Source organism: Thamnophis sirtalis, unplaced genomic scaffold (assembly GCF_051295495.1).
Source record: "Thamnophis sirtalis isolate CommonGarterSnake01/CBP01778 unplaced genomic scaffold, rThaSir2_p1.2 scaffold_4, whole genome shotgun sequence".
In the NCBI taxonomy this organism is placed as follows: domain Eukaryota; kingdom Metazoa; phylum Chordata; class Lepidosauria; order Squamata; family Natricidae; genus Thamnophis; species Thamnophis sirtalis.
In genome coordinates, this window is record NW_028261384.1 from 126517806 (window position 1) to 126661984 (window position 144179).

A 144179-nucleotide genomic window follows, 5' to 3' on the forward strand; every position below is an offset into this window, starting at 1 on the left:
CTAGAGCCATTCTTCCACAATTGTTTTTGGCTTCTTCTGGGGATTCTTGATTGCGTTTTTGCAGAGATGTTTGTAGCTATGCTTGCATATCTGTTTTAGATGCAGTAGAACCAGGCTGTCTGGAACTTGCTAAATATGTTTGAAGCCATCCAACCATACTTCAGTTTCTTTCCGAGCAAGCAAGTTCTACACAAATCACTCTCTCCTTCATCTTTCCCCTGCTTGTTTTTGATTTCTTAGATTATTTGAGATCCTGGATGCCCTTAATAGATGCTTCAAGCCATTCCTGAGGACCACATGGGATGCTTCACGGTCCTTCCTCTTTGAAGCTGTTTACAGATACTTCAAGCTATTTTTGGCATCTTGTTTGTATGTTGCGGGACCTTTTCCAAGTTTTTCAGGGATTGCTGAAGCCATTTTTCAAGAAGTATTTTGTGGTGGCTATCTAAAAGATTCTCACCTGCACAGTATTTCTTCGTACGCTCTGAAGATCTCCTCTTTCTCATCGGTAAGTTCAATATTTTTGAACGTCAGAATCTCAGTTTTGTTTCGGAGCTCTTCACTTTCTACGGTCAGTTTTGACATCACTGCTATCTTTCTGTAAATTATGAGGACCAGATAGATATTAGCCCTCTTAATTTGTTACTTGAATTACTAATTATTATTGCATTCCATTATAACTATTGCTCTTCTCTTACTCAGTTATACATGCATACATACATATATACATACATACATGAATGGAATATTTCTTTTATCCAGTATATCTGGCCTAAGGGATCTAATAAATAAATCTGAATTTGAAAGAAAAAGTCAAATCACTATCTAAATATTTCTCACCTATAAAGTTCTTCCTTGAGATCATTATTCTCATGTAGGAGCTCTGCTTTCTCCGCAGCTTCTTTCTGAGCCTTGCAGCAGAGTCTCTCGTTCTCTTGCTTCAGTTTCTCCAGCTGCCCAAGTTCCTCTGAATTAATTTTTCTGTAAAATATCAAGAGCAAAGTGTAATTAGCTCCCTTAGGTTTTTTTAATTTGAATTATAAAACTTGTTTAAAATTAAAACTAATTGAAATAGCTGAGAAAGGAAGAGAAAGTCAGGGTGGCTATCTAAATTTTTTAACCTGCTCATCTTTTCTTTATACTCTTTATACTTTTCGCAGAGCTCCTCTTTTTCTTTGGCCAGTTGGTGGTTTTCCTTTATAAGCTCCTGAATTTGGACTTTGAGCTCCTCTTTTTCTGCCAGAAGTTTTGAGATTTCCATTGTCTTTCTGCAAATTATGAAGACCAGAGAGAAATTAGGCCCTTGGGTTGTTTTTTTTTGTACTTGAATTATAAACCTTTTGATACAATTACAACACATTCCACCCTTTTTTCCCAAGCTTCTTTTACTAGAATATAATTTTCCATCACTTGTTTCATAAAATGGCCAGTCCCATTGCCAATGGACAAATGATGAATGTTGTATTGAAAGTGTGAACTGAATAGGGTTATAAAAAGATGTGATGAACTATGCAAAGACTTACATATAACTCTGGTCCCTTGTTCTCTTCAGATCTCCTTTCAGTTTTTCTGTTTTTGTCTGAACAATCTAGAGAAGCCAAAATACATCACAAGTCAGGAATATATTTCCATATCAGCCCATCACTACCCCCTACCCCCACCCCATCACCCCCACTGGGCTTCTTCACCTCTTCTTATGACATGAATTGTCTCTCGGTACTGGACTCTCAACAGATTCCTCACATGCTAGGTTGCTTACCTGATGGGAACGCATCTTTAAACTGATGTTCTGGTCCATGTGCTTTTCTGGACTCCGGGAAACCTGGCAGTTCCATGAAGAATGAAAAACAAAATGAATTTTAAATGCTTGCTTGATAATTTCCTTCATTTCATGGTCATGAGAAGAATTACATGAATTTGTTTTCCATAAATTCTCTCATGTCAGTGTAAAGAAGATATTCGTTGAAATATCCTCTTTAGGAAAAAAAAAGTCTGGGGTGTAGACAAGCATATTTGTGCATATTAAAATCATGCATGTCAAGATGAGCACCAATGTGCAACTCCCAATTTATTTCTGTAGATGTTCAATACAGGCAATAAAGGTTATTCACACCGTGATAGAAAAAGAACGATTTAGTGTTAGTTCATTTCTTTAGGAAACACAAAACACGGTGGTTCAAACAAAATCTGAATCATCTACATTTTATTTCACTGCCATTGGTGTTGTATGTGGCCAAAGAAACTAGCTAATGTGGCAAAGAAGGAGCCAACCAAGAATGAGCATGAACTCTGACAATTGCCATTCTTGAATAGAAGTTTCAAATAAACTAGTTTGTATTGAATAGATGTGTGTGTGTGTGTATGGATTTCATCCATATAGTAGAAATATAAAGCGAACATATATACTCTATAAAATATGCTGCACATGCATTATTCACAATTACCAATTGTGAAGAAATCATTTGTTTTTATTTTTCTCATAAATATATTCTAAGGTGAGCTACAAGTATACATTATATACCTCAGCACGTCTCCGTTCTTCAGTGGTAGATGACAGAAGAGGAAGTCTCGATCGTTCCTCCTGCAATGACCAAAGACCCAAAGTTTTTAATGATTCTGAGGGAATGGCTGGATGAGTCCCTGCGGTTTTCTTAGCAAGGTTTTTCAGAAGTGATTCGGTGTTGCTTTCTTCCTAGGGCTAAGAGAAGCTGACTGGCTCAGGGTGACCCACTTGGCTTTGCTTCTAAAGTGGGGCAAGAAATGTCAGTCTCTGAGTTTGCAGGTTGATGCCTTAACCGCAGTGTAACAGAAACCACAATTAATATTCTTTCTGTCTGTCTCTAACTACCTAATCTGCCTGTCTGTCTTTCTTAAATTTTTATACATTCCATCCAGTGGTGGGATTCAAACAATTGAACAACCGGTTCTCTGTCCTAATGACTAGCTGAGTAGGCAGGGCTTAGGGGTCATGTGTCTAGATGGGTGTGGCCAACTCAATGTCACTCATGTCGCTGGGGGCTTCACCTTAGCTGTTACAATGTAATAAGGGTTAACCGGAGAGTCAGTTTCTGTAAGCAGGGCAATAAAGATTAGGCTAGAAACAACACCAGAATGTTTCCTTCCTGCCTTCCTTACAGGATTAGCCCTATAAAGTGGAAAAAACCAAAATAAGATTTCTTCAAACAACCAATTCTCTGAACTGCTTAGAAAGTTAACAACCAGTTCTCCCGAATAGATGCGGACAGGCTGAATCCCACCACTGATTCCATCATATGTTTATTGTGACAGCCTATGAACAAATATTTTCTCTTACCTCTTTTTGGAGACACTTCATGTTTTCTCTTAATTTTCTCAACAGATCTTTTTCCATCGTAAAATCAGTGATGGAAACTAGAAGATAAAGAAATAGGAGACAATGCAGAATAGCTTTGACATTTTTATTTCAAAAATTGGAATGTAAACTTGAGAGACAATGTCTAGAATAGGACATGATTGGTTAATTACATTTGCCCTCAAATTCCTCTACTCTGATCCTTTAGGACAAGCGTTGCCCTTCCCTCTCCAGCAGTTTCCCCTTTCCTTTTTTTCTTTCAACTAAATATTGGGCATTTCTATTCCAATTGATAAGGTCCCATAACCTTAAGCTACTTTTCAATCTCCTATGACTCACAAGGGAAGTTTATGACCTTTTTCATGAAAGCAGATGGATAGACAATGCAACATGTAAGAGACATTCCTGTTCCCCATGCGATTTCCACCCCTTCAATTGTTCCTAGAAGCTACAACCTACCTATCTAAACCCCACAGAATTCAATTTTCCTATTTATATGTGGCCCATCTGACCTAAAGGCAACACTAGGCAGCTAAATGAAATAAAACATTAACAGATTATAACAGGTAAGATCAAAACTAACATTGCTTTAAAAATGTAAATCCTACAATGTAGGGGATGCAGCAGTGGTGGGATTCAAATAATTTAACAACCGGTTCTCTGCCCTAATGACCAGCTGGATAGGCGGGGCTTGGTGGTCATGTGACTCTTTGGGTGTGGCCAACTCAATATAACTCAGGTCGATGGGCACCTTAGCTGTTACAATGTAATTAGGGTTAACCAGAGAAGCAGTTTCTGTAAGGAGGGCAATAAAGATTAGGCTAGAAACAGCACCAGAATGTTTCCTTCCTGCTTTCCTTACAGGATTAGCCCTGTAAAGTAGAAAAAAACAAAAGGAGATTTCTTCCAACAACCGGTTCTCCGAACTGCTCATAAAGTTAACAACCGGTTCTCCTGGATAGGTGTGAACTGGCTGAATCCCACCACTGGGATGCAGCCATGGATCTGTGAACTATCTCAAATGATCTATATAACTGGCCGTCAATATTCCCCATAAAGAGCCTTTCAATTCAAAGAACGTTTTTCTCTTTCATGCCACAACAGACACAAACAATTCAAAACAATTTCTAGAGGTACATGTTTTGATTTAGTGTGTGGAAAAAGTTCTCACTTTGTTCCCAAATGCCAATCTGCAAAGTTATCCCAACAAGTTACTTCCCCACAGTACCTTTTTTGTGAGGTCGCATGACATCACAATTGCATCAACAAAATTTGCAATAGTGATGAGAGCTTCATATGCAAAACAAGCTCAACTATTGAGGTTTGCAGCTTTTTTCTTCAAAGTTTGATAAGAACGGAGGTCGACAAACAGCAGAAGTCTTCTTGATACTCTACATTGATTCTATGATTTATCTGCCTTTAAAATGTGGATTAGCAACAGGATTTTACAGACATCCACCAAGGTGGCTGCCCCCCCCCCATTTCACTAAATACTGAAAGCAAACATGTCATCAAGGCTTGGTGCAATGTGGGCAATGGCATCTCAGCTCTAGAAGTGTGACCTGTGACCCACTGTACCATAATTCCAGAAGTGTGTCCTTACCAGGATTCGCTGGTCCTCCACACGTTAGCACCTAAGCACCTTAGCACTTCAGCACCTCCGCACCTCAGCTCCTCAGCACTTCAGCACTTCCGCACTTCAGAACGTCAGCACCTCAGAAGTCAGCACTTCAGCACCTCTGCACTTCAGCACCTCAGCACTTCAGATCTGTAGCACTTCAGCACCTCAGCACTTCCGAACCTCCGCACCTCAGCTCCTCAGCACTTCAGTGCGTGAGCACTTCAGCACCTCAGAACCTCAGCACTTCAGCACTTCAGCACCTCAGAACCTCCGCACTTCAGAACCTCCGCACTTCAGCACCTTAATTCCTCAACACCTCTGCACTTCAGCACTTCAGCACCTCCGCACTTCAGCTCCTCAGCACTTCAGCACCTCAGCACTTCAGTACCTCCGCACCTCAGTTCCTCAGCACTTCAGTGCCTGAGCACTTCAGCACCTCAGAACCTCAGCACTTCAGCACTTCTGCACTTCAGCACTTCAGCACCTCAGAACCTCCGCACTTCAGAACCTCTGCACTTCAGCACCTTAGCTTCTCAACACTTCCGCAATTCAGCACCTCAGCTCCTCCGCTACTCAGCACCTCAACTCCTCAATGCCTCAGCACAAGGATTGGGATCCTGGATATATATATGTGTAGCAGTCAAAGTCATCACAATCAGTGTTTCATGACACGGCCTTAATATTTTATCTAGCTGTGGATAGGTGCTAGGGGTGAGCCTTATATGGCTCACAAGAAATGGGCACCTTTGAATATGAAGGGGGACAAAGGGTGCCTTCATGCCACCAAAATAAGGATATCATTGTTCTAATACCAAAGGCAAATGGCAAACCTTTACTCTAAAATCCCCATGGTTCCTCATATATATGGTGGTCTCATCTGCTTTTTTTGCATTTTTATAAACTTGAAACAACAGAAACAAGAAAAAAATCCTACATGAAGGTTTTCCTGGGAAAATTGTATCCACCGTGGTATCCCCTTTAGCCGAAGAATTCAATTTAATTCAATATTTTATCATCCCAGTTGTTGAAAAAAAAATGAAAGGACATCACCAACTTGCCACATAGGAAACACTGTAGAAAATATATTTTCCCCCATGTTTAAATTTGCAAGATGAGATCTAATGGAAGAGAATCTTTGTAGCTCAGGGTTGAAATGTAGAGTCCTTGGTGCTCTCTGAGCTTGGTTTATTGCTTGCAGACATTTCATTACCCAACATCATCATCACAGGGACATGCAGTCAGGGGAGGTGTGGCCTCACCAGCGTCATGAGGAAAAGAAAAGAATAATTAAAAGGAAAAAGGCTGAGGTAGTTGCTGCCAGAGTCACAGTAGATGACTCTGCTTAGTGCTTAACTGCAGTGGGAGGCGAGAGAACTATGGACCTCCTTTAGCTTTATGATCACTTGAGCAGACTTAAGCAAGGGTTAAAAGATGAAAAATTTCTTATGCAAAGGAGGCACATGTTCTCTCGCCTCCTGTAGAGGGCATTTTTAGAGGCTTTTTTTTCTTTTCATGAGGGCAGGCAAAAGCAGAGTTGAAATCCTCTCTGAAACAGCTGGAAAAGGTTCGTGTGTGGGGAGGGGGGAGGAATTCAAAAAGTTTGATTGCATACAAAACCACGTTGCCTTTTCAAACACACACACACACACACACACACACACACACACACACACACACCTGGATAAAAATATATAAGCCCAGCTTCACTGATTACAAGTTTGAAAAGGCAACGTGATTCACCTGCAATCAAAGGCTCTGATTGGAAGGCAGCAGGGGGTATGGCAGAGGAGCTGCTTTCAAGCCTTTGGAAAATATATCCAATCCAGGGGTGGGTTTCTCGCCCCGTTCCAACCGGTTCGGTTGGAACGAGGCCGGTGTCGTCGTCGCGCGCATGCGTACTAGCGTCTGTGCGATGCTCCAGCTGCTCCTGGAGGATCGCGCAGGCGCTGTATGCGTCCTGCGCATGCGTGGAAGCGCAGAATTCGGCAAAACCGGGAAAGGAGCGGGGGCGGGCGCATGTGGGCGCGCGGGCGCGGGGGGGGCCCCTTCGCCGTTCCCAGAAGTTACTTACTTCCGGGTTCAGCGACCAACCGGATCGCAGGGACCGCCGCGAACCGGTTGAAACCCACCCCTGATCCAATCCAACTTCTGTGTTTGTGTTTGTTTGAGAGTGAGTGAGTGAGAGAGGGATCCAAGTTCTCTGTGTGCGTGTGTCTGTTTGAGAGAGGGGGGAGGGAGGAAGAGAGGGAGGAAGGAGGGGGAGGGAGAAGAAAAAGAATGGGAAAACTTATTTTGCAAGGGGGAAAAATGCTGTCACTTTAAATCAGAACTGAGCATGCCTGGCTGTGGAATTCTGGGAGTTGAAGTCCACAAGTCTAAAAAGTGCCTCACCAGGCTTAAAGCTGACTGCACGTCACTGATGTTCAGTCACGCTAAGATGATTTTTCAATTTTCATGAGAGATCCTTCAAGAGAAAATTCTCCATGATGGTCAGAGGAAAGCAACCAGAATTACTTGTTAAGTGTCTCACACAGCAATTTTTTTATTGCTACAATCATGATAGAAGAATCTCACTACAATGACTGCATTCCATTGGGAACGACAAACTAAATCTAAATGCCTTAGATAAGGGAATAAAAGGGGAACTAATCAAATTTGCAGATGACACTAAACTGGCAGGAATAGCCAACACCCCGAAGACAAGCTCAAGATCCCAAAAGATCTTGACAAACTTGAACAATGGGCCCTATCCAACAATATGAATTTCAATGTGAATAAAAACAAAGGTTTACATTTAGGCAGGAAAAAATCAAAGATATAAGTACAGATTAGGTGAGACCTGGCTCAAAAATAGTAACTTTGAGTGGGACCTTGGAGTCTCAGTGGATTATCACTTGAATATGGGGCAGCAGTGTGCAGCAGCAACCAAAAAAATAAAAGCTAATAAAATTCTGGGCTGTATAAACAGAGGCATAGAATCAAGATCATGTGAAGTATTAGTACTGCTTTATAAAACCCTAGTAAGACTACACGTGGAAAACTGCAACCAATTTTATTCATCATTCTGCAAAGAAAGATTTTGAGACTTTGGAAAATGTTCAGGGAAGGGCAACGAAGATGATCAAAGGCCTGGAGACTAAAACATATGAAGAACGGCGCAGGTGTCAGCCTCTTTGATGCTTGCTTGCTATTGGCTGCCATAGTAATGTGGAGGGTGGGGGAAGATCGGCATTTGGGTTGGGAAGTGAGCTAGAGGAAGATGGTCTTTGTGCGAACCAAAAGGGAGGGATGTTCTCATGATCCACAGCGTACCTGAATGAACTTTTTATACCCAGTCAAGGTTAACCATCTCGGCATACCAGATGGGTGAAAACACCTGAAGTTGTGCCCTATACGACACCATATGGAATATGGATTGGACATTCAGCCTAGGTCTCTGGGGGGAGAGGGATTTTGGAAAACTTTCAATATGTAACTTTCATGCCTTTTGGAACAGATCTTGCTTTTCTTTCATTGCTATCATTTCAAACTCAGTAAAAATACCTCTCGGCTAGAAACATGGAGTCAGGGCAGGGGTGAAAATCAGCAGGTTCTGACAGGTTCTGGAGAACTGGTAGCGGAAATTTTGAGTCATTCAAAGAACTGGCAAATGCCACCTCTGGCTGGCCCCAAAGTGGGGTGGGAATGGAGATTTTGCAGTATCCTTCCCCTGAAATGGGGTAGGAATGGTGATTCTGCAGTATTCCTCCCCTGGAGTGGGATGGGAATGGTGATTCTGCAATATCCTTCCTCTGGAGTGGGGTGGGAATGGTGATTCTGCAGAATTCTTCCCCTGAAGTCGGATGGGAATGGCGACTCTGCAATATCCTTCCCTTGGAGTGGGGAAGGAATGGAGGTTTTGCAGTATCCTTCCCCTGAAATGGGGTAGGAATGGAGATTCTGCAGTATTCTTCCCCTGGAGTCGGGTGGGAATGGCGACTCTGCAATATCCTTCCCTTGGAGTGGGGAAGGAATGGAGGTTTTGCAGTATCCTTCCCAAGCCATACCCACCAAGCTACACCCACAGAACCGGTAGTAAAAAAAATTTGAATTTCACACTGTGTCGGGGGTTTTTCTTTCTTGGGTTTTGAACAGAGACACACCTTACATTGGGTATGAGTTTGGTAGTCTAATTTAAAAAAAGAATTAGGGGTGACGTGATAGCAGTATTCCAGTACTTGAGGGGCTGCCACAAAGAATAGGGGTTCAAAATATTCTCCAAAGCACTGGAGAGCAGGAGAAGGAATAATGGTTGGAAACTAATCAAAGAGAGAAGCAATCTGGAATTAAGGAGGAGCTTCCTAACAGTGAGGGCAATTAACCAGTGGAACAGCTTGCCTTCAGAAATCATGTGCCCTCCACCACTGACTTGGATTAGAAGACCTCCAAGGTCCCTTTCATCTCATTCATTCTATTCTAAACTAAGGCTTTAAGGATTTAAGGCTTGTGCTACTCACTACAGTGCAACAACTCTAAAGTTGGGCTGCTCTTGATCTCTCCCTCCTGCCTACCTAGAAATTCCACAAGGATTAGAACTTCATGAAGTCACACTTATGGAAGGCAAACCATCTAGAGTACCTTTGATGAATAATTGCTATATGTTTCAGAACAAATAATAAGCCATGGAGAGAAAGAGATATCCCTAAAGAATAGGATGTACAAATGTAGCTGGAGTTGTTACATCCTTTTAATAAGTTTGCACATATAAAATAAATATCATTTTAATATATTGTGGTCTTTGTCCAGCATTTAGACAAAATCATGTATTTTTTAAAAAAATTAAAAAAATAATTTTATTTTTAAGTACAAAAACACACTCATAAAGAAAAACGTGTTTATTTTATTTATTTACTAGCTGATAACCTGGCATTTCCCAGGTATTGATTTCTCCCAATCCTGTATTAGACAGGAAAAGGAATGAATTATATGCATGGTGTCAAATCAAAGTAATTTTGTTTACCGGCATTTAGAATAATCAAAGTCTTGTTGAAAATGTCCATACCAAACATTGGATTGGATCAGTAGTGGGTTTCAAAAATTGTTCGAACCTACTATGTGGGTGTGGCCTCCTTTGTGGGAGTGGCTTGCCGCCCATGTGACTGGATGGGAGTGGCTTGCTGCGCATGTGACCGGATATGAAGATGCCGACGACACTTGTCAGAACCACCTTAAATTACCTCACACACAGCACTGGCGTGCATAAGAATATGATGTAAACTTGTTTTTTAAAAGGCATCTTTGGTTTGCATTAAAACAACTTTATCACACACAATGTTCTGATTGCACCACAAAAGCAGTAGTCATCCTTACCTTTCACAGAGGCACTGAGTTTTATAAATATGAGTATGTTAGTGTAGAATAATCATATCCAAGGACCAGTGGTGGGTTTCAAAATTTTTTGGAACCTCTTCTATAGGTGTGGCCTGCTTTCCAGGTCCACTGGTGGAACCTCTTCTAACCAGTTCGGTAGATTTGACGAACTGGTTCTACCGAATAGGTGCGAACTGGTAGGAACCCACCTCTGGATTGGATGTTGGATAATGTTGGATTTCCCCCCTTACCAGACGGAGCCCCCTTGTGGAGTGCTGTGAAGCCATTACCTTGGCAACTCCACAGCAATAGAAGCCATTTTAAGATACAACAGGCCATATCTTAACAGAACACACAACCTGAGCGGTGTTAAGGGCAAGTCATCTATGTACCAAGTTTGGTTGAAATTGCTTGAGGCATTCCAGAGTTATGCTGGAACACACACACACACAAACATACACAGACACACACATACACACACACACACACACACACAGACACACACACATTTATATATATGCAGATAGATTTTATTAAATTTCTTGACCACTCATCTAAGCATAAGGCAGTTTACAATACAAATATTTACAATATACAACATAACATTATTTTGATTTCTTGCATACACATTATGTCAGTCAAAGGACTCCTTCCCATCTACTGATAAAGTTAGGATGAAGGAAGTCTACATAATGCATATAAAAATGCCACCTAAATATATACTTCTACAGGCTATGTATTAAAAGGTTAAGCTCTCTGGAAATTATGATTAACAAAAACTTTATTGCTACTGTGAAATATATTTTGGATTCCTTGCTATTAACAAGGACAAGAGAAGTTCAAAGTCTCCTTCCACTTCAATGTTCTGATTAGAGCAGACTCGGTGAAGTACAAAGATGCTGATAGAAGGAGTTAGCCCTCCACTTTCACACCCCTTTCCCTTAACATGCCTGCCAGCCTGCTCCAGCCATATTGCCTTGCAATGTTCTCCTTCCAATACTGGTTATCAAAAACTTTCCATAAATTCGGGAAGATCCCCGAGTAAGAACGTCAGTAAGCAGAAGATTTAGAAGATGAATTCTAAAATATCCTTCAGTGAAGAAGATGAGATGACATAACACCCAGGCCTTTACAAACGAATTGCTTGAGTTTTAGATAGCCCCAATTTAAATTTTACATTTTGAGCATACAATGGTTTTAACTACTGCCCTTCAACGCTACCTAGACTTTGTGTCTGAATGGTCAAAAAAGTGGCAGCTCCAAATCTCAACCAACAAATGCTCTGTCCTACACATTGGTTAAAAAAAACCCCAGAACACCAAATACAAACTAGGCAGATACGACCTGGTAGACAAACCTCACTCTGTCAAGGACATTAGAGTACTCCTATCAAACATTTTAAGCTTTAGAGCTCATTGTAACAGCATCGCCAAAAAGGCATTATAAGTTGTTAACCTAATCTTATGAAGTTTCTCCTCTGGTAACATTGTATTGCTAATCAGGGCCTATAAAACCTTTGCTAGACCAATTCTTGAATACAACTCATCTGTCTGGAATCCGCACTGTTTATCGGACATTAATATAATTGAGTGAGTCCAGAGGTATTTCATGAGAAAAGTCCTCTGCTCCTCTGATCGCAACAGAATATCCGAACCATCAGGTGTGAAATTTTGGGCTTGGATAACCTAAAACTAAGCCGTCTGTGGTCGGACTTAAGCATAGTACACAAAATTATCTGCTACAATGTCCTTACCAGTCAAAGACTACTTCAGCTTCAATATCAATAATACAAGTGCACACAACAGATACAAATGCAATGTTATTCACGCCAAACTTGATTGCAGAAAATATGACTTCAGCAACAGAGTGGTCAATGCTTGGAATGCACTGACTCTGTTGTTACATCTTCAAATCCCCATAACTTTAACCCTAAACTGTCTACTATTGACTTCACCCAATCCCTAAGACATCTGTAAGGGGTGTACAGAAGTGCACCATTGTGCTTATCATCCCTGTCCTACTGTCCCTGGTTATTCGTACCCATTTCAATGGCTCTCTGGCAAATTTTAGACACAGGCTTCAACAGCTTCTACTGTAATTCCTATTCAGCATTTCCCAGGGTTATCTTTCAAAAACAATATTTTCATTGTATGTTAGGTAGGATAAATTAGCAGTACAACATTACTATAGTTGATACAGTGTAGAGCTACAATTTTAAAACCATTATATTAGTTTTAGATTGCACTGAGTGATGAAAAAGGTACAATCTTTGCAGTGCTGTATCATTTTACTGTGAGTTTCAACCAAATTAAGAGCATTTGCTTAAAAAATTCTCTTAATATAGTCTCACTTTTCTTCCCTTTCAATGTATGAAGCATTCTGCAGTAGCTTTTCAGTAATTAAAAAAAGATTGAGCTTTTGTAGCTTTTTGTTCCAAGACTCTAACCAAGTTAGAGGAATCGGAGTTAAATTGATAATTATGTCTGATCTTTCAGAAACTGCTCAGAAATAAACAGCTGACTTATTTAGTCTCATATTGACAGAGACTTTAAGGAAGAGGCTGGGAGTCAAAAGAGATTAATTTGAGAATAATCTTCATGTTTTTTCTTCAAAGTTCCTTCCTCTCCACACCTTGATCACAGCCCTGTGGATATCCTTATTCCGCAAAGTGTAAATGATGGGGTTGAGCAGGGGAGTGACTGCAAGATACATAACCGCAACCTTTTTGTTCCTATCAGGTGATGCATTTGATTGGGGGATTATGTATATAGACATGATGGTACCATAAAACAAGCTAACCACAGCAAGGTGGGAGCCACAGGTGGAGAAAACCTTATAACGCCCTGCAACTGACTGCATCTGAAAAATTGAATGTACGATACAACAATAAGAACACAAGATAATTGAAAAGGGAATCAGAACAGCGAATACGGATAGACCATTAAGTATCTCTTTGGTGCGGCTTACATCATCACATGCAAGATCTAGCAAAAAACGCAGCTCGCAGAAAAAGTGGTTAATGTGATTGGAACCGCAGAAGGAATGACGAAAGACGCAAACAACAGTGACTGTTGAGAGGACGCAGCCTATGATCCAGCAGGACATGGCAAGCAGATGCTGGTGCTTCCTGTCCATGGCAGAGGCGTATCTCAAGGGGTTGCAGATGGCCAAGTAGCGATCATAAGCCATGACACCTAGTAACAAACATTCAGTACAGGCCAAGCTCAGGGCAGTTCCTCCCTGTAAGATGCAACCTATGGAAGAAACCACTCCTTTTCCAGCCAAGAGGTGCACTAAAGTCTGAGGCAAAGAGCAAGTGACATACACTATGTCCAGGCTTGCCAGATGGCTGAGAAAGAAGTACATAGGTGTGTGCAGTTGAGCATCCCTGTGTACCAGTATGATGATCAGCAGGTTACCCAAGACTGTGAGCAAGTACATTGTTAGGAAGACCACAAATAGCACAATGCGTTGACTTTGATGAGAGGTGAGTCCCAAGAGGATGAATCCTGTTTCTGAAGTGAAGTTCTCAGCACCCATCTTGGTAGTCTGCCTACAGATAATAATGGACAATGACTTTAATTGGAAACCACGGATAAGGAAGAGGAAAAGAAATCTGTACATCCTCTATAACACAATGTCAGCTGAGAAATCCTGATTTATAATGCATCTGTTTGGATTCTACCTTTTGATTAGTACAGAATAGTACCAAAGACATTGTCAACAGAATATCACAGTGTGCTGGATTTCTCAGAAAATGAATCAACTCGTATCTCAGGACTGCCCTTATGAAATCTGAATGTTGGAATGATTCACATACAATTTATCCTCCAGGGAGAAATTAATGCATCAATAGTATTAGCAATCATTTCAAAGTTCTCAAAATATTTTCAACAGTTCCTTTACATTATTATCTAAGTAGATTGTTATTTATGCATTTCTCAGATTGTCTTATGACCTTACAGGGATCATAGACTCTAAGACCTATTCTATTGACCCTACTGTTATGCATGAATTATGTTGACAATATCTCAGGGGGTTCTGAAATGATAAAAGATTCCTATGTTTAGGCAAAATTCACTGGGAATTGTGCAGCTACCATAGGTCTTGCTTTTTGGAACCTTTTTGCTGCTATACATGCTGTACATAATTATTCAAAAGGTCTGCATCATTTGTTTAGAGAAGCAATTTATATTCAGACAGACAGATTGGCAACAAAACAGTGTAAGTGAAAATCACAGAAGCTGAAGTCAACTTGAACATACTTTACCTTAACGAAGCAATTAGTCAGGACCTGAAGAGAAGTGGGAACATGTTACCTCCCTTCTTTAATATAAGGGGAGTTTTTATCAACTAGAGGCCCACTTAATGGAAATTACTCAATTCCCATTGATCCTATACTGTAAATCATTATCAATGTTTTGCTCCCTCTTTAAACCACTTAATTAATGTTGTGGGGTTTAAAGAAAATAAATTTTCACATAACCAATTTGTGTTAAATCTTTGGGATTGCTATGAGCTGGTTTCCAAGTAAATATCAATCATGAAAAGTTTTTTGAAATTCAAAATGAATAACATTAATTAAGAGTGGAATAAAGATATGGACAGATGTTGGACTTCTGATACTACATTTACCTAAATCAGATGTGACAATTTAGGATGATTTTCCTGCTAATGTGGACTAAATAGGAGGGAAAATATATTTTTATTACTTAAATGTTCAGTCACACTAAGACAATTTTTCAATTTGCATGAAGAGTCCTTCAGAAGAAAATTCTCCATGATGGTCAGGTGAAAGCAACCAGAACTACTTGTTAAGAAGTCTCAAAAATAAATTTTATTGCTATGCAATCATGTTACAAGACTCTCACCACAATGGCTGCTTTCCCTTGAGAATGACACACTAAAGATTCAAGGATTCTGGGAGGGAACAGGCTTGTGCTCCTCATTGCAGTGCAACAATTCTAAACTTGGGCCTCTCTTGACCTTCCCCTCCTGTCTAGCTTGAGATTCCACCACAATGATTAGAGCTTGATAAACTCACTTATAGAAGGCAAGACCTTTGATGAATAATTATTAGATGTTCCAGAATAAATAGTAAGACATGGAGAAACAGATATCCTTACGAAATAGAAAGTTCATGCATATGAGTTCTACTATTCCTTATTCTCACACATTCTACTCTTCAGTGGGTTGATTAGAAGAGGAATATTCTACATGGTGATTTTTAATTACTCCCTGTAACCTGAACTGTGAGAGGAGTTGTTGCTTTTCAATTGGCACTACAAAGGATCATGGAATTCCAGTTTTATTTAATATACTGGGCAGAAAATTTTAGCCAGACAATATTTCCTCAACATTATTTGAGATCTTTTAATTGTAGATTTTGAAGCTGAAAAAAACATCAAACTTCACAGATACTAATATTGTTAATTAAATTATTAACTTGGCAGACACCAATAACATTCTGATCTCTTGTCTAAGTATGCACACAAAATTTCCAAAGACGTATATACAAGAGTTACTCCTTAGCCAAAATTCTTGTAATCTGAAAAAAAGAAAGATAAATGATTTTATGGGATGTAATAGAAAAGTTACCTTTGATTCAATTTGGGAATAAATGAATCTTTTTGCAAAAATATAATAGGCCAATATTTTTATGTTTGCCATAGGATGTGGAAATGTTGCTGGTGTCTGACTTGTTAGATCCTCTTAGTAAGTTTGCTTTTATATAAAATAAATATCATTTTAAAATATCATGGTCTTTGTCCAGTATTTAGTCAAAATCATGTGTTTTTTTTAAAAAAAGAAAGATAAAAAATTAAATGATTTTATTTTTAACTATAAAAACACAATCATAAAGAAAAATGTTTATTTTATTTATTTATTTTATTAAATTTCTTGACCACCTATCTTAGCATAAAGTAATTCTGGGCAGCTTACAATACAAATATTTACAATATACAACAACATTATTTTGTTTTCTTGCGTACACATTATGTCAGTCAAAGTACTCCTTCCCAAGTACTGATCATGTTCAGATGAAGGAAGTCTTCATAATGCATATTAAAAAAATGCTGCCTAAATATAGACTTCTACAGGCTACGTGTTAAAAGGCACAAAGGTTAAGCTCTCTGGAAATTAAGAATAGAATAAAATAAGCTGTGGAAACACAGCAGCATCTTTCCAACCTCCAAAGACTTCTCCTCCCTGTTTGAATTGGAAAACAATCAATTTCTGCTCCAGAAGGTGATGGACTTTCCTTTGTTACAGATCAGTAATGACTAACCTTTTTCTGAAAGTGTGCCAAAATTGTGTGTGTGCTATTGTGCACTTATGCATGCCCACCCACCTGCGCATGCATGCATGACCACCCCTATGCATGCCCACACGAAACCCCGTGTATGCATGTACGCGCCCTTGCGTGTGTGTGTGAGGGGAGTTTTCACCCTCCCCAGGCTTCAGGAAACCCTCCAGAGCCTGGGGAGGCAAAAAACAGGCCCAACAGAACTTCCGGTTGACCTAGTGACCCTGTTTTCCTGAAGCCTGGGGAGGGCAAGAAATGGCCAACTCCCTAACTGGAAGTTTGGGAATGAACTTCCAGTTGGCCCGTTTTTCACCCTCCCCAGGCTCTGAAGGCTTTCGTGAAGCCTGGGGAGGGTGAAGACGGCCTCCCCTGGCCCTCCCGAAGGCTGAAAATCTGCTGGCTGGCACATGCATGCATGCCAGAGCTGAGGGCTGCCATGTGGCAAAAATGGCTCTGTGTGCCATAGGTTCGCCATCACGGTTATAGATTGATTAACACAAACTGGATTGCCACTGTGAAATATATTTTGGATTCCTTACTATTAACAAGGACAAGATAATTTCAAAGTCTCCTTCCATCTCAATGTTCTGATTAGAGCAGACTCAATGAAGTACCCAGATGCTAATAGAAGAAGGTAGTCCTCCAATTTCACATCCTTTTCCCATAACATACCAGCCTGCCTGCTCTAGCCATATTGTCTTGCAATTATTCTGCATCTGATACTGGACAGCAAAAACTTTCCATAAATTTGCGAAGATCCCTGATTAGGGATATCAGTAACCAGATGATTTAGAAGATGAATTCTAAAATAACCTTCAGTGAAAGAAGGTGGATCAAGCTAACACCTGGGCCTTTATGAACTAACTGCTTGAGTTTTCAATGGTCCCAATTTAAATCTTACATTTTGGGGATACAATGGTTTTAACTGCAGAGGTATATGTCTATGAGCATACACAGCAAAATTGTGTGAGTGTGCCTTTTATATTATAGTTCAGGACAGTATTGTTAATTTTTTTATGTGGTTAAATATTGGAGTAGGATTCATATTTAGTACAGAATATTCTTAAATTGAAGAAAAAGGTGAATTTAATGAAAAAAACAGGAAAAAATGGTACTTTTGATCTTATAGATACTGATGGCAGCAACACTACTGTATGCACAAAAATGGAAGGACATTTTGATTTCCTCTATGGGCGAACTTTGGCCACCTAATGAGAAGGAAGGACTCACTGAAGAAAAGCCCAATGCTGGGAAAGGTTCAGGCCAAAAGAAGAAGGGGACGACAGAAAATGTGGTGGCTGGATGAAGTCACTGAAGCAGTAGGCTTCAGTGACTTAAATGAGCTTAAATAGACTCCAGAGAATGGTAGAGGAAGGAAGGCCTGGAGGAACATTGTCCATGGGGCTGTGATGTGTTGAACACTAACAACATCAAATGGACGAATGCTACAGAAGCTGATGGAGTTGTCAGAAATGACATTTTGTACACTTTTGTACATTTTGATCAAAGAAAAGAATATAAATACCCTCTTTCTCTGAAAATAAGACCTCCCCAGATAATAAGCCCAATTGGGATTTTGAATCCATGCGCTAAAATAAGCCCGCCCCCGAAAATATTGCAACACAGCAATAGCCATGAGGTGACCACGCTCGCCGCCTTCTGCACCTCAAAAATAATAAGACCTCCCCAAAAATAACGCCAAGTGCTTATTTTGGGGGTTAAAAGAAAATAAGATTCTATATTATTTTCGGGAAAACATGGTACCTGGAGACCACTTATGGACTTTCTGCTTGAGGTGGAAAAAAATGAAACTTTGATTTTGGGTTTTATTGATTTGATTCATTGTTATAGAAAAGGCTAGTTTACATAATTATGAAAAAGTAAAAAGTCGAGCTTCGATGATAATGCTTTATTCAAACTGCAACAGAGAGAGTCAGATGTCCATGCTTTTTTTTCCTTTTCCTCGTCCCCTCTTCAATTTTGTTCCTCCTTCCCTGTCATACAATGTTCTATTTGCTTTTATGCTTTATTCTATAATTTAATAAAATTTGGAGAGGGGGGAAGTATTTGGTTATAAATCTTCCTCACCTTCTTTGTCACCTTTTTCTTTCATTTCCAGATTTAAACTAATATGGGCTATCTGGCAAATTTTGTCCATAGGTTTCAAAAGCTTCTATTGTGAAGTCATTTTATTATGAGTTTCAACCAAATTAAGAACGTGTGCCTGAAGATTTCTCTTAATCTCATCCTACTTTTCTTACCCTTTCAGAGTATGAAAGGTTATACCGTTTCAATGGCAGCTGAAAGCAAGTAGCAAAGCAGAGGCTGACAATATCTTTGCTGGAGCAGCTTTTCAATAATTAAAAGAGATTGATGTTTTTTAGCTTATTGTTCCAAGCCTTTCTTTGAACAAAGTGTACATATTCTGTGCAGTAGCACTGGGGATTCATTGCAGACCCGTGTCTTCTCCATCATAGTTGTGTTACATCACTAAGTTCTAATCTTGATTAGAGGAAAAACAGTTTCAGCAATAGAGTAGTAAATATGTGGAACACCTTACCTAATCCTGTTGTTAGTTCCACTAACTCCCCATACCTTTGACCTTAAGCTGACCTTAAGCTGTCTCCCGTTACACATTTCTTGAGAAGTCCCAAAGGGGATGTGTATAAGCACACCAGTGTGCCTTCCGTCCAGTGGTGGGATTCAAATAATTTAATAACCAGTTCTCTGCCCTAATGACCATCTGGGTAGGTCGGGCTCGGTGGTTATGTGACTGGGTGGGCATGGCCAACTCAAGGTCACTCAGGTCGATGGACGCTTCGCCTTAGCTGTTACAATGTAATAAGGGTTAACCGGAGAGGCAGTTTCTGTAAGCAGGGCAATAAAGATTAGGCTAGAAACAACACTAGAATGTTTCCTTCCTGCCTTCCTTACAGGATTAGCCCTGTAAAGTGGAAAAAACAAAAACAAAAGGAAATTTCTTCCAACAATTGGTTCTCTGAACTACTTAGAAAGTTACCAACCAGTTCTCCCGAATAGGTGCAAACTGGCTGAATCCCACCACTGCTTCCATCCCTGTCCTACTGTCCCATTTATATGTACTCTTTTTCTGTTTATGGCTATCTTTTGCTTATTTATATCCATTTATTTGTGCCATCTTTATGTGTTTTCATACTTGTTTCCTTGTACTTGTTGACAAATAAACAAATAAACAAACAGATGTGGCAAAACATTTGCACTACTTATTCCTTTCCTTTTTAGCCTTGAACCTACAACGGGCTACACAGTTTATGGATTGTAATTTTAGTATAGTTAGACCATGTATAATTGACAGACTGGATTTTATTATAGATGTCAGGGTTCCAAGTAACACCCCCAACGAAAGAAGACTCCAAGGCTTGATTTTCCTCAAAGTTCCATTTTATTAGAGATGTCATATTGGCACATCTGGGAAAACCTGAATCTGAAAGCTTCCAGGTTTTCCCCACTCAAATGAAAGTCCAAGCCCCTGCCCAGCACCCACATGTCCATCACATGGTCTAAATCCAACAAGACAAGATAAGGTAATTAATCTGGCAGGGAAAGCAAGATAAGGAGTTCCAGAAGTGAAGTAGAACAGCAGTAAATCAAACCAGTTGGGAGGATGCTAGGAATTCAGATAAGCAGTTAAACTCAGTGTTTGTTCTGGACAACTACCCCTCCCATTTGCCTCTCCTTTAAGCTCCATCCCCAGGTGTGTCTTTTGAAGGGAATCGGGACCCTTTCCTCCCTCGCAAGCCACACAACCCATGTTGCTCTCTTCTCCGTTCTTTCCTGTATGCCCTAGGATGAGGAGTGGGTGGGCCTTTGGTATTTATCTGAACCCCCTCTCCCCTGCTCTGCCCAGTCTGACTTTATCCTTCCCCAGTTTCTTCCACAGCCAAAGGAGACATTCTCCTGCTCTCTGTCGGTTGTTCATCTTTCCCCTTGGATTCATACTCCAACGGGGGTATGACAGTATGTTATTACTTTTTTTATACAATTGAACAGAATAACCAGAGTCAGGGATTACTAGCACAGATGTGCAAGGGGAACCTTTACCTTTATGTTATTACTATTGCAATGTTATACCACATTGCGCTATAATGTTCTACATCATATTATTTGTGTTAAGTTGCACTGGCTGCTAAGAAAGCTACATTCCTTGCACCACTATGTTCTTTTTATTTTGAGTATCAAACCAAATTAAGAAAATTTGCTTGAATTTTTTTTGCTAATAATGTCCCTTTTTTTTTTTGGCCCCTTCAGAAAACAGCCAGTATGCCGGCTTCTGTGGTACTTTTTCTGCAACAGGTTTTCAATAATTAAGAGAAATTGAGCTTTCGTAGCTTTTTTGTTCCAAGACTTTCTTTGAACAAAGTTAGAGAAATCAGGGTTAAATTGAAGTCCAGTCAATCATGTCTGACATTTCAGAAAATCTTTCAGAAATAAATCGCTGGATCATTTTAGTGAAATATTGATAACAACTTTAAGGAATAGGCTTAGAGCCAAAGGAGATGAATTCAGCAGGATAAGAAGCTTCATGGTTTTTCTTCAAAGTTCATTCTTCTCAACACCTTGACCACAGCCCTGTGGACATCCTTATTCCGCAAAGTATAAATGATGGGGTTAAGCAGAGGAGTGACCACAAGGTACATAACCGCAACATTCTTGTTCCTATCAGGAGATGAGCTTGATTGGGGGATTATATATATAGACATGATGGTACCATAGAACAAGGTGACCACAACAAGGTGGGAGCCACAGGTGGAGAAAGCTTTATGCCACCTTGCAGCTGACCGCATTTGACAAATGGAATACAGGATGCAACCGTAGGAACACAAGATAACCCAAAAGGGAACCATGACAATAATTGCTGAAAGACTATTGAAAATGACTTTGGTGACTTTAATATCATTACAGGCGAGATCTAGCAAAAAATGCAGCTCACAGAAGAAGTGGTTGATGTGGTTGGGACCACAGAAGGAATGTTGAAGGATGAAAAAGACATTGACCATGGAGAAAAGACCACCTATGATCCAGCAGGAGGTGGCAAGCAAATGGCGATGCTTCATGTCCATGGCAGAGGTGTATCTCAAAGGGTTGCAGATGGCCAAGTAGCGATCATAAGCCATGACACCCAACAGCAAACATTCAGTACTACCTAAGCTCAGAGCACTGGCTCCCTGTAAAATGCAACGGGTCAAGGAAAGTGCTCCTTTTCCAAACAGGAGATGGGCTAAAGTCTGAGGCATCGTGGTAGTGACATAGACAATATCCAACCCTGCAAGATGGCTGAGGAAGTAGTACATAGGTGTGTGCAGTTGAGCATCAGTGTGTACCAAGAGGATGATCAGCAGGTTACCCAAAACTGTGAGCAAGTAGATTGTTAGGAAGACCGCAAAGACCAGAATTTGTTCTGTTCGATGAGAGGTGAGTCCCAAGAGAATGAACCCTGCTTCTGAAGTGAAGTTCTCAGCGTCCATCTTGGCATCTTGCCTACAGGGCAGAGATATTGATGGACACTGAGTTAAATTGCAAAGCATGGATAGGAAAGAGGAAGAGAAATCTGTATGCCCAATCCACTATAATACAAAGTCAGCTCATATGTCTTTGGTTTCCAATGCATCTGTCTGGATTGTTCAGCAACACTACTGCACCTTTTCATTAACATAGAACAGTACCAAAGATATTTTCAACAGATTATGAAAATACACTGCATTTCATAAGTTATTTCAACTTCTACCTAGATAAATACATAATAAATAAATACATACATACATTGTTTCAACTTCTACCCTCAAAATGATGGTATAGGGCACTGCACACCAGAACAACTAGGCATAAGGATAGTTTCCCCCCCCCCGAATGCCATCACTCTGCTAGACAACTAATCCCCACAACTCTGTCAAATTATCTACTAAGACTGTATTACTATTCTTCTTCTCTTCCTTCCTATCTCTTTCCACTTATGACTATAACCATGTTACTTGTATCTTTTAAATTTATATTGTTTTATTTGCTTCCTAGTACAATTTGATTGCTTATTAGCAACCTGTGACTGTCACTCTGTTTTATCTTATGTTTCTTGATGAATGTATTCTATTTTATTTTTCTTTATGTACACTGAGAGCAGATGCACCAAAAACAAATTCCTTGTGTGTCCAATTACACTTGGCCAATAAAGAATTCTATTCTATTCTATTTATCAGATAATAAATCAACTCTTATCTTGTGATTGCCATAAGAAAGTCTAAATGTTGGAATGAATCATACTTGATTTATCCCCAAATAGAAAACTGAATACAATGCATTAATGGAATCATAAATCATTGGAACAATGGTTCTCAACCTTTCCAATGTTGTGACCCTTTAATACAGTTCCTCATATTGCAGTGACCCCCAACCATAAAATGGTGTCCCGGTTCCTAAGACCATCGAAAATATGTGTTTTCCAATGGTCTTGGGTGATCCCTGTGAAAGGGTCGTTTGACCCACAGGTTGAGAACCCCTGCATTAGAAGATTATATTTGTAGCTCAGGGTTGAACTGTGGGGTTTTGGTGCTCTCTGTGCTTGGTGGTTTTCTTGCAGACTAGACTAGAACTGATGATGCTACCTAGTTTGGTAATGAAATGTCTGCAAGAAAACCAGCAATCTCCATACCAAGGATCCCACAGAATCAGGAATTTCTGCCTAGTATATGTAGTAGGGCTATAGACCCTTTTCAGCAAGAATGACAAAGATCAGAGGAAAGAACAGTAAAGCGTGACATGACACACTTATTTCTATTATGTATAGCCTCCACAGAAGAAATATATCTCATTAAATATCTTTGTAAGAAGTCTTTTCGCCTTTGGGAAAGAATACAACCAGGTTCTAATTTATTCAATGTTACCAATAACGTATATGCCTATGAACTGACAATCCCATACAAATCATTTCACAATTCTTAAAATCTATTGAAGAATTGCTTGATGTTATTAATTAAGATTGTTATTTGTATCTCTTTATTAGATTGCCCTTTGTTCTCCTACATAAGTCCATTGAAACACGGAAACCCTTGATGAATTTTTGCTGGAAAAACAGTGACATGTGGATTTAATGATTAGAAAGGGTAGTTTGTGTAAAGAAGGAAATTATGATGTAATTTTGGTGAAGGTAAAATAAAAAGTATTTATAACAGAGTTAAGAAAATTGGAAGTTACTTCTTTATTGCTTTTTTTTTTAATTCCTCCCTCCCCTTATTTTTTGTTGACTTTTGTTTTACTTTTCTGACTTAAGCTGATCAAAATAATACAATACAAACCTACCTCTGTGTTTCTCCCAGAACTTCATCAGCTGTCGGGGAGATCTGCTTCTTCTGATCAATTTTAGATAGAGGGATAAGAGCTGTGGCAACTGCTGGTATAATTCCCAGGAACTGATGCTGAAATATAGAGAAAACCTTCGGCATGGTCATCAGAAACTCTCATGTTCATAGCCAAAAATATTTCTGATACCCTAAAAGAATTGGACCTGTAGCTAATTGGAAAGTCAAAGAAATGGCTTGGGAAAAGAAACAGAAAGAAACAAAAATACTTTTCTATCTTATTGCTGAGAAACAGTATCAATTAAATCCACTGGAGATGAATTCAACTTGAAATATACTTCAGTTTTATGAAGCAGCTATTCAGGGCCTGAAGAGAATTGGGAAGCATGTTAGCTCCCTTCTCTATTATAAGATGAAAATTGTGTCAGATAGGGACCCACTAAATGGAAATTGCTCCGCTCCCCTTGGTCCTCTTCAGTAGGTCATTATAAATGTTTTTTTTTTCCCTCCTTCCTCAAACCTCATAAGTGTGTGAGTCACTACCTAGAAATTTGAAATTTGATGAAATTTGCTCTACTCTAGATTTGGGCTGATTTACCTCAGAATTTGACAACTTTCCAAAGATTAGCTCTAAGGAAATTTAATGGACGACTCACAATGATCACCTTTTCCACGTGTGTTCTTTCTGCAGTGTGACACTCATTCCCAGTCCCACCTAATATTCTTATGGGTTTTGAATAATTTCCATTTTGATAAGAGCTTTGAATAAGTACCTGAACCTAAAAGGGAAGTTGAAGAAAGCAGTACTGGATAATTAATTGGGCCAATGAACTAAATCAGTTTTTAAGATAATCCTGTTGTTGAAGAAATTCATTTGGTAACGAGTGTAAAGTGGTGGGATCCTGCCGGTTCAACAATCGGTTTGGTGATTGTGCATGCACAGTTTTAACAAAACTTAGCTTCCATGTTACATTCCAATGGAACGTAGAACATTTTTCAAAAGAACTACAGTACATGCTCCAGTATCATATGCTGTTGTCTTATTCTTCCTACTCCAAACTATATTGACTTGTAGTGGTTTGCCACAGTGATGTTCAGGAAAAAATATATGTTTCTTAAGTTTGGAAAGATCCAATTTAGAGAGGTATGGATATTTTTCACACTTACGACCATTTCAGAATCCCCATTGTCAAATGATCAAAATTCAGATGCAGTGTCTCAGGGTCATGCGATCCTCACATACATGCGCGCGCGCGCGCGCACACACACACACACACACACACACACACACACACACACATTGAAAATCTTGAATTCTACTTTGTCCCCTTTTTTCTTTTCCAGAATAAAATTGATGGTAATTTGTGAAGAAATATAAAAGCTTCAAGAGCTTTTGTCGTAATTCACATAAGGGGTTTTGCAATGTTACATTTATAGACAATATATTTTTATTGACAATTTTGATCAAATATTTACAGATGGAATTTTATTGCTTAGAACAATTGTAGAAGTGTTCTATAGTTGGTTGCCCAGTCAGCCAGATGTTTGGGCCCAATTTGACATTTTGTCCACCTATGAGACTTCTTCTTCCCAAGGACCTAGGATACGTAGATACAGTATAAAGGTCTTTGGTGAAGAAGACTTAATAGGTGAATTAAAAATGCAAAATCCAGCCTAAATAGGGAATTGACTATGCAAATAATAAAAATAATAGAACAGAAGTACAGCTATAGCGGTGATGTTTTGTTGTTGCTTGCCAAAAGCATGTCTGTGTGCAACAGCATGTGTGTGTATCCACACCCATAATGCAATGTGCGTGAGATACCCCCTCACATGCTCTGACCCCCTGTCCATGCATGCGCAACCCCCCGCACTCCCCTGCACTCCCCCCCTATGAATGTGCATGTGACCTGCCCCATGGCTCCTTTTGGGCCTAGCAGGCCACCTTGAAGCCTCCTGGGACCAAAAACGGACCATGGGGGAGATGAATGCTGTATCCCTCCCATGGCTCCTTTTGGGCCTAGCAGGCCTCCTTGAAGCCTCCTGAGATCAAAAATGGACCATGAGGGAGAGGAATGCTGTATCCTTCCCATGGCCCCCTTTGGGCCTAGCAGGCCTCCTTGAAGCCTCCTGGGACCAAAAGCGGGGCGCTGCATGCACCCCGCACACTCCCACACACCCCACACATGCACAGGCACCTCCCACATGTGCCCCGCCTCTCACACATGTGTGGCAGAGACAAAAAACAGCTGGTGGGAGGCATGCGTGCATGCACAGGGGAGCTGAGCTGGGGTGACGGCTCATGTGCGCACAGAGAAGGCTCCATGTGCCACCTGTGGCACTCATGCCGTAGGTTCGCTATCACGGCGCTATTGTATTTCAGATCATTATGCTAGTAATATCTCACCATGGGTTAGCATAGGGATGATACTCAACTTTATACTTCCACCCTTGGTGATCCAAGGGATGCCTTTTGTGGCGCCTGGAGACTTGCGTGGGCCTTGATGGGAGACAACAGATTTCGTCTGAATCCAAGACCAAGTGGCTTTGGATAGATGCAGCTTTAAGATCTAGGACTTTAGTACCCTTAGTTCTGGATGGGGTGGCACTATCCCAAACAGACCCAGTCCTGGCTCCTGGACTCGCAGCTTTTGTTCGAAGAGCAAGTAACAGTCACTGCTAGGAGAGCTTTTGTACAACTTCATCTCGTATGCCAACTGCAGCCTTTTCTGGATCAGGAGTCCCTGTGCTCAGTCACCCAAGCACTGATCATCTCATGTTTGGTCTACTCCAATACGATCTACATCAGGGCTACCTTTGAAGCGGTAGCTATGGCTGGTGTAGAGTGGAGTATTTTGGGCACTTCTAGAGTGGCCCATCTTACACCACTGCTTCACAAGCTGCACTGGTTGCCAATTTGCTTCTGGGTGAAATTCAAAGTGATGGTTGCCACCTTTCAAGCATGGGGTTCAGGTAGTTTGAGTAACTGTCTCAGCCTAATGGGTTTGGCCTGGCCAACCTGCAGCAGCAATGGTGGAATAGTGCAGATCCCGTCAGTCAAGAAATTTCAGCTGGCAATGTCCAAAAGAAGGACCTTCCCTGCCATGGCTACTGCCCTCTGCAACATCTTATCCCCTAAAGTGAGATTGCCTTCTGAACTTTTGCAGGAGCCTTAAGATCTCATTCTGCCAGATGACTTAGGACCCCAAAAGGGAAGCTTCACACTGGAGGTGGTCAATTAACTAGGATCTAATCTAGCTCCCTCCTTCTCCATTTTGTGACAATGATGTTACTTTGCTTGAAGTTTGATTTTGATTGAATTGTCACTTTATGGAATTAGGAATATTTGAGGTTTTCAATATTTAATTGAAAGAATGAGAGGCTGCCACAAAGAAGAGGGGGTCAAATTTATTTTTCAATTTATTTTCACTAGCAGGCATGACAAGAAACAATGGATGGAAACGAATCAAGGAGAGAAGCAACCTGAAATTAAGGAGAAACTTCATAACAGTGAGGACAATTAACCAGTGAAACAGCTGGCCTACAGATGTTGTGGATGCTTCATCACTGGAGGTTTTTAAGAAGAGACTGGACAGCCACTCATCCAAAATGGTATAGGATCTCCTTATTGAGCACGGCATTGTATTAGAAGACCTCCAAGGTTCCTTCCAGCTCTATTCTGATTTATTGTTGATGATTTTAAAGTTTTTCATATAAACCACCCAGGGTTGTTTCATAGTTAGAAATAAATATTAATATATACATAATTACCTACATTACAATTCATGCTGAAATTGATGCAATCCTTCTACCTCTATAGCTTTGTCATTTTATTCTAGACATTGACCAACTAAGAATCTGTCTGTTTTAATGTCTTTCTTAATATAGTCCTACCTCTCTTTCTTCTTCCGATATCCATTACCACAACTATGCAGTGTTGCATAGTAAAAAAAAATAATGCCAACACTTTTTCCATAATGAATAGGCCACAGATAGTCCTCAACCTGTGACTATAATTGAGTTCCAAATTTCTATTGTTGAAGGCAATTGTTAAGTGAGATTTGCCCCTTTTTAGGGTTATTCTTCCCACATTTGTGAAGTGTATCACTGCTATTAAGCTATTAACAGAGTTGTTAACTGAATATGACTTCCCCATTGACTTTGCTTCTCAGGTCACAAAAGGTCATCACATGATCCCAGAACACTGCAACCACCATAAATACCACCAAACGCCCAACACAAGGATGCTACAATAGTCATGTGTGGAAAATGGTCATAAGTTGTCTTTTTTCAGTGCACTTGTAACTTTGAATGCTCATGACATAAATAGCAATAGGACTTAGATTTATACAGCATTTCACACTGCTTCACAGCCCTTTCTAAGCAGCTTACAGAGTCATTATATTGGCTCCAACAATCTGGGTCCTCATTTTACTGACCTCAGAAGGATGGAAGACTGAATCAGCCTTGAGCCGGTGAGAATCAAACTGCAGGCAGCTGGCAGTCAACAGAAGTATTCTTCAGTACTACAATCTAACCACTGTGTCCCCATGGCTCATGACAACTATTACAAATGGTTGTAAGTTGAGGACTACCTGTAGTTCAACTACATTTAGACTTTCCTGAGTTATGTTCATGTCAGCAACATTTGAAGATCCAGATTTAAATATCATTCCAGACAATCAAGAACTTCCCCAAAGGTCATCAGTCAGAAATATTTTGGTGCAATATTATGTCAGAGTTTGTTGCAGAAAAATCAAATCCAGAAAGCACACACAGAGATAACTGATTCAGCTGGATTCATTAAATTTGTTATATACATAAGAATAGATGAATAAATGTACAATACCAACAGATGGTTCTTCAAGTAAACACAATGTCAGTGTTGCAAGTATCATGCAGAATTAAATCAGAGTCCAAACGATTCTTAAAGTTCCAATTTAATAAGTCAGACATCTTAGCACATCTGTGGAATTCCAATTCTGGAACCTAGGATTCCCACCCAGTTGAAAGTTCATGATCTTGTCCCCACACCCACAAATCTATCACATAGTCCAATCTTCTTCTTCCACGCTGGCATCTCCACCCGGCTGGTTCCGGTCAGGTGTTGAGGTGTGGAGACAAAGAATAACCTTGAGCTTCTAAAAAGGAATTTTTTGTTTTGAAAACAACACATTCCACACCTTGATATCCCCCCCATCTTAATGAAAAGGCATACTAAAGGCCTACTAAACTAGAAGAGAGAGTGTGGCAGGCCAAAGATTCTTAAAGAAACTGCTGGAGGCCTGACACACAAGGCAGGAGAGTTACAAGCAAACACAGTTAGTTTCATATCAGCAGACATGCCCAAACAGACTGCTAGTTTACCTCTCATAGCAGCAGACTGCTTAAGTTTCTGTTTTAATTCTCTGCACAGAGTCAGATATGTTTAAGCTCCCATTGGCTGACTTAGTTGCTATGCCTATTCATTGGTTGACTGTCTCTCCCAGTCTCTCATGTGAATATTTTAACATATTAAGAGTAAAAGTAAGTAGACTTTTGTTAAAACAAACACATTGAGCAAAAAAAGTATATTCATGGCTTTTTCTCAAAGCAGCCCCTTTTCCACACCCTACTCATAGCCTTATGGATGTCCTTGTTCCGCAGGGTATAGATGATAGGGTTAAGCAGTGGAGTCACCACAATGTACAAGACTGCAATTTTTTTCTCCCGGTCAGGATATGAGCTTGATTGAGGGATTATGTATATAGAGATAATAGTACCATAGAACAAGGTGACCACAGCAAGGTGGGAGCCACAGGTGGAGAGAACTTTCTGCCAACCTGCAGCCGACCGCATTTGACAAATGGAATACAGGATGCAACTGTAGGAACACAAAATAATGGAAAAGGGAACCAGAACAATAAATGCTGACAAACCATTGAGAATGGCTTTGGTGTGTTTGACATCGCCACATGCCAGCTTCAGGACAAATTGCAACTCACATGTGAAGTGGTTAATTGAATTATGACCACAGAAAGAATGATGAAAGATGCAAACAGCATTCACCATCGAGAAGAGGCACCCTATGATCCAGCAGGAACTGGCAAGCAGATGTTGGAGCTTCTTGTCCATGGCAGAAGCATATTTCAAAGGGTTGCAGATGGCCAAGTAGCGATCGTAAGCCATGACTCCCAAGAGCAAGCATTCTGTACTGCCCATGCTCAGCGCACTGCCTCCCTGTAGCATACAACGTATTGAGGAGAGCACTCCATTTCCAGCGAAGAGGTGAGCTAGCGTCTGAGGCAAAGTGGTAGTGACATACACAATATCTGTGCCTGCAAGATGGCTGAGGAAGTAGTACATAGGTGTGTGCAGTTGAGCATCAGTGTGTACTAACAGGATGATCAGCAGGTTACCCAAAACTGTGAGCAAGTAGATTGTTAGGAAGACCACAAAGACCAGAATTTGTTCTGTTCGATGAGAGGTGAGTCCCAAGAGAATGAACCCTGCTTCTGAAGTGAAGTTCTCAGGGTCCATCTTGGCATCTTGCCTACAGGGCAGAGATATTGATGGACACTGAGTTAATTTGCAAAACACGGATAGGGAAGAGGAAGAGAAATCTGTATGCCCAATCCACTATAATACAAAGTCTCCACAATCTCCTTTTGGCTGAGGAAGTAGTACATGGGCATGTGTAGTTGAGCATTAAAACATACCAGTATGATGTTCAGTAGGTTACCCAATACTGTAAGCAAGTAGATTACGAGGAAAATTACAAAGAGCAAAATCTGTTCATTTCACTGATGGGTAAGTGAAAGGATAAATCCTCTTTCCAAGGTGAAGTTATCTGGTCTCATTTTGGCATCCTAAGGAGAGAGGAGATGTCGATATGTGCCGAGATAAAAGAAGAAAAAAACAGAAACAATAGAAGAAGAGGGAGAGAAAAGATGTTTCATCAACTTCCCAGTTCAGTCTATAATTGTAGGATTGCCTACTGGTTTTTCATTTGATTTCTATCTGATCTGACCTTTTTTCATTTTTGGAGACCAGGTAAGGTTATTTGCCATTTATCTGGTCCTTCATCCATAAACTGATAAAAAGAGCAAAATAAATTTTACCTCTGTGCTTCTCCTAGGAATTTGTCAGCTGCTGAAGAGTTGTGCCAAAATTTGGTTGATGGGAGTTTAATTCCAACTTAATAATCCTGAGTTTTAATGAAGTATTTGGGCATGACTCATCACAAACATCATCTTTTGCCTTCCAAAATATTGCTGGAACTAGGTTCTAGCTGAATGTGGACTGGGGCAGATGACCCAGACCACAGTTTCTATATTATTTCTGAGATAGCTGCTTAGATGGTTTCATAAAGTCCTCAGGAACTAAATTCAACTTAAAAGACTCTTTACCTTGATTCAGTGCGTAAGGGGAAAGGAGCAGCACACTGGCTCTCTTCTTTGTTATAATAAGATTTATAAAATTCTTTGTGGGTTGATTTGATGATGTCGAATTGCTTAACTCCCTTGAGTATCTTCTCTAGATCATTATAAGTATTTGCTCCTTCTTTAAACCTAGTGGGGACATGGGAGACTAATTTAAAATAAATGATGTAAACTTAATGAGTCTGCTTCCTGTAGCAACTCCAGATTTAGGCCTAAATCTAGAGTTGCTAAAGGAACTTCAGCCTCCCCCATTTCCCTGCAATTAACTAAATCTTCAGTGATGGAGCTCCAAGATTGTTTCTTGGGGACATTAGCCCATCTCCTTCTTCAACAATGTTGATGCTGATGGGGAAATTGTGCCTTCATCACTTTGTCATATGGATTTGGGGGGGTCTTCAAAATCAATTGTCCTACATTCTACAGTCCTACAGTCCCACAACAATGTTGTGTCAGAGTGTTTGCAGCGTCACTACCATTTAACAGTGGTTTATATACAACATATACAGAAATATACGTGGTAGTAAATATCTGACAAGTAATCAATCTTCTTCTGAACTCACATGGAGAACTTAACAATGGATACGGGACACAAGGAGAGAGAAATATGCCCTTTTCTCCTAGCTGCCTTATATAAACACCTCCTAAAGTGGTAAAGTGATCTTCAACTGATTATACCAATGCTGATTCACCTTCATTGCATTAGCTTTACATTTCATCAGCTTTACACTTGCATCAGTTTTACAGCTGGTCAGCTCTTAAATCTCAATACCTTAACATGTTGGAACCCAGAAAACTTCAAGGACAGTTTTGTTGAGAAGGAGCTGATGTCGCGACGATACGGATGTGCGATCTCGGAGCTTTGGGAATGGAGCTTCGAGATCACAGCTGATACTTTTACCACTGGGTGGTCCATCTGGACCTAAACCATCCCGAAGAGATGGTGAGAGGGAAGAGTACGTCTTGCTGATCTCAGGGACATCGCAAAGTCCCTGATTGATACAAGAAAATCTCTTCTAGCTGGCGATAGAAGCGCATCCCAAGCTGCTGAAGTCGGGACAGCTCCGCAACCGGAGGAAAGCGGAAAGAGAAAGTGTGTCCATCTGATGAGGAAATTTTATTTTTATAAAAGAGACTGCTAAAAAGATTAAAACCAAATTAAACTAGTAAAGAAAAGAAAAGAAGCAGTGGATTTAAGCTATTTTGGACAGTGTGTTATCTTTTTTTTAATTGTCTTCTATGGATGGGAGTTTTGCAACACTTCCTACTTTTTAAAGTGAAAGTATTGGCTTTTCTTCTTCTATCTTTTTTTTAACCTATGGATTAAATCTTTTTTTTTTCACAATACTGGCTTGAATGGGATTTTTTCTTTTTCTTTTGTTCCATTTAAGAGCCTTGTTTCTTTTAAGCTTGGAATATAAAGAGGATATGAGCAGGCCAGTTGGGAGAGGGGCTTTGGCCCTGCTCCGGGCTGTAATTGTGCAGGTCATGCGTGCGCCTATGTTTTCTATGGTATGGGGCCACGGTGAGAAGATGAAGAACGCAAGGGTGACCAGCCCTCATCCTTCAGAAGAGGACTGTCCCCGAAGTGGGGAGATGTGATAGCATCTGTCTTGGGATGTTCTGTGGAGCCCCCCAGGGAAAAATGCTGCTGCCGGGTACTTTTAACCACATATTTTGGTCCTATGACTTCAGAATGCTGCAAAAAATCATAAATGCAGGCCAGTTGTTGAGTGTTTCAAATGTGATTGGAACACTCAACAAGGTGACCATAGTATGTGTGTGTGTGTGGGTGTGTGTGAGTGAGTGAGAGAGTGTGAGAGAGAGAGAGACAGAGAAGGAGGGAATCAGAGAGAGATGGACACACACACACACACAGAGACAGAGAGAGAGACAGAGAGGGGGAGGGAGGGAGAGATAGACAGAGAGATACACACAGACACATAGACACACAGATGGAATGAATGATTAAGTGAGTGAATGAGAAACAGACATACGCACAAAGAGTGACAGAGAGAGACACACACACACACAGAGGAAGAGAGGGAGAGAGACAGAGACAGACACACACACACAGAGAATGACAGATAGAGACAGAGAGAGGGGGGAGGGAGGGAGAGAGAGAGATAAAGAGAGAGAGAGAGAGAGAGACAGAAAGAGAGAGAGAAAGAGAAAGAAAGGAAGAAAGAAAAAAGAAAAAGAAAGTGGGAGAGAGAGATGAAAGAAAAAAAGAAAGAAAGAAAGAAAGAAAAAGAAAGAGTACTTATGACCACAATTGAGCCCAAAATGTTGGTGGCTAAGCAAGAGTGTCGTTAAGTGAGTTTCACCACATTTTGTGCAACTGTGCAACGAGTTGGATGTGGCGAACAATGCTCTGCTATTTCACATTGTGCATACTGTCCCAAAATGTAGCAATGTAGTTTACTGTTGTTATATTAAGACTGTTACCCATGCTACATCATGCTTCAAGACAAAATTTCATTTATTTGTAATTAGAAATAAATATTTCACAATATATAATTATATATTGTTTTTGTGATTAATCACTATGCTTTAATTATGTTCAATTTGTAGTAGTGAAAATACATCCTGCATATCAGATATTTACATTACGATTCATAACAGTAGCAAAATTACAGTTATGAAGTAGCAACAAAAATAATTTTATAGTTGGAGGTCACCACAACATGAGGAACTGTATTAAAGGGTCGCAGCATTGGGAAGATTGAGAACCACTGGTTTATAGGATAAGAATAAGAATCAAATTTTTGTTGGACATCCTACTGGAAAAATATGACAAAAACACTATTTACCATATTTTTCGGAGTATAAGACACATGTCTTTCCCTCAAAAAGAGGCTGAAAATCTGGGTGTGTCTTATACACTGAATACAGCATTTTTGCCTCCCAAAACCCCGCCCCCTTCACCAAAATGGCTGTGCATAGCTTTTAGAAGGCTTTCAGAAAGCTCCTGGGGGCTGGGGAGGGCAGAAATGAGGGCTCAATCCCCCCCAGTCCTCAAGGAGCACTCTAAAAGCTTCCTAAAGGCTATCCATACCCCTTTTTGGGGCAAAAAATGGACCTGTTTTTGAAAAAAATGCACAATTCTTTTTGCTCATTTTTGGCCCCCCAACCCCTCAGTAGCATTTTACAAGCCTCCTAAGGGCTATTCATGCCCCCTTTTTTTAAAAAAAAATGGGCCTGTTTTGGGGAGGTTTGCAGAGTGCAAAAACTTTTTTTAAAAAAATTTGCCTCTTCAAAACCTTGCTGCATCTTATACTCCAGTGTATCTTATACCCCGAAAAATATGGTATCTGGTTCTACATATACTAATCACAGCCAGAATTGTATTTGCACAACAATGAAAAATGATGAGATCCCATCAGATGGCAATGTAATTAAGAAAATGCACAGAAATAGAATGCACAGAAATAGACAGACTAATGCTTATTATTGATTAAGGATAAAGAAGAAAATGAATATTTTTTTAACGTGGGATGTATTTTATCAAAGGGGGAGATATAAAAAGAGAAAATGTTCATGTGGAGAGAATTTGATGATGAAGATGTTATGTATTATTATAATTATATTAATAGATAGTTGTTGTGGCCCAGCAGGATCAGGTTGAGCTACTGATGGACTCGGATAGCGAGGAACCATATGAGTCTGCTCTGGATGATGTGGAGGACCCTGGGCAGGGTTCAGACTCAGAGCAGGGACCTGAGAGGCTGGTTGGCCACCAGGAGGTGCCTGAGGTATGGAGCAGTGGGGAGGATCAAAGGCAGTTTGTCCCTACTGCTAGATTGAGAAGGACTGAGAAATGGAAGCAGCAACTCCCTAGGCATATTCACAGAAGATGATTAAGCATAGGTGGTTGTTGATTGGCCCCTCTCAAGAGAGATTATAGGTGAGGCGTTGGGAGGGAACATTTGCAGGAAACAACCGTGTCTGTTCGTTTGGACTATCTGCATTGCTGCGTTTGAACTATCTGGGTTGCTGCAGAGCTACTCTGTTGAAAGTGAGCTGCCTGGACCCTCAGCAAAAAGATTCACTATCTCAGTAATTGAACAGTGGCAAACAGCCAAGCCGGTGTTCTGGTTTATTCACAGGCCGGGAGAGGGGGGGGGTCAGAACAAATAGTTATATTATTAACATTATTGTGATGAATATAATAACTAATATGTGGATTATGACTGTTCAAATAACTGTACCCAAATCGTACACTATTTGATTGAAATGGAAAGTAGTATAAATAAAACAAATAAAACATTAAAAAAAACAAGAATAAGTGTCAAATTTTGTATACCACATTTTAAGAAAAAATATGAGGCATCTAACCAGGTTGGAGAGAATTTGCTTGGAAGTCAAGTCCTCTGAAGAACAATTTTGAACATTGATTCAGTGAGTTTCTTAAATGGTGCTTCTGACATGAATGGGGAGTGGTTTTCTATTACTGTAGACATGTCATTTGATTTAAATAAAAATATCCCCTATATTACTGAATGACATATTCTGAAAGGAGAATTACAATTGGTTTCAACTGAAGGTGAAGAGAGAACCTGATTCAAATGTTGACTGAACATCAACAGGAAATGAGAAAAAATAATTGAAATAACAAGTCAAAATTAAAGAGAACAATGATTCATCCAATATTTTCTCAAGGAGAGCACTGTTGTGGCCTGCCAGAGGCTAGAGGAGCTGGCAGCAAATTTGGGGAGGAACATGGACCTGTCCTGGAGTCTGGGGAAGGCTCTGAAGAGGGCTCTGTGTTGGAGGCAGAGATAGGACCAAGGCAGGTGTGAAATCCAGCAGGTTCTTGAGAACCGGTAGTGGAAATTTTGGGTAGTTTGAAGAACTGGCAAATGCTACCTCTGGCTGATCCCAGAGTGGGGTGGGAATGGAGACTTTGCAGTATCCTTCCCCTGCCATGCCCACCAAGCCACATCATGTCTACCAAGCCACTCTCACAGAACTGGTAGTAAAAAAAATGAATTTCACCACTGGGCCAAGGCCATCTGGAAGTTCTCAGCTGCCTTCAGACATAGATAGCCAGTGAGGCAGAGGAACAGCTGGAGCCTGTTTGCAGTGTGCGCATGCACAGAGTTGCCAGATGAAGGGAACAAGGATCGACTGGGGAGTAAAGCCACAGGTGGACTGTGAATGGTTCCTCCCGTAGGAAATAAAAGAGGAGCGAAAGAAGAGTGGGCTTTTGCAGAAAACAATTCATTCGTTAGTTCATTAGTTTGTTTATTTCAGGAGTATGAAGATCTGTCCAGGAATCTCAGAGACTCTGTGCCAAGTCTTTCCTTGCACAGCACTGCATTTGGGAAATATTTACATATATGGCAGCTTTCCAAAATAGATAAGGTCTGTGGTCATAAATTCACCTTTGAAAGACTGTTTACCAGGCCGTTGCTGAATGTGAATGAGAGGAATTCACATTAGTTTAATAAAGGGGTTTTTGTTGGGACCAGGAATCTGCTTCGTGTTTTTTGGGGAAGCCTAGGTCAGAAGACATTTCCCCTTATAAATAACTTACACAAATGTCTCAAATGTCCTGCTTTTTCAGGAGGAACTGGACATTCTTGTTTTTTTCTTTGAAGATGTTTTGCTTCTCATGCTTCTCATCCAAGAAGCTTCTTCAGCTAAGACAGGATAGTGGGGAATGGAAGAGCTGAGGAAGCTTCTTGGAAGGAAAGCAAAATGTCTTCAAAAGAAAAAAAAAACAGAAAGTCCAGGTGCCTCTTGAAAAAGCACCTGTGGGACAACCTTAACCTGGATGAGTGAGAATATCTACAGGCTTTTAACTTACACAAATCTTGAGTAGTTCCCTCATGGTTTCCATTTCAGATTTTAATTTGGAGGACATTTATACAGACTTCTTAGCCACCTTAAAAGTAAATACAAGCAAGGATGCTGTATTCTAATGACAAAATTTTTCTATAATGTTTGACTCATTTAAAACAATTTTGAAACAAGTGTTCTCTTATAACAGTGAATAAGAACTGTGAGGAGATGTGATAGAAATAGTATATAATTTTTAGCTAACTACAACAATAACAAGGAAATGTTAATGGATAATGTTTAATGATATATACATATGTTGTATTGGTAAAAGAAAATTGGATACAAGCTTTAAATAGTGAGTTTGGGGGAAAGGGGGGGATGCTTTGATATCTTATTAATTGATTTTTTTTTCAGAATATGTTATAAAGGTGTAATGTTATTGGAGGTTTATTGAATGAATGCCAGTAGGTGATTGTGTCTTTAAATACAAATGATTTCAGACAAAAGCACGCTTAAATAATTGTAATTAAATGAGAATTGTGGTACATTGATAGTAAAATACATAAAGATTTTTGATTTAAAATGTGCAATTCAATATGAATGAAGTATAAGTAATGATTGTGGAAGAAACGCACGAAATGTATTTGTAACCAATCGACACACTTTCTACAAGATGTAATGAAGGATGATTCTTTTTTTGTGTTTTTGTTCAATTAAAACAATAAAAAAACTTTTCAAAAAAAGAACTGTGAGGAGGAATGGAACAGTATCACTTTACCAACTCTAATACATACTGTGTTCCCCCAAAAATAAGACATGGCCTTATCTTCTTTTGACCCCCCGAAATAAGCACTTGGCCTTATTTTCGGGAAGGTCTTATTATTTTTGAGGTGCAGGAGGTGTGCCTTAACCTCGGCCCATGGGTCAGCTGAATTCTGAAGTTCTGACTCTGTTTCCGGTATACTCTTGCCAGCGCTAGCATTGCTGGATCTGCTGCTCTTTTTTGCAGCTGCCACTAAGAGAAGGAGCCTGATAACTAGGGTTTGCGGGAGTGACTTCCCCAAGGCTGTTCTGCGTGGATGTCAAGGGCATGTGGGGCATGTTCTCCCATCTCCAGCAAATGGTGGGGCTGCACACACATTTAAATTTTTTAGGAGAGGGCTTATTTTCAGGGGGAGGGCTTATTTTTGGGAAATATAGCAACCTCTTTGTTCATTTTTTCAAAAAAACCCGATGAAGTTGGATCTGTCAGATGGTTTCTACATAATGAACATAAAGCTAAGAAATGGCGCATGACCTCCAGATTTTCTGAAGGGATGTCTATATTGTGCAAACCTTTATTCTCTCTTGTCTCCCCCAAAACATGATCGTCAATTCAGTATGTAACGAGGTAATCTCTAAACCAAGGAGAGTCTAAGAAGATACTAGTGCTTGTATTTTTAGTGTTTTGTATTTAGCATCTTGGCCAGTGCCCCATGAACATCCTTGTTTCTCAGGGTATAGATAACAGGGTTGAGCAGAGGTGTGACTACAATGTAGAAGACAGCAATTTTCTTGTCGCTGTCTGGAGTTGTGCTCGACCGAGGTCTCATATACATAGATATGACAGTGCCATAGAACAGGGTGACCACTGCCAAATGGGAAGCACAGGTGGAAAAGGCTTTGCTTCGTCCAGCTGCTGACTGCATCTGTAATACAGTGGATAGAATGAGCCCATAGGAAGTCAGGATAACTGAAAGAGGAACCAACAGGATCAGAACCGCTGCCCCCCAAATTATGTTCTCGGTAGCATAGGTGTCAGCACAGGCAAGTTTTAACACCACTGGCAGCTCGCAGAAGAAATGGTTGATTTGGTTGGGGCCACAGAAGGGGAGGCGTAGTGTACAGCCCACATTCATCACAGAGAGGAGGAAGCCCCCAACCCACGAAGCTATGGTGAGTTGCAATTGACGCCACTTGTCCATGGCAACCATATAAATGAAAGGATGACAGATGGCCAAATAGCGATCGTAGGCCATGACTCCCAGGAGAAGTCCTTCCGTGCTACCTAAGGATAAAGCAATGTACATCTGAGTTGTGCAACGCATGAAGGAAATGGTTCCATTTCCAGAGAAGAGGTGAGCCAACATCTGGGGCACAGTGCTGGAGACATAACAGATCTCCAGGCCTGAGAGGTGAGTCAAGAAGAAATACATCGGTGTGTGAAGCCTGGAATCAGCTTGCACCAGTATGATGATCACAAAGTTTCCCGCAAGCGTAAATAGATAGAAAGTGAGGATGACCACGAAAAGCCAAATCTGGGTCTTACGGTCATTAGTGAGTCCTACTAAGACAAATTTTGAGACCACTGTGACGTTTTCAGCCTCCATTATCAGCTTTTGCCTGGACAAAAAAAAATCCATTAGTTAGTGAGATTTTCTCATATTATATCACTCTTCATCTTCCCTTCTCAGTACTCTTGATATTTCTTGGATGACAGCTCTCACATCCCACAAGACTATTTGAATAGAATAGAATAGCATAACAGAGTTGGAAGGGACTTTGGAGGTCTTCTAGTCCAACCCTCTGTTTAGGCAGGAAACCCTACACCAGTTCAGATAAATAGTTATCTAGCATCTTCTTAAAAACTTTCAGTGTTGAAGCATTCACAACCTCTGGAGGCAAGTTTAATTGTTTAATTGTTCTAACTATCAGGAAACTTCTCCTCAGTTCTAAGTTACTTCTCTCCTTGATTATTTTCCACCAATTCTTGTCCTACCCAGGTAGGACAAGATGCTTTGGAGAATAGTTTGACTCCCTCTTCTTTATGGCAGCTCCTGAGATATCAGAACACTGCTGTCATGTCTCCCTTAGTCCTTCTTTTAATTAAACTAGACATACCCAATTCCTATAACCGTTCTTCATATGTTTTAGCCTCCCATCCCCTAATCATCTTTGTTGCACTTCTCTCTACTCTTTCTAGAGTCTCCACATCTTTTTTACACCATGGCAACCAAAATTGAATGCAGTATTCCAAGTGTGGCCTTACCAAGGCATTATAAAGTGGTATTAACACTTCACGTGATTTTGATTCCCTCTGTTTATGCAGCCTAGAAATGTCTTGGCTTTTTTGGCAGCTGCTGCACACTGCTGGCTTATAGAAAGAAATTGGTTAGATTAAATGCAGATGTATTCTATTAAAACTTTTACAATCTCCAGAGAAGGAGCAACATAGAAGCAACATAGAAGTAGAACTCCATACATTTGGTGAATGTAACTTGCAGAAAACTGGTGTTTTGCTTGTAATTGAGAACAGAAAAGTCAAAAGGTATTTAAACTTAGGTTTATCTCAAGGTAGAGTATGTAAATTAGAACGCTTTGAAAGAGGGAAGAAGAAGAAGAAGAAGAAGAAGAAGAAGAAGAAGAAGAAGAAGAAGAAGAAGAAGAAGAAGAAGAAGAAGAAGAAGAAGAAGAAGAAGAAGAAGAAAGGAAATCTCTTGCCAAATGTGACCTTAATTGAAATTTGAATACCTTTGATATAGTAACAATTTTGATCTTAATGAAGAGCAGGGCAAATCTACTGTAATATTTCCAGCCAAAATAAGTACCTGCAAATAAATGGTGACCCTTCCTTTTACTGTCAGCTTGGCAGTTAGAAGAATAAAACAAACTTTCATTTAGTGCTGTCTTTATAGCCTAGGATAGGCAAATATTTCCTTATGTCAATAATAGCTCTCCAGAAAATCTTCCTTGTATCCCATTCCTGAACTGGAGTCTCTACCAATCTTAACCATCCAAAAGATGTGCAATATTAATACATTTATTTTGCTAAATTACTTGATTATAATTTCTTCCAGAGTGTTCAAAAATTACATTATATGGGAGATAGGTCATCAAACCTGCATCATTTGCTTGTTCATTCTCAGTCAATGCTTGAAGGTGCAAAATGTGCTATCTTTTCTTCTTTCTTTAAGTCATTAACTGGGTGAAGCTGCAATTATAACAAAGACTCTGAATCTAATCAACAGGGACTGCTTTAATTTTCTTTTTCAATTCTTCAGAATATTAACTCAACCCATTGGGATTTTCTTTAACTAAGAAGACAAAAGTAGATGACTTTTAAGTAGGAGACTTGAAATGTAGAAAGCCAACTAGCTTTATTTTGTTGTTGTTGCAGGATTATTAGGGTTGTGTCAACTTTAAACAATAGATGAAGATGACAAATAGATGACATTAAGATGACATTAAAAATAGTCACATTAGAATTGATAGAAATATTGAAAGAATGATACCACTCTAATGGAAAAAAGTGAAGAGGAACTAAAGAGCCTCTTGATGTGGGTGAAAAAGGAGAGTGCAAAAGTTGGCTTGAAACTCAACATTAAGAAAACTAAGATCATGGCATCCAGCCTTCTCAATTCCTGGCAAATAGATGGGGAAGAAATGGAGGCAGTAACAGATTTTATTTTCCTGGGCTCCAAAATCACTGCAGATGGGAACTGCAGCCAAGAAATTAAAAAATACTTCTCCTGGGGAGGAAAGCTATGGCAAATCTAGACTGCATCCTAAAACACAGAGACATCACCCTGCCAACAAAAGTGTGTATAGTCAAAGCTATGGTTTTCCCAGTTGCAATGTATGACTGTGAAAGTTGGACCATAAGAAAGGCTGAGCACCAAAGAACTGAGGCCTTTTAACTCTGGTGCTGGAGAAGACTCCTGCGAGTCCCTTGGATTGCAAGGCGATCAAACCGGTCAGTCCTAGAGGAGATAAACTCTGACTGCTCTTTAGAAGGCCAGATTCTGAAGATGAAACTCAAATACTTTGGCCACCTAATGAGAAGGAAGGACTCGCTGGAGAAGAGTCTAATACTGGGAAATATTGAGGGCAAAAGAAAATGTGATGACAGAGAATGAGGTGACTGGATGGAGTCACTTGAGCTTAAATGAACTCCAGAGGATGGTAGAAGACAGGAAGGCCTGGAGGAACATTGTCCATGGGGTCACAATGGGTCAGACATGACTTCACAATTAACAACAACAAATTGAAATAATTTCCATGTTTTTATTCCCTCATGGATAGAAGAAGACCATTTATTATTTCTTAGCCAGGAAAATCAATGGACAAAGTTGGGTAGATCAGGGAGATTAATGGATAATTGAATAAACTTTTTTCCCATGTGTATGACCACATAGATGGATCGTCTTCATGATGATTTGTTCCTAACCGGTCCTGGTTCTTCTAACAGCAATTCCATTGTCACTGTAACTAATTATCAAATTTGCTGCTAGTTGCCCTCTTCTCTTTCCTTTAATTTCTTCCTTAGTTCTTGTATAAACCTTCTGATTAAACACCTATATCCTTGAATCACTGCCTTCAAATTCTATTAGAGATCAAAAGAAATCTCTCAGTATTCATATTATGTACACAATATTGCACAGGTATAGTATATGTGGTGTCTTCCTCAATAGTAGTAACTGTGAGAGAGATCTTGGAATCCTAGCGGAAAACCATTTAAATAGAAGCCAGCAGTGTGCAACAGCTGACAAAAAAGCCAACACAGTTATAGGCTACATAATCAGAGGGATAGAATCAAGAGCATGAGGAAGTGTTAATACCACTTTATAATGCCTCAGTAAGGCTACACTTGGAATACTGCATCCAGTTTTGTTTGGCACAATGTAAAAAAGATGTAGAGACTCTAGAAAGAGTGCAGAGAAGAGCAACAAGGATGATTAGGGGACTGGAGGCTAAAATATATGAAGAACGGTCATAGGAATTGGGTATGTCTAGTTTAATGAAAAGAAGGACTAGGGGAGATATGATAGCAGTGTTCCAATATCTCAGGAGATGCCACAAAGAAGAGGGAGTCAAGCTATTCTCCAAAGCACCTGAGGGTAGGAGAAGAAGCAATGAGTGGAAACTAATTAGGGAGAGAAGTAATCTAGAACTAAAGAGAAGTTTTCTGACAGTTAGAACAATTAACCAGTGGAACAACTTGCCTCCAGAAGTTATGAATGCTCCAACACTGGGAGTTTTAAAGAAGAGATTGGATAACCATTCGTCTGAAGTGATGTAGGGTTTCCTGCATAGGGGGTTGGACTAGAAGACCTCCAAGGTTCCTTCCAACTATTCTATTCTATTCTATTCTATTCTATTCTATTCTATTCTATTCTATTCTATTCTATTCTATTCTATTCTATTCTATTCTATTCTACTCTATTCTATTCTATTCTATTCTACTCTGTTTTGTTCTGTTCTGTTCTGTTCTATTTATATTCCAATGGGACTGAGATTGATGATGATAACAATATATTGGGTGGGGTGATATTTATCTAAATCTACAAACTTATATACTAAAATTTGAACATCCAATGTGTTGTGTACAGGTTGCAAACCGGTAGTAAAACTGGCAGCAACCCACCTCTGCCTCATAAGTCTTCAAGGCCACCTCCCCTCCCCGCTCAAGCAGTAGACCATATATTATTTCTGACAAGTGGTAGTCCAATCTCTTCTTGAAAGCCTCCAGTGATGAAGCTAACCACAACTTCCGAAGACAAGCTGTTCCATTGGTTGATTGCTCTCACTGTCAGAAAGTTCTCTTTATTTATAGGTTGAATCCCTCCTTTGTCATTCCATTTTTCACAGTTACAACCCATGATCATGTGATCAAAATTCAGGTGTGTGGCAACTGACTCACGTTTATGACCATTGCTGTGTCCTAAGCAGTGGTGGGATTCAAATATTTTTTACTACCAGTTCTGTGGGCATGGCTTGGTGGGTGTGGTGTGACTTGGTGGGTGTGGCAGGGGAAGGATACTGCAAAATCCTCATCCCTTCCCCACTCCTGACACGCATGTGAACGGAAAGTATACCCAGAAGATCTGAGTTTTTACTTTAGCTTAATTATTGCCAACTATTGTCATTATTGCCAACTATTGTAACAAATGGAAGTCAAGTACAATTATGTAATTATATTATGAAACATCTTGATGATACCCATGAGACTACAATTTGTGTATTTAAGTTTCACCTCTTGCCCTGTTAACTATTCTTCTTTCTGAGAATCCTTTCATGTGCGTGAGAGTTATCAGTAAGTCTTCTTATTAATCAATAAATGCTTTTTGTTGCCTATAATCTCCTTATTGTTTTTTTATAGTATATATAAAATATATCCAATATATTTTTCTCTCAGGGAAGGATATTGTAAAATCCCCATTCCCTCCCGATCCCACTAATCTGCTTTCCAGCTCTGTTTTCCTGTTCAGCGCAACAAAAGATCAGCTGGGAGGCTTTGAGGCAGTAGGGGCGGGGCCAGCCTATTTACCAGTTCTCCGAACTACTCAAAATTTCTGCTAATGATTCTCCGGAACCTGTCTAAACTTCTGGAATACCATCTCTGGTTCTAAGATCTCGTGATCCCTTTTTGCGACCTTCTGACAAGCAAAGCCAATGGGGAAGTCGTATTCATTTAACAACTGGGTTACTAACTTATCACCTGCAAGGATTCACTTAACAACTGTGGCAAGAAAGGTCGTAAAACTCACTTAACAACAGAAATGCTGGACTCAATTGTGGACGTAATTGAAGGACTACATGCATTATAGAACCTAACATTCCACAGAATATTTTACCCTGATTCTTCTTATAGGGAATTATGATACTGTGAAATGGTGGTTTCTTCAGATTTCGGAATAGTTAATCACTGCTAATGTAGTGACTCCAATCCTGAGTATATTAACACTGAGATGATGCAATGCCTATCCAGTTTGTGTTTCACTACATACCACAAAGAAGAGCCTAGTACTTCAGGGCTACTGTGTTCAGTGTGCTTTACATTTAGTCCAAATCCAATTACCTACCTTTTTCTTCCGCTGATTCTGCTCTTTGCTGTATGAACTATTTTCTTCCTATTTTAATCATAACAATCCTTTGGAGATTGGAAAGCTGATATTGATGTGTGGAGGTTCATTCTCCGAGCTTGTGGGTTGGTTTCTGAATGTTTGTTACCAGATTAGGTAACATCTTCAGCAGAGTTTAGGGAATGTCAGTATCGGTGGTGTTCTGCTTACAAGGGCTCCGTATGGTCATTAGGGCTTGTGATGGGAGGGTCAAGTTAGGGGACAGTCTTATTTTTTTATTTTATTTAGTTTGTCAAACATGTACAACATAACAGGTATAAGTATAAACATGGACATGAACAAGGGAAATGAGTATAAATATATAGGGACAGTAGAACAGGCTGATGGACTCATGCACGCCCTCTTTATGGACCGCTTAGGAATGGGGTGAGGTCCATGGTAGACAGTTTAAAGTTGAAGCTATGAGGGTTGGGGGATGCAACAATGGAATCAGGTAGAGCATTCCAGGTGCTGACCACTAAGTTGCTGAAATCGTATTTTCTGCAATTGAGTTTGGAGCCTTGAGTTTGTATCTTTTGTTTGCATGAGTATTATTGAGGTTGAAGCTGAAGTAGTTGTTGACAGGCAGGATGTTGTAGCAGACAATTTTGTGTACTACGCTTAGGTCAGACTGTAGGCAATGTAATTTCAGGTTGTCCAAGTCCAAAATTCCAAGCCTGGTGGCATAAGGAATTCTATTGTGAGCAGAGGAGCGGAGGACTCTTCTCATGAAATACTTCTGGGCCCACTCAATTGTATTAATTTCTGATATACAGTGTGGATTCCAGGCAGACGAGCTGTATTCAAGGATTGGTCTGGCAAAGGTTTTATATGCCCTAGTTAGTAGTACAGTGTTTCCCGAGAAGAAGCTTCACAAAATTAGGTTAACAACTCATTTGAAATGAGTACTTCTAGGTCCTTGACAGAGTGAGGGTATGGGTCTTGTGATGGGTTGGGTGTGGGTCACATCAGGCAAGGGTCTTGTGACAACTCTTGTGAAGGGTCAGGTGTGAGATATATCAAGTGAGGGTCTTGTGGTGGGGTTTGTGATGGGGAGGTCACATCTGGTGAAGCTCATTGGGAGGTGAAGTGCTGGCTGCAGGGAGGGGGATGTTACATGGGCTGATTGAGGGCCGGTACTGTCTCAGTTTGGCTGTGTGGTTGATTTGAATTCTGAGGTGTTCATAGACTGGTTGTAGATCAATGTGTCTGTAGATGGAATTGCTTGCTGAGTGCCAGGCTTTGATAAACGTGCGAGCATAGTGGGTGGTAGCATGGCCATTGATTCTTGTATTGCTCCAATCAAAGTGGTGCATTTGATCTCAGTGTGGTTAGTGATTAGGGATTTGGGATCAAGACATATGATGGCCAGCTGGTATTCATGGATTCTGGCTTTCAATTGACATGATGTTTGTCCCATGTAGAGTTGGTTGCAATGGTTACAGTTGATTTTTTTGAAAATTGCATTGTTTCTTCCATCCTTCTGTATCCTGTCTTTGGTTCTGGATAATTCCTGGTGGAGTGTGGCTGTAGGTTTGTGGGCTATTGCTATTCCTAGAGGTTGGAGAATTCTGACTGTGTTTTCCGATATCCCTTTTCTGTATGGTAGGATTCGTTTTTTTCTGGTGTATCAACAGAATAGTTTCCCCTAGTATACTTCTCATGTTTCTCATAGTGAAGTTCCGCCATTTAAAAGTTTGTGTGTACAAAACCCTTCCATTTTTATTTATTTATTGATAGCCATTGATTGTTGAGCCCCATCAGTTAAGTAAGATATCAGGAAAAACTACAAGGTGTTTTAAACTCTAGCCTGGGTAAATACGGAATACTGGAATTTCCCAGCCATATTCATGCAGAACCAATTAAGACAGAGTCTCTGTAAGGGACACAGTGGCTCAGTGGCTAAGACACTAAACTTGTCAATCAGAAAGGTCGGCAGTTTCGCGGTTTGAATCTCTAGCACCACATAACAGTGAAAAACGGCACAACGGGCCTATCAGAAGTTCAGAAAGTTTTTTGCCCTTCCCAGGCTCTGGAGGCTTTCCTGAAGCTTGGGGAGGGCGAAAATGGCCTCCCCCAGCCCTCTGGAAGGTCAAAAATCAGCTGATTGGCACTCACATGTGCACTGGAGCTGGTGGCTCACATGCCAGAATATATGGCTCTATGTGCCACCTGTGGCACACCTGCCACAGGTTCGCCATCACAGTCATAAATGGTCTTGTGGGTTTGAATAGACATGGTCCCTGGAAAAAATTGTCTTAAATGCCTGAAAGGCAAAGATCCACCTTGAAGGGGAAAAAAAAGATACTACTTTAACAGTATATAAGTGTGTCTGTGAAAGTGTGGGCATATTTGAGGTTCAGAAATATCAGAAGAGTAGCAAAATTATGGTAGACTAGATTTCTACCAATTGAGAAAAATTGGCAAAATGAATTGATCTTGTTGTAAGCTGTAAAGAGGAAGTGACCAACTTCTTCTTTACAGCTTACAATGAGATCAGTTCATTTTTCCAATTTTACTTCCTAAACTACACTACAACACAGATTATTTTGTGATGGCCTCTCATTTAAGTATTAAACATGCTCTTCTACATGTGCTTTTGAGCCAAGGGTGGTTATTACCAGTTTATGTATCCCAGATGTTTTCTCCACATGTGAGATGTGAAGGAGAAGAAGAATTTATAGTTTCTCAGCAACTGCCAAGCCTGTGCCACAGCTTCTCAGTGTAAATCCAGAAGCAACTACCAGCATTTAGGAAATCCTTAGAAATCAATCTATTAAAAACAGCTATGCAAATTAATTACCGTATTTTTCAGGCTATAAGATGTATTGGAGTATAAGACACAACAAGATTTTAAAGAGGAAAACAAGAAAAAAAAAGGTTTTGATCTCTGAGCATCTGGTTTTTGCTCTCCCTAGCCCTAGGAGCACTCTACAGGCCTCCCAAACCCTTTGCATGCCCCATTTTTGCAAAAAAAAATATGGGCCTGTATTCTGGAAAAACTGACCCATATTTGGCCTCTCAAATCCCCATGCATGCCGTTTTTGCCCTTACCAGCCCACAGGAGCACTCTGCATGCCTAGTTTTTTTGCAGAAACAGTTCAATTTTTCACAAAAATGGGACATGCAGGGCAGGGTTTTGGGAGGGCAAAACTGGCCATATACAGGGTATATGATGCACCAACATTTCCACCCTCTTTTTTTGGGGGGGGGAGGGTTGCGTCTTATATTCTGAAAAGTATGGTAAGTAAAAAAAATGTAGGCTTGCACCGAATCTCAAAATGACAATGTTTTTGTGACCATTCAAAACCATACAATGGGATTAACAGATAAAGTTTAATTTAACTGATCTGAGATTATACAGGTTTCAGTCTATTATTTCCTTCTCATCAGGTACTGCCTGTGATTCAGCTCAGGCCTGAACAGAATGATGTAGCATTTGGGAAGGAAAATGCAGCCTAGTAAACCAGCACTAGAAGCCAAAATGGAGAAGACCTCCACAGCTACCACATATTTCCCTTTGGTGCTGAGATAAGTTGGAATGAAAGAGAGCCACACACTGCAGAAGACCATCATGCTGAAGGTGATGAACTTGGCTTCATTGAAATTGTCTGGTAACTTTCTTCCTAGGAAAGCCATAGTGAAGCTGATCATGGCCAGGAAGCCCATAAAACCCAGGACACAGTAGAACATGGTAGCTGAACCCTCATTGCATTCAAGGACAATTTCTTCAGCCAGAGAGTGCATGTCAACATCAGGGAATGGAGGAAAGGTTGCCAGCCAAACCGCACAAATGGTGACTTGAGTAAGGGAACAGGAGAAGACAACAGACTGGGCCAGTGGTTTCCCCACCCATTTCCTGATCCTAGAGCCTGGTCTAGTGGCCATAAAGGCCAGAATTACAATTAGTGTTTTGGCCAAAATGCAAGAAACCGCCACTGAAAAGATAATGCCAAAAGTTATTTGGCGAAACAGGCACTTCACCTGCTCTGGCTGACCAATGAAAAGCAAAGGGCAAAAAAAAGAGAGCAGGAGGGAAATGATCAGGGCATAGGTGAGATTCCTATTGTTGGCTTTGACGATGGGAGTTTCCTTGTACTTAAGGAACATCCAAAGCACTAGAGCCGTTGTGCAAGAAAAGAAGACAGCAAGAGTTGTCAGGCTGATCCCCAAAGGTTCTCCGTAGCTCAGAAAACTGACATCTTTGGGGATGCAGCGATCCTGGTAATTGTTTGGATAATGATCTTCTGGACATGGAGTGCAGGAATCCATGTCTGGAAAAAAGAGGAAAATTTATCTGTAAAAAAGTTTTTCATGTATTTCATCCTGTATTCCAGGGATACTTTACCCACGTTTCTCTGAAAATAAGACCCGGTCTTATATATATATTTTGCCACCAAAAAAGGCACCAGGTCTTATCCCCTTTTTAGGGGATGTCTAATTACCGATTCACCTTGCACCCAGCAGGAGCCCACTGCCAGCCCACTTCTCCTGCGGCTGCTTACTGCCATTTGCGTGCATCGCCGCCGGCCTCCATTTCACTGTCAGAGGCCTTCAGGAAAGATCTCTGCAGCTGGGAAATGGGCTCCAGATTGATGCATGCAGCACCCCCTAGCTTCTGTTTTGCCATCAGAGGCCTCCTGGAAAGGCCTCTGCAGCCGATAACAGTTGTAGTGATACAGCATGGGTTGCACAGGTAAACCCACCAGTGGCTGGCCAGGTTAGGTGGTCTTAATAGAATGGACCTTATAGATTCATTTTAGTTTGGCCTTTTACTCCAATGCCCTGCAGTCCCAAAGTTGACTTTTAACTTCCTCATATTATAAATAGGGCTGAACAGTGTGGCAAGACTCTGTAAAGGAGGGGCACAGGAAGCCAGATGTGGGGGTAGAGATAGAACAGAGAAGTTGCAGAAAACTGTTGGTATGAATATCTGCTTTTGTAGTTTTCCAAGATGTACTTCCCTGTTCTGAACAGGGGTTTTTACGTTTTGTATGAATACGCCTCTTTAAACGCCCTCTGATTGACGAAGTTTGATTAAAGGTATAAAATCACTGCCCTGGGCGTAGCCAGGCCAGTTCAGATTTTGGTGTGTGAACACACTGAACTCGATGCATCCAATAAACCTGTTTCTCTTCCTTCGTGGTCTCAAGTCCTGATCTTTCGTAAGTAGATTACAAACCACAATCTGCTGCAACAGTAGAGCTATAAAGGCTGCAGAGACTTTTCCAGAAGGATCTCTGACAGCAAAACAGAAGCCAGGGGGTGCCCATGCATCACTCTGAACCTCATTTCTTGGCTGCAGAGGCCTTTCAGGAAGGCCTCTGATGGTGAAATGAAGGTCAGGAGTGAAGGGGAGAACGTGCGCATGTGGCAGCAGCCGGTGGCAGAAGAAGTGGGCCTGCAAGGTAAGGCAGGTGTCAGGGTATGCGTAGCCTGGTAAGTAGGGCAACTCCACCACCCCGATCCCCACTTTTGCTTAACTTTTACCTGTGCGCCTTGCCCCACCCTGTGCATCCCAGAGTTGGTGGGGTCTTAACTAGGGCTTATTTTGGGGCTTATATTGGATACACATATAAAAATCAAAGTTAGGACTTACTTTGGGGGTAAGTCATATTTTTGGGGAAATACGGTATCTCACACCAGACCTCCAAACCAATTTGCAATGATTCAGAAGGAAAAATATTCATCAATGAAAACAGTCTTAATAGGTAAGAACAATCTAGAGGTGTATGACTCATTAATTAGAGAGTACTGATACATGATGCAATCTATGCTATGATTAGTTGTTGTAAGTATAAAAGGGAAATTTCCCTTGTTTGTTTTTTCTTCCACATGTTCTATATACTGCTTATCTTGCCTCCTGATATTCTTATGCTCCTAACAACCATGTGTTTTTTTGTTCTTCTGGATGATGACAAAGACTGCAGTAAGTTTGAATGCTAAATACATTTATCTGTAAGACTTCCTACAACAAAATAAAGCTAAACTAGCTCCATACAAATAACCCAGTCTCGGAAACTACTATTCACATGGGCATTGTTTTTGAAATATAAGGAAAATGTACATCCAATGAGTTATTCCTTTTTCCACCAAGTTTAGTAGTAACAGCTTGGACCAGTAGAGTAGGAAGGTGACACCCATGTTGGCAGTGAGATCAAGCAATCAATGGTACAGATGTTACAGTCAGATTGCCCCATGCAATAAATTCTAAACCAAATGCAATGTGATGCAATGAAACTCAACAATATTATCCCTTACCCATCTGGCTTGAGATCTCCCCAGCTGGACAGGGAAGGCAATCATAACAACAGAATGGATTGCCTTCCTTTTTCATCCGCTGGTGACCCAAATGGCAAAGGTCATTGCACAAGGAAGAGGGTGATTCCTGTAGGCAAATGAAAGTAGACGTTTTGATACTGACAAAAACTTCTTTGTTGGTTTAATAAAGAGAAGGGAAAGGGAAGGAAATAATAAGACTTAGGAGCACTCATCTCAAATGATCTTAGCCCCAGAGCTCACTGTAACAGCATTGCAAAAAAAAACAAAAAAAACATTAAGAGTTGTTAACCTAATTTTGTGAAGCTTCTTCTCTAGCAACATTGTACTGCAAACTAGGGCATACAAAACCTTTGCCAGACCAATTCTTGAATATAGCTCACCTGCCTGGAATTCACATTGTATATAGAACATTAGTACAACTGAGCGACTCCAGAGGTATTTCACAAGAAGAATACTACACTCCCTTGCTCACAATAGAATACCTTATGCCACCAAGCTTGAAATTTTGGGCTTGGACAAGCTAGAACTATGCTGACTAAGGTCTGACCTAAGCGTAGTACAAAAAATTATCCGCTACAATGTCCTACCTGTCAATTACTACTTCAGCATTAAGCACAACAACAATAGATACAAACTAAAGGTAAACTGCTCCAAACTCAATTGCAGAAAATATGACTTCAGCAACAGAGTGGTCAATGCTTGGAATGCACTATCTGATTCTGTTGTTACATCCTCAAACCTTTAACCTTAAACTGTCTAGTGTGAACCTCATCCCTTTCCTAAGAGGTCTGTAGGGGGCGTGCATAAATGCCCCAGCGGGCCTATTATGCCTCTCCTATTGTCCCCATTTTTCGTACCCATTTTCTGTGTTCATGTCCATGGTTATAGTTACACCTGTTATCTAGTACATGTTCGACAAACTAAACTAAATAAAATGAATAAAATAAAGATGTGGGCATCTTTTAGAGAAGGGGTGTCAAATTGGCAGCCTACAATTCAGATACATCACAGGCAGGCCACGGCCACCCCAGCTCCATGAATGGGAAAAATGTCACATGACGGCAACATGACACTATGAATTTGACACCCGTGTTTTAGAGGGTCAGGCTTTCTGAACTCACTTCCCCCATAGAACTATCAGAAATAATCACTATAGGAAGAGAAGAAATTAAACAATGGCCTTCAAAGCAACCAGAGTTATTTTCATGAGCATATATTGACCTGAAGATCTGCCCAGGGTCAGTTTTGTAAACTGCCCTGAACAGAGATGGGATTCAGCCAGTGGATGAAGAGAGCTGGTAGCAGAAATTTTGAGTAGTTCAGAGAACCAGCCCCTGGTCCTCGCTGCCTCCCAGCCTCCCAGCTGATCTTCTTTTGTTGCCCTGATCAGAAGAACAGAGCTAGAAAGCAGGTTACTGGGGTGGGGAGAGAATGGGGATTTTGCAATTTCTTTCCCCTGTCATGTCCACAAAGCCACACCCACAGAAATGGTAGCAAAAATTTTGAATCCCACCACTGCCCCTGAATCAGTAAATTAGAAATTAGAAAAATGTTTAAAATCAGATGGTCCTCATTCACTATATCCATTGCACCTTAGGATATGGCTTGGGCCACACAATGGAATCCTGAGAAATGGAGAAGACATGGTCCTTTGGAGCAAGGGGATCAATTCTTCCCACCTTGACCCGAAGAAAGGTCTGATTTGGGAACGTCACCCAATTGATAATATCAAACCCAGCTTTCAGTTCTCTGTTTTCATCAAAAGAAACGGTTTCCTCAACACTATTGTTAAATGAGAGTCTCCTTAAATAATGGTGCAGCTAAATGGAAGTAGAAAGGGGGAAGGAAAAAACACACAAGAAAATTAAGGGGTATAAATGACGTATTTCTAATATTCAGATTGTTTTGTAATATTAAAGCCTCTTAATTTCATGCATATGGATTTGCTTATAGCTGATCTAATTCATTTATAGTGCACATGTTTTTTTCTAAATCTGGCCACTTCCGCCCCTCTCCCCAAAAAGATGAGGGAAAAACACTAAGAAAAATGATAGAATGTATATGTATATGTATATGTATATGTATATGTATATGTATATGTATATGTATATGTATATGTATATGTATATGTATATGTATATGTATATGTATATGTATATGTATATGTATATGTATATGTATATGTATATGTATATGTATATGTATATGTATAAATGTATGTATATATCTAAAGGGTTAGGGGTGCAAGGGTCTTGTAACTTGACAGCTTTAAGACTTGCGTGCTTCAAATGCCAGAGTTTCTGAGCCAATATTTTGGTTGCTAAGCAAGAGCGTTGTTAAGTGAGTTTCACCACATTTTACAAATTGGCCATGCCCACCCACTCACATGACTGCCAGTCCACTCCCGCTCGGTCACATTGCCCAGCCATGTGACCGTGTGGTAGTGGCTTGCCAGCCACTCCCACAAAACAGGCCACACCTACAAACGAGGTTCTAAAATTTTTTGAAACCCACCACTGATTATATGTGTGTGTGTGTGTGTGTGTGTGTGTTGCAATTGTGCTGATAAATAAATAAAGGGAGACTAGTGTAGATCTATTTCAAGCTATTTAGCTCTCATCAGCTAGCCATACCCTTACTGGGAATCGAACCTGAGCTGTATTACATATTAGGCAGTTATATTAGCCACTAAGCCACAAGATCCCCACCTTTATCAGGAATATATATATCAAGAATTACCAGAAGTACAGGCAGGATTTTGAAGAGGCTGAGGAAATAGAGACCAAATTGCCAATGTATGCGGGATCATGGAGAAAGCTAGGGAGTTCCAGAAAAAAAATCTATTTTGCTTCGTTGACTATGCTAAAGCCTTTGATTGTGTAGATCACAACAAATTGTGGCAAGTTCTTAAAAAGATGGGAGTACCAGATCATTTTATTTGTCTCTTGAGAAACCTATATGTGGGTCAAGAAGCAACAGTGAGAATTGGACCTAGAACCACTGATTGGTTCAAAATGTGAAAGGGGCCCAGCAAGGCTGTATACTGTCACCCTGCCTTTTAACTTATATGCAGAGCACATCATGAGAAAGGCGGGGCTAGATGAATCAAAAGTTGGAATTAAGATTGCTGGGAGAAATATCAACAACTTCAGATATGCAGATGATGCCACTCTAATGGCAGAAAGTGAGGAGGAACTAAAGAGCTTCTTTATGGCTCTTTAGTTCCTTTAGTATAGATGCGGGTGAAAGAGAGTGCAAAGATTGGCTTGAAACTCAACATTAAGAAAACTAAGATCATGGCATTTGACCCTTTCAATTCCTGGCAAATAGATGGGGAAGAAGTGGAGGTAGTGATAGATTTTATTTTCCTGGGCTCCAAGTTCACCGCAGATGGGAACTGCAGCCAAGAAATTAAAAGATGCTTCTCCTGGGTAAGAAAGCTATGGAAAATCTAGACTGCATACTAAAAAGCAGAAATATCATTCTGCCAACAAAAGTGCATATACCGTATTTTTTGGAGTATAAGATACACCTTTTTCCCTCAAAAAAGAGGGTGAAAATCTGGGTGTGTATTATACACTGAATACAGCATTTTTTGCCTCCTGAAACCCCGCCCCCTTCGCAACAATGGCCATGCATAGCCTTTAGGAGGCTTATAGAGTGCTCCTGGGGAATGGGGGGGTTTAAAAATGAGCAAGAAACAGCCCATTTTTTTTTGCAAAAACAAGCCCATTTGTTATAAAAAAAAGGGGCATACATAGACTTTAGGAGGCTTTCAGAGTGCTCCTGGGGGCTGGAGGGTATAAGTATAATCTTTATTGTCATTGTACTTAAATACAACGAAATTGGTTAGGGCAGAAATGAGCAAAAAATGGGCCCACCACTCACGCGGAACCATCTCTCCTCCCACATCAGTCCGCATAGCCAGAAAGTTGGGGAACTCTGCATTAACTCATCCAACTGATGATCAATCAGATGACCTAAGGAAGAGGGATAAGCCTCTTGGCCCTTCTGAGTCTGACTCGAATGGATTATTCATAAAAGACAGCCACCGGACAAGAAACCAAATATGCAGTGGTCTATTTTAGGGCTAATAATGAGATCCGCCTTTTGCTGTCCTTCTCTTTACTGTGTCAGTTTTATGAAGCTTGTTGAATATTTCAGTCAGGTTATATCTCATGTTTAACATTAGGATTACAACTGATAAAATTCTATCAACAATACATTCATGAGGGTACGAATTAAGGTGGATGGAAAAGGAAGCCACTTGTTCATCTAGTAAACCGCTTTGCCGCTTTCTCACATCGGGAAGAAATTTCCTTCATTTTTGATGATGCCATGTGCCTCAACTGATAATGTGAACTTCCTGCCTTCTGGTCCTTTTGCATCATTCTCTATGGGGAGAAAGCTGTAAAAACAATTGTTTGCCTCTCTTACCTTTATAAGAAAATAAATTTTTAAGAGTTCATATCACTCTTTTTTTCTTTAATTAATTACCCCCTCAGAATGAAAGGACACTGCCCCGAAATTATCACAGAGAAAACTTTATGTGCTAAAAGAGAAACATTTGAAATGATTTGGAGGTTCTGATCAGTTCCTCTGAACTTCTTCATTCGGGACATTACCTGCCATGGCTCTTTAGTGATGGAATTCCTTCTTTTTATTTGTGCTGTCATTCTGGAATCGAACTGGGATGAATCCATGGATTGCAAAGCATGAGCCATAGTGTAAACTGCAGTGTAGAGGCTGTAGCTATGACTAGTCATTGTGGTTTCGAAAACAGAACCAGGCAGTGTCTCCACCTTCTCTTTCCCAGTGCAGACATTTTCCTCCATCTTGTCCTCTCTTGAAGAAGAGAAGTGACAGTTGAAGGCCTGTTGCCAAAAGTCCTTGATGAACCCATCTCCATTTTCCTCATTTGGGTTTCTTCTTTTAAGGAATGTTTGAAATCCCATCACATCCATTGAATGAAGGGCGACCAAGAGAGCACCATGGATAATATCAACCTCAAAGTCTTTGAGAAAGGGAACTGATGTGAATTCCATCTGGGCTGTCATAATCCAGACTTTGCTCTTGGTTTTGATGGGTAGGTTTTCAAATTCTGAAACGCGGGGGAACATCCTCAAAAAGATCATAGTGTGAATTTCTCCATGTATGAGCACTACGTTGGCTGTGCTATCACTAATTATCTTGTATATTCTGATCCATTTATTCACCATATATAAGGCAAAATATAAGGTAGGCAAAGTTTCTATAAAATCAAAGCAGATGCCATTCTTGGAAAACTTGGGCAGTATAGTGTGTACAAATCTCAATCCATTCTCATCTTCTATAAAAATAACTCCAACCCAGATCCACCTGAAAAGAAGCAGCAGTTGTTGGATTCCCAAATATTGATGCTCCCTACTAGGGAACATCCGTAAGGAAAACACACTTTGGGATGGGTCATTTATTACTGGAGCAGAACCATAAGTGAACTGAAACGAAAGGAAATAAACAAGGGAAGACTTAATTCCCAATCTCTATCCGAAATCAGAAAAAATATAATACCCCAAATTGCAGGAAATAAATGGTTTTATTTATGGAATCCAGGTACAAGAGACTCATTCAGTGGCTTAATGACACTGGAGATGATCTTATCTCCAGTGGTTTGAGTCTTAGCTCTACATGATGGGATGAGCTCCCATCACTTGCCTCAGCTTCTGCCCACCTTTCAGTTCGAAAGTGTTGTATGCGAGTAGATAAATAAGTAGCACTTTGGTGGGGAAGACGAGCTATGCTCTGTGTAGGCAGTCAAATTCCTGATGGTTCTGAATTTTCCCAGTTGCAACATCTGCCTATGAGGCAGCTCTGAGAAGGGAGGGGACCTTGAATGATGCTGTACGAAGAGGCATCTCTCCGGTGTACAGCCAGCTCACCCTAATGTGGCTCACCTTGGACATCATACAAACATTTCCTATAACAGGACTGATAGCTTGGCAACCCAAACTACACAAAATACATTGTGGTCTCCTAGCTACTGTAACACCACCACCCACAATTTCCGCTACTGGTTTGGCGAACTGGTACGAACTGGCTGAATACAACCTCTGATATGATTCCCTTTTGTGACCTTCTGACAAGCAAGATCAATGGGGAAACCAGATCCACTTTACAACTGTGTTACTAAATTAAGAACTGCAGTGATTCACTTAACAAATATGGTGAGAAAGGTAAAATGGAGCAAACTCACTTAACAAATTTCTCACTTAACAATAAAAATTTGGGAGGAAGTTCTCCAGGAAGTTCTCCAGGAAGTTCTCCAGGAAGTTCTCCAGGAAGTTCTCCAGCTGGACAACAGGAAGTTCTCCAGCTGGACGAACGTGGGGTGTGTGGGTTCTTAAGAGTCTCACATGAACCTTGTCTGACAATCCAATTCCGAGATTCTTTTGAATCTGAACCCTCACTAGAGGTGTGGGTGAAGAAGGGCAGCATCTCATCAGACCCTGGGGGAAGCAACTGATCCCTTGTTGGTTAAAGATTTGCCTATGAATTGGAGTCAGGGTAGCAGCCAGTAACATGGCTGACAAGATGTTGACTTTTTGTCAAGCTAATTGAGCAGGGTGACACCGGAAGAGATGAAAGGCCTGATAAGAGAATTTAACTAACCCACAACTATAAATTAAATCTGAAAAAGGCAAAGAAATCTTGAGAACATAAATAATACTGATCATCAGATCAGGACTTTTTTTTCCTAAAGAAAGGAAGAAAGGAAGGTGGAGGGTTGTAATACCAGCCCTCCCAGAAGTTCTTTGTTTAAAATGCTTTTGAATAGAAGAATAGAAAGCAGAGGTGACAAATCCACTCAATTATAAACACTACATTTATTTTGTTTGAACTCCTTCCAGCTAATATAACAAAAAAAGAGTACTTCCTCTTACTGATATCAAACAACTTAACCTTGACGGAGTAGGAAGTTTTAATTAACCAACTGCTATAAATCAGAATTTGGAAAAGCAGAGGCAGAGAAAAATTTTCAACTGATTACAAGCCAATTATAAGTGATTTATTTTGAGCAGTGATTGAAGCAAAGTAGATGGATTAATTAAACTAAAGGTGGACCAGAATTTTGAAATAAGATTTGTATAACTAACTGAAATCTTGAAACTGGATATCAAGGAAGAATAAAAGACTAAGATGGCCCCCATTGCTTTTTTCCATAGCAATTGAAGTAGATAAATCTAAGATGGACTACAACTCTGAAGCAAGGATTGTATAACTAACCATAACTTTGAAACTGAAAATTATGGAAAACTGGGAATTAGAAGAACTATGTGAAATTATAAAAATATGCATAAATCAATAAAATTAAGCTTAAATAGAATTCTGAACCCAGGGGAGCAGAGATCTAAAGAAGAATTAAAAAAAGAAGAAGGGGGCAAGACGATGAAGGGGAAGAAATGGAGGGAAATAAAAAGCAGACAAAAAAAAACCCATTAGTTTTGGCATTGGTATAGGGAAAATGATAAAAAAAGGAGATGTCCCAACAAAAGGGGGGGAAATGCACATAAAAGTGGTCTTGAAGATTGTTAATAGTATAAAGAAAATTGAAGTAGGAGACTATGCCCCAACAAAGAGAAATAAAAAATATTTGAGTGAGGACAATTTGGGGAAAATTGTTGTGAGTGTTAAAACAAAGAAAAGGGGAAGACAGGAACAGAGAAATGGGACAAAAGACTTACTAGGGGGGGGGGAAAACAGATATCTAGATATGGGAAAATATAAATTAAGATAAGGGTTTTATTCTTAAAGATGAAAATAAAATGAAAGGATGACAAAGAGAAGAAAGGAGGGAGGGAGGGAGGGGGAGGAGAGAGAGGGGGAAGAAAGTGATGGATAAGGATAAATATGGTGTATGGAGAGCAGAAGAGCTAAATAACTGTGTTTTGGGAGTTGGTGGTAAGATGAATTGTTGTAAACACTTAATAATACAAAATGATGTTGGCTATGTAATAGTATACATGCGATTATATGTTGTGAAAATGGAAAAATAAAAAAAATTGCAAGAAAAATTTTTGGGTGGCTCAATTGTGGTTGCAAGTTGAGGACTAACCGCATTTATTTACATCCCTGGTTAGGATTTTAAATACTTTAAGCAACATTTTTTTCTCTATTAAAGTTTGTCCAGTACAATTCGGACATTGATATTTCAAGGAGTGTATCTGCAGACCAGAATGAAAATCAAGATTTTCAAGTGTGTATGTTGCATCTCGCAAAGAAATAATAGAACTGTAGTGGCACGGTGGTTAGAATGCAGTACTGCAAGCTACTTCTGCCAGCTGCCAGCAGCTGGTTCAGCATTTCAAATCTCATTGGATAAGGTTGAGTCAGCCTTCCAGCCTTCCGAGGTGAGTAAAATGAGGACCCAGATTGTTGGGGGCAATATGCTGACTCTATAAACTGCTTAGGGAAGACTGTAAAGCAATGTGAAGCAGTATATGTCCGTGCTATTGCTATCTGACCTCACTGTGATATGACTACCAAGTGAAGATCAGATTAATTAATCAAGCTTTTGATTCTTCAAGCTATCCTTATACTTAACCCATTGCTCAAAATTATGAAGTTCTACTGATATAATTCATAGATTGTATCACTTTTACATTCAATATTCAACTATTTTTATACATTCTATCCCACACTATCTAGTGATGCTTAATGTTTCACAGTATTGTGATACCCACACAAAACTATATTCAAAACCTAAGGGACATATTGTGGGTTTATTCAACAGCCAGGTTCTGTCTTTTCAGCTTACCTGAGGTACCTTGTAGATGCTCAGAATGGTTGCCATAAAAAACCCCACATCTGAATCGGGTCCTCCAATGACTGCCATAGCATTATCTTTAGTATCACACTTGTAGTTTGGGATAAAGTTGTTCCACGTGGAGAGAAGCTCCAGAGAAGCAAGTAAAGTACCACTTGGAAGAAAATGGCTGTTATAGATGTGGAAGCCCAGGGAAGTATTGGGTAATATATGAGGATTTTCATTGATCTCCATCACAGCAAATACGAAGGCCAGGGTATGTTGATAGATCTGAGTCACAAATCTGCAGTGTAATTTACAAGCTGAATGAGCGCAGAGATTTGCTAATTTTTCACCCACAGTAAATACTTAACAATCACAGATGTCTTAAACAATTAAAACACACTTTAACAGTGAAGTTATATGGAATTAGAAGTTAGAACTGGACTCATATTCTTATCTGGAGTGTTGAAAGAACAACTTTCTATTGTTTTACTTTATTTCCATTCACCTCTGCACCTTAGAAGGAAGGCTTCTCAAGTATCTATATGTCTTCAAAGATCTTTGAAGATATATAGACACTTCAACATGATATGTGCAACTGTTACTTGGTGGACAAATAATCAGTAACATCTGATGGATTTTAAGAAGATTCTCAACTAGACAACATCTTAAATCTAGTAGACAGAAGGTTTTGATGTGGGACACTTTTGGACTTCCTAGTGTGAAATATTATGTGGAGTGAGCAGGAGGATAAATACTCCAATAGGAATATTCAATACTCATAGAAAACTAGGCAAAGATAGCTACCAGCACCACCACTGCAAAATCATTCCTAGTACTTATGCTTTACTAGTACATGCTGGCAAAGAGTGCACCATAAAATATTATGTCCACCTAATAAATCCCATTAGCATATGTGAAAGAGGAAGGAAATGAAACACATAATCCAGAATAGGAAATATCAAAACTTTTCAAATACATTAAAATTGAATATAGTCTCAATAAGTAATAGGTCAAGGCAAATTCTCTGTAGTGAATGTTCTTTCACTAATTTGATATACAGGAAATTTTTATTTCACAAGTGGTTTTTATAGTAGCAGTTATTTGTTATTTTGTTCAATAGCAATAGCAGTTAGACTTATATACCGCTTCATAGGGCTTTCAACCCTCTCTAAGTGGTTTACAGAGTCAGCATATTGCCCCCAACAACAATCCGGGTCCTCATTTTACCCACCTCGGTAGGATGGAAGGCTGAGTCAACCCTGAGCCGGTGAGATCTGAACAGCCAAACTGCAGAACTGCAGTCAGCTGAAGTAGCCTGTAGTGCTGCATTTAACCACTGTGTCACCTCGGCTCCTTCAGTTGGTAAGTGGAATAGAATAAAATAACAGAGTTAGAAGGGAACTTGGATGTCATCTAGTTCAACCCCCTGTTCAGGCAGGAAACCCTATACCAATTCAGGCAAATAGTTGTCCAATCTCCTTTAAAACCTCCAGTGTTGGTGTTGGAGTGTTGGGGCATTCACAACTTCTGGAGGAAAGCTGTTCCACTGATTAATTGTTTTAACTGTCAGGAAATTTATCCTTAGTTCTAAGTGGCTTCTCTCCTTGATTAGTTTCCACCTGTTGCTTCTTGTCCTACCCTCAGGTGCTTTGGAGAACATCTTGACTCCCTCTTCTTTGTGGCATTCCCTGAGATATTGGAACACTGCTATCATGTCTCCCCTAGTCAGTCGTGGGATTCAAATAATTTAACAACTGGTTCTCTGCTCTAATGATTTCTCCCAACAACCAGTTCAACAAACTGCTCAGAAAATTAACAACTGGTTCTCCCGAAGTGGTGCAAACTGGCTGAATCCCACCACTGCCCCTAGTCCTTCTTTCATTAAACTAGACATACCCAATTCCAGCAATCATTTTTTTTAAGTTTTAGCCTCCAGTCCCTTAATCATCTTCATTGCTCTGCACTCTTTCTAGAGTCTGTCTGACTCTTTGCAACCCATGGATCATAGCATGCCAGTTACTCCGTCCTCCACTATCTCCCTTTTCCCAAACTCATGCCCACTGGATCAGTGACACTACCTAACCATCTCATGCTCTGCTATCTCCTTCTCCTTTGGCCTTCAATCTTTCCCAACACCAGGGTCTTTTCCAACGAGAGTAGCAGTTACGCATAACGGTTATAAAAATATTGTCATGCTTATAGACTGAATGAATGAAGGACTTAATATACAAACAATGAATATAACAAGCAGATTGATTGTGATCTAATGGAATTGATGATAATCTATCGGGTCAGGGAAAACTGAATGTGTATTTGGTAGATTGCGAGAAATAACTTCTATAGCAAAATTGGGGCATTCTTATTGAAGAGACGGAGGGAGGGAGGGATAGTAGAAGCTTGGAGTTGACTCCTATTGCAAAGAAAGCGTGAGAATTTTTCTCATTCATGCTTTCACAATGCAATTATATTCCAAGCACCACTTGTTTGAGATAATGCAATTTGAAACGAGAAAGTTCCTTATGGAAAATGCTAGTATTAACTAAACTGTTAACTTACCCAATCTCACCCAGGAGGTTGTGAGATGGATGCTGGTTGTAGGTCACAGGGTTGGAAAATGTGAAGACTTGAGAAATTATGCCAGAAATGCTCAGGTGCCCTGGCTGATAATACTGATGACTTATTGGCAGAGGGTAAAGGATATGGCACATAGGACTCGGGACATTGGACACAGTTCGAGGCAGTAGAAGTAATACCAGGAACACAAAGGGTGGCCATAAGTAGAAACATGTTCTGCACATCAGTTCCTGTCTCAAGTGTGCTTAAGAAGTTGAGGATGAATTTAGTGCCCACTTGGCACTAAGGATCTTCAGGGGAAGTCACCACACAATCGGTGTTGGGTCCCTTTCTTGAATTGCAAAATATTGTTTAGTAACATTCTTTGATCTTGGTTCTTTTTTGCCTAGATGTATTAGTTATCCTTTGGGAAATGAAATAGAAGTCACCTGTGTCAGGTTGTTAACTACAGGGGAGATGATTGCCTTTACAAAATTATGGGTTCTTGGTAATATCGTAGAAGAAAACAACTTAATTGCATACTTCAACAAGATGTTTCTTTTCTTTTCACTTTATTAGACTATCAAGAGGCCAGGAATATTTTAGGATCATTTTATTTAGCACAAATACTTTCTAATGTTCCAGTAGTACCCTTTCCTAAATTGAGGGCCCTTCAGACACTCACTTTTGCCCTGGACATCTTACTGCTTGACTACTGCCATGCGCTGTACTTGGGATTGTCCTTGAAGATCATCAGGAAGCTTCAGCTGGTCCAGAATGCAGCAATGTAGACAGGGATGAGCATCCCTCAGAATGCCTCATTTCATTCATTCATTTCATTTATTATATTTATATGCCGCCCTTTCCCCCCGAAGGGGACTCAGGGCGGCTAACAAATCAAATCAGGGAAGGTGGGGTACAGACAAAAAATAAAAAAAAATGAAACATAACAATACATAATTTAAAACACACAACAGTCATACCATTCGAGACAGGGGCAACAGCTCTTTAGCCCCAGGCCTGTCAGAACAGCCAGGTTTTAACGGCTTTGCGGAAGACCTGGAGGGTGGTGAGGGTTCGAATCTCCACGGGGTGTTCATTCCAAAGGGTCGGAGCAGCCACAGAGAAGGCTCTCCTCCGGGTAGTCACCAGTCGACACTGGCTGGCGGAGGGAATTCGGAGGACACCTAATCTGTGGGATCTAATCGGTCTAGTGGAGGTGATTGACAGCAGGCGGTCTCTCAAGTACCCAGGTCCAATACCATGAAGGGCTTTATAAGTGACGACTAGCGCCTTGAAGCGTATCCAGAGACCAATAGGCAGCCAGTGCAGCTCGCGGAGGATAGGTGTTACGTGGGTGAACCGAGGTGCAGTAGTCCAGTCTAGAGGTCACAAGGGCACGAGTGACTGTTGTGAGGGCCTCCCAGTTCAGGTAGGGATGCAACTGGTGCACCAGGCGAACCTGGGCAAAAGGGGAGGTTGGAGACTGGACGATAGTTGTTTAACACGGCTGGATCCAAAGATGGCTTCTTCAGAAGGGGTCTCACCACCGCCGCCTTTAGAGCGGGGGGAAAGAACCCCTCCCGAAGGAGTTGCACTATTTATTAGTGTAATTCAGGGCACGATTTACATGATTCAGGGCAAGTTCTGGTTTCTACCTATAGAAGTGGCATAGGCCCTGATTAGTTGAGGGATTACCCATAGTAATTGTACAGCCAGTTAGAGTTCTTTCAATCAAACAATGCCATCTATTGGGATCATGATTTGTTCCCACCTGGGTTTGTTATCTCTCCCATCTTTTGCTACTTTTGTTTTGTTTTGTGTTTTTTTCTTGCTTGTAGAGCATTCAGAATCACTGGGTGTTACAAAGCATATATATCTCCCTCCCTCCCTGCACCCCCTCTCTCTAGGTATATCTCTCTCTCTTCTATCTATCTATCTATCTATCTATCTATCTATCTATCTATCTATCTATCTATCTATCTATCTATCCATCCATCCATCCATCCATCCATCCATCCATCCATCCATCCATCCATCCATCCATCCATCCATCCATCCATCTATCTATCTATCTATCTATCTATCTATCTATCTATCATCTATCTATCATTTCTCTCTCTCTCTCATCTATCTATCTTTATGTCTATCTCTATGTCTATCAAATTTCTAATCTATCTCTCATCTCTACCTCTATCTGTATCTCTGTCTGTCTGTCTGTCTGTCTGTCTGTCTGTCTGTCTGTCTGTCTATCTATCTATCTATCTATCTATCTATCTATCTATCTATCTATCTTCTATCTATCTATCTATCTATCTATCTATCTATCTATCTATCATCTAACTATCCATCCATCCTTCCTTCCTTCCTTCCATCCATCCATCCATCCATCCATCCATCCATCCATCCATCCATCCATCCATCCATCTCTATCATCTATATCTATCATCTATATCTATCTGTCATCTATATCTATCATCTATCATCTCTCTCTCTCTTTCTCTATCAATCTTTATTTCTATCTCTATGTCTATCAAATTTCTAATCTATCTCTCATCTCTATTTGTTTCTCTGTCTCTCTTTCATCTATCTATCTATTTATCCATCTGTATGTCTGTCTGCCTGCCTGCCTGCCTGCCTCACTATCTCTCTCTCTATTATCTCTACACACACACACACACACACACACACACACACACACACACACACACACCAATGCTATCCATAGGACTGGAGCTGAGTTGGAATATCAATTTTGCAGCCACACTAGTGATATATATTTGTGCAGCCACACAAATATGTATGTATGTATGTATGTATGTATGTATGTATGTATGTGTACGTACGTACGTGTATATGTATATGTATATGTATATGTATATGTATATGTATATGTATATGTATATGTATATGTATATGTATGTATATTTGTGTGTGTGTTTGTATATATATAATGCTGTAAAGGGGAAGGGGGGATTTCTACATAGTCACCCACCTAATAGATTGCTGTTATTGCTTTTCAGGAAAGAATAAACTGTCTGTAGTTTCCCCGATCAAAGTTCAAAAATCAACTTGACAAGAAATGATATATCAATAATTATCTCCATTTTCTTCCCAAGGAGATTGAAGATAGGAACCAGAAAAAGTGGACTCAGCTAAGAACCTACCCTTATCCGCAGATAGCAGATTGCAGCTGGTGATTTGCAGATTGATGGCCCAGATTGGGTAGTTTATTTCATCTAGTGCAAGATAGCTAGGAATCACACAGGGATGCCTGAGAACCTATTTAGAACTTTGCTGTTCAGTTGCTCCTCCATCCCCCATTGTTTCCTGGAGTTGCTAGAAATTCAGTTTCCTAGCACCCAAATCATTTATTTCCCTGAGTAACACCCCACCAATGTACAAAAAGTAAAGGTTCCCCTTGCACTAGTGGTGGGTTTCAAAAATTTTTGGAACCTCTTCTGTAGGTGTGGCCTGCTTTCTGGGTCCACTGGTGGAACCTCTTCTAACCAGTTTGGTAGATTTGACAAATTGGTTCTACCGAATAGGTGCGAACTGGTAGGAACCCACTTCTGCCTCGCACATATGTGCTAGTCATTCCCATCTCTAAGGGACACTGCTCATCTCCATTTCAAAGCTGAAGAGCCATCACTGTCGAAAGACGTCTTTGTGTTCATGTGGCTGGTATGACTAAATGCCGAAGGTGCATGGAACCTTCCCACCAAAGGTGGTCCCTATTTTCCTACTTGCATTTTTTACATGCTTTCAAACTGCTAGGTTGGCAGAAGCTGGGTCAAGTAATGGGAGCTCACTTGGTTATGCGGCACTAGAGTTTTGAACCACCAAACTGCCAACCTTTCTGATTGACAAGCTCAGCATCCTAGCCACTGAGCCACTGTGTCCCTTACATACATACATACATACATACATACATACATACATACATACATACATACACACAAACACACCCACACCCACCCACACACAAACATCAACTTATTCAGTGCCTCAATTTTCCTCCATGCAGGTTTGGTTGCAATCTCTCTCTCCTTCATATCCTAATTTTAAAAGCCCCCAGGTCTGCAAGGAAAGGCAATTAGAAGGCCTAAGTCATGAAAGTCTAGATTTCTGCAGCCAGAAGAGAGTTTTCTCAACTATCAGCTGCTAGACAACTTTACAGTTTGAGCAGGCCTGAGTTTCTTTTGTACTTTGGCTGTCTTGGACTTCTGCACCCATCACCGAAGAGGCTAATCCTCTCAAATGGAGCTGTTACCCTTGGCTGACCACTAGCAAACCGTATTTTTCAGAGTATAAGACGCATCCTTTTCCCTCAAAAAAGAGGCTGAAAATCTGGCTGTGTCTTATACCCTTAATGCATCATTTTTTTGCCTCCCGAAACCCCCACTTCACCAAAATGGCCATACATAGCTTTTAGAAGGCTTTCAGAGAACTCTTGGAGGATGGGGAGGGCAGAAATGAATGAAAAATTGTGTTTTTTTGCCCCCCAGCAGCACTCTATAAGCTTCCTAAAGGCTATGCATGCTCTCTTTTTGACATATATTGGCCCATTTCTGCGAAAAATGGGCCCATTTTTTGCTACTTTTTGCCCCATCACCACCCTCAGGAGCACTCTCCAAGCCTCCTAAGGGCTATTCATGCCCCTTTTAAAAAAAACAGGCTCATTTTCATGAAAAACAGTGTTTTGGGAGGTTTGCAGAGTGCAAACATGTTTTTTTAAAAAATAATTTCCTCTTCAAAACCTTGCTGCGTCTTATACCCTGAAAAATATGGTATATAGTTTAATAATGTTTCCTGTTTACAATCCTCAAAATGTTGTTTGGAAATTGTTTTGTTCAGGGACTGCAATGTTTACATATTATGACTCATGAAATATTACAGCTTCAGAGAACAAGATGGTTCATATCTTACAATTATTCATAAGTACTACAGCAGAGGCATGATGGAATGGGGAGAACAGACAACATTACATATTTTATGAATACACAGATGCCCAGACTTTTATTTTAATGAGCACTTAAGTCACTTGTCATTGGTTGTAACTGCAGAGTTTGGTCACAAACCTAAATCCTATTCTGTATAGAAAACTGATTGCTATAACTCATTTTATGAGGATTTTTTGCATGAGTTGCTGCCTGTTATTCAGCTCAGGTCTTATCAGGATGATGTAAACTTTGGGGGAGAAAATGAGGGTCAGTAATCCAGCACTTGAGGCTAAGATGGAGAAGATCTCCACAGCCACCATGTATTTCCCTTTGGTGCTCTGGTAGGCTGGGACAAAAGAGATCCAGACACTGCAAAAGAGAAGCATGCTGAGGGTGATAAATTTGGCTTCGTTGAAACTGTCTGGGAGGTTCCTGCCAAGGAAAGCCACTGTAAAGCTGATCATGGCCAAGAGGCCAATGACGCCCAGGACAACATAGAACATGGCAGTGGAGCCTTCATTGCACTCCAGGACTATTTCTGTAGGCAGAGAGTGCATGTCAAGATCTGGGAAGGGAGTGGAGTTCACCAACCACACAGTGCAAAGAGTAGTTTGAATGAAAGAACAGGAAAGCACTATAAAAAGTGCCAGCCTTCTCCCCACCCATGACCTCATCTGAGAACCCGGCCTAGTGGCCATGAAAGCGAGGACTACAGTGAGAGTTTTGGCCACCACACAAGAAACTGCCACAGAGAAGATGATACCAAAAGCAGTTTGGCGAAGGAGACAGGTTGCTCTCTGAGGTCGACCAACGAAAAGCAAAGGGCAGAGAAAGGAAAGCAGAAGGGAGGCCAGGAGGGTGTAGCTGAGGTCTCGGTTGTTGGCCTTGACGATGGGAGTGTCCTTGTGCTGAACAAAGACCACGAGGATCAGAGCTGTGATGGAGGAGAATAAAAGAGCAAAAATAGTCAAAGTGATCCCCAAAGGCTCATGGAAAGATAGGAAGCTGATCTCTTTTGGAATGCACTGATCCTGGGCTCTGGTGGGATAATGATCTTCTGGACACTGGTAACAAGAATCTATGTCTGAAAAGAAAAGAATACAACTTTCCTTATCTAGAAGTACAGAATTAAGATAAAGATAAGCGCGCCATCCATAATGTGAGTTCTAAAAACATGTGCCTGATTCTGAAGCAACTGTCTTTTCATTAGCTGTATTGCAGGGCTTAACATTCATTTGATTGCTGTTCATGCATTCAGTTTATACGCACTCTTCAGAAGCTTTAGGAAACACATCTAGCCCTCTATTGTCCTGCTTTCACTAGAACAAGAACCCATTGAGATGAATGGGGGAGTGTTCTGACCCAGACTTCACGATCCGCATTCAACAGCTTACTCATGAGGAGAAACCCCCTTTTCTTCAGAAAAGCAGGAATACATGGCATTCACTGACAAAGCTCCAGGTCACACATCCGTAGGTGATTCACAAGCCATAGCAGTCTCTGAGTTCCCTGCAAGGAGCCTCAATTAACTCTTCAATCCCAAAACAAAGAGCCCTGATCAGAAAGGAGCCTAAAAGGATGAAGTAATATATGAAAGCCACAGTGTACTTTTGCAATAGAAACTCTACTTCTCTATCTGATTGGCTGGTGAAGATGGATGGTAAAGATGTCTCTGGCATCTATACAAAGGAAAGGACCAATTTCTATTCAACCTGATTTTTTAATGTGAAGACTACCCAATAACCCAGTGTTGCCCAAGTATTTATTTATAGGGGGAAAATGTCCAGACCAAATGAAATTTCTAATGTTGGATTTTTCCCTTACCAGAGGGAGCCCACTTTTGGAGTACTGTGAAGCCATTACCATGACAACTCCACAATGCTGTTCAGTCGAAGCCATTTTAGGGCACAACAGGCTGTATCTTAACAGAATACACACCCAAAAGGATGTTAGGAGTGTCTTTTCCCCACAGTATTTGACTCCAGAGAGAAAGTCATCTGTGTACCAAGTTTGGTTGAAATTGCTTGAGGCATTCCAGAGTTATGCTGGAGCACACACGGACAAACACCAGAGGTGGGTTGTTACCCATTCAGACTGGTTCGGCCGAACCAGTAGTGGTATGCTGGCCTGGGTCACAGAACCGGCAGTGCCCCAGGCTGGACACACCTCTGAACCAGTTCCCCAGTAGCCATTGTCAGCACCACCATCTTGTATTTGAGTTCTGCGCATGCGCAGAACAATTTCCATTGAATTGCACATGCGCGCGCAGTGTGCATCCAGCGTTCACATGCCGCATACACGCAAGTGAACTGGCAGTAACGCCAGCCAGAACCCACCCCTGGCATGCATACATGCACACACACATTTTTATATAGAGAGATTTATAAATGCCTCCACCTATTTCCAAACTCAAACTCCGTCCATGATATCCTTACCCATCTGGTTTGAAACTTTTCCTCTTGGGCATGGAAGGCAATCGTAACAACAAAATGGCTTCCCTTCCTTCTTGCTCTTGCTGTGACCTTTACGGCAGGGTTCATTACACAATGACAGAGGCTGAGCCTAGGCACAAAGAGAAGCAGACAATGCAGAACGACTTAAATGCTGCATTGGGATAGCCACATAGTATTGGTTCCTATTAGACGACTGGAATCATACAGTAGTTTGACAAAGTCATGTACGCAGAGTAAGTGTCTCCAGTGATCAATACATTTATTCTTTCCACCTCACCTAAAAGCCATTACTGCAATCTTGCAGATAACTAAATGAAAAAAAATGTATTCAAATCACCCTGGATATGACTTAGATTGTATGCCTGGATACAATCTAAGCAGTGATGGGCTGCTGCTGGTTCGGACTGGTTCGGGTGAACCGGTAGTTGTGACCTACAGGTAGGCCCATGTGGCCACCCCTGCCCACGTACAATCTCATTCTATATCACTGTGTTTTTGATACTCCACGCATGTGCAGAAGATATGCATGAGCAAATTGCTGTGGTTTTTTTTTTGACACTGCATATATGCACGGAAGGCACACGCAAGCGAAATGCTGTGTGTTTGGATGCTGCATGCGTGTGCTCGTGAGCGTGCATTTACATTTCTGGTGCTGGGTGAACCGGTTGTTACAGTATGTGATGCCTACCTCTGGATCTAAGACATATGAAAATCTGGAAGGGAATTCAACTAATTGCCTTAATATGACCGCAGGGTTATTATCATTACCTGCGTCCTGGACCAAAGGGATGGACCCCAACTTTATATAGAAAATACCTGGTTAAATTTCCTTGGCCACTTAATGGCATTGACATAAACCCTGAATGCTTCTTCCTTGGGGGCTCTGGAATCAAATTTTCCCACTTTGACTCGATGTAGGCTTAGATTTGGGAATGTGACCCAGTTGATAATATCAAATCCTGCTTCCAAGTTCCCATTCTGATCAAAGGAAATCATTTTTCCAACACTGTTGTTAAATGAGACTTTTTGTAGATAGTGGTGGAACTAATTTCATAGCGGAACAAAAAAAAAATATAAGCGACATAGTTAGACCAAAACTATTCAACTACTGTCATATGTTACAAGGTATGAATATTTGAGAAGCCAAAATTAGCAATGCTTATTCAAACTATTCACTATTCAAAACCACAATTGACCTGGTCTGGCAATATTAACGTACTTATAATATGATGAAAAATATAAGCAGAATAGAGTCAAACTATCAGAGCATTTGCAATGTGACTACTATTAGGAGAAAACCTAGGAGCAACACACAGCACACAGAGACTTATACATTTAACAGTGGTTTATATATAACATATGAGAGGTGGGTTGCTAATTTCTTTTTACTACTGGTTTGTGCATGCTCCCACGCACACTCATGCATGTGTGCAACACTTCTGTGCATGCACAGAAGCGCCCAGGCAGGTAGGGGAAGACTTCCACCATCACTACTACTGGTTCAGCTGATCTGGGCCAAACTAGTTGAACTGGTAGCAACCCACCTCTGTAACATATACAAAAATATACATGGTAACTGACAAGTCAATCTTCTTCTTAACTCTATACGGAGAAGTCAGCACTGGATATCGGACACAAGGAGAGATACACATAGAGATAGATACACCTTCTCATGGCCTCCCTTAAATAGACACCTCTTAAAGTGGTAAAGACTTACGTGAACCCATTCATGGTCTTAAACTGGCTATGCCAATGTGGATTCATCTTCATTGGCCCAGCCTTACATTTCATCAGCTTTACAATTGCAACAGCTTTAAATTAGCTGGTCAGCTTTAAATCATCATTACCCTGATACAACCACGAACACTCTCAGCTGTAACTATGCAGTTTACACCACCAAAGACAAAAATAAAATGGAGAGATAGTAAATAAATCAAGCAATCTCAGCTATCAAGAGAATTACCTATCATAGTGACCAGCTTGAGTGGCAATAAATGAATAAAGAAGAAATGCAATGTTCTGTTTTTGGAGTTTCCAGATGATAGGAGGATCCCCTCTTTCTTTTTCCTTATTTGGGGGTCCCTATAACTCAGTTATCCTTCCCATAAAATGAAATTCATTTCCTATGACCTTTCCTCTAAGCCAGTGATGGTGAACTTTTTTGCAAACATGTACCAAAATTGTATGCATGCACGCAATAGCGCATGTGCCCCACACCCACAATGCAAATCTTTCTGAACTTCCAGTTTGTGCATTGGTCCCCTATTTGGCCCTCCCCAAGCTGTGGAGGCGTTCCTGAAAACAGCTGTGGGCCACAACATCAGCTTTGATAGAGGAGCAAGATAGGACAACCTATCTTTCTTGTGTTCATGTATTCACAACATTACCTGCCACAGCACTGGATTCTTTCATCCTTTCTCTGACATAGTTCTTTGTCTGAACTTTAAAGAAGTAATGGACTGCATTGCATGGGCCACAGCATAAACTGCATTGTAGACACTGTAGCTATGGGGAGTTATGCTCATGTCAAAGACAGACCTAGGAAGAGCTTCTAGTTTCTCCTCCCCACTGCAGCGATTCCAAGCATTCTCCTCTTCTGAAGAAGTGGGGAAGGAACAATCAAAAGCCTGTTTCCAAAAGTCTTTAATAAAACCATCTCCGGTCTCCATGTTAGGGTTTCTCATCCGAAGAAAATTTTGGAAACCCACCAGCTCCTTTGATTGCGTTGCAAAGGCTAAGGAACCATGAAGGATATCCAGATCCCAAAAGCGTTGAAAGGAAACTGAAGCAAACTCCATCTGTGCAGTCATCATCCAGACTTTCCCTCTCTTCATTGGTATGTCTTCAATTTCTGAAATTCTGGGAAACATCCTCATAAAGATTACAATGTGAAATTCACCGTGTATGAACACAACACTGGCCATGCTATTAATTGCCAGTCGGTATACAAGCACCCAGGATTCTATCATTTCATGTATGCCAGTTTTCAGATATAATGGTGGAAATTGTTCTATGAAATCAAAGCAGATGCCGCCCTTGGAAAACTTGGGAAGTTCGTTCTGTACAAACCAGAGGCTATTGTCATCTTCCATAAAAATGACACCAATCCAGGTCCACTTGAAAAGCAAAAGCAGCTGAAGTATCCCAACATACTGTTGGTTCCTACTAGGGAACATCCATTGCAAGAAGGCTTGTTGGGATGGGTCATTAATCAAAGGTGAAGAACCATATCCAAGCTATAAAGAAAAGGGGGAGAACACTAAGTATGTAGTGAAATGCAATAGGTTCTGACAGGTTCTCAAGAATTGGTAGTGGAAATTTTGAGTGGTTTGGAGAACTGGGAAATACCATCTCTGGCGGACCCCAGAGTGGGGTGGTAATGGAGCTTTTACAGTATCCTCCCCTGCCACACCCACCAAGCCATGCTCACAGAACTAGTAGTAAAAAAAACTTTTAATTTTACCACTGGGTGGGATACTCCAGCTGTTCGGCAGAGCGTTGCGTGGGTGCTGTACGCTCCGTGCGTGTGCGTGGAAGCCCCCAAAACCTCAAATACCAGTAAGTAGTGTGGGTGGGTGGGCCCTCTGGAGCACCATACCAGAACGGTACCCGGTGCTCCCAGCAGGCACCAGTACGTCTGTAGTGGGGCATACCAGTCGTAACCCACCACTGATCTGAAGATATTCTTCCTTGTGTAGAAGCATTTTTAAAAATGCCATCCTAGCTTCATAAGGCCGCAGGCAGTGGCTGACATTAGTTTCGTTTTGTTGCCAAAGGAAGGTCTGGAGGTTAATTCCAGCTTCTAGGTTTTAAAGCTCTGTCTCATGCTTAACTTTCAAAGTTATTTATTTATTTAACTTATATACCACTCAGGGGTGGGATTCAGCCAGTTTGGACCGGTTCAGGCGAACCAGTAGCTCCAATGATTAGTGTCCTGAAGGAGAAAGCCTAGATAAAAATTGTCTGCCCTCCCTAGCATGTTAAGCTAATTAAATATCCAGATAACATGATGTTTATTAAGCACTAATAAATGTAAACAAAAGAAAATTTAAAAACAAGCAAACAAACTTCATCAAGGATCAAGGGACACACTTTTATTTTTTTAAGGCACTAAGCGCTATGCAAATATCTTACCTGTGGTACCTTGTAGAAGCTCAGAAGGGTTGCCATAAAGAAGTTCACATCAGAGTTAGGTCCTCCAATGACTGCAATAGTGTCATCTTTACTGTCACACTTGTAGTTAGGGAAGAAGTTGCTCCATGTGGAGAGAAGCTCCAGTGAGGCGAGGTAAGTCCAACTGGCACCAAATTGGCTGTTATAGATGTGGAAGCCCAGGGAGATATTGGGTAATATCTGAGGATTTGCATTGATCTCCGTTATGGCAAATACAAAGGCCAAGATATGCTGATAAATCTGAGTCACAAACCTGCAGTGTGATTTACAAGCTGAATGAGTGCAGTTATTTATAGAAGTCAATAGGAGTCATCCAGGGCAAATATCCAAGGTCAGAGATATCTTAAAGTATCTATTTGTTTATGAAACTAGCTCATATTCATAGGAAGGATTACTAAAATTGATGGTAGACTTCCACATGATATAGGCAGCTGATATTTGGTGGACAAATAATCAGTGTTATCATATATATTTCTTTTAAGAAAGCTCTTAAATAGCCAACATGTTGAATCCAGGAAACAGAACATTTTGATGTGAGCCGCCTATGGTCTGACCTAACCATAGTACACAAAATTGTCTGCTACAATGTCCTATCTGTCAATGACTACTTCAGCTTCAACCTCAATAATACACGGGCAAACCATAGATACAAACTCAAGGTAAACCACTCCAAACTCAATTGCAGAAAATACGATTTCAGCAACAGAGCGATCAGTGCCTGGAATGCTCTACCTGACTCCGTTGTACATCCTCAACCCCCCCTCTTCAACCTCAAATTGCCTACCGTGGGCCCCACCCCATTCCTAAGAGGTCTGTAAAGTGGACGTGCATAAGCGCACCAGCATTCCTATCGTCCCTGTCCTACTGTCCCCATTTGTTTGTACTTACTTCCTTTGTTCATATCCATATTTATACTTATACCCGTTATCTTGTACATGCTTGACAAACCAAATAAATAAATAGATAGATATCTGGCACAAATGTTATGTGGCGTGGATATGGGCTGACTACCGCAACAGGAATTTTCAGACTACTAGTATGCAAAATGTGAATAGTCCTAGCACTTATGTTAGCTCATGTTCCCAATGTTCCTCTCTTGGTGGAATTGCCTGCTTAAAATAAAAAATCCACTTTATTGTAAGAAAACACCTTATGGAAAATGTACAATTAACAAGAACCTTGGCTTACCCAATCTCATCCAGGAGGTTGTGAGATGGATGTTGATTGAAAGTCATGGGGTCAGAAAATATGTAGGCTTGTGAGATAATGCCAGCAATAATGTGGTCCCCTGGCTGATAATACTGGTGGCGTATTGGCAAAGGGTAATAGATCTTACATGTACCAACTGGGACATTGGACACCGTCTCAGGTAGTAGCAGAAATATCAGGTAGAATGGCATCAGGTAGAAACAACTTCTTCTGGACATCAGATCTGGTCTAAAGTGTCCTGGAGGAGTTCTGGCTGACTTTAGTACCCTCTAACTCTTTTTTTTGTGTACTGGGAATGATTGGAGGAAAGTCCCCAACCAATCTGCATTGGGTATTTTTCTTGAATTGCAAAACATCATTTTGTAGCATACTTTGATCTTGGTTCTTTTCTGCCAAGGTGTATTAGTTGTCCTTTGGGAAGCGAAATAGGAGTTACCCTTGTCCTGTTGATACAGGAAAGATCATTCCCTTTGCAATATTGCAAGTTCTTTGTGATATTGTGGGAGAAAACAACTTAATTGCATATTTCAGCAAGCTATTCCTCTTTCTCATGAATAAGTTGAGAGGAATTCTCTCTTGCCATCCCTTTCATTTTCCCTCCCTCCGTCTCCAAGGTCCACGGGGACCCAAAAAGTCAAGGTGCCACCTCAAGCATTTTTGTGCTTGCTGTCTACACAAACACATAAAAGAAGGCACAGCCGTTCAATTGAACACTATCTCAACTATTTTTTGTTTCCCCTCACCAGAGATGAAATTCAAAATTTTTCCATACCAGCTCTGTGGGTGTGGCTTGGTGGTCATGTGACTGGGTGGGTGGGCATGACCAAGTTGATGTCACTTCTTTGTCCTTAATGACCTACAAAAAGAAGATATACTAATTATTATACACAATAAAATAAAATAAAAGAGGTACACAAATGCTTACATAAGAGTAATAAGACTCTTATTGCTCTTATGTAAGTATTTGTGTAACTCTTTTATTGTTTTGTGTATAATTGGTATATCTTCTCTTTGATTTTCACCCCGATCTATCTACTTATTTCCCCAATCTGGTGCTTTCCCCTTTGTTATTAAACTACATGTTCCAGCATCCTCGTAACCTCGGGCTTAACAGGAGTTTCTGTGTACTTAATAAAGTAGACAAGAACTGATAGAGGGGTATTGTTTTCCTGTTTGATAAGACTCTTATCTGTGATTAATATGTATATGTATATATACACACATACATATTATATACATAGGGAAATTAGGGAATTGTGTCTCCAAGGGAAGACTATAACTGAGTCAGCTCAGTTGCCACCAATATTTTGGGTCTTTCCTTTAAGTCAGTGGCCTCCAAACCTGGCAACTTAAGACTTGGACTTCAACTCCCAGAATTCCCCAGCCAGCATGGGAGAGGATGTAGGTGGGGCCAGCCAGGGGCTATTTTTTCCAGCTCTGTAAACCAATTCAAATTGTCCCTACCACTTCCCCTGAGCAGGGCTGAGGTGGTTGAAGTCCACCCCTGCTCCTCACCACTGTATTTCCTTTTTTGAAATTCTTTATATTCTTCCAGAGGAATTTGAATTTAGGGAACAGAAAAAAATGGTCTCAGCTAAGGACTGAATCTGTACTGATGTGAAAATCAGTCCAAATCTTTCATCTTCAGCCTCAAATGTTACTAATGTTTCCCCCTTTTAAAGCTGTAATCCATGCAATGACTTCAGACTTCACCCAAATATGAGTATAGCTCTTTAGGTGCTGCTGGGGTATTTTTTTTAATGTAACAGGCAGATGTGCTTTAAATTTGTAAAAATCTACCTCCCTTGAATCAAAATTAAAGAGTAAACTAGCCAGCAGAACATATAGCAGAATAGAGAGGAAAATCTTCCCAATTCTCTCTAGTCTTTTGAAGTTTCTTCTTTTTTCTCCACTTTCCTCCCCAAAACTCCAGCCTCTCTTTGAATAACTGATTTCTTGGTCTTCTCCAGCTGTTCCCTAACAAATTACATTTTGTCACTTAGCAAAAATACCCAGGAAAGTTTAATATGTTGTCTTTTCAATGCATCAATCTAGATCAACTTCTTTTGCTGACTCTCTGTAAACCGCTTAGAGAGGCCTGAAAGGCCTATGAAGCGGTATATGAGTCTACTGCTACTGCTATTGCTATTGCTTTTCTCTAAATTTGTTCCCTATAGTTCACAATGCCAGATTTTTTTATACTTTCCCAACCTCTTAAATGTGTTCCTTCTTCTGGGTGATTTCTAAGGGTGCGATTCAGCTGGTTCACATGAAGACCAGGTGGCTGGCATGTGTATGTGTGACAGGACCCAGAAAAGCAGCTGGGGATGGTGCCCCATGCCCACAGAAAGTGCTCTGCATGCCAATTCTGGAATGTGTGTTGTAGGTTCCCCATCACAGTCATAGAGGCTCACTGAAAGTGTATTATCATATAAACAAGGGAATTGAGTTCCTTAAGTTTATATAATTCTCCTGGGTTACTGGAGCGTTCCAGAATCACCCCATGACATCCTCTATAGAGCAATGGTCTTAAAGGAGACATATGCAATTAAAAGAAAGTGCTAATGCATTTTGTTTGTGTATAAAGTGGGTATGAAAATAGATTAGGGTCTTTCTTTCTTTCTTTCTTTCTTTCTTTCTTTCTTTCTTTTTAGTAATTCCTCAAGTTTACAAAATATCATTGGAAGCAAATTTAAATGTATGTCTATTAAAAGAATAATTAAATTAAATCTAAAAATATATATTAAATATTGAATTAAAATTAAAAAGTTGCATTAGAATTAATTGATTTTAATTATAAATATGAAATTTTTAATGAAGTGTTTACAGACTTAAAAGCCATATAGAAGGATTTTCCCTTTAGAGTTAAGGAATTTGAAACAATATAGGTAATTTTTATTAAAATAAATCATGATACCTTACAAAGATTAATTAGTGTAAATAGAAAAATATTTCACTTATTACAACAGAGGGAGAAGAAAAATTGATGGGACATTGTTTAAGTTGGCAAGGTAATCTGTTTTAAACAAAGATTTTATGTGGTCTTGTTTCGGTTGGGATATTGCTTTTGGTTTTTAGGCTTCAAAAATGAAGTTCGGAATTTAGTTTGAAGGTTTAATAATTGTGTAGTTATAGAATTGGCTTGTAATAATTATAGGTAGTGTAAAACCATGAGGTCACAATTGCATGGATATTTTATTGTGTAGGGAAGAGTTGGAAATAAACACTTTTTTCTCCTTTTTTTTTCTTTTCCATCATACATCCTGTCCCCTCTTTTCTTGGTTTAATTTTAATTTTTATTCTATTTTTCCCTTAGTAAACCTTAATCAAACTTCAAAATAATAATTTATAAAGTTGAAACAAATGGCACTATGAAGGGCTGCCTAAGAATCCATAGAATTGATATTATTTAAGGACACATTGAATAAGAAGGAACACTCATTTTCATTTTAATTTTGTTGTTACATTTATAATCAATTGCTCTGTTTTACTAAAAGCTCAAGACAGTTATCATTCCTTGAAATCACATTAGTGTGATTTTTCACTAATCTAAATTTTGTTGTTTATGCTGCAATGTGTCTGATTCCTATAACTCACTTCATGGGAGGTTTTCTCATGAGTTGTTGCCTGTTATTCAGCTCAGGTCTTATCAAGATGATGTAAAGTTTGGGGGAGAAAATGAGAACCAATAATCCAGCACTTGAGGCTAAGATGGAGAAGATCTCCACAGCCACTGTGTATTTTCCTTTGGTGCTCTGGTAGGCTGGGACAAAAGAGATCCAGACACTGCAAAAGAGAAGCATGCTGAGGGTGATAAACTTGCCTTCGTTGAAACTGTCTGGGAGGTTCCTGCCAAGGAAAGCCACTGTAAAGCTGATCATGGCCAAGAGGCCAATGAAGCCCAGGACAACGTAGAACATGGCAGTGGAGCCTTCATTGCATTCCAGGACTATTTCTGTAGGCAGAGAGCCCATGTCAAGATCTGGGAAGGGAGCGGAGTTCACCAACCACACAGTGCAAAGAGTAGTTTGAATGAAAGAGCAGGAAAGCACTATAAAAAGTGCCAGCCTTTTCCCCACCCATGACCTCATCTGAGAGCCTGGCCTGGTTGCCATGAAAGCTAGGACCACAGTGAGGGTTTTGGCCACCACACAAGAAACCGCCACAGAGAAGATGATGCCAAAAGCAGTTTGGCGGAGGAGACAAGTTGCTCTCTGAGGCCGACCAATGAAAAGCAAAGGGCAGAGAAAGGAAAGCAGAAGGGAGACCAGGAGGGCATAGCTGAGGCCCAGGTTATTGGCCTTGACAATGGGAGTGTCCTTGTGCTGAATGAAGACTGCGAGGATCAGAGCTGTGATGGAGGAAAATAAAAGAGCAACAATGGCCAAGGTGATCCCCAAAGGCCCATGGAAAGATAGGAAGCTGATCTCTTTTGGAATGCACTGATCCTGGGTTTTGCTGGCATAGTGATCCTTTGGACACTGATAACAAGAATCCATATCTGAAAAGGAAAAAGTCTATTTAGAAGTTGGTGTTTAGAATTAAGAGGAAAAGTTTGTACTAGTATGAATGCCAAAGATAATTACACAATCCCCATATATATATATGAAAGAAGATTCATTCATCATTATATCACAGCTTTCTTTCAGAAGGTCTAAGCAAAACCTCTAGCCCAGAGGTCCTCAAACCTTTAAAAATGTGGGGCTAACTCATGGTGCCTCAGACTGTTGGGCAGCTAAACCAGCTGTGTGGGCTTAGCTAGGTGGTCATGTGATTGGGTAGGTGTGGCCAATTTGGCAGTCCATTAAATAATACACAAAAATTTAACTTTAACTTGTTTTGCTGCTGGGAGTGTTTTATTTGATTTTGTTTGCATGTTGCTCTTTTGGTTGACTCTTTTTTTAGATCATTTTTTAAGTTGCTTAGGAGTCTAGTGGTCCACTTCAGGAAACTGAGTTTCTCAGCAGCAATTCTTCTCAGTCTCAAGGAGCTTACAATCAACAAGTCTCTGTCTCTGTCTCTGTCTCTGTCTCTGTCTCTGTCTCTGTCTCTGTCTGTCTGTCTGTCTGTCTGTCTGTCTGTCTGTCTGTCTGTCTCTTGTCTCTCTTTCTCTCTTTCTCTCTTTCTCTCTTTCTCTCTTTCTCTCTTTCTCTCTTTCTCTCTTTCTCTCTTTCTCTCTTTCTCTCTTTCGCTCTTTCGCTCTTTCTCTCTTTCTCTCTTTCTCTCTTTCTCTCTTTCTCTCTTTCTCTCTTTCTCTCTTTCTCTCTTTCTCTCTGTCTCTCTCTGTCTCTCTCTTTCTCTCCCCCTCCTCTCTCTGTCTATCTCCCTCTGTGTTTGGCTCTCTCCCTCCCTCCCTCCCTCTCTCTTTCCCTCTCCCCTCTTTCTCTTTCCCTCCCCTCTCTCTTTCTCTCTCTCCCCCCTCTCTCTTTCTCTCTCTGACTCTCTGACTCTCTCTCTCTCCCCCCTTGGGTGTGTGTGTGTGGAAGAAACCCCTGAACTGTGAGGTGGGAATCTGATGAGCAGTGCTCTAAAAAACAGCTGGCCAGTGGGAGGTGGGACAATTCCATGATCTCCCCAAAAGTAACACATCTCTTGTCACTTGAAACTTGAAGACTAGTCCAGTCAGGAGGAAGAGGGCCACCTGCTCGCCCACCCGTAGTTTGAAGACCTCTGCTCTAGCCCTCTGTTAATCTACTTTGCATACAAAAACAATCCTTGTGGGATACATTGAATTGAGGGAGTTGGTAGGGCCAAAGTCAACATTGAATTTTCATGGTAAACTTGAATCTGATTTCTCTGTTCCTTGTCCATCACCCTAATCAATTTACTACTTCAGTATGATAGAAAGTGGAAGCCAATCTCCTCTAGTCAGATCTTTGACTACTGCTGAATTTTGAACGTTTATAAACATTTCAGAAACATCAAACATTGTTCCTTAGAGATATGCATCCATGTTAGGCCAAATACTGATCTTCTGTAAAACATGGAGAGTTGAAACATAGTTCTGTTCCTTCTGCTCTCCATAGAAGATGTCTCTAGTGTATACTTAGCTTCTCCTTTTTATTTGATGCTCTGGGGGATTAATTAAGATAAATGTCATCTATCCAGCTGACCCATATGCAAAAGTTAATAGAAAGAGGGTGTATTCAAAACTATCCAACAACGAAGCCAACTTTTTCCCCACAAGTTAGGATTTCAGATCTCATCTGTACTTCACTTGTAGACTGTGTGTCCCTAATATTTCTGAGTTTGATTTGTGAATGATTTCATTCACACAACTTGCTGAAGAAGTCCATGCTAAACCTTGGCTGAATTTCTGAAGCTTAACCACCTGTACCATCTTCCTTTTGCACTTAACATTTTGTGGATTTTGCAATATTCTGTTGGGAATAAAGCAGGGGTGAACTGCTACCAGTTCAGACCTGTTTGCCCAAACTGGTAGTCAAAAATGCTACCAGTTCGGGTGAACTGTTAGTAAAAAAAATGCTACCAGTTAGGGCAAACTGGTAGCATTTTTATTACTGATTTGGTTCTGATGATCAGCTGTGTGACAATGAGCTGTGCCACATGATTTCTAAATCACGCAGCACAACTGATTGTTGCACAGCTGATCATCAGAACTACTAGTACTGGTTTGGGTGAACCAGTAGTTTCAACAATCAGCCATATTAATGGAAAATATGAATCTCAGTTTTCACATGTCTTTGATGTGGGTAAAGGATTTGGTCAAATACACAGGAATCCACCAAGAACAGCAAATGTTGAAAGGAACAATGCACTGATGGGGTGCAAACTGATCCATTGTATGTGTGGAGTGACAATCGGCAGAACATAAAAAAAAGCCAAGAGCTTGCATCATCACAACAGGGCAGCATGGACCTATTTCAATTCAACCTGATTTGTACATAAAGAATTATAGTTATAATACCATCATCAATAAATTAAGGTTCAGTGGGCATTGTACTTTACCCATTTGGTTTGAAACTTTCCCTCTTGGGCACGGAAGGCAATTGTAACAACAAAATGATTCTCCTTCTCTTTTGGTTTTGCTATAACCTTTTTGGCAGAATTCATTACACAAAGACCGAGGCTGTACCTGGGTGGAAATAAAAGTGGCAAGCACTTGAACTCTTAGTAAAACCTATTGAGCTAATGAGTAATGTGAAATAATCAAATCTGGGTTGATCCTGGTTTGTATCAGTGATGTGCGGTGAGGTTTATGGCTGGTGAGGCACTGAAGTCATCACAATCTTTTTATTAAAATGCCTTTGTAATACAGGGGTTTTTAATAGAAGGATCTGCACTGTTTTGTCCCATCCTTGTGTGTTTCGAAGGGGTGGCGGGCAAGAGCATATTGCCGAGAACCATATGCGGTGACCTACCAGTGGCCAACAACAACAAAAAAAGAGATTGGGGCGGGGAGCAAGGAGCCGAGGAGTTCCTTGTTGTGTTTTCCACAAGGGACGACAGTTACTCCGAGGGGGGGGGGAGGAGAGAGAGATGATGATGATGATGATGATGATGATGATGATGACGACAATTAAGTATCAAAAGCCTTTTCAGTTCAACAATATAATACATTATCCAAAATTATAAATAATCTTATTTTCAGATGCATTTTTTTGCCATCTCTATTATTTTCTTTTTAAAAAACCAGACTTGCTTCCAGTTTGAGCCTTCTGGCAAACTACAGTTTTCTTGGCAAGAGATCTAGCTTGCCATTGCTTTTGTCATAGGTCTGAGAAAGTTTCTTTCTTTCTTCTCTTTTTTTTCTTTTTTTCTTTTCTCTTCCTTTCTTTCCCCCTGATTTGTTTCCCTCTCTTCTCTCTCTCTCTCATTCTCTCCCTTCAGCTCTCTTTCATTTCTCTCTCCCTCTCCCCTTCTCTATCTAATTTGTTTTCCTGTCTTTTCCCTCTCTCCCATTCTCTCCTTCCAGCTCTTTCATTTCTCTCCCTCTCTCTCTCTCTTTTGCTCTCTCCCTTTCTCCCCTTTTCTTTTCATCTCTTCCTTGCATGTGCAAACAAAATACTTTTCTGGGCCGGGATCACGGCGGCGGGGACAGCGAATCCTTCCGTTGCCGCCACTGAGAAGTGAATCCTGGCTGCGCTGCAGAGAAGAGCTACACTGTGCAGGAGACTCCTTAGCACTAGACTCAGGTCAGTGGGAGCCGTGGTCCCATTCCTCTCCTTCCTGAGCCAACATGAAGGGGACCACGGCTCGCGCTGACCTGAGTCTAGCGCTAATGAGTCTCCTGCACAGCATGGCTCTTCTCCGCAGCACAGCCAGGTATTCACTTCTCAGTGGCAGGAGCGGAAGGAGTCGCTGTCCCCACCGCCATGATCCTGGGGTATTGTGCTTGCATGCGCAAGAAAGAGGTGAAAGAGAAAAGGGAAGAAAGAGAGAGTGAGAGAGAAATGAAAGAGAGTGGGAAAGAGAGAATGGGAGAGAGAAAAAAGAGAGGGAAACAAATTAGAGAGAGAAGGGGGAGAGGGAGAGAGAAATGAAGGAGAGCTGAAGGGAGAGAATGAGAGAGAGAGAGAGAAAAAAAGAGAGGGAAACAAATCAGCGCTAAAAGCCACCCCCGTCCTCCTTCCCTTCCTCTCCACAACCTTCCCCCGAAAACTTTTTCCCAAATAATATCAGCAGCCATTTCATCTCCACCAAAGTAGATACATACACACATATGTGTGTGCCGCACACACACACACACACACACACCAAACAAAATAAATAAATAAATAAATGGCAGAAATGGAGAAAGAAGTGAGACCTCCAGAAAGTAAAAGAAGCAGAAAGCTGACTCATCCTGTAAAAAGGGAAATCAATGAAGAGATCTCTGCGCTTCTCCTTTATTGTCACTGTATCGCAAGTGAGAAGGAAAGAAAAATGGAAGAAGGGTAGCGGCGGTGTCATTGAGTCACAGGAAGAACAAGTGCCCTCTACTATGGGGCAGGAGGACCGCGTGCCTCACCTACCTCGGGACTTTTTAGGCTTTTAAGCCTCGCTTAACTCTGCTTGAGCGATCATAAAATGCCTAAAAAGTCAGACTAGATGAGGCATGCAGTTTTCCTGCCTCATAGTAGAGGGCGCTTTTTTAGAAGCTTTTTTAAACAGTTAGGCAGTCATTCATGGTGAGGCAACACCTCACCTTGCCTTTTTCCTTTTACATTTTTTTCTTTTCATGATGAGAGCGGTGAGGCTGTGCCTCACCTGATTGCACGTCACTGGTTTGTATGCATCTGCCTTAGCATCAGTGTTGACTTCTGATGACTACCTAGACAAGACCTTCAGTTTCTTTCTTTCTTTCTTTCTTTCTTTCTTTCTTTCTTTCTTTCTTTCTTTCTTTCTTTCTTTCTTTCTTTCTTTCTTTCTTTCTTTCTTTCTTTCTTTCTTTCTTTCTAACATAGCTTATCATTTTCTGCTTACTAGGAATGAGAGGTACAATGGCTCAGTGGTTAAAAACACTGAGCTTGTCAGCCTGGGTTCAAGACCTGAGCATCTTTGGTGGGAAGTTAGCAGGGTTCCATGTGCCTCAGCGTATAGTCATGCTGGCCACATGAGCATGGAAATTTCAAACCATAAGAGGCACATTGGTTAGAATGCAGTATTGGAAGCTAATTCTGCTGATTGCCAGCAGTTTGATGATTACTGGCTCAAGGTTGGTAAAATGAGGACCCAGATTGTTGGGGACAATATGTTGAGTCTGTAAACTGCTTAGAGATGGCTGTAAAGCACTGTAAAGTGGTATATAAGTCTGCGTGCTATTGCTATTCAGACAATGCTGGCTTTCTCGGTTACGAAACAGAAATGAGCACTGCCCCATAGTGTTGGACATGACTGGACAGGGGAATTCTTTAGCTTTACCTGGAGCTGAGAGAGTGTAACTGGCCCAGGGTCACCCAACTGACTTTGTGCTGGTATAATCAGATAAAATTGCTTCTAATGTTGACATGTCAAATTAATTCTTTCTGTTCTTTCAGTCGCAATCAACCATTACTGGAAACTTTAAGGACATTAAAAAGAGATATAATATCAACATATTTGCCCCTTCCAGATAAGGTACTATGACTATGTAATGGAATAGTTTGGCATTATTTCTCATCCATTATTACCAGTTGCAAATTACTATATTTTTCAGAGTATAAGACACAGGTCGTCCCCCCCATTAAAGAGGATGAAAATTTGGGTGTGTCTTATACACAGAGACGGCAATAGGCTATGGCAATCCCTGCAGCCTGAAACAGCTGATCGCCAGGAGGCTGATCCAACTGAAAATCAGCTGTTTGTACTAATCAGGCTGTGTTGAAATTGAAACTGAAACATGCTGTTGCTTCAAGGAGGCAAATTGCTGGGAGGCAGAGGTAGATTTTTTTTTCTTGTTCTAACCAGGCTAAACTGAAACAGGCTGTTTGCTATTTGCTGCAAGGAGGCAAATTGCTGGGAGAGAGAGAGAGGGAGGGAGGGAGGGAGAGAAAGAGAAAGAGAGAGAGAGAGAGAAAAGCAGAGGTAGATTTTTTTTCTTGTTTTCCTCCCCAAAAGCTAGGTGCATCTTATACTTTGGAGTTATACTATGGTAGTTACATGTTTCCTCAAAATCTTGCTATATTTACATTTAAAATCAAACCAAACCATTATACAATGGTAATTATTTATAGTACTTGTACCAAGAATTACAATTTGGTAGGTCCTTCAGTCACCCTATTGTAGATTTTGGACAGGTAAGATTTGAGTCACTAAAAATTCTTGAAATAAACTTCAAACATACTCTTACAGCTATTTCATTGTCCAGTGATTGAATTTGGAAAAGGGAGAAATAATGAGATGATCTCTAAAATGTAAATGGAAAAATACCTGGTTAAATCTCTCTGGCCATTTAATGGCATCAACATAAAGACTGAACATTTGGTCTTTGGGGGCTCTGAGATCAAATTTTCCCACTTTGACTCGATATAGACTTAGATTTGGGGATGCAATCCAGTTGATAATATCAAATCCTGTTTCCAGTCTCCCATTTTGATCAAAGGAAATCAATTCCCCAACACTATTGTTAAATGACACTTTTTGTAGATGGTAGTGAAACTAAATTCAAAAGATAAAAAAATATAACCAATAAACTATTGCAAAAATAATAATCATCCACCATCATTTTAACTATTGTTTATCCACTGCAGAATGAACAGCTCTTCTGAATGTTTCCCACCAATACAAAAATAATACAAATGAATGTGGATAAGCAAGTAAGTAAAATGCTTGTTATATTAAAATTGAATTTGATGATATATGCTACTATAGAAATTAGAATAACAAACAGAAAATGAAATGATAGATTTGGTATATTTTTCTGAAAGAGCGAAAAATGATATTGCCTATGTGTTAAGAAAAAATTAAATTAAGATGGAAATATGGGAAGAAAATAATGGGGCTGAAATTGGAATGGTAATGTGATGCAAAACAAATTATGTATGAGAGAATGTAAAAGGGGGGGGTAACCCAGACAACACTCTGTATAAAGAATTTAAAATTTGCAACAAAAAACAATGTTATTGAAAAAAAAATACAAATATTACATGGGGCTGCCCCTGAAAAGTATTCGGAGACTACAATTGGTCCAGAATGCAGCCGCGTGAGCGATATTGGGTGTACCGAGATACACCCATGTTATACCTATCCTCCGCGAGCTGCACTGGCTCCCTATCAGTCTCCGAATGCGCTTCAAGGTGCTGGTTATCACCTTTAAGGCCCTACATGGCCTTGGACCCGGATATCTGTGAGACCGTCTTCTGCCACATATCTCCCAACGGCCGATAAGATGTCACAGGATGGCCCTTCTCTGGGTGCCGTCGACCAGTCAATGTCAGCTGGCAACTCCTCGGGGGAGGGCCTTCTCCGTAGCTGCTCCGACCCTATGGAACGATCTACCCCCGGAGATCCGGACCCTTCCCACTCTCTCGGCCTTCCGAAAGGCTACTAAAACCTGGCTATTCTGGCAGACCTGGGGCTGTTGACCTCATGAATGAGGTCCAGCCCCGCCTAGATTGAGTGCATGATGTGTTTTTTCTTTTAATCTGCTTTTCTTCTCTATTTTTAACTTTTATCCTTTTTAGAATTATATCCCTGTAAGCCACCCGGAGTCCTTCGGGATTCAAATTCATTAAATTTGAATTTGAATTTGAAATAATATAAGGTGAAAATATTTCACAATAGAAATATCAACAATCATGACCCAACACTATAGTTAATTAGATGCTCATTATTGATTTACTTATTATACGGCTAAATATATAAAGCTATAGAGAGTCAAAACAAGTTTACCACTGCTGGTAGGTATATAACCTATGACCATGATGGCAAACCTATGGCATGCGTGCTCCAGATGGCACGCAGAGCCATATTTGCTGGCACACCAGTCATCAGCTCCAGCATGTATGTGCGTGCCGGCCAGCTGGTTTTTGGCCTTCCTGAGGGCTGGGGGAGGCCATTGTCACCCTCCCCAGGCTTCAGGAAAGCCTCCAGAGGCTGGGGAGGGTGAAAAACGACCCCAATGAGCCAACCGGAAGTTTAGAAATTATCCATTTCTGGCTTCCGGGGGGACTGGGGAGGCTGTTTTGGCCTTCCCAGGCTTCAGGAAAGCTTCCGGAGCCTGGGGAATGGTCATGGGTGCATGCAGGGGGGTGTTGCACATGCATGTGTACATGGGCGGGGAGGATTGAATTGGTGTGGGCACACTTGTGCATGCAATAGCACACACACGCATGCACAATTGTGGCATGCCATAAGAAAAAGGTTCACCATCATTGACCTATGATATCAAAGGGAAGAAAAAGGGGATGATGAAGAAGACAGACAAGAGATTTAAAAAATCAAGATCTTGGAATACTGCTGTTCCTCTCTAGAATGTCTATTACAGAAAGACCTTTTCTTCCTCTGGTCCTTCCTGTAATTGCATCACACCCCTTTGTATTGAGATCCATTGACAATTAATTAATAAAAATCATTTGGCGTTACCCCACAAATTGGGATGCTGAACTGTTCGGCTTCTATATGTAAGATGAACCATGGTGGCCCAGTGGTTAGAATGCAGTACTGCAGGCTACTTCTGCTGACCGCCGGCTGTTTGGCAAATCAAGTCTCACTAGGATCAAGGTTGACTCGGCTTTCCATCCTTCTGAGGTGGGTAAAGTGAGGACCCATATTGTTGGGGGTAAATAGGCTGACTTTGTAAACCACTTAGAGAGGGCTGTAAAAGCAATGTGAAGTGGTATGTGCTATTGCTATTTCCTAACAGTGGGAATCATACCTAGGTAATGATTACAATGTATTAGCATGTCATTCATATATAGCAACATGTTTTGTGTTTGTGTATGCAGGACATTACCTGCCACAGATGTTGATTCAGGAGTTTCTTTTGTTCTTTCCTGGAGATAATTCTGTGTTTCAACTTTACTGAAGTCATGCGCTGCAATGCATGGGCCACAGAATAGACTGCATTATAGACAGCGTAGCTGTGGGGAGTTATGTTCATGTCAAAGACAGATCTAGGAAGATCCTCTGGCTTCTCCTCCCCAGTGCAGCGATTCCAAGCATTGCCCTCTTCCGAGGAAGTTGGGAAGGAACAATCAAATGCCTGTTTCCAAAAGTCCTTAATAAAACCGTCTCTGGTCTCCACATTAGGGTTTCTCCTCTGAATAAAATTTTGGAAACCCACCAGCTCCTGGGAGTGAGTTGCAAAGGCTAGGGCACCATGGAGGATATCTAGATCCCAAGATCGCTGAAAAGGAACGGAAGTGAACTCCATCTCTGCTGTCATCATCCAGACTTTACTTGTCTTCATTGGTATGTTTTCAAGTTCTGCAATTCTGGGAAATGCCCTCAGAAAGACCATAGTGTGAATTTCACCATGTAAAAGCACAACACTGGCTCTGCTGCCAATGATCTTTTGGTACATTTTGACCCATGATTCCACCATTTCATCAATGCCCGTTTTAAAATATAGGGTTGGCAATGGTTCTATAAATTCGAAGCAGATGCCGCTTTGGGAAAACTTGGGAAGTTCCTTCTGTACAAACCGGAGGCCATTGTGATCCTGTATGAAAATGACACCAATCCAGGTCCACGTGAAAAGCAAAAGCAGATGGATCATCCCTGCGTACTGTTGGTTAATATTAGGGAACATCCATTGGAAGAAGGCTTGTTGGGATGGGTCACTAATCACAGGAGAAGATCCATATCCAAGCTGTGAAGGGGGAAAAAAGACTAATTAAATGACCTTATGTACAATTTTATAGTCTGAAGCAAGGGTGAAATGCTACAGGTTTGGGCTGGTTCACCTGAGCCAGTAGTAAAAAAAAAAAAGCTTAACAAAGTAAAAAAAAGTTCTGACATCAGCTGATGGTAGGAACTTTTTTAAAACATTTTTTTAGTGTTTGGGGTCCGTTTTTGCTCCCAGGAGGCTTTCCTGAGTCCTGCTAGGCCAAAAACGGGCTGGCGGAGTGTGGGGTAGGTCTGGTTTTGCTCCCAGGAGGCTCCCCTTATGCATGCTAGGTCAAAAATCGGTAGTGGGGTGCTGAAAAAGAAAGAAAGAAAGAAAGAAAGAAAGAAAGAAAGAAAGAAAGAAAGAAAGAAGAAGAGGGAGGGAGGGAGGGAAAAAGGAAAGGGAGGAAGGACCACAAACCTGGCACTAGACTCAACTTCAGAGGATACCTTGAAAGACCACAGCAATCCAGGGCTGGAATGTACCTGGAGGTCATCTAGGCCAACCCTCTGTTCCAGCAGGACATTGTTAAAGTGAGCTTCTGTCTTTTTACCCACCCACCCCAGTCACATGACTACATAGCCACCCCCACCCAGTCACATAACCACACCAATCCACACTCACAGAACTGGTAGGGAATTTTTTAAGATTTCACCACTGGTCTGAAGCGTGGAGAGCCATCTTATATTTTGGGAAAGGATGGAAGAAGATGAAAAGTGGGGAGAAGATTTATTAGGGTGGAACTTTACTTTTCTATAGTTTCCAAGATTTTATGGAAGTTTTATTTTTTCATTGGTTTCCTTCTGCATGTTGCAATGAAGAAGGGACCATATTGGCTTGATAGCATTGAATCTGATGCAAAGTTGAACATACAACAATTTGAAAGAAACTGCACTTGACAGGGTAGCATGAAGAGCACTTGCCTGTAAAGTCACCAAGAGTTGGATACAATTAAATGCTTAATAACAAACCAATAAACTTATTCCAGCAGAGTACTTAAACAAATGGTTCGGTTGAGATCTGCATATGTGGGACTGATTGGGGTAGATTGCAGGGGTGACACCAAAATATAATTTTATCATATTTTATCTATATCTTAAATCATTGTATTCTATTCAAATTTCATTTTTGACTGTATTTCCAATTCCATTTTAAATTGTATTTTATCAAATTTCATTTTAAATTGCTTTTATCAAATTTTACTAATAATTTGTTTCTGGAACTTTGCACTTTGATATGGCCCAAGGATTAATCAATAAAAACTCAATGTCAATGCCAATGCAATATTCCAATTATCTTATTCCAATTATCTTATTCCAATTATCTTCATTTATTTATCTCTGTATGGAGATACATTTCCACCAAAATAATTTCCAAAGAATGTGAAAAGAGGGATTTTACTGAATATAACTACAGATAGCAATTCTCTGAATCTTAACAATATTTTATGCAAGTAATGGGCAAAAGTACTAATCTGTTAAGTTCAATCAGTACTTTGTAAATATATAGACTATATCAGTCAAGACAATTAACACAATTTTGAAAATAGTGTTGCCAGAAATCACAAAGTTGTTTCCAAGTTCTTTAAGAATTGGGATATGTTTCTTTTGGAGTTAAATTCTGGTAGAACGATCATTACTAGCACATTTTTTTTCTAATTTAGATGTCCTATGTTTATTTTAGTAATATGACTTGACAGAATGAGGATAGACTATTGATAGGTTCAATCTAATATCCGAAAAAGAAACAAATAAACAAGCAAACAAACAAACAAACAAAGAGAGAGAGAAGAAAGCAGTCTAAGAATTAACACAATATGTCATTATAAATCACCCAAAGTTTAATAGTGACATTTGGATAGGCATAAAGCATACAGGAATTTGAAGGCAAAGTCGTGCCAGTCATTGTGCAGATTTTGGCTCCCTCTGGTGAATGCTGCTTTTAAAATGTGTTTCCAGCAAACTCCCAGAGCCTTTTCTTCTGTTGACAAGTGGAAGCCTTGGAAATTCTTCCTGCTCCGCCCTATAACCCCTTCTTCAGGACTCCAGGATGGATGTGTTGAACTGCTGATTCATAATGACTTGATATGACTTGACTTCATGATGAGTCCTAGGATTGCAAGATGATCAAACTGTTCAGTTCTGGAGGAGATCAACCCTGACTGCTCTTTAGAAGGCCAGATCCTGAAGATGACACTCAAATACACTACATTACCACAAGTATTGGGCTCACCTGCCTTTACTCGCATATGAACTTACAGTATTTAACCTGTGATGATGTCTTCCTGACTGAATTGCTGTTAGAATTTTTCCACCTTTGGATTCATTGTTGAGTCATTGACACTGCATTAGTGCCCATAATGTGGCTAGATATTTCCTTAGTCTACTCCATGCTTCATTCATTTTTATTATTCTACAGGTGCATATCAGTTATAATGTGACTTCTCCAAATTAATGACTTTTTTCTTTATTCTTTGTGCTAATTATAGTTAGTCTGGATTTTATCAGACTGATTTTCATTTATCTGTTCTGTATTAATATGAGGATTGGGTAGAGAATTTGCAACAACATCCATTAGACATCAGTCAGCAGAGATCTGGAACATGCGGCATGTCCATATGGGATTGCATGGGGCAGGCAGAGGTTGAGGGGAGCAGGTAGTCCTGCAGGTTGCTTGGTTCTATGGTATCTAAAGCTTTAAAGGCAATAACCAGGAAACTTGAATTGCACCTGAACATGTATTGGGAGTCAATATAAGTTCATATGTGACTAAAGTGAGTGAATACTTTTGGCAATATTGTGTAACTTTGGCCATTTAATGAGAAGGAAGGACTCACTGGAGAAGAGCCTAATGCTGGGAAAGATTGAGGGCAAAAGAAGAATGGGATGACAGAGAATGAGGTGGCTGGGTGGAATTACTGAAGCAGTAGACATGAGCTTAAATGTACTCCAGAGGATGGTAGAGGACAGGAAGGAGGAATATTGTTCATGGGATCGTGATGGGTTGGACATGACTTCACAACTAACAACAATGACTTTTAATAGCAATAATAGCAATAGCAGTAGACTTATATACCGCTTCATAGGCCTTTCAGGCCTCTCTAAGTGGTTTACAGAGAGTCAGCATATTGCCCCCAACAATCTGGGTCCTCATTTTACCCACCTCGGAAGGATGGAAGGCTGAGTCAACCCTGAGCCGGTGAGATTTGAACCGCTGACCTGCTGATCTAGCAGTAGCCTGCAGTGCTGCATTTAACCACTGTGCCACCTTGGCTCTTTAAAAGGTTTCCCTTCTGAGTCATGACAGAAATTTAAGGAACAGAAAAAAACATAACTTCTACGATGGTGTTACATTCTTTGTCCCAAAGTAATTAATATTCTTATTGAACAAATGAGATGCCATGGCTCAGTGGCTAAGATGCTAAGCTTGTCGATCAGAAAGGTCGGCAATTTGGCGGGTTGAATCCCTAGCACTGCATGACAGAGTGAGCTCCTGTTACTTGTCCTAGCTTCTACCAACCTAGCAGTTTAAAAGCATGTAAAAATGCAAGTAGAAAAATAGGGACCACCTTTGGTGGGAAGATAACATCATTCCGTGCACCTTCAGCATTGAGTCATGCCGGCCACATGACCATGGAGATGTCTTCGGACAGCGCTGGCTCTTTGGCTTTGAAATGGAGACAGCTTTGAAATGGACCCCCTAGAGTCAGGAACAACTAGTACATGTGTGTGAAGGGAACCTTTACTGAACAAAACAAGAGAGACACCAATTGGGCTTGATAACAAGTTGATGCTCCAAACATCTACCTTACCTGTGGTATTTTGTAGATGCTGAGGATGGTGGCCATGAACACGCATGCCTGGGAGTCAGGTCCTCCAATCGTGGCCATATTAGTACTTTGGGAATCACATTTATAGTTTGGAATGAACTTGGCCCAGGTAGAGAGAAGCTCCAGCGAAGCCAGGTAAGTTAAACTTCCAGTGAAGTATGCATTATAAATATTGAAACCTAGGGAGATGTTGTTCAACATCTGAGGATCTTCGTTGATTTTTTTCACAGCAAAGGCAAAAGCCAAGATGTGCTGGTAGGTCTGAGTTAGAAATCTGCAATGAGATTTAATTGCACCATTGTATTATCTCTGCTTACTTGTTAAATTCCCATTCCCTTAATATATAGGTACTATATTTTGTAATGTTACTGGATCACAAGACACCTGGGAAACTGCAATGAAGCCCAAGTTTACATTTGCAAACATTTTCAAATGAAAAAGTGGGATCCTTCAAAAATGGCTTTGTTGTGGCTCATAATTCTTCAAAGCACCATGCCAATTTTTTTTCAAAAAAAATTGATTTAAAATGCATGCAATTCAGTGAGATATATTTAAAACATTATTTAAAGGATGCTGAGGGAATCCTGTAAATCAGTTCTACACAACCTTCTTGAATGAGAAGTGAAAAAGAAAAAACAAAGAAAATCCAGTTGCTTTTTTAAAAAGCACCTTTGGGACATAGTTCCATTATAAGCCCATTATATGAACATTGAATAAATCTAACTAGTTCAGTAAAAAGTAGTTAACCAAGAATTAGTGTGCAACTGTTCTGGGTTACAAGATATTTATAATTTGCTCAGCAAATTATGAATGCAAAACCTTGATTAGCTTGCCATAGAACAATGTACTAATCTGACAACTGATAGATACAGATTCTAGACTATCTGTCAAGGTGCTGATTAAAAAAAAGAATCTAAACCATCTCAGTGTTAACATTTGTAACAAATTCAGTGAGAGAAATAGAATAACAAAACGACAGAGTTGGAAGGTACCTTGGAGGTCTTCTACTCCAATCCCTTGCTCAAGCAGGCAAACCATTACTATTTCAGACAAATGGTTGGCTAATCTCTTCTTAAAAACCTCCAGTAATGGAGCATCTACAACTTCTGGAAGTAAGTTGTTCCGCTGATTAATTGTTCTAACTATCAGGAAATTTCTCCTTATTTCTAGGTTGGTTCTTCTGCTTGATCAGTTACCATCCATTGCGTCTTGTCCAGCTTTGATGTGCTTTGGAGAATAGTTTGACTTCCTCTTATTTGAGGCAACCCCTTAGATATTGGAACACTGCTCTCAAGTCCCCCTTAATTCTTCTTTTCATTAGACTAGACATATCTCATTCCTGCAACCGTTCTTCATATGTTTTAGCCTCCAGTCCCCTAATCATCTCTGTTGCTCTCGTTTGCATTCTAAAGTTAAAAACAGGATTTGACCTTGTGTTTGCTTGAAAAGAGTTCTACCAACTGCATATCTGACCATAAAATATGGTGTCATCATGAACTCCATGCCCTAATTGCAGAGACGGAAATTTACCGGTAGATTATGTGAACATTGTAGTTTTGGCACTGAGCTTTTCCTAGCCATCCAAACTTGCTTCTTAATTGCAAGTTCATTTTCCATGCCAAATATCCAGATCCCATCCTGGTACTGTTAAGGATTGTTTTACTCACATTTTTTGACAGCTTTCATTTGTCTTTCATTTAACAGTTTATAATTAGTAATGGGATATTTCTCTAAGATAACTAAAGCTTCATCCATCTTCCTTTGCTATACCAGGAAAGTGAAACAAACAATTCTCTTTGATGACAGAAAGATAGAAAAATGATAATGAGAATCATAATATGTCATAAGAGTTGTGTGGGGGTGGTGGTGGTGGAATGCACCCCATTTATCTCTATGTATTGAGCACTTTGCACAACAATATTGTCTAAAGTAATGTTAATGTACTTCATATTTGCCCGGAGTCCTTAACATTGGATCAGAATTCCCACCCATTAAATCTTAAATCATGCTATATGCCTTAATGCTTACGTTGATTGAAAAGTAAAGCTGCTGCCTGAGTCTAAGGGCTGATCAGAGGTGGGCAGCACATGAATTAACAACTGATTTGCCCATCACTGAAAATATGAGAGTATGCACCATCTACGCATGTGCTTGGCATTCCGCTCATGCGCTTTGCTCATCCATGGACCTTGCATACATGTGTGGCATAAAAAACAAGACTAAATAGGACAGCATAGCACCAGGGCAGTTATGCCACCCCCATTTGTAGGTTGCAACTACCAGTTCACCAGAACCAGTCTGAAGCGACAGCAGCCCACCAGTGGGGCTGACCCACAACCTGAAACATTTGGCTTAAGGTACCAGTTGCTTACATGAGGTCATCAAGGAGTTCAGAAGAAGGATGGCTTTCAAAATTGAGAGGGTTGGAAAACATGTAGCTCTGCGAAGTAATGCCAGCTATGATAACATCCCCTGACTGATAATACTTATGGTTGATTTTGGGAGGAACACCGATTATGCATTTAGGAACTTGGACATGACACACTGCCCAAGGAGACAAGATGAAAATCAAGAGAATAGAATTCATCATCTTGCATTCATATCCTCTCCTTATCACCAAAGTCAACCATTCATTTCCAATCATTCCAGTGTTGGTGTTAAGCTGTGCTATACTTCCAGGGCCAGGAATCCCAGCTTCATTAAGGAAGGAAATCCAGTGCTCCCAATTACATCAAGGTTCCTGCACCAATTCATCCAGCACTAATTATAAAGACTCTTCAGTCTTGATTCCCTATTTTTGTTGGCCTCTGCCAGAAAAATCTCTTGTCATCTGGAGGAGTGTTCCAAGTAATCAGCATCAATTGGATAATTATAGGGAATTTAAACTCTTGTTCATCATCTGATGTTCATGTAGCAGAAGAGAACATTTTCCCTCTATGGTTCTCTCTTTTACTATAAAGTTTCAAAACAATGCAACTTCCTATAAGGAAGAGACCAGAGGGTGTCATGTCCAAAATTGGCAAGATGGCAAAAGTGTTGCATTGGAAGCCCATTTCTTTTTGTATATTGGGTGAGAGTTGCTTCTGAAATGCCATATTTGGCATCTTGCCCATTTGACTTCCCCAGGGGAGGCTGGGGGATAGATCAAAATGTATGAACATATTCTAGTATATACTTATAATATGCATGAATTTTTATTTTTCTACACATTGTTGGATTCGTATCCAAATTTGGGTTATTGTGCTTTAATGTGGGATTTTGCCATTTTTAGAAACCCTGCTAAAATATAATATTTAACTTATTTTATTTAGATGAATTCCTCCATACATGCACACACACACACACTGGAATAAATATATGAGACACAGGAAATACTATCAAAGTATCTGAGGGTTGTGATCAGAGGTGGTATTCAGCAGGTTCTGACCAATTCTGGAAAACTGTAGCGAAAATTTTGAGTAGTTCAGAGAACTGGTAAATACCACCTCTGGCCACTCCCCCATCTATTCTCTCTATTCTCCCAAATCCCAGCTGATTTGGAGAAAATGGGGATTTTGCAGTATCCTTCCCCTGCCATACCCGCCAAGCCATGCCATGCCGACCAAGCCGTGCCTGCAGAACCAGTAGTAAAAAATTCTGAATCCCACCACTGGTTGTAATACATTAAAATTTATCTATGGAATCAAAACCAAAGTTGCTCAGGTCACCAAGAGAGATGGAAATTGCCTATTGACTTTCCTCCTCTTTTTTAGATTGGTACATCTGTAACATTCCTCCCACCCTCCTTCCCACGTGCCTCAGGGCGATACCAAGTATAATTCAATGTCTATCTCATTTATTCTCAAGACACTTCAGCTCAAAGCAGACTTTACTGTATGTTATGTTTATTAACATATAAAAGCTTAAAATGAAATAAAAAACACCGGATATAGATTGAATGTGTAAAATCTTCAGCTCTTCCTTGGTTTTTTTACATTGAATTTCAAATAATTGGTACTACTGCTACTGCTACTAAATGGCAGACCTGCATCTTAGGGGTGAGATGATAACAGTTCCAATATCTCAGGGGTGTCCCAAAGAAGAGGGAGTCAAGCTATTCTACAGAGCACCTGAGGGTAGGACAAGAAGCAATGGGTGGAAACTAATCAAGGGAGGAAGCATTATAGGACTAAGGAGAAATTTCTTGATAGTTAGAACAATTAATCAATGGAATAACTTGCCTCTGGAGGTTGTGAATGATCCAAAACTGGAAGTTTTTAAGAACAGATTGGACAACCATTTTTCTAAAATGGTACAGGATTTCTAGCCTGAGCAGGGGGTTGGACTAGAACACCTCCAAGGCACCGTTCCCTCTAAGGTGAGCAGCTGCACAGCCACGCACGTGGCAAGAAAACACCGCACAGCCATTTCTAACTGCTGTGCAGTGATTTATGTCACAGGCTCTGGAAGCTGAGGGGCCTCAGAAAATCTAGGGTTAGCATGGGCGTGTGGATGGCGACAGGAGCTTACACGGCACAGCCAGTCTCCGAGGACCTCCTAGGTGCCGGCTGCACTGCTCATTACCATCAGTCACCCCATGTTCAGCAAAGCAAATGCTGGCAAGTCCTTTGCAGGTGGCTAGAACTGGCCACCCACAAAGGACCTCCCCACACTTGTTTTGATGAGCATGGAGCGACTGACGGTAGTTTGCGCTGGCTGCGGCTGCTCAAACTAGCATCAGGCTCCCCGTGTTCAGTAAAGCAAGGCCAGGGAGGTCCTTTGTGGGAGGCCAATCCTGGCCGCTTGGGCCCCGCTCTGCGGCTGAAGTGAACCCCAAAAGCCCCCCCCCACCAGAATATCTACTGCTGCCTTTGCCTCCTCCAACAGCACTGCCGCATTTGCCGCCTGACGCTGTGGCTGAGGTGAAGCCGCCAAAGCTCCTGTCAGCACCCCTGCCCATGGCAGAGGTGCCTCCCCCTCCACGTGGAGCACCTGAGCTGGCTCCCACATTATCCCTCCCCCTTCCTTCTCTGCCATGCTTTTGAGGAGTCATGAGGCTGCAGGAGCTAGTAGGAAGGAGGCGGAGGGGGCGGGAGCAGGAAAAAAAGGCCTCATGGCTTCTCAAAAGCACGGTAGAAGTGGAGGCAGTGGCAGGGGTAACATGGAGCCCAGCTGAGGTGCTCCGAGTGGAGGGGGAGGCACCGCCGCTGCTGCCATGGGCGGGGGCGCTAGCAGGAGCTTTGGTGGATTCACCTCAGCTGCAATGCAGGGCAGCAAAGGTGGCAGTGCTGTTGGAGGAGGAGGAGGTGGCGGCAGCAGTTATTCTAGTGGTGCCGGGGGCTCATTGGCATCTTCAGCGGCAGCCCTGCCCCCTGTGAAAAAACCCGAAGATGGAGCAGATCCACGCAGATGACGTCGCCGCAACATGACTGGAGGAGGAATTCTGGGAGTTGAAGTCCACAAGTCTTAAAGCTGTCAGGTTTGAATACCCCTGGGATTTCTTCTCCTAAAGGGTTAGGGATGCAAGGGTCTTGTAACAACAGCTTTAAGACTTGCGTAATTCAAATGCCAGACTTTCTGAGCCAACATTTTGGTTGCTAAGCAGGAGCGTTATTAAGTGATACTGATATTATATAACACTTTTAATTAAGCGGGTACCTTGAATAAACATAACTTTGAGTTTCAAATAATATTGATTTCATTATTGTCTTAGGTGACATCTGTGAAAAAAATTCAGGTGCTCAGGCATGAAAATATGCCGCTCAAACACTATACTTTTCTGCTCACACTGAAAAAAAATAGAAGGAACATTGCGAGTCCAAGGTCCCTTCCCGCTCTGTAATTCTGTTATTCTGTTGTTATTCTTCTCTTCTCTTCTCTTCTCTTCTCTTCTCTTCTCTTCTCTTCTCTTCTCTCTTCCCTTCCATTTCATTCCATTCCATTCCTCTTAATCCTTATGATGTATAATATGGGTAAAGTTTACCCTACCTGTATCACTTAGAATAAATACAGGAAAACAATCTATTAAGAATTGATCTGATGCGAATAATTTGCTTGGAAGATCTACAGTATAAGAGCATCATTCATGGAAGGAAGAAATCTAAAATGTGAAACGTTTTAGTACTCAACTATCCATTGAGAAATATTCACTGATTGGAGATATAACAAAGCAATCATGGGAATTAATCAAACTTCTGAAAACCTTCTTTGAGAACAACTTCAAACTTTTTATAGAGTTAAAATTTGTTGGATGTAATAAAATATACATGTAGTTCTTGACTTATGACCACAATTGAGCTCAAAATTTCCATTGCTAACTAAGCTAGACAGTTCTTAAGCAAGTCTATCCCATTTTATGATCTTTGTTGCTGCAGTTGTTAAGTGAATCACTGCAGTTAAGTAAATAATATGGTTATTAAGTGAACCTGGCTGCCCCATAGACTTTGCTGATCACAAAAGTGGGTCACACGACTCTGGGACAGTGCATAAATATGAGCCAGTTGCCAGGTGTTTGGATTTTCATCACATGACCAGATGGATGCTGCAATAGTTAAGGTAAAGGTTCCCCTATATATACTACGTATATACTAGTCGTTCCTGACTCTTAGGGGTGGTGCTCATCTCCGTTTCAAAGCCGCTGTCCGAAGACATCTTTATGGTCATGTGGCCGGCATGACTCAACACCAAGGGTGCACAGAGCACTGTTACCTTCCCACTAAAGGTGGTCCCTATTTTTCTACATGTATTTTTACATGCTTTTGAACTGCTAGGTTGGCAGAAGCTGGGACAAGTAATGGAAGCTTACTTCGTTATGCAGTGCTAGGGATTCAAACCGCTAAACTGCTGACCTTTCTGATCAAGAAGCTCAGTGTGAAAAATGGTTGTAAATCACTTTCTTCATTGCCATTGTAAATTAAAATGGTCACCAAATGCTTGGTTGTAAGTTGAGAACTAGGTGTTGTCATTTCAATGAATATGTTTTAGGGATACATATATATTATCTGTTAACAACTCTGCTTTTGGCTAGTAGAAAACTATGATAGAGTGACTCACCTTCTCCTCCATACCATAGTTAGGTGGGCCAGTGCAATTCATGACAGAGGGCAAAATAAAATGTTCTGGCCAGGAGAAAAATGTTTGATAGGAAGGGTGGAACAACATTAACTCTTATTTCATTTTATTATTATAATTTCAATTATACAACTCATTTTGCTTTAATAAGTTTTTTAAGTTCCTGAACATTGCGTGTAACCCCATGTCAGGGTTCCCTGTAGCAGACCCAATGCAATTAAACCTCAAGGCCAAAGTGTTTCCCAAAGTCCAAATTTATTAGGCATGTCATATTGACACATCTGGTGAAAACCTGACTCTGAACGTACTAAGGTTTTCCCCTTAGTAAAGGGGAAATTAAATTAAATTAAATTAGTAAATTAAAAAAGTTCTTTCGCCCAGTCCACATGTCCATCACATGGTCCAACCAGGTCACAGACCCAACTCCAGTTGGGTTCCAGTCCATGCCTTCCCAGCATCTGGTGAGAACATCCTTGGTTCCCAGGAGAAAGAATGTTATTTTGGTTACAAGTACCCAGCTATCTCCACTCCCCCCTCCCATTTCCACAGCTCCAACCAGCCTTGCTGTGGCAGCCCTAAAGATGCTCCAAAATGACTTTAGCATTGACACCCCACAGTGGGCTAATCACTACAGCTGATCTATAACACAGACCAATATTTTTGAAGTTGCAATGACATACAATAGCATTCTGGATGATTGCCAACCAGCTCACCTTTATGGACATTTGGTCATATAATCATGATTTGTAATGCTTTTGCTGGTTTCCAGAATTTCTTTTCGCTTTCCCACAAAAATGGAAGAAGAAACAAAGCCCATAGAGAAATACATGATACAACATGATATAACAGTGACTGGTCTCATTCAAGACAATGATGAATGAGATGGGAACAACTAGCATACAGGTGGGAGGTTGAACAACTATCCTTGTAATGCAACCAAAACAATCTTGAACTAAAATATACTTAAACCCACAGAAATAGTGGTGGATTTTAGAAGAAAACTTCTTATAGTACCACCTCTTTCAATACTAGACAACACAGGATCAACAGCAGAGACCTTTAAGTTTCTAGGTTCTATCATATCTCAAGACTTAAAATGGATACCTGTTGTGGCCCAGCAGGATCCGGTTGAGCTGCTGATGGACTCGGATAGTGAGGAACCATAGTCTGCTATGGAAGATGTGGAGGATCCTGTGCAGGGTTCAGATTCAAAGCTGGGACCAGAGAGGCTGGTTGGCCACCAGGAAGCTCCTGAGGCATGGAGCAGTGGGGAAGATCAAAGGCAGTTTGTCCCTGATGCTCGATTGAGGCGGGCTGAGAAACGCAACAGCAACTCTGTAGGCAGTCTCATAGAAGATAATTATGCACAGGTGGTTGTAGATGGGCCCCTCCCAAGAGGGTTTATAAGTGAGGCATTGGGAGGGGACATTTGCAGGAAACAACCATTTGAACTAGTATTGAAGAAATCTGTCTGTATTCTAGCTGTGTCATTTGGATTATCTGCGTTACTTCATTTGAACTTTCTGGGTTGCTGCCAAGCGATTATCTTGAAGGTGACTTGCCTGGGCCCTCAGCCAAAGGATTTGTTATCGCATTAATTAAATAGTGGCAAACAGTCAAGCCTGTGTTCTGGTTTATTCACAGGCCGGGGTGTCTGTGTGTGTGTGTCAGAACAGACACCTAATCTCATTAAAAAAGCACAACAAAGAATGTTGTTTCTGCACCAACTCAGAAAGCTCAAACTGCCCAAAGAGCTGATAATACAATTCTACAGAGGAATTATTGAGTCTGTCATCTACACTTCTATATCTGTCTGGTTTGGCTCTGCAACCAAACAAGGAAAATAGACTTTAATGGATAATTAGAACTGTAGAAAAACAATTGCTACCAATCTGCCTTCTGTTGAGGACCTGTATATTGCACGAGTCAAAAGAGGGCTGTGAAAATCTCTACAGACCCCTCACATCTTGGACATAAATTGTTCCAACCTCTGCCCTCAAAACAACACTATAGGGCATTGAACACAAGAACAACTAGACACAAAGACGGTTTCCCCCCCTAATGCCATTGCTCTGCTTAACAACTAATAAACACTGTCAAATAATTTACTAAGATTGTATTACTATTATGCTTCTCTTCCTTGCTAGTAGCTATATCTTCCCACTTATGACTATAACCATGTTGCTTACAACTTTCAATTTATATTGTTTTATTTGTTTCCTAGTATGATTTGATAGCTTTTTAGTTACCTTGACTATCACTAAGTGATGCATCTTTTTATTCTTGATGAATGTATTTTATTCTCCTTATATACACTGAGAGCATATGCACCAAAGGCAAATTCCTTGTGTGTCCAATCACACGTGACGAATAAAGAATTCTATTCTAAAAATGATTCACTTAATAATTGTGCTATTTTTAGCTCATATTCAACAAGACTGATTTCTATAAATCATTTCATGAGAGTTTTTTGCATGAGTTGTTGCCTGTTATTCAGCTCAGGTCTTATCAAGATGATGTAAACTTTGGGGGAGAAAATGAGAACCAATAATCCAGCACTTGAGGCTAAGATGGAGAAGATCTCCACAGCCACCGTGTATTTCCCTTTGGTGCTCTGGTAGGCTGGGACAAATGAGATCCAGACGCTGCAAAAGAGAAGCATGCTGAGGGTGATAAATTTTGCTTCGTTGAAACTGTCTGGGAGATTCCTGCCAAGGAAAGCCACTGTAAAGCTGATCATGGCCAAGAGGCCAACGAAACCCAGGACAGCGTAGAACATGGCAGTGGAGCCTTCATTGCATTCCAGGACCATTTCTGTAGGCAGAGAGTGCATGTCAAAATCTGGAAAAGGAGCAGAGCTCAGCAACCACACTGTACAAAGAGTGGTTTGAATGGAGGAGCAGGAAAACACCATAAAGATGGCTAGTCTGTTTCCTACCCATGACCTCATTTTAGAACCTGGCCTGGTGGCCATGAAAGCGAGGACCACAGTGAGGGTTTTGGCCACCACACAAGAAACCGCCACAGAGAAGATGATGCCAAAAGCAGTTTGGCGAAGGAGACAGGTTGCTCTCTGAGGCTGACCAATGAAAAGCAAAGGGCAGAGAAAGGAAAGCAGAAGGGAGACCAGAAGGGTGTAGCTGAGTCCTCGGTTGTTGGCCTTGACTATGGGAGTGTCCTTGTGCTGAATGAAGATTGTGAGAACGAGAGCTGTGATGAAGGAAAATAAAAGAGCAAAAATGGCCAAAATGAATCCCAAAGGATCTTGGAAAGATAGGAAGCTGATCTCTTTTAGAATGCAGCGATCCTGGGCTTTGCTGGCATAGTGATCCTCTGGACACTGGTAACAGGAATCCACATCTGAAAAAGAAAAAAAACCCCACAGATATTTATTTAGAAGTTGGTGTATAGAATTGAAATGAAAATAGGAGCTCAATACGCAAAGTGTGTTCCAAAGACAAGCGCTTGATTCTCACATGTTTGTTTTCATGAAGCATTTTGGAGAGTCTAGCATCAATTTGTGTGAGGCTGCTGATGTTTCAGGGGGAAGGGAGATGGCACAAGGGTGCTGCAAGGCTCCTGCCGCTTCCTCTGCATGACACTGCTGTTCAACTGCCATGTCCCACCCTGCAATGCCAGAACACACACTGGGCTTGATCCTCCTCCCCACTTTCATTTCATTGGAACTGGATGAATTGCGAGCCAAGCTGTCTGTGCAAAGCCCCCTAGAGTTGGCCCTGCCTCCCTTCCTGATTGACCTCCCCCAATATATTCTTGTCTGTCTGCTCCCCTCTGACACTATCTCTTTATAACGCCACACTGTCCCTCTCTGCATCACCAATCAGTATGGAGCAGCCCCGGCACTTTTTTTAAAAAAAATCTAGCATCGCACCCTGTCCATCTGTAATCGCCCTACCCATCACCAATCATATGCTGCCTATTGCTGCTGTCTGCTACCCAATTGGCTGGGGGCTCTTTGTCTCAGGTCAAATGGACAGGGCGAATGATCAGGGATGAAGGGCAAGGGTCAGAGGGTCAGGGGAGGCATTGGCTATGGAGAATGTCTGTGAGAGGGTCAGCAGAGGAGGAAACCTGGGTGTGAATCATCTGAGGTGGGTGGCTGGGGGCAAAGAGGCGCAGCCAATGGTGGGCGCCTGGACGACTAAAGCCACTGGGATCTACATAGAGGGAAACAACTCTTTCTATTCAACTTGATCTCTATCAGAGGTGGTATTCAGCAGGTTCTGACCAGTTCTGGAGAACTGGTAGTGGAAATTTTGAGTAGTTTGGAAAACCGGTAAATACCTTCTCTGACTGGCCCCACCCTCATCTATTCTCTGCCTTCTGAGTCCCAGCTGATTGGGAAGAAATGGGGATTTTGCAATAAACTTCCCCTGCCATGCCTGCCAAGCCATGCCCACCAAACCACACCACGCGTACCAAGCCACGCCCACAGAACCAGTAGTACATTTTTAAAAAATCCAACCACTAATCTCTATGTGATCAATTATGAATACCACCATCTGTTTCCAACTCAGTCTATGATCTCTTTACCTATTTGATCTGAAACTTTTCCTCTTGGGCATGGAAGGCAATCGTAACAACAAAATGGCTTCCCTTCCTTCTTGCTCCTGCTGTGACCTTTATGGCAGGGTTCATTGCACAATGACAGAGGCTGAGCCTAGGCACAAAGAGAAGCAGACAGGACAGAATGCCTTAAATGTTGACTTGATACTGGAATAGCCATACAACATTGATTCTAGTTAGACAACCAAACCATACAGAAGTTTGAAAATGGAATGTGCACAGAGCATTTATTTATTTTTAATCCCAATCAAAAGGCATTATTACAATTTTACAAGCAAACAAGTTTTTTTAAAAAATCAAACATTTGTACTTGTGCCAGATTTGGGGCAATAGTCTTGCAGTGGAATTGCATGGTGTTATATGCCATCAATTTCTACCATTTGCAGTGTTAAATAAGTTACATTTTCTCCCAGTGGTGGGATTCAAAATATTTTACTATGAGTTCTGTGGGTGTGGCTTGGTGGGCATGGCATGGCTTGGTGGGCATGGTAGGGGAAGGATATTGTAAAATCTCTGTTCCCTCCCTACTCTAGGGGAAGGTTACTGCAAAATCTCATTCCCTCGGGAGGCAGAGAATAAATGGGGGTGGAACCAGTCAGAGGTGGTATTTACCGGTTCTCTGAACTACTCAAAATTTTTGCTAACGATTCTCCAGAACTGGTCAGAACTGGCTGAATACCACCACTGTTTTTCCCCTAAAAATCATGCTCTATTTACTTTAAAAAAATTATGCAAAGGTCTTCTCTAACCAATTGTACAAAAATTACAACATTGTTAGAAAACCACCTTTCTATGGCCAGAAAAGGTCTAGATTACTTTTAAAAAATGGAAATAAGTTCAACTAACTTCCATATAATTATATAGTATATGACCACACTGCTATTTTCATTAAGTGTAGCCTGAATGAATGAGATGCACTCCAAATGTATATGGAAAATACCTGGTTAAACTTTCTTGGCCAACTAATGGCTTTGACATTAACAGTGGAAACTTTTCCTTTGGCTGTCCTGAGCTCAAATTTTCCAACTTTGACTCGATGTAGACTTAGATTTGGAAATGTGACCCAGTTGTTAATATCAAATCCTGCTTCCAGATTTCCATTTTGATCAAAAGAAATAATTTCCCCAACACTGTTGTTAAATGAGACTTTTCTTAGAAAGCTGTGGAACTAATTGAAAGTGGAAAGAAAGATAAACAATAAATAAACACAAAAAGAATACCAATTAAAAGGTGAAAATATTTTGCAAGATAGAAATACCAATGCCTACTCAAATTATTAAAAATCATGATTAAATATAAGTAATTTGTTGCCTAATATTTGTTTACTTGTAATACGGCTAATATTGTAAACAAAATATAAAGAGTGAAAACTAGTTTATCATTGTTTCCAGGGTGTGAATTATCTATTTAAAGAAAAAGCAAATTCAAGCATCAGGATATTTATTTGTCATAGGAATAATCTTCAATGGAAAAATGAATCAAGCGAGACACACCAGGATCCTGATCTCTTATTTGAATTATTGAAATATCCTTTACTGTTTGTAATTCTTATTTGGATGTAATAAAAATAGTCATAGAGTTAGTCTTCCCATTGAAAATGTGCTCTGGCCCATGGTGTTTCCTGAAATTTTGTTTTCATGGGCGCATGCTATACTTTTGAACTTGACTAAATAATGTTATTACATAACCATTCTAGAAACATTTTAAATATAGTTTTTATTAGTCACTACAGAAATGTTGAAGGATGTAGAGTTGTGGTTGTCCATGAAAAAATTCCTGTGAAGAGGAATGTGGCCCAAGGAAAGATTATTATGCATTTAATAATATACTGTACATGATAGACAGTGGTGGTATTCAGACGATTTGGTGAACCAGTAATGAGGCCCTGCCCACCCATCCTGATGCTATGCCATCTTATTTAGCCATGTTTTTTAAGCAGTGTGCATGCGTGCAGGCCCGCGCATGAGCAAAGCACATGGGTGGAAGGCTGTACACATACACAGAAGGTGCACACAAGTGAAGCAGGCATGCACATGTGTGCATTCACATTTTCGGTGCACGGTGAAGCGGTGGTAAAATTATGTGAAACCCGCCTCTGATGATAGTGGTAACAAAGGTTCAGCCCCCATTTCCTACCAGGAGGAGAGTCAGAGATCATGTGCTTCCTAAGTGTGTCACTCAGAAATGCAGACAAGGAGGTCTGAAATTATCCTAAAACAAAGGGCAAGCAGACTAATAATCAAGGAGGGACCCAATATTTTATAGCTTGAGGCAGCAATAACTGAGGAGGCACCAGAAAGGCCCGGGGGAGTTCAGGGTGGGGAAAAGAGGCAGTTTTGGTGGCGAGACATAGGAGGTGCAGGCGGGCAGTAGATGGCAGCAGGCAGGTTGGCCAGGCATGGGTCGGGGATGGCCGAACGGCAGACAGACGCCAAGTGACCCTTCTTGCCGCATTTTTGGCAAACAGTGGAGCAGAAGCGGCAGGAAGAACGTAGATGCCTGCCTCCATAGCTCAGGCAGGGATGACCATCCTTGTGAGACAGGGACTGCAAACGGTCGATGGCCAGGTCCAACTCGGACTGGAAATTGTCAGATACCTGCTGGCAGCGAACAGTTGAGGCAGGAAATACAGGAGGCATAGTGGAGGAAAATGGCGAAGGTCAGGCATGGACTGGTCAGCCATCTCAGATGCGTGGGCTTCATCTACGGCTATCTTGAGGGTTAGTTCAGACCGTGAGAGTATACGGCGGTGAAGGTTGATATCTGAGGCCATAGATGAACTGTTGGAGGAGTGCTTTATTGAGATCAGTGAATTCACAGTTAATAACAGCAGCCCGTAGAGCAGCCACGTAATGACTGATGGATTGCCGCTCAGTTTGGACGCAACGGTGGAAGAATTGACGCCATGCGAATCGGGAGGGAACGGGCTCGTAGTGGGTTTTTAGTTTAGTCAGCAGCAGCTCCCACGGCACAGCATGGACCGGAGTAAGTGAAGACCGTGCCCTAGCAGTAGCGAACATCTCCGCTCCATAGTAATTTAAGAAAATGCTGCGCTTCCTGTCAATAGAAAGGCTGGTAACATCATGGGCTAAGAGAAAACATTCAAAGCGTTCAAGGAACATGTCCCATGATTCAGCCTCAGGGTGAAAAGGAGAAAAATCAGAAGCAGCAGCCATAGGAGGCACTTGTTGAGGATCCGGTTCTCCAGACCTCGTCGCCAGTTTTATAGCTTGAGGCAGCAATAACTGAAGAGGTGGCAGGAACAGTAAACAGCAACGGTTTATTAACAGAACTACTGACAGGCAAAAGGCAAGCAAATCCCATCTGACAGCTATTTAGACACCAATGGGATGTCTGTATTTTTCCGCCGGCTGGTGCGTCTTGGCCAATCAGAGGCACTTCACACAGCGCCATCTGCTGGCCGGGTTGGGCAGAACACAACACAATATAAACTTAATCTCTTTTAGACCCTAACTCTCCCATTACAGTCATCAGATAATGAACTGCTGATGAGTTAGTGCTGTTGAATTTTAGCTTCCACCTGGAAAATCAAACACCTTACATTCATCAAAAGTAATCTGTAAGCAGGAAGAGCTGTGAAATGATGGAAGAAAATGGTTATGCCTCTTCTAAAATGTACAAAAACATCAATTTCAGTAGATATGTAGACAGCCTCCCTTCTGTTTGTGTAATCGGGACATTACCTGCCACAGCTGTTGATTCAGGACTTTCTTTTGTCCTTTTCCAGACATAGTTCTGTGCTTGAACTTTAAGGAAGTCATGTATTGCAATGCATGGGCTACAGCATAAACTGCATTGTAGACACTGTAGCTAGGGGCAGTTATGCTCATGTCAAAAATAGATTTAGGAAGAGCTTCTAGCTTCTCTTCCCCAGTGCAATGATTCCAAGCCTTCTCCTCTTCCAAGGAAGTTGGAAAGGAACAATCAAATGCCTGTGCCCAAAAGTCCTTAATAAAGCCATCTCTGGTCTCCATATTGGGGTTTCTCATCTGAAGAAAATGTTGGAAACCCACCAGTTCTTTTGACTGAGTTGCAAAGGCCAAGGAACCATGAAGGATATCTATATCCCAAGATTGTTGAAAGGGAAGAGAAGTGAAATCCATCTGTGCGGTCAGCATCCAAACTTTGGCCCTCTTCATTTGTACATTTTCAAGTTCCAAAATTCTGGGAAACATTCTCAAGAAGATTGTAGTGTGAAATTTGCCATGTAGGAACACAACACTGGCTGTGCTGTCACTGATCAAGAGGTATAGTTTAAACCAGGCCTCTATCATTTTCTGAATGCCCGTTTTGAAGTACACATTTGGGAATGGCTTGATAAAGTCAAAGCAGATACCTCCTGCAGATAACTTGGGAAGTTCATTCTGCATGAATCCGTGGCCACTGTCATCCTGTATATAAATGACTCCAATCCAGGTCCATGAAAAAAGCATGAGCAACTGGAGAATCCCCACATATTGCTGGTTTACATTTGGGAACATCCATTGGATGTGGAATTGTTCAGATTGATCATTAATCATAGGAGAAGAACCATATCCAAGCTATAAAGAAAAGAAAGGCTGAGTGTATAGTATGAATGCAGGTAAATTTTTATTGTTTGAAGGATTGGGATTCATTCAATATTTTCACACTGGGTGGAAGAAAATGAAAAGACATAAGAATGTCCTGTTAGAATGGAGCCTAAGTAAAGGCACCAAGATTTTTCTCTATTCTCCAATGTATAGTGGAGGTTTGGCAAGTTATTTTATCTCATCTCCTACTTCTTATTGCAACAACCACTCGTACTTTACCATGAATATGAGCTGCGGTTGTGCAGTGATTAAAGTACAGTACTGCAGGCTGCTTCTGCTGATCACCAGCTACCTACAGTTCGGTAGTTTTTAATCTCACTAGGCTCAGCCTTCCATCCTTTCAAGGTGGGTAAAATGAGGAGCTAGATTGTTGGGTGCAATATGCTGACTCTGTAAACCTCTTAGAGAGGGCTGTAAAGCATTATGAAGTGGTATATAAATCTAAATGTTGCTGCTGAGATAAATTTCCACCAAAATAATTTCCAGTGAAATGGAAAAGAGGATTTTACCAAATATGGATTTTAACTGTGGGCAGCAATCCTTTGAATCCTAATAACATTCTGTGCAAGGAATGGGAAAACATACAGACCTGTTAAGGTCAACTGATATTTTGTAAATATAGTCTATATCAATCAAGACCAATAATACAATTTGGGAAAGTGTTGGCAGAAACCATTAAAAGGTTCTGAATTCCTCAAGAAAGAATTGGAATATGTTCCTCTATGTATGAAGGTGAAATTAGACCTGATAGTTTATAAAGTCTATAATTATATATAAATGTGTGTGTCCATGTGTGTAAAAAACTTATAGGTCATATATTTATTTTAATAATATGACTTGAGGGGATAGTATTAATAGCTTTAGTCTACAAAAAAAGAACACAGAACTAATAATTAAGTCACTGAATTACTGTAAGGCACCTAAAATATTGTAAAGACATTGTCATGTGTGTAAAACATACAAATCTTTGATGGCAAGGTCATACCACCATCTTTCAGATTTTGGCTCTCCTCTAGTTGATGCTGCTACTTTGAGATGTCTTACCAGCCAACTCCCTGACCCTTCAGTTCTTGTTGACAAATGGAGATCTTGGAGCCTCTGCTTGTTCCATCAATATCTCTTAATCCAGATGGATGCTGTTAATTGCTGATTAAAAAATGACTTTTAAAAATTTCCCCTTCTGGGTCAGAATTGACACACTGGGAATGGAAAAAAGATCACCTCTGGGTTTGTGACACTTTCTTTGTCCCTATTGATAGAATGACTTACTAAACAAACAAGCATATTTTTCAGAGTATGAGGCGCACCAAGATTTTGAAGAGGCAAATTAAAGAAAAGGTTTTTGCACTCTGCAAACCTCCCAAAAATGGCCCACTTTTCCACAAAAACAGGTCCGTTCCCCCCCCCCCAAAGAGCATGAATAGCCTTTAGGAAGCTTGTAAAGTGCTCCTGGGGATTGAGGTCCCAAAACCGAGCAAAAAACAGCCCATTTTTCATAGAAACGGGCCCATTTTTTGTTTTGAAAGGGCATGCATAGCCTTTAGGAGGCTTATAGAGTGCTTCTGGGGGCTGGGGGGGGAAAACACTGAGCAAAAAGAGTCTGTTTTTCGCTCATTTCTGCCCTCCTCAGCCCCCAGGAGCACTCTGGAAGCTTCCTAAAGGCTATGAATAGCCATTTTGGTGAAGGGGGCAGGGTTTCAGGAGGCAAAAAATGATGTATTGTGTGTATAAGACACACCCCAATTTTCAGCGTCTTTTTTGAGGGAAAAAGGTGCATCTTATACTCTGAAAAATATGGTATGTCAGGCCCATAAAAAACAAGAAAGGCATGTAATACTTTCAAGTGGAGTTCTTTATTGTTCCTCAGCAGAATTTTTGACAATTTTGCCAAAGCAAAGCACTATGATATCTGCATCTACTATATACTCAGTCTGATTCAGGAGTCTGACAGGTTCTAGACAACCAATAGCGGAATTTTTGAGTAGTTCAGAGAACAGGCAAATGCCACCTCTGGCTGGCCCCAGAGTGCAGAGGGAATGGAGATTTTGCAGTATCCTTCCCCTGGAGTGGGGTGGGAATAGAGATTTTGCAGTATCCTTCCCCTGTCATGCCCACCAAGCCATGACACACCCACCAAGCCAGGCCCACAGAAGCGGTAGTAAAAAAAAATTGAATTTCACCACTGTTAAGAATGATTAGGGAAGAATTGCCTTCATCCACTTTGTCTCATATAAAATATCTGGATTGAGCATCCTCTTATTCCTCTAGAGTGATCTCACCTTCTTTTGGAAATCCAGCCTACTACATTGCATCGCAACCTGGTTTGTTACAATTTCATTCTTCAAATGTCCACTTTACCTGCGGTATCTTATAGATGCTCAGAATGGTGGCCATTAAAAGACATGCCTCGGAGTCGGGTCCTCCAATCACAGCCACATTAGTACTTCGGGCATCACATTTATAGTTTGGAATGAAGTGGTCCCATGTGGAGAGGAGCTCCAGAGAAGCAAGATAAGTTAAGCTTCCACTGAAGTAGTCATTATAAATACTGAAACCCAAGGAGATGTTGCGCAACATCTGCGTATCTTCGTTGATCTCCTTCACAGCAAATAGAAAAGCCAGGACATGCTGGTAGGTCTGAGTCAAATATCTGTAATGAGATTTAACGCCTCTGCTTAAGAAGTTTAAAGCTTGCTAAATTCCTATTCCCTTAATATATAGGTATTGTATTTTGTAATATTACAGAATCATAAGGTATCCGGGCAACATCATGATGAAACTCAGGTGCAGGTTATCAACTATTTTCAATTGAAAAAGATGGGATCCACCAACACTCACTTTGGTTTGGCAGGCCACCCCTGGACTTTCTAAGGTTCCCTGCACGTACATGCTAGTCGTTTCCAGTTCTAGGGGTGGTGCTCATCTCCGTTTCCAAGCTGAAGAGCCAGTGCTCTTTGAGCCAGAGATTTGCCTGCACCAATGATTTGCCTCTACTCAAGAGGTTTAAGGCATGCTAAATTCCTATTCACTTTGAAATAATTAGGCATTGTATTTTGTAAGGTTGCTGGGTAATAAGATATATGGGCAACTTAGTGATGAAACCTAGACTCAGGTTCTCCACGATTTTCATTTGAAAATCCACCAAAGCTTTGTTGTGGCAGACCATCTGTGGACTTTCCGAGCCATCAAGTCCAAATAGTACTTTAAAATGTCAGTAGAAAAATGCTTATATTTCAATGAGGCCCACTTAAATTTCTATGTCTGCATGCTTATTGAAAAAAAAATCCATCTCCATGTTAATTTTTATTTCAACGCATAATTAGAACTGCAGAAAAAACAATTGCTACCAATTGCTGCCTTCCAATGAGGACAAGTATACTGCACGAGTCAAAAAGAGGGCTGTGAAAATATCTACAGACCCCTCGCATCCTGAACATAAATTGTTTCAACTCCTACCCTCAAAATGACTATGGAACACTGCACACCAGAACAACTAGGAGAGTGTTTTTCCCCATATGCCATCACTCTGCTAAACAACTAATTCCCACAATACTGTCAAACTATTTACTAAGACTGCATTACTATTATTCATCTTATCCTTCCAATTATCTATCTTCTTTTCTACATGGCTATAACTTTGTTGCTTGTATCTTTAAGATTTATATTGTTTTACTTAGTTTCCTAGTATTATTTTTGTTGATTGCTTATTTAGTATCATATGACTATCACTAAGTGTTGTATCTTATGATTCATGATGAATATATTTATGATGACTATGATCATGATTTATCTTTGATGCACACTGAGAGCTTATGCACCGAGGACATATTCCTTGTGTGTCCAATCGCACTTGGCCAATAAAGAATTATATTTCTAGTAAAGGAATAACTCTGAAAGGATGTGACCTTGGCTATGTATAGAGGTTTCTACCAATTGTACTGTATATCTTAGCAGGAACTACAGTGCAGTCATTAGTAGCATGGCCTATTAATACTGTAGAGATATGCTTTAGATTACTTGAGCATCTTAGCTTTGGCAGGTGGGCTTCCCCTTACTGTATTTTTAGCCAATACCCAAGAATTCTACATAGTTGTGTTCAATTTATTTATGCACAATATTCAAATATCAACTTGATGTTGTTAGGGATTTTTTTCTCACCTGATAGCTTTCACTTATCTTTCATTTCACAATGCTTACTGAAAACTAGTTTGTTTTTCTAAGGGAAAATAAGTAATCATCAGTCTTCCTTTGTTGTGCTAGGAACATGAAATGGACAATTCTTACATTCATTCATATATAAGTGAAATACCACTCATGCATCATCACAAAATCACCAGAACTGTAAAAGCTACAAACTTCAAATTTGTCACATATGTTCCTCTTAGATTCTAGGTGCTTGCTAAGAAAGGATTTTTCAAAATGACCATCAGATCATTAGTATTTCTTATAATTATTAGTAACATGCTCTGATTCTAAGGAGTTAGACTGAGGGAGAGAAGGGGATAAAATAGGAGAGGCTTCTGTGGGGCAAGCCTGGGGGAAAGAAGGGGATAGGAAGGGATCAATGGGGCCAGCCTGAGGGGGATAAGGGGAAGAGGAGAGGAGAGGCTTCTGTGAGGCAAGTCTGAAGGAAAGAAGGAGAGAGAAGAGGCCGATTGTAACTATGGTATTTTTCGGAGTGTAAGACGCACCTTTTTTCCTCAAAAAAGAGGCTGAAAATCTGGGTGCATCTTATACATCGAATACAGCATTTTTGCCTCCCGAAGCCCCGCCTCTTCACTAAAATGGCTGTGCATACATTTATGGAGGCTTTTAGAGAGCTCCTGGGGGCTGGAGAGGGCAGAAATAAGCAAAAAACAGGCTGTGTTTTGCCCTCCCAGCCCCCAGCAACACTCTATAAGACTCCATAAGGCTATGAATACCATTTTTTGTAAAAAAAAACAACGAGCCAGTTTTGCAAAAAATGGGCCGATTTTTGTTTGTTTTTGGCTCCCCCACCCTGGAGCACTCTGTAAGCCCCATTAATTTTCAAGCTGTAAGTGTTGATTTATCAAGCCCAATCTCATAGTTTCATAGCGGAGCACAGGTATCCAGCTAGTTAAATTATAAAATTCAAATAAAATTATGTATGTGAAGTACCCAGAGTTACCCTATGGTAAGATGGGCAGCCAACAAATTTTTATCAATAAATAAATTCTCTTAAAATGAATGGTAAATTACAGAAGGACAATAATGAGAATGAGAATAATGTGGCACAATGAAAGATTTAAATCAGTCTTAGTTTCTCCACCCACTGAATCTTTATCTGATAACTTGCTTGGGAATATTGCCTCAATTGCTGCGTTAACTGAATGAAAATTCTGGCTCATTTAAGTTAAAAGGACAGTGTGTTCCTATCCTACTTGATTGAAAATTCAAAAATAAGGAGAACCTCAGAACCTTAAACATTTGGTACAAGGTACCGGTTGCTTACATGAGCTCATAAAGGTCTTCAGAAGAAGGATGCCTTTCAAAATAGAGAGTGTTGGGAAACACGTAGCTCTGCGAACAAATGTCAGCTATTATAACATCCCCTGACTGATAATACTTATGATTGATATTCCGAGGCTCACTGATTATGTATTTAGCAACCGAAATGTCACACATCGTCCAAGGAAGTAGCAGCAGTATCAAAAGAACAAATGTCATCGTCATGAATGCACATCTTCTCCTTAACTTCAAGTCACCTGTTGTCTTCCAGCCATCCAAATGCTGCTGTTTTTGCATAGCAATGTCAACTTAATAAGGATATCCAGGACACCCAATTACTTCAAAAGTCTTGCTCTAAATGTTTCAGTCCAGATTAAGAAGGTCCTTCAATCCGGATTCTCTGTTTTGCTAGTCACTACCAGAAAATCCCTTGTCCCCTCAAGGAGTTGTCCAGGTAATTAGCACCAGTTGGATAATTATGGGGAATTCAAAGACCTACCCATCATTAGAAATTCTTTCCCATGTAGAAGTAGGAAATTATTTTCTAATCTGTTATTTCAGCAAAGGATTTCTCTTTCCCTAAAAAGTTTCAAAATAATGTGACTTCCTAAAACAAGAGAGCAGTACAAGAGTACATCCAAGTGAGGTGAAAGATAAGCAAGATGGCAAAAATGGTGTTATGATGAAAGCCCCATCTCCTTTGGAGGTTGCTTTGAAACGTCTTATTTGTCACCCACATGTTTATTTTTGGTAGAGTTTATTAGGTAACAATCCAGATTTGAATCTGCAAGCTTCAGGTCAGAATTTTTCTATATCTTTTTCTTCAGTTCTGTTGTGACCCACCAGCGGCCAGCAGAGCTGGCAGCAGAGTCGGACAGTGATGAGGTTGGGGAGTAGCATGGGCCAGTCCTGGAGGCTAGGGAAGGCTTGGACCAGGGCTGTGCATTGGAGGCAGAGACAGGGCCGAGGTTGTCTGGCAGTGATGAGGTGCCTACAAAGCTACACAGCAGTGAGGCAGAGGAACAGCTGGAGCCTGTTCCCAGTGTGCGCATGTGCAGAGCTGCCAGAAGAAAAGAACAACTCAGAAATCAGGGTAGACTTGGGAGTAAAGTCACAGGTGGAAGGTGATTGGCCCCTCGCATAGGAAATAAAAGAGGAACAAAAGGGGAGTGGACTTTTACTGGAAGCAGAATCTCAGAGACTCTCTGCCCAGTCTTTCCTTGCACAGCACCTCATTTGGAAAATATTTACATAGCAGCTTTCCAGGATAGATAAGGTCTGTAGTCATAAATATTCCTTTGAAAGACTGTTTGCCAGGCCTTGCTGAATGTGAATGAAAGGAATTCACATTCATTTAATAAAGGGGGTTTTGTCAGGACCAGGACTCTGCCTCCTGCTTTTTGGGGAAACCTAGGTCAGAACAAGTTCTGCTAAAATATGATAATTCACTAGGGTATTTTTTAAAACCTAATTCATCCATATTCACACTAGGAATACTATTTAAAATGAGGGTTGTAACATTTAACAATTTTGAGTGAGATTGGGACAGATAACCATAGGGTGTGATGGATTTGTGAGTCAGGGGTGTGGTTTTCTAGATTTCCTTGTTTCTGGATTTATTATTCCTGTCAACCAGCCAGAGTTCTGACTTACAGGAAAGGTGGCCATATACTACATGATTTTAAATACAATAAACCAAAATAAATATATACCGTATTTTTGGGTGTATAAGATGCATTTCCCCCTTAAAAGAGGGTGAAATGTGGGTGCATCTTATAGACTGAATGTAGTCCCATTCACTTGCCAGCCCCCACCCTTTGGCCTCTGCCTCCCTGTAATTTGCCTCTTTGCAGCAAATAGCAAACAGCCTGTTTTAGTTTCAGCTTCAGCACAGCTTGATTAGCACAAGCAGCTGATTGTTGGTTGGATCAACCTCCATGGTCACCATCAGCTGTTTCACGCTGTAGGGACTTCCATTGCCTATTGCCACCTCCGTGTGCCCCATTTTCTGTCCATTCTGATCCCCGCTGCCCAGAACGGGTGGAAAATGGGGCACACAGAGGCCAAAAACAAGATGTGCATAAGCTGAAAATGGGGCATGCGGAGGTGGCAATAGGCTATGGCAATCCCTATAAGATGTGAGATGCTCCCGAAATGGCCTCCAGAAGTAAAGACTTAGGAAGTGAAACAATACCAAAGAACATGGTTTAGGAGGGACATGATAACTGTCTTCCTATACTTGAGAGGTTATCATAGAGAAAAGAGTACTGACTTATTATCCAAAGTACATGAGGGCACGATAAGAACTAATGGATAGAAGATCATTAAAGAGAGATTGAACCTGGACATAAGAAGACATTTCCTAACAGTGAGAACAATCACCCAGTGTAAAAGCTTGCCTTCAGAAGTTGTGGGTGCTCCATCCCTTGACCCTTTCAAGAAGAGACTGGACATTCATTTGTGTGAAATGGTCTAAGGTCTCCTGCTCAAGAAGGGGGTTGGACAAAGGGATTTCCTAGGTCCCTTAAAACTTTATTATTCTGTTATTATTATTAAGTTCAGGACCAAAAAGTATGCCTCAAGGTCTTCTTAGAGAAGAACACCTATTTTTTCTAGCTTTTGTTACACATCCACCAAGCATGATAAAATGTTCCTTTATGTTGTGCACATTTTCATCCGAATCCAACTTCTTAAGCACTATAACATCTTGGTTTCTTTCTTACAGTATGATTCTTAGAAATGTTCCTAGCATTCAAATTATTTCCTGCTCTTAGTAACTCACCATCAATGTATACCAACTTATTCATTTCCTCAATTTGCCTCCATGAGGTATTGATTGCATCTCTCTCTCCATATTTCAACAATTTAAACAATCCCGAGAGCTTCTATATGCCTTTTTCCTATAATCCCCAGGGATGCAAGGCAAAGACATATACAAATCCAGAGGTCTACCCTGTTTCCCTGAAAATAAGACCTCTCCAGATAATAAGCCCAACTGGACTTTTGAGCGCATGTGCTAAAATAACTGCTCCCCTTAAAATAAGCCTTCCCTGAAAATATTTAACTGCATGCAAAACAGGTCCCCGCCATTTCCTAGGGCGGCATGCCCCACATGCCCCACATGCACTTGCCATCCATGTGGAACAGCCTCACGGAGGCTGATCCTCAAACCCTAGCTACCATGCCTCTTCTTTTAATGGCGGCCGCAAAAAGAGTGGCAGGCCCAGTGACACTAGGGCTGACAAGAGTGTGCCAGAAACAGAGACAGAACTTCTGGCCTTATTCCAGAACTCATTGAATGTAATGGCTTCAAGGGGCAGGATGGTCCACTAATTTAAAGCTTTTACACTCAGGAAGTCTGTTCATACTTTGTGGTAAATGATTCTCTAGATTACATATAGCCATGAGTAAATGAAGCCACAAAGAACATTTCAGATTTTATTATTACACTTATACTCAGATATTCTGCTTAAAAACATTTAGGCCACTTGTCATTGCAACCACAGAGTGGTTTTGTTACTCATCTAAATTATGTTGTGAACAAGGAGACTGATTCCTATAAATCATTTCATGGTTTTTTTTCGCATGAGTTGTTGCCTGTTATTCAGCTCAGGTCTTATCAAGATGATGTAAACTTTGGGGGAGAAAATGAGGGTCAGTAATCCAGCACTTGAGGCTAAGATGGAGAAGATCTCCACAGCCACCGTGTATTTCCCTTTGGTGCTCTGGTAGGCTGGGACAAAAGAGATCCAGACGCTGCAAAAGAGAAGCATGCTGAGGGTGATAAATTTGGCTTCGTTGAAACTGTCTGGGAGGTTCCTGCCAAGGAAAGCCACTGTAAAGCTGATCATGGCCAAGAGGCCAATGAAACCCAGGACAGCGTAGAACATGGCAGTGGAGCCTTCATTGCATTCCATGACCATTTCTGTAGGCAGAGAGCCCATGTCAAGATCTGGGAAGGGAGCAGAGCTCATGAGCCACACAGTGCAAAGAATGGCTTGAATAAGGGAGCAGGAAGGCACCATAAAGAGGGTCAGCCTTTTCCCCACCCATGATTTCATCTGAGAGCCTGGCATGGTGGCCATGAAAGCTAAAACCACAGTGAGGGTTTTGGCCACCACACAAGAAACCGCCACAGAGAAGATAATACCAAAAGCAGTTTGGCGGAGGAGACAGGTTGCTCTCTGAGGGTGACCAATGAAAAGCAAAGGGCAGAGAAAGGAAAGCAGAAGGGAGGCCAGGAGAGTATAGCTGAGGCCTCGGTTGTTGGCTTTCACTATGGGAGTGTCCTTGTGCTGAATGAAAACTGCGAGGACCAGGGCTGTGATAGAGGAAAATAAAAGGGCAAAAATAGTCAAAGTGATCCCCAAAGGCTCATGGAAAGATAGGAAGCTGATCTCTTTTGGAATGCACTGATCCTGGGCTTTGCTGGGATAGTGATCTCCTGGACATTGGTAGCAAGAATCCATATCTGAAAAGAAAAAAAAATAAACAAAGTTTGTTATTAAGAATTTGGCATATCTAGTCAAGTTACAAAGAATGGCTCAGTACATAAAATGAGCTCCAAATAAAACTGCATCAATTTCAAGTCATTAGATTTCCACAAGGTATTATACATGTCTCAAACAAACATCTCTTCATTTAAGAATAAGCAGATAAAGGAGGAGATTCCCCCCCAAAAAGAAACCACAAAATAGAAAGAAAAGGAGAACAGGAAAAACCCTGAGGAAAGTTACTAGAATAATAAAAGCAAATACCATATTTCTCGGAGTATAAGATGCACTGGAATATAAGACACACAAAGGTTTTGAAGAGGCAAATTTTAAAAAGTTTTTGCACTCTGCAAGCCTCCAAAAAATAGCCCATTTTTTGCAAAAATTGGTCCATTTATTTTTAAAAAATGAATAGCCTTTAGGAAGCTGGTAGAGTGTTCCTGGGGGTGGGGGGGTAGGGCAAAATGAGCAAAAAACAGCCCATTTTTCACTCATTTGTGCCCTCCCCAGCCCCCAGGAGCTCTCTGAAAGCCTCCTTCAAGCTATGCATGATGAACTTGGTGAACTGAGTGGAGTTTCAGGAGAAAAAAAAATGCTGTATTCAGTGTATAAGATGCACCCAGATTTTTAGCCCCTTTTTGTCTTATACTCCAAAAATACAGTACTTTGAAGAAAAGATACAATAACCACAAAAACAGGAAAAAGAAAAAGAATAAGTTAGGGGAAAGTGGGAGAAGAAAAAGAATTAAAAGTGGAACATTTGAGAGCCCAAGAAAAAATGGTTAAAAGAGGAAGAAAGGGAAAAAGAGTTATATTAGTAGACTAAAGAGAATAGAAGTAAGACTGTTACTGTTATGTAACTAATTAAGAACATAATTACATTTAATTACATTTAATAACATAAATATGAAATGTATATTCTGCATTTGATACATACTTCGATACTGCCAAAATCCTTCCTTTACATTCATTGTAATGTGGATATATGTGGGTGTATTTTAAGCCATTATATAAAAAGAAAATTGAAAAATCATGCTATTTCCCATAATATTGGAAGTATGGATCCCTGTTTTCAGACATCTCTTCCAGATTTGGATAAACAATTGGATCAAGTCCCTATCCCAAATGGGATCCACAGGGAGGAAAGTATGAAAGCCATAGTGTAACTCTTGTGATGGAAATTCTATTTTATAAACTATCCTACTGGGCAGTGCACTGGATCCTGAAGATGCCTCTGGCATTCTGCCAGAGTGTGCACAGTTTGATTATGTAAGACAACCCAGGAGCAAATATAGTAAAGAGTTGTTTGTATTTTAAATAGTGGTTTTATCTACAAAGAATATATACATACACATATTTTAGTCAGACCTCAAACAAGCAATTACGGCATAGAAGCACACATGGAGAGAGAGAGATATGCCCCAACAGGGCCTCTTATTATTACAGGGTCTTAAAGTGATATCAGCTAAAAAATCTTGCTGACTCATTCCCAGCATTACATCATCGTAGCAGGAGAATACCAACTTCTATTCAGCCTGATCTTTATGTGATGTTTTACAAATACCACCACCTGCTTCCAAATTCAAACTCAATCCATTATAGCCTTACCCATCTGGATTGAAACTTTTCCTTTTGGGCATGGAAAGCAATCGTAACAACAAAATGGCTTCCCTTCCTTCTTGCTCTTGCTCTGACCTTTATGGCAGGGTTCATTGCACAAAGAGAGAGGCTGAGCCTAGGCAAAAAGAAAAGACAACAAGGCAGAATCCTTAAATGTTGGGTTATTATTTAGGTAGCCACATAACAGTAGTTCCAATTTGATAATCAGAATAGTACAGTAGTTCGAGAAAGTTCCAAAGATGCTTTTTCAAGAGGCAACTGGACTTTCCTATTTCTCTTTGAAGATGTTTCCCTTTTCAAAATATCTTCAAAGAACAACAGGAAAGTCTGTTGCCTCTTGAAAAAGCACTGTTGAGAAAACTGTGCCTAAGAATCTCCATAGACATTTAGTTTGAGAAAATGTGCACACAAGTGCCTCTGAATCAATAGATTTATTTTCTGTCTCAGCCAAAATCTATTATTACAGTCCTGTAAGTAACTAAATCATAATCACAATAATCTAATTCAAACTTTGACACCTCTGCCCGCTTTGAGGCAATGACTTTGCAGTAGAATTGTGTGTTGTTTTCATCCCATCAATTGGTGCCATCTGCAATATTAAATTAGTTACATTTCCCCCTCAAATTCTTGTTATTTTAACCTTTAAAAAAAGAACAAAAGCACTATGCAAAATAATTCTATGTAATAGAATTACATAGACAAAACCATTATGCAAAGTAATCCTATGTAATAATATGAAAAATTAGCATGTTTGCAGTTATTGAAATAGAACTGGCTGTGGATTTTAGCCAGAAAAGATCTGGATCACTACAAAAAGCTTGAAAATAAATTTCTGATCATACAACTATTTTCATGATCTGCATCCTGAACAAATGATATGGACCCCAGCTACATTGGTTAAACTGGTGCATTGGTTAAAATGCTGGCCTAGAAATCAGGAGAATGTGAATTCTAATCCTTACCATAGGCATGAAAGCTGACTGCTCAGTGTTGTAGTGGGGAAAATAGATGGAAGAAGGATTATTATGCAAGTTTGACATCTTGAGTTATAATAATAAAGGTGGAGAAAATCTAATTGAGAATATGGAAAATACCTGGTTAAAGGTCTGTGGCCACCTAATGGCATCCACAGAAACACTGAACACTTGGTCTTTGGGGGCTCTGAGATCAAATTTGCCCACTTTCACTCGATATAGACTTAGATTTGGGAACGTGATCCAGTTGATAACATCAAATCCTGCTTCTAGGTTCCCATTCTGATCGAAGGAAATCATTTCCCCAACACTGTTGTTGAATGAGACTTTTCTTAGGTAGTGGTGGAACTAAATTGACAGTGGAGCAAAAGGAAATATGTGATGAAGCTATACAAAAATTATACACATGCTGCAACATCTTATAACAGGGGTGCCAAACTTGATTTCATTGAGGGCCGCATCAGGGTTGTGTTTGACCTTTGGGGGCCAGGATGAGCATGGCCAGGGGATATGGGCAGTTTGACATCACTTATGTTGGGGGCGCTTGTGTTGGCCCAAGTACTCTGCCAACAAAAACAGCCTCCCAAGCTCCATTTCCGGCTTCCTGCAACCTTCTGCCAGTGAAAATGGAGCTCAGGAGGGCCTCCCACAACCCTCTCGAACTCCGTTCACTGCCAGAGAGACCACATGCCCATCCTTTGCTGTTTCCAGGGCAGTCCTGTGGACCAGATCTAAGCACCCCTGTTTTATAAGGTAAGTGTATTTGAGAAGACAGAATTAGCTGCATAACAGAAAAAAAGAAATAGCGAAAGAAATGAACTAATCTTAGTAACCAAGATAGCCATCTATTATAGAAACAAGCTTGAATAGAAAAACATAAATGAAGCGGAGAAAAACAAAATAATGGCATTGGATTTTTCAGATGATAAGAGAGCCATCGCTCTCCCGTCTCTTAATTGGAACTCGCTTATAATCCATACAGGGATGCAGTGGCTCTGTGGCTAAGATGCTGAGCTTGTCGATCAGGAGGTCAGAGTTCAGTGGTTCGAATCTCTAGCACCGCGTAATGGAGTGAGCTCCTGTTACTTGTCCCAGCTTCTGCCAACCTAGCAGTTTGAAACCATACAAAAAAATAAAAGTAGAAAAATAGGGACCACTTTGGTGGGAAAGTAACATTGTTTCATGCACCTTCGGCATTGACCACGGAGATGTCTTCGAACAGCAGTGGCTTTTCGGCTTTGAAACAGAGATGAGCATGTGTGTGGGAAACTTTAACTTTACCTATAATCCATACAGTTAGGTTACCCATTAAAGTAAGTTCATTTCCTATAGTCATTGTTATCATTGGGGTTTAATGGGAAAAAGCTAAGATTTTGAACCTTTTTACATAGACAGTAAACTGATAAAGTTAATATCTAACCACATGTTGGAGGCTGAAGAACATAATCTTGTGTTTATGTAATCAGGACATTACCTGCCACAGGAATGGATTCAGAAGGTTCTTATGTCTTTCCTCTGACATAATTCTGTGTTTCAATATTGATGACTTCATAGATTGCAATGCATAGGCCACAGCATAAGCTGCATTGTAGACACTGTAGCTATGGGAGGACGTGCTCATCTCAAAAATAGACCTAGGAAGAGCTTCCAGTTTCTCCTTCCCAGTGCAGTGATTCCAAACATTGCCCTCTTCCAAGGAAGATGAAAAGGAACAATCAAATACCTGTTTCCAAAAGTCCTTAATAAAACCATCTCCAATTTCCTCATAAGGGTTTCTCATATAAAGGAAACTGTGGAAACCTACCAGCTCCTTGGACTGAGTTGCAAAGGCTAAGGAACCATGAAGGATATCTATGTCCCATAATCGTTGAAAAGGAATAGAGGTGAACTCCATCTGGGCTGTCATCATCCAGAGTTTACCATTTGTGTTCCTAGGAATGTCTTCAAGTTCTGGAATTCTGGGAAACATTCTCAAAACGATCATCGTATGAATTTCCCCATGCAAGACTACAACACTGACTTTGCTATCATGTATCAAGAGGTACAGTTTGACCCATGACTCTACCATTTCATGAATGCCAGTTTTAAAATATAGAGGTGGCAATGGTTCTATGAAATCAAAGCAGATACCTTCTTGGGAAAACTTTGGAAGTTCTTTCTGTACAAACCTGAGGCCATTGTCATCCTCTATAAAAATGACACCAATCCAAGTCCATGTGAAAAGCAAAAGCAGTTGGAGCATACCGACATATTGTTGGTTAATATTAGGGAACATCCATTGGAAGAAGGCTTGTTGGGATGGGCCATTAATCACAGGAGAAGAGCCATATCCAAGCTATAAGGAAAGGAAAGACTAAGTAGACAGGATGAGAGTGGGTAAAATTTTTATTGGAGGATATCCATCTCATATTTTAGGAAAGAATGGTAGAAGAAGAAAAGTAGGTAGGACCAAGTCCTGTTAGAGTGGAGATTGACATGGCATTTTGCTTATTTTGATATACATGCATACAAGCAGACATATCTCAGACAATCCTGGTAAATGCTTCTGCTGTGATATATTGTATCTTCCATCCAATCTCCCAATTCACAATGTAAAAAAAACTACAGGTATTTATTATGTGGTGTGTGTCCGGGTCTGTATGTCCATGTCTACATTTCTGTCTATTCTCATTCAGGTTTTAAAGGTTTATCAGCAGGCAGATTTTGTATCTTTCTGCTATCAAAATTTATACTGCACAACCCAAAAGAGAATTTCAATGAATATTAAAATATCTGCATTGTGAGGAAATATCTCTGTCTCTGTCTCCATCTCCGTCTCCATCCATCCATCCATCCATCCATCCATCCATCCATCCATCCATCCATCCACTATATCTGTCTGTCTGTTGTCTGTTGGCTGGCTGGCTGGCTGGCTGTTTCTGTCTGTCTGTCTGTCTGTCTGTCTGTCTGTCTGTCTGTCTGTCTGTCTATCTATCTATCTATCTATCTACATACAAACACATATAAATAAATGATAGATGATACATATACATACATAAACGCACATATAGAGAGATATTACACACACACACACACACACATCCTGACTTCACATGGAAACAAGCAGCAGCTGGCATTAATTTAATTTTGTTATCTATCTATCTATCATCTATCATCTATCATCTATCATCTATCATCTATCATCTATCATCTATCATCTATCATCTATCATCTATCATCTATCATCTATCATCTATCATCTATCATCTATCATCTATCATCTATCATCTATCATCTATCATCTATCATCTATCATCTATCATCTATCATCTATCATCTATCATCTATCATCTATCATCTATCATCTATCATCTATCATCTATCATCTATCATCTATCATCTATCATCTATCATCTATCATCTATCATCTATCATCTATCATCTATCATCTATCATCTATCATCTATCATCTATCATCTATCATCTATCATCTATCATCTATCATCTATCATCTATCTATCTACATATACACACATATAGATAGATAGATGATACATACACAAACATACTGACTTCACAGGGAAGCAAGCAGGGGCTGGCATTAATTTAATTTTGTTACCAATAGAGGATGTGGACATTCACTCCAGCTTCTTATTCTTCAAGGTCTGGGTCATGCTTAATTCTCCTTTCAAAGTTATGGAAATCTACTAATGTGATTCATAGGCTATCACTTTTTAAGATGCTATTCCAGTGTTTGTATACATTTTATTACACATTATCCACTGCAGTAATGTTTATACATGTTACATTACACACACAAATTACATCAAGGCTGAAAAGACACAGTTCTAGTTTTTTCAGGCACTAAGCGCTGTGTGCACATCTTACCTGTGGTAGCTTGTAATTGTTCAGAATAGTTGCCATAAAGAAACTCACATCTGAATCAGGTCCCCCAATGACTGCAACAATACTATCTTTATTATCACACTTGTAGTTTGGTATAAAGTTGCTCCATGTGGAGAGAAGCTCCAGTGAGGCGAGATATGTCCAACTTGCAACAAAATGGCTGTTATAGATGTGGAATCCCAGGGAGATATTGGGTAATATCTGAGGATTTCCATTAAGCTCCATTATGGCAAATGCAAAGGCCAGGGTATGTTGGTAAATCTGAGTCACAAATCTGCAGTGTGATTTATATGCTGAATGATTTCAGAAACTTGTTGAATTTTCTTCCAAACCTTTAGGCTACACAATCAGAGATGCCTTAAAATATCACTTTAACAGTGGTATTTATCTGGAAGCTATGAGTGGACTCATTCCCATTTGGACTATTCAAAGCTCAGCTTTCTATTGTTTTTTATTTATTTGCATTCACATATGCATCTTAAGTGGGGAGAAACCATCTATTTTCATAAGATAGGTGAACCAAAATTGATGGTAGATTTCCATCTGATTTATACAGCTAATATTTGTTGGACAAATAATCAATATTAGGAGTCCTTCGGGATTGGGCGGCATATAAATGTGTCTAATAAATAAAATAAATAAATACAATATCATGTGATTTCCATTAAGAAATCTCTCAAGTTGGCAAGGAATTGTCGAGTATATATTTTCATGTCTGACATTTCTTGTTGGTTTTGTGAAATGTTACGTGGAGTATATTATAACTTTCCTACCACCTTTTCCTATTGGTATCTTATAATTATATTACTTTGTTGATTGAGAGCGTATTCACCAGTGACAAATTCCTTGTGTATCCAATCATACTTGGGAAAGAAAAAAAGAAAGAAGGAAAGGAAGGAAAGGAAGGAAAGGAAGGAAAGGAAGGAAAGGAAGGAAAGGAAGGAAAGGAAGGAAAGGAAGGAAAGGAAGGAAAGGAAGGAAAAAGGATGGAAAGAAAAAGAAAGGAAGGAAAGAAGGAAAAGAAAGAAGGAAAAGAAAAGAGAAAGAAAGAGAAAGAAGGAAGGAGGGAGAGAAAGAAAAGAAAGAAAGAAAGAAAGAAAGAGTAGTTGGAAGGCTGAACACCACAGCAAGAATATTCACCCATATTCATGGAATAGCAGCTAAATTAAGGCTAGTGTAAAATAGCACATGCCAGTACATGATTCCCTCCAATTTATTCTTTCTTGGTGGAATTGACTGCTTCAAATAACAATACAATTTGTGGCAAGAAAACCCATTATGGAAAATGCTACAATTAATCAAAACCTTGGCTTACCCAATCTCATCTAGGAGGTTGTGAGATGGATGCTGATTGAAAGCCACAGGGTCAGAAAATGTATATACTTGAGAAATAATACCAGCAATGCTGAAGTCCCCTGGCTGATAATACCGGTGACTTATTGGCAAAGGGTAATAGATATTGCAAGTAGCAACTGGGACATTAGACATAGTCTGAGGCAGTAGCAGTAATATCAGAAACAGAAAAGGTGGCATTAGGTAGAAACTTCTTCTTGGGGACATCAGAACCTATAAGGACTTCTGGATGATTTAGTGTCCTGTCACACTTTCCACTAGGTATGTTCAGGCGAAGATCACCAAGCAATCTATGTTGGATTCCTTTCTTGAATGGCAAGACATATTTTAGTAGAATATTTTGATAAGCACTTCTCTCTTGTGCCAAGGTATATTGCTTGTCCTTTGGGAGATGAAGTAGACGATACCATTATCAGAACAGTAACTCCATGTGAGATAATCACCTTGCAAAATTACTAGTTCTTTGCAGTATTGTAGAAGAAAACAATTGTGTCATGGTTCTGAGAAATTCTCCCAATTACCATATTTTTTGGAGAATAAGATGCACCTTTCCCCCAAAAAAGAGAGTGAAAATCTGGGTGCGTCTTATAAACTGAATACAGTATTTTTGGCCTTCTGAAACCCCACCCCCTTCACAAAAATGGACATGCAGAGCGTTTGAGAGACCTGCAAAGTGCTTCTGGGGGCTGGAGAGGGCAAAAATGAGTGAAAAACAGGCCACTGTTTTGCTTGTTTTGGCTCCCCAGCCCACAGGAGCACTCCTCAAGCTTCCTAAAGTCTATGCATGCCATCTGTTTTTGTGAAAAATGGGCTGTTTTTTGCTTGTTTTTGCCTCCCCAGCCCCCAGGAGCACTTTGCAGGCCTCTCAAATTCTCTGCATGTTCTGTTTTTCACAAAACAAAAACAAAAACGAGGCATGGAGTGTGTTTGGGAGGTTTGCAGAGTGAAAAAAACTTCTTTTAAAATTTACCTCTTCAAAATCTTGGTGCGTCCGGTGTGTCTTATACGCTGAAAAATATGGTAATTCAAGACTATGAGGCAGTTGCTTTCTCAAAGATCCTGTTTATTGGGGAATCATATGAGCATGGTCAAATGTAAAAGCCAATTCTGAATAATTCCAGAGGTGGGCTGCTTGGGATTTGCAGGGATTCAAGAGAACCTCTAACTAAGATTCTGCGCAGTTTGGAAAACCCCCAAATCCCACTCCTGGCTGGCCCTGCCCACCACTCCCTTCCAAAGAATCCCCAGGTGGCCCATTTTGGATGCAGGTAAGTGCAAGGCACATGCGGAGGCTTAGGGAGGGCAAAAATGGGTCTACTGGAAGTTCGGGCCCATTTCCAGGTTTCAGAGAGCCTCTGGAGCCTGGGAAGGCTGTTTTCACCCTCCCGGAGCTTGAAGAAAGCCTCTGGAGCCCAGGGTGGGCAAAAACTCTGCATCCCCCACCATGGTTCAGGAGGACAACTAGGCCACACCCACTATGGCCATGCCCATCCAGCAACCAGGCAGAGAACCCCTTGCTAAATTTTTGAAGTTTTGAAATTTCCATGCTTTGTCATAATTAATTGGCAGATACTGGCCACCCCCCTTGTGTTACAAGTCATGTTAGTTAACCAAGCAAGTGATGAGCTTCTTAGCACTCCCTCCTGCCATTGCTAGGATACGTCAGGCTGCCCTTAGTTCTCAGGATCTTATCATTGTTATGTCTGGCACTCTGAAGGAAAACATTCTACATTCCACACGTCCCCTTCCCACCTCCACAAGCGTGGAAACTATGAGACAGACAAAGAAAACTATGACTTCAGCTAGAGCTATTTTGAAAGTTGACAAATTACATATTTCAATAGATTTTTGCTTTTTCCTTGTGAATATGTTGTTATGAGACTAGAGTTATTTGAAGAGTTATTCGCTCCCACTCCCTTTCTCATTCCTTCCTTCTTTCCCTCCCTCTCTCCAGGGCCCTTGGTGATTGAAAAAGTCAAAGTGGCACCTAAACTGTTTTTGTACTATTTTTGTGTATTGAAGGAACTTTCACATGTACTCATGGAATACCAGCCAAATGTATTACTACTATTACTACTTTTTTCTATTACTACTGCTGCTGCTGCTGCTGCTGTGTTACTGCTACCACTGTAAAATAAGAGGGAAAGTAGCATAAAATATTTTCATTCTTTATCTCTAAAAGGGTGAGGAAACAATATACATAATCCAGAATACTCTGTTTCCTCGTGACCCCCAAAATAAGCACATCCCCTTATTTTCAAGAGGTCTTATTATTTTTAAGGTGCACGAAGCGGCGAGCATGGTCACCTCATGACTGCTGCTGTGTTTCAATATTTTTGGGGAGGGTTTATTTTTGGGAGAGGGATTATTTTAACACATACGCTTAAAAGCCCAATTGGGCTTATTATCCGGAGAGGTCTTATTTTCAGGGAAACAGGGTAGAAAATATAAAATTGTCTTTAAAAAAAAAAGCTCATTACAGTTGAGCTTTAAGAAATAAAGGAATGTCAAAATAAATGCAATTGAGGTGTGGACATGAACAATAAATAAAAACTTATAAGAATTTGTGAGTATTTTTAAAAATACACTGTTATTCCCAACATTTCACAGGAAAACAGGGTGAATTCAAGATCATTCTTCTTAATGAATACAAGGCAATGCAATGAATTTCCATTCACAGATGTGATGTACAGAAAATTCTTAAATGGAGCATTATAATAATGATTATACATAGTATTTATACAAATATTGTCATAGCTGTTGACTTAATGCATGAGGGATATAACATACTAACAATTAAACAACATAATTAATTGTGATCTAATAGATTTATTATGGTCCATCTGACCACAGAGAATTTAATTTCCATTTAATAGCTTGCCACAAATAATGTCTGCAGTGAAACAGTTCTATTGAAGATGTGGAGGAAAAGAGATAGATTAAGAGGAAGAGTTGTCTCCTTTGATAAAGGAGTAAAGTATGAGATCCTTTCCCATTCATGCACACTGTTGCAATCATTGACATTCTGTTTTGATGTATGTGTGAAGGAAGGGAAAACATGTGAATCCAATTTTAAAAAATACACTGGCATTTTATAGAGCATTAGTTGATAACCCAGCGTTGCCTGGGTATTTATTTATAGGGTGAAAATATCCAGACCAAACATAATTTCTAACATTGAATTTTCCTCCTTACCAGAGGGAGTCCCCTTGTGGAGTACTGTGAAGCTGTTACCATGGCAACTCCACTGCGCTGCACAGAAAAAACCATTTTACAGCAGTACATGTGTACATACATACATACGTACATATATACATACATACACACACACATATGTGTGTGTGTGTGTGGTGGTGGTGGTGGTGGTGGTGATTGTTGTTGTTGTTGTTGTTACTATTACTACTACTACTACTACTACTACTACTACTACTACTACTACTACACCACTTAATTCCAGCCATTATGTTTTGAAAAGCTTTTAAGGTAACTATCAATGCAACTTTAGAGTGGTTTTGTCACTCATCTAAATCCCATTGCATAACAGACTGATTTCTATAAATCATTTCATGAGAGTTTTTTGCATGAGTTGTTGCCTGTTATTCAGCTCAGGTCTTATCAAGATGATATAAACTTTGGGGAAGAAAATGAGGGTCAGTAATCCAGCACTTGAGGCTAAGATGGAGAAGATCTCCACAGCCACCATGTATTTCCCTTTGGTGCTCTGGTAGGCTGGGACAAATGAGATCCAGACGCTGCAAAAGAGAAGCATGCTGAGGGTGATAAATTTGGCTTCATTGAAACTGTCTGGGAGGTTCCTGCCAAGGAAAGCCACTGTAAAGCTGATCATGGCCAAGAGGCCAATGAAGCCCAGGACACAATAAAACATGGCAGTGGAGCCTTCATTGCATTCCAGGACTATTTCTGTAGGTAGAGAGTGCATGTCAAGATCTGGGAAGGGGGCGGAGTTCACCAACCACACAGTGCAAAGAGTAGTTTGAACAATAGAGCAGGAAGGCACCATAAAGAGGGCCAACTTGTTCCCTACCCATGACCTCATCTTAGAATCTGGCCTAGTAGCCATGAAAGCTAGGACCACAATGAGGGTTTTGGCCACCACACAAGAAACCGCCACAGAGAAAATGATGCCAAAAGCAGTTTGGCGAAAGAGACAGGTTACCTTCTGAGGGTGACCAATGAAAAGCAAAGGGCAGAGAAAGGAAAGCAGAAGGGAGACTAAAAGGGTGTAGCTGAGGCCCTGGTTGTTGGCCTTGACGATAGGTGTATTCTTGTGTTGGACAAAGACTGCAAGGATCAGAGCTGTGATGGAGGAAAATAAAAGCACAACAATGGCCAAGGTGATCCCCAACAGTTCTTGGAAAGATAGGAAGCTGATCTCTTTTGGAATGCACTGGTCCTGGGCTTTGCTGGGATAGTGATCCTCTGGACACTGGTAACAGGAATCCATGTCTAAAAAGAAAAGTAAAGTCTCTTTGGCACAGAACAACACAAAGAAGTAGGCCAGGATTAGAAGACAAGGAGAAATCTGGCCCATAGAAGCACTGGAAGTGGACATGACTAAATGGATAACATCATCATCATTATTCCCAAGTGCTTTCTTGAGACATAATTCAGAGGCCAATACCCATTTCTTTGTTTATTTACTTTTCATTCATTAGGCTTATGTTCCACTTTTCCTTAAGATGTTCTAGGCAACCCACCTAGTCCTCTGTTGTTTTGCTTTCTCTACAAAAACAAGCTGGTGGGAAACGTTGAATTGAGAGAATGACCGGACCAAATTCAAAGTGTAAATTCGTGATAAATTGTGGAGAAACCTATGTGAGCTCAGTCACAAAAACAAACACATATTATTCTTTTTAGAACTCTTCCTCAAGTACTATGAGTCTCCGCACCTTAAGGATGTTTTAAAAGAAGGTGGACTAAGCCAGTTTTAAAAGAACATGGACTAAAAACTGTTCTACCAATTTGAATGAAAAATGGGAATGTTTTGTTCTCTTCCAAACCCTGCACTTTTCTTTAACTCTCACCCTGTTGTGTGAAATCTCTACATGTAGAGCATTACAAATGTGTATGGTTCCTATGGAATCTATGGAAATACAAAATCAAGGATCCGTAACTTGAAAAATCCCTGCATTGTCTTCCTTTTGAGCACTTCACCATTTGTGCATTTTATAACATCCCCTGGTGGGGAGGAGGGAGATTCCAGCTATTTCCCATATTAATGGAAAATATGAATCCCAGTGTTTAGATCTCTAGTCTGGATACACTTGGCCCCAGAGGAATCAATTAAAACAAGCAAATGATGAAAACAATGATGCAGTGCAAACACTATCACTGTAGGTGTGGAATGACATCACCAACACATAAATAAAAAAAACGGTCAGAGCTTGTGTCACATGCACAGGCCTATTTTATTCACCCTCCTTTTTATCACCCTCCTTTTTATCACCCTTTTTTTATCCTTGTAATACCACTCCCATCACCAATGGATTAAAATTCGCTAGGCATTGTGCCTTACCTGTCCAGTTTGACACTTTTCCTTCTGGGCATGGAAAACAATCATAACAACAAAATGGCTTCCCTTCCTTCTTAGTCTTGCTGTGACCTTTACGGCAGGGTTTGTTACACAAAGAACGAGGCTGTACCTGTGTGCAATGGGAAGTCACAATTGCTTTAATTCTTAGAAAAACCTACTGAACAAATGGGTAAAGTACAATATATTAATCTTGGACTGAAGCTGGTATAGCCATATAACTTTACTAGCTGAATACCCATGCTCCACTATGAAAATATGTAATCCGGCTTGATAAATTGACACTTACAGCTTGAAAATTAATGAGTAGTTATGATCAGCCACTCCTCTCTCCCTTCTCTCCCTCAGGCTTGCCCCACAGAAGCCCCCCCCATCCTATCCCCTTCTATCCCTCAGGCTTGCCCCACAGAAGCCTTTCCTATCTTATCTCCTCTGCCTCAGGTCCTCTCCAAACTCTAAACCAACAGACTGCATGAGTCACATGCTGGCCACACCCAAGCGCCAGTTTGAACATAAATATTTTCAGGTGGGGAGGGGGGAGTAAAAATCCTTAGCATCAGAGTATGTTAATAATAATATAACAAATACTAATGATCTGATGGTCATTACAAACAATCCTTTCTAAGCGAGCACCTAGAAGCCAAGAGGAACATACATGCCACATTTCAAGTTTATAGGCTTTACGGTTCTGGAGATTTAGTGATCTGGCATGAGTGGCTACTAAGTAAAGGTAAAGTTTCCCCTCACACATATGTATTAGTTGTTCTCAACTGTAGGGGGCCGTGCTCCTCTCCATTTCAGAGCTGAAGAGCCAATGCTGTCTGAAGATGTCTCCATGGTCATGTGGCCAGCATGACTTAACGCTGAAGGCGCATGGAACACTGTTACCATCCCACCAAAGTGGTCCCTATTTTTCTACTTGCATTTTTATGTGCTTTCAAACTGCTATGTTTTCAGAAGCTAGGACAATTAATGGAAGCTCACTCCACTACCCAGTGCCAGGGATATGAACCACCGAACTGCTGACCTTTCTGATCGACAAGCTCAGCATCTTAGCCACTGAGCCCTTTCATGGCTACTAGAGATAAATATATAATCAAAAATGGACACCCCCTGAAAAGATGATCTCACCCTCAGGATCCTCAGTCATTAAACTATTTAGAATCTTTCAAATCAATTTTGATTCTATAGTTATTTGGAATAAGCATCAACTAACTGACTTAATGCAATATGGTTACTTTACTATTTATATTCTGAACAGAGCAGAGAAAATAATGAGATAGGCTGCAGACTATAGAAAGAACATACCCGGTTAAATCTCCTTGGCCATCTGATGGCATCAAGATAAAGACTGAAAGTATTGTCTTTGGGAGCTCTGTGATCAAATGTTCCCACTTTGACTCGATGTAATGTTAGATTTGGGAATGTGATCCAATTAATAATATCAAATCCTGCTTCCAGGTTCCCATTTTGATCAAAAGAAATCATCTGCCCAACACTATTGTTAAATGAGACTTTTCTGAGATAAGAGTGGAACTAAAAAGAAAGTGGGGAAAAAAGTAATAAAGCTATGCAAATATAATGCAAACAATATAACAGAAAGTGAGAATATTTCATAGGATTGAATTATAATGTCTACATACTATCAATTTTCCTAATTAAAAATATAGCTAAGCAGATGTTTATTATTACTGCTAATAATATGTCAATAATTTAAACTTGAAGTCAAACCAAGTGAGGAGGAGAAGGAGGAGATGGAGGAAGGGGGTGGGAGAAGAAGGGGGAATGGGAAGGAGGAGGAGGAGGAGGAGAAGAAGAAGAAGAAGAAGAAGAAGAAGAAGAAGAAGAAGAAGAAGAAGAAGAAGAAGAAGAAGAAGAAGAAGAAGAAGGGGAGGGGGAGAATATAAAGCATCAAGACACCATAACTAACTTGAATTAAAAGAACTGAGCAAAAAGGCAAACCAAGATTCTTATATTATATATCACTAGTCCTAACCCTCTACTATAACTATAAGGGTTAGAATTCTCATAAACATAATCTCTGTTCCTATTATCTTTATTGCAATTATTTAAACAGGAGCATCCTATGTAATATGACATCATTATATATTAGCGGTTTTGGCAATCTCATGTGAGGGTAATTCATTGGAGAAAGCAATTCTGTTTGGGGGAGTTAGAGGTAAAAGGAAACCCACCACCAAAGAACATGATAGCCAGACACCATCAAAGCTGACATCAACAAGACAATATAAAAACTGAGAAAGTAGTTCAAGATTGGAAGATGTTGAAAAGTCTGACCCATAGAATTTGTCAAGAGTTTGACACAACTGAATGGATAACATCATCATCATGATGTAATAGATAATTATATTAATTTTATAAACTGAAGAATTCAGTGTATGTAGACAAACATTCCTGAGAATGGGAAACTAACTTATGCCAATTTTCCTTGTATTTGTGATTTTAAAACATTACCTGCCAAAGCATTGAATTCAGAACATTCTTTAGTCCTTCCTCTGATATAGTTCTGTGCTTGAGCATTGATGAACTCATGGATTTCAAAGCATGAGCCACAGCATAAACTGCATTGTAGATGCTATAGCTATGGGGAGTTATGCTCATGTCAAAAACAGACCTAGGAAGAGTTTCCAGTTTCTCCTCCCCACTGCAGTGAGTCCAAACATTGTCCTCTAAGGTTGTTGGGAAGGAACAATCAAATGCCTGTCTCCAAAAGTCCTTAATAAAGCCATCTCTGGTTTCCACATTAGGATTTCTCCTCTGAAGAAAATTTTGGAAACCTACCACCTCTTCTGACTGGATTGCAAAGGCTAAGGAACCATGAAGGATATCTAGATCCCAAGATTGTTGAAAGGGAACAGAAGTGAATTCTATCTGTGCCATCATCACCCAGACTTTACCCGTCTTCATTTGTTTGTCTTCAACTTCCAAAATTCTGGGAAACATTCTCAGAAAGATTGTAGTGTGAATTTCACTATGTAAAATCACAACACTGGCAATGCTATCACTTATCAAGACATACAGTTTGACCCATGATTCCATCATTTCATGAATGCCAGTTTTGAAATACACAGTTGGGAATGGTTCTATAAAGTCAAAGCAGATACCACTTTGAGAAAACCTGGGAAGTTCCTTCTGCATAAACCTGAGGCCATTGTCATCCTGTACAAAAATGACACCAATCCAGGTCCATCTGAAAAGCAAAAGAAGTTGAAGTATCCCTGTATATTGTTGGATTCTGTTAGGGAGCATCCATTGGAAGAAGGCTTGTTGGGATGGGTCATTAATCACAGGAGAAGATCCATATCCAAGCTATTTTAAAAAAAGGTAAGACTAAGTAGGTGGGGTTTGTGTAGGCAAACTTTTATTGTCTGAAGTTTGAATATCCATCTCATATTTTGGGAAAGAATGGAAGAAGATGAAAAGTGATGGGAAATAAGTCCTGTTAAGGATGGAGCTAAACTTTTCTCTATTTTCCAAGAGTAAATGGAAGTTTGGTCTTGTCATTTGTTCAGATAGGCAACCACCTATCTGAAATGGTATAGGGCAGTGATGGCTAACCTTTTTGCGAGATCCAATCTGGATTGATCACCAGGACTAGAGGTTTAGTCTTCTGATATTCTAGACTCATTCTGGAGCCATCTTCAGGGAATGTCTTTGTGGCAGAATATATCTACATCCCTGCGGATGGGCCACAGCACAAATCCGAAAGCTCAGAAGACTAAACCTCCGGTCCTGATGACTGACTCAGCTTGGAACTAACTATGCCCCTTTCCTCAGAACTCCAGGAGAGATGCTGTGAAATGCTAATTCAAACTTTTAAAAATTTCTGGGTCAGGATTCATGTTTAATGCATGGCATAAACATTTCCTTTAGAATGATGCCGATTTCTTTGTCCCAAATTAATAAAAAAGCTCAGGGTGTCTACCTTACCTGTGGTATCTTGTAGATGCTCAGAGTGGTGGCCATGAAAAGACATGCTTTGGAGTCAGGTCCTCCAATCACAGCCACTGTAGTACTTTGGACATCACATTTATAGTTTGGGATGAACTTGCCCCAAGTAGAGAGGAGCTCCAGTGAAGCCAGGTAAGTTAAGCTTCCAGTGAAGAAGACATCATAAATGTTGAAACCTAGGGAGATGTTGTACAACACCTGAGGATCTTCGTTGATTTCTTTCACCGCAAAGACAAGAGCCAAGATGTGCTGGTAGGTCTGAGTCAAAAATCTGTAATGAGATTTAACGCCTCTACTTAAGAAGTTTAAGGCTTGCTAAATTCATATTCCCTTAATATAAAGGTATTGTATTTTGTAATATTACAGAATCATAAGATATCCAGGGAACATCATGATGAAACTCAGGCACAGGTTATCAACTATTTTCAATTGAAAAAGATGGGATCCACCCAAACTCACATTGTTTTGGAAGACCACCCCTGGACTTTCTAAGATTCCCTGCACATACATGCTTGTTGTTTCCAGTTCTAGGGGTGTTACTCATCTCCGTTTCCAAGCTGAAGAGCCAGTGCTGTCCGAAAACATCTCTGTGGCCATGTGGCTGGCATGATTAAATGCTGAAGGCACATGGAGCACTGTTACCATCTCACTAAAGTTGTCCCTCTTTTTCTACTCGTATTTTTTTATGTGCTTCCGAACTGCTAGGTTGGCAGAAGCCAGGACAAGTAACAAGAGCTCACTCTGTTACATGGTGCTCAAGATTCAAACCACTGAACTGCCGACATTCTGATCAACAATCTCAGTGTCTTAGCCACTTAGCCAGCGTGTCCCTTTGATGTTCTAAAGCACCATATCGAAACCTAGCATAGACCTATTTCACAATGTAGCATAAAAATGCATACATTTCAGTGAGTTGCTTTTAAATCTCCATCTAACTATCTCTGTCTAGATGTTGATTCCAAAAATGCACGTCAATGTTACTTTTCATTTTTAAGAGAGCATACGTGAGAGAAAATAAGAAGTGACCTTGGGTATAAATGGAAAGAATTCCACCAATCACCTATCTTAGCAGGAAATTGGGATTAGCCATGGACTGCACGCCCTACTTCTATAGATAAGACTTCCATTAGTTCGACATCTTCATTTTGAAAGTTGATTTTCCTATTATTCCAGCCATCTGTCAAGAATGCCACTTGGTGGCAAATTCATCTTCTGCCACACCGTACATTCAAATACCATCCTGATATTCTTCAAGATTATTTTATTGATTTATATTTTTAATAGCTTTCAGTTGTCTTTCAATTCACAGTTCTTAATGAAAGATGGAATGATTTTATAATGGAAATCTTATATATTATGGTTTTCATCATGATTTATAATTTGCCACTTGGTTGTTTGTATATATACTAAGAGTTTATGTGCTGGAGACAAATTCCTTGGGTGTCCAATCACACTTGACCAATCAAGAATATACAAATAAAGAATATTCCAAATAAGTTAGTATCAATCTTACTTAGATGTTCAGGAAAATAAAAAGGAACAATTATCTTAAAATGTATTGCAAGGTATAGAAGAAGTATAATGAGAATAATAGTAATATGTCACAAAGAATTGGGGAGGTGGAACGAGCCTCAGTAATGTTCACCATAGAAAATTTAACTTATCATCCTTCTTGGGAACATAATGTAAAGTGATGAGTTATGTGTTCACTTTTGCCTAGAGTTTCTTCCACTGAATGAATATTATAGGTCATGGAAGCTTAAAGGATAGTATGTCCCTCAGTTTTAATTTAATCGAAAAACCATGGATACAGATCTAAGAAAACACTTATCACCTGAACTGTTTGATTAAGGCACCAATTGCTTACATGAGATCATCAAGGACTTCAGAAGAAGGATGCCTTTCAAATTTGAGAGGATTGGAAAACATGAAGCTTTGTGAACTAATGCCAGCTATGATGACATCTCCTGACTGATAATATTTATGGTTGATTTTCGGTGTGTCACTGTTCATGCATTTAGCAACTGGAGTATCACATGATGTCCAAGGAAGCAGTATGAAAATCCAGGGAATAAAGTTCATAATCTTGAATTTACATCTTCTTCTTAACATTAAGTCATCTGTGTTTTTTTCCCCAGTCATTCAAGTGTTGGGAAGTCTTCCACTTCATTCATAGGTTCAGAGCTCCCAATTGCTTTAAAATCCTTGTGCCAAATGTTCCAGCATCGATTAAGAAGAATCACCAATCTTGATTTTGTTTTGCTAGACACTACCAGAAAATCCCTTGCCACCTGGAGGAGTTTTTCAAGTAATCAGCATAAATTGGATAATTATGGAGAATTTAAATATCTGCTTATCGTTTGAAGTTTTTTTTTCGTGTAGCAGAAGAAAATCATTTTCTAACCTATCCCAAATTTGCTCTTTTCAAGAGGCAACTGGACTTTCTAGTTTTCTTTGAAGATGTTTACCTTCTTATCCAAGAAGCTTCTTCAGCTCAGCCCAAGACCTGAAGAACCTTCTTGGATGAGAAGCGAAATGTCTTAAGAAAAACCCGGAAATTTCAGCTGCCTCTTGAAAAGGCACCTTGGGGACAACCATGACCTAGATGACTGAGAATCTCCATAGATATTGCCAACCTATTATTTCAACAAAACTTTGCTGTTTTTTAAAAAAAGTTTCAAAAGAATCAATGTTCTAAAATAAGGGTTAAGAGTATTTAGCAGGAGTATTTCCAGGTGGAGTCAAAGCCGTGACCCGACAAATGCGCAAACAACAAAAGCGCGCCGACAAAACTGCGGGGCTAAAACCGCAATGTCATCAACGTGCTGACAACAGCGCGCCGACAACAGCGCATCGACAGAAGCGCGATTTAAGTTAAGGTAAGGGTTAGGGTTAGGGTTAGGGTTAGGGTTAGGGTTAGGGTTAGGGTTACAGCGCGCTTCTGTCGGCGCACTGTTGTCGGCACGCTTCAGCGCTCATTCGTTGGCATGCTTTAGAACTCGCGGTTTTGTCACCGCGGTTTAGTCAGGCGCGCTTTTGTTGTTCACGCATTTGTGGTGGAACCGTCAAAGCAGGCAAGATGAAAAAAAAGAACGTTGCAAGCAAGGATGGCATCCTACTGGTTTAACAACCAGTTCGCTGAGCATGCGCACCTAACGCGCACTGTGCACGCATGTGCAGTTGACAGTAAAGCAGCTGAGGCACCGCAATCCACTCTGCTTTCCCAGTCTCAAAAACAAGGAAATAAAGGAAAGTATAACCCAGGGCAGGCAGGCAGGCCCATCTGAAGGTTGATGCAAACGGTTCGCTCTCAGCAGATCTTCAGAGCCATCGGTATGCCCGAACTGGGCCAAACCGGTAGTATCCCACCCCTGGTTGCAAGGAAGCTCAAACCCTTTGGCGCTTGTTTTGAGGTATCATGTTTGCTATTCATATATTTATTTCAGGTGAGTTTGTGGGGTTCCAATGCAGATTTGAGCCACTAATCTTCAGAATTTTTCTATATTTTAAAATCTTTGCTGAAGTATGATAACCCATCGATATTTTTTTACATGAATTCACCCAACCCTATAACCAGGAATATCAATTAACTGAGGGTTGCAAAGTTTAGTCATTTGGATATGGAAACAGTCATTTAGATAACATTGGGTGGTGCAAGGGTAGGATCCTACTGGCTTCACCTGAAGAAATGTGTGTGTATTTCTTTCTTTTCCTTAATTGTAAGTGTTAGCTTATCCATTTCTGCACATTCTAATTTTTTTTTTAATCACATTGTCTCACTTTTGAATAGCAAAACATCTTTTAGTAGTGTGCTTGGATTTTGCCTTTCTTCGGCTATGGACTTTAGCTGTTCTTTGAGAGGGGAAGTAGAAGTTTCTACTTCTATTTGATAATCACCTTTGCGTAATTATGAATTATTTGCAATACTGTAGAAGGAAACATCTTGACTGCATATTTCAATAGTTTTTTTTCCTTTTTCATTTAACATACCTAAGGGTATTTTAGGGTACCGTATTTTTTGGAGTATAAGAAGCACCAGAGTATAAGACGCACCAAGATTTTGAAGAGGCATATTTTTAAAAAATGTTTTTGCACTTTGCAGACCTCTCAAAAACGGCCCATTTTTCACCAAAATTGGCCCATTTCCCCCCCCAAAAGGGCATGAATAGCCTTTAGTAGGCTGTAGAATGCTCCTGAGGGCTGCCCCCCCAAACAAACAAAAATCTGCCCATTGTTTGCAAAAACAGGCCTGTTTTTGTCAAAAAAAAAGAGGCATGCATAACCTTTAGGAGGCTTATACAGTGCTCCTGGGGCCTGAGGGGGGCACAATTGAGCTAAAAACGGCCCGTTTTTCACTAATTTCTGCCCTCCCCAGCCCCCATGAGCACTCTGAAAGCCTCCTAAAGGCTATGCAGGGCTGTTTTGGTGTAGGGGGCAGGGTTTTGGGAAGCAAAAAATGCTGTATTCAGTGTATAAGATGCACCTGGATTTTCAGCCTCTTTTTTGAGGTAAAAAGGTGCATCTTATGCTCCGAAAAACACGGGAATTCTTTTGAGGATATCTACTTCATAATGTACCAGTTATGCTCCTTACTGGAAATTTTTGAAAGATTGAAGACCCTTCATGCAGTCACTCATGCCCTTGATGTTTCAAGATTTGACTACTGCTATGCACTCTATATGGAGCGGCCCTTGAAGATGCTCTCCTTAACGTCTCCAAATGCAGTGGTATAAGCAATGATGAACATGCCCTCACCATATGTTCCCATGAGACATCTGCTTCATGAGTTGCACTAATTATCAGTTTTCTTCATGATGTGATTAAAGGTCCTGATTTCTACATATAGAGATGTACATGGCATGGGACCTGAGAAACAGGGATTGCTTGTTTCCCGTAGCATTTGTCTAGCCAGTTCCTTCAATAAAAGAATGAGATTTTGGGATCATCATTTATTTCCACTAGGTTTTTTTTTAATATGTGCCATTTTTGTTCTCTCTCTGTGTGTTTTTCTTCTTGCTTATAAGCTACCTAGGGCCACTTGAAGCATGCAGCATATAAATTAAATTATACATACATGCATATGCATGCACACAGAGAGACCCACAGATATCAGTGGTGTCCTCAGAATTGGATTCGGTCAGAATACCAATAAGGCAGCATGGGATCAAAATCTCCCATATACATCCCTAAGAGTTGGCCTTCAGGCCTTTAAATTTTTGAGAAAATATAATTCAATGTGGGGCAGGATTGAAAAAATTGAGAACTTATATCTATGCAATAGACTACCCAACCATTTTAAATTTTTTGCTGACTACATGATGGACCTAAAAATACATAGGCCTTCAACTGAGTTCCCTTTGGTCTTTGCTACTTTCCATTGTTTCAGAGGAAATTGAAGATTTCAAACAAAGCAGGAAGAGTGGACCGAGGAAAGGGCTAACCCAGTGATGGCTAACCTTTTTGTCATTATGTGCCCACACCTATAATCCAATGCATGTGCCCCACCCCCATTCATCTGCATGCAACTCCTGCACATGTGACCTCCCTGCACTCCCACTCCCCCCACACATGCACACTTTCCGCCGTGCCCATTTTTTGCTTCCAGGTTGGTGCAGATGGTTTTCCAGGGCCAAAACGGGGTGCGTGGGGGTGGGAGGTGAATCTTATACATTGATCAAGGTGGTTCAATGTTTAAAGCTATCAAAATCAGGAAGTTTGCCCATATGTTGTGATAGACTTTATAACTATACTGATTTAATTATTAGACTATAGGCATGGTAGAATGGAAAGACATGGGAAATTGTACTTTTTATTATTACACTAATACACAAACGTTTAATTTTCAAAAGCACTTAAGGCACGTGTTTTTGCTGACCACAGTCACTGATCTAAATCCCATTGTGTACAGTAAGACTGATTCCTCTGTTTATGATGGTTTTTTTTGCAGGAGTTGCTGCCTGTTATTCAGCTCAGGTCTTATCAAGATGATGTAAGGTTTGGGGGAGAAAATGAGAACCAATAATCCAGCACTTGAGGCTAAGATGGAGAAGATCTCCACAGCCACTGTGTATTTCCCTTTGGTGCTCTGGTAGGCTGGGACAAAAGAGATCCAGATGCTGCAAAAGAGAAGCATGCTGAGGGTGATAAATTTGGCTTCATTGAAACTGTCTGGAAGATTCCTGCCAAGGAAAGCCACTGTAAAGCTGATCATGGCCAAGAGGCCAATGAAGCCCAGGACACCGTAGAACATGGCAGTGGAGCCTTCATTGCACTCCAGGACTATTTCTGTAGGCAGAGAGTCCATGTCAAGATCTGGGAAGGGAGCAGAGCTTGCCAACCACACAGTGCAAAGAGTAGTTTGAATGAAAGAACAGGAAAGCACTATAAAAAGTGCCAGCCTTTTCCCCACCCATGACCTCATCTGAGAACCTGGCCTGGTGGCCAGGTTGCCCTCTGAAGCCGACCAATGAAAAGCAAAGGGCAGAGAAAGGAAAGCAGAATGGAGACCAGGAGGGTGTAGCTGAGACCTCGGTTGTTGGCTTTCACTATGGGAGTGTCTTTGTTCTGAACGAAAACTGCGAGGATCAGGGCTGTGATAGAGGAAAATAAAAGGGCAAAAATAGTCAAAGTGATCCCCATAGGCTCATGGAAAGATAGGAAGCTGATATCTCTTGGGATGCACTGATCATGGGCTTTGCTGGGATAGTGATCCTCTGGACACTGGTAACAAGATTCTGAGTCTGAAAAGGTAAAGACAAATCTCTTTATTTAGACTTTCTTAATCAAGAGAGAAAGAACACTTCAATGCATAATCTGAACTCCACAGAAAATTGCATGATTCTCAAACAATTGTGTCTTTATAAATACTATGCAGGACCTAACATACATTTGCTTGTTGTTCACTCAGTCAGTTTACAGTCAGTTTACATTTCTTCAGAAACTGTGGGAAAAACACTTGCACTGGATCCTGAAAAGGCTTCTGGCATCCACACAAAGAAAAAGACCAATTTCAACCTGATTTCTATATGATAATGTCTGGACACGCCCACCTGGTTCCAAATTCAAATCCCATGAGATCCTTACCCATTTGATTTGAAACTTTTCCTCTTGGGCAGGGAAGGCAATCGTAAC

General features: G+C 40.5%; 9 protein-coding genes and 1 pseudogene across 9 annotated transcripts; all 10 read right to left on the minus strand.

Moving 5' to 3' along the window:
- Positions 1-12896: 12896 nt before the first annotated feature.
- On the minus strand, positions 12897-14303 carry LOC148046439 (olfactory receptor 1D2-like). Its single transcript, XM_087714735.1, has one exon. It carries the CDS (start codon positions 13923-13925, stop codon positions 12897-12899), a length of 1029 nt encoding a protein of 342 aa, XP_087570861.1. The 5' UTR covers positions 13926-14303.
- A 6864-nt stretch (positions 14304-21167) lies between these two features.
- On the minus strand, positions 21168-22112 carry LOC106548428 (olfactory receptor 2D2-like). Its single transcript, XM_014065794.2, has one exon. The coding sequence runs from the start codon at positions 22110-22112 to the stop codon at positions 21168-21170; it is 945 nt and encodes a 314-aa protein (XP_013921269.2).
- Positions 22113-29510: 7398 nt separating this feature from the next.
- On the minus strand, positions 29511-30455 carry LOC148046440 (olfactory receptor 1D2-like). Its single transcript, XM_087714736.1, has one exon. It carries the CDS (start codon positions 30453-30455, stop codon positions 29511-29513), a length of 945 nt encoding a protein of 314 aa, XP_087570862.1.
- Positions 30456-38580: 8125 nt separating this feature from the next.
- On the minus strand, positions 38581-39516 carry LOC106548427 (olfactory receptor 2D3-like). Its single transcript, XM_014065793.2, has one exon. The coding sequence runs from the start codon at positions 39508-39510 to the stop codon at positions 38581-38583; it is 930 nt and encodes a 309-aa protein (XP_013921268.2). The 5' UTR covers positions 39511-39516.
- An 8880-nt stretch (positions 39517-48396) lies between these two features.
- LOC106548426 (vomeronasal type-2 receptor 26-like) lies at positions 48397-60370 on the minus strand. Its single transcript, XM_087712032.1, has 5 exons — positions 60098-60370; positions 55929-56780; positions 52896-53123; positions 51283-51409; positions 48397-49295 (listed from the first exon to the last, which is right to left on the minus strand). The coding sequence occupies exons 1-5, from the start codon at positions 60338-60340 to the stop codon at positions 48397-48399; spliced, it is 2349 nt and encodes a 782-aa protein (XP_087568158.1). The 5' UTR covers positions 60341-60370.
- Positions 60371-67763: 7393 nt separating this feature from the next.
- LOC148046441 (vomeronasal type-2 receptor 26-like) lies at positions 67764-75613 on the minus strand (annotated as a pseudogene).
- Positions 75614-78961: 3348 nt separating this feature from the next.
- LOC106548425 (vomeronasal type-2 receptor 26-like) lies at positions 78962-96092 on the minus strand. Its single transcript, XM_087714737.1, has 6 exons — positions 95875-96092; positions 93485-93662; positions 88798-89655; positions 86274-86501; positions 82392-82518; positions 78962-79923 (listed from the first exon to the last, which is right to left on the minus strand). The coding sequence occupies exons 1-6, from the start codon at positions 96090-96092 to the stop codon at positions 79016-79018; spliced, it is 2517 nt and encodes an 838-aa protein (XP_087570863.1). The 3' UTR covers positions 78962-79015.
- A 6912-nt stretch (positions 96093-103004) lies between these two features.
- LOC106548424 (vomeronasal type-2 receptor 26-like) lies at positions 103005-115377 on the minus strand. The gene is made up of 6 exons (XM_087714739.1): positions 115205-115377; positions 112090-112279; positions 108844-109701; positions 106080-106307; positions 105107-105233; positions 103005-103912 (listed from the first exon to the last, which is right to left on the minus strand). Exons 1-6 carry the CDS (start codon positions 115375-115377, stop codon positions 103005-103007), a joined length of 2484 nt encoding a protein of 827 aa, XP_087570865.1.
- Positions 115378-118763: 3386 nt separating this feature from the next.
- Positions 118764-127705, minus strand: LOC106548423 (vomeronasal type-2 receptor 26-like). The gene is made up of 6 exons (XM_087714740.1): positions 127488-127705; positions 126155-126332; positions 123762-124622; positions 122408-122635; positions 121302-121428; positions 118764-119671 (listed from the first exon to the last, which is right to left on the minus strand). Exons 1-6 carry the CDS (start codon positions 127703-127705, stop codon positions 118764-118766), a joined length of 2520 nt encoding a protein of 839 aa, XP_087570866.1.
- A 2633-nt stretch (positions 127706-130338) lies between these two features.
- LOC106548422 (vomeronasal type-2 receptor 26-like) lies at positions 130339-139061 on the minus strand. The gene is made up of 6 exons (XM_087714741.1): positions 138913-139061; positions 137028-137202; positions 135552-136406; positions 134385-134612; positions 133062-133188; positions 130339-131992 (listed from the first exon to the last, which is right to left on the minus strand). The coding sequence occupies exons 1-6, from the start codon at positions 139059-139061 to the stop codon at positions 131085-131087; spliced, it is 2442 nt and encodes an 813-aa protein (XP_087570867.1). The 3' UTR covers positions 130339-131084.
- Positions 139062-144179: the final 5118 nt, after the last annotated feature.

Excerpts from the sequence above, each read along its gene's own strand:
- LOC148046439 (XM_087714735.1), bottom strand. The coding sequence starts at position 13,925 with ATGTACAGATTTCTTTTCCTCTTCCTTATCCGTGGTTTCCAATTAAAG.
- LOC106548428 (XM_014065794.2), bottom strand. The coding sequence starts at position 22,112 with ATGGACGCTGAGAACTTCACTTCAGAAGCAGGGTTCATTCTCTTGGGA.
- LOC148046440 (XM_087714736.1), bottom strand. The coding sequence starts at position 30,455 with ATGGACCCTGAGAACTTCACTTCAGAAGCAGGGTTCATTCTCTTGGGA.
- LOC106548427 (XM_014065793.2), bottom strand. The coding sequence starts at position 39,510 with ATGGAGGCTGAAAACGTCACAGTGGTCTCAAAATTTGTCTTAGTAGGA.
- LOC106548426 (XM_087712032.1), bottom strand. The coding sequence starts at position 60,340 with ATGGAGATCAATGAAAATCCTCATATATTACCCAATACTTCCCTGGGC. Across the intron at positions 56,781-60,097 it reads GCATCTACAAGGTACCTCAG|TTCACTTATGGTTCTGCTCC; the intron begins GTAAGCTGAAAA and ends CTTTCGTTTCAG. Across the intron at positions 53,124-55,928 it reads TCACTAAAGAGCCATGGCAG|CTGCACCATTATTTAAGGAG; the intron begins GTAATGTCCCGA and ends ACTTCCATTTAG.
- LOC106548425 (XM_087714737.1), bottom strand. The coding sequence starts at position 96,092 with ATGATGAATTCTATTCTCTTGATTTTCATCTTGTCTCCTTGGGCAGTG. Across the intron at positions 86,502-88,797 it reads TGAATCAACATCTGTGGCAG|TTTCACTACCATCTACAAAA; the intron begins GTAATGTCCTGC and ends TTTTGAATTTAG. Across the intron at positions 79,924-82,391 it reads GAAAGTTTCAAACCAAATGG|ATATGGATTCTTGTTATCAG; the intron begins GTAAAGTACAAT and ends TTTCCTTTTCAG.
- LOC106548424 (XM_087714739.1), bottom strand. The coding sequence starts at position 115,377 with ATGTGTGACATTTCGGTTGCTAAATACATAATCAGTGAGCCTCGGAAT. Across the intron at positions 109,702-112,089 it reads GCATCTATAAGATACCGCAG|CTTGGATATGGTTCTTCTCC; the intron begins GTAAAGTGGACA and ends TTTTCTTTATAG. Across the intron at positions 103,913-105,106 it reads AAAAGTTTCAGATCAAATAG|ATGTGGATTCCTGTTACCAG; the intron begins GTAAAGAGATCA and ends TTTCTTTTTCAG.
- LOC106548423 (XM_087714740.1), bottom strand. The coding sequence starts at position 127,705 with ATGCCACCTTTTCTGTTTCTGATATTACTGCTACTGCCTCAGACTATG. Across the intron at positions 126,333-127,487 it reads AACCTCCTAGATGAGATTGG|CCATTTTGTTGCAAGTTGGA; the intron begins GTAAGCCAAGGT and ends CATCTATAACAG. Across the intron at positions 122,636-123,761 it reads TGAATCCATTCCTGTGGCAG|TTCCACCACTACCTAAGAAA; the intron begins GTAATGTCCTGA and ends CTGTCAATTTAG.
- LOC106548422 (XM_087714741.1), bottom strand. The coding sequence starts at position 139,061 with ATGAACAGTGACACACCGAAAATCAACCATAAATATTATCAGTCAGGA. Across the intron at positions 137,203-138,912 it reads GTCCTTGATGATCTCATGTA|CTTCACTGGAAGCTTAACTT; the intron begins AGCAATTGGTGC and ends TTATGATGTCTT. Across the intron at positions 133,189-134,384 it reads GGCCAAGGAGATTTAACCGG|GTACAGCCTCGTTCTTTGTG; the intron begins GTATGTTCTTTC and ends CATTGCACACAG.